Here is a 144,179-nt window from a genome sequence, read left to right as displayed (position 1 = left end):
AAACACTGAGCACATTAAGGGGAACTGCCCCACAGGTATTCTGGTCACGTCACGTGACGTCACGTGTAGCCACGCCCCCACAACAAGCGAAATCAAAAATTTGCACAAAATGGACATGTGACATATCAAAACACTCAGCACAATGAGGGGAACTGCCCCACGGGTATTCTGGTCATGTCACGTGACGTCACGTGTAGCCCCGCCCGGAAAACAAGCGAAATCAAAAATTTGCACAACATGGACATGTGACATATCAAAACACTCAGCACATTGAGGGGAACTGCCCCATGGGTATTATGGTCACGTCACGTGACGTAACGTGATGTCACATGTAGCCATGCCCCCTAAACAAGCAAATTTAAAAATTTGCACAACATGGACATGTGACATATCAAAACAATCAGCACAATGAGGGGAACTGCCCCACGTGTATTCTGGTCACGTCACGTGAGGTCACGTGATGTCACGTGATGTCACATGTAGCCCCGCCCCCAAAACAAGGGGAACTGCCCCATGGGTATTCTGGTCACGTCACGTGAGGTCCCGTGAGGTCACGTGAAAATTAAAAATTTGCACAACATAGACATGTGACGTATCAAAACACTCAGCACAATGAGGGGAACTGCCCCACAGGTATTCTGGTCACGTCACGTGAGGTCCCGTGAGGTCACGTGAAAATTAAAAATTTGCACAACATGGACATGTGACATATCAAAACACTCAGCACAATGAGGGGAACTGCCCCACGGATATTATGGTGACGTCACGGACGTCACGTGTAGCCCCGCCCCCAAAACAAGCAAAATTAAAAAATTTGCACAACATGGACATGTGACATATCAAAACACTCAGCACAATGAGGGGAAATACCTCACAGGTATTCGGATCACGTCACATGCTCATGTCTGCTCACCTCCAAAAGTATTGGCACTCTAGCGGTCCAGTAGCTTTCACAATCCTTCTGTCCACTTGCCTCCAAAATGCACCGGCCTTTGCGAATTCTTGTACCGTCAAAGCCAACATCAAAGTTTGTCGCGACGAACTTTAAAAATCTAGTTATTATTATTATTATTATTATTATTATTATGTTGGCTTTGTAGAAGCCAACATTCTGATTTCCGTTATAAGCTTATTATTATTATTATTATTATTATTATTATTATAATTAGACAAAAATGTATTTAAAAAAATGCGGCCTAGGGCGTTCGAGCCACATGCACCAAATTCGGATATGTTGTAGACCCTGGCCTGTAGTTTGTTGCTTCTATTTTTCTAAGAGATCGGAATTCTGGCATTCCTGGTACGGAAGCTCAAAGTGGCCTTTTTTCCCATAGACTTACATTAAAAACTTTTGAGGTTTATAACTCGGCAAGTTTTCGAGCGATTTACACCGAACTCGGACAGGTTCTTTATTACCTTACTCCGGACAAAGTTTTTATTTCGGAGTTCCGACGGAATTTTCGGTTTTCCGGTAGTCGACGATCGAACATCCCATAGACTTGAATGGGGAATTCCGAAAATTCCTCTAAGCTCTCACACACACAGCGTGCGCAGAGCTCAGGCACAGCTTCTCTCTCTGTGATCCACGCAGTATAATAATAAGTAGAATCCAATAATGACTGCAGTATTGACATGAAATGTCCAAACCCTCAGTAGCCATTTTTTGCCAAAAGTATTGGCACCCCACCAGATATTCTGGTGACGTCACTCGACACCACGTGACGTCACGTGTAGCACCGCCCCCAAAACAAGCGAAATCAAAAATTTGCACAACATGAACATGTGACATCAAAACACTCAGCACAATAAGGGAAACTACCCCACGGGTATTCTGGTCATGTCACGTGATGTAACGTGACGTCACGTGTAGCCCCGCCCCCAAAACAAGCGAAATCAAAAATTTGCACAACATGGACATGTGACATATCAAAACGCTCAGCACAATGAGGGGAACTGCCCCAAGGGTATTATGGTCACGTCACGTGACGTCACGTGTAGCCCCGCCCGGAAAACAAGCGAAATCAAAAATTTGCACAACATGGACATGTGACATATCAAAACACTCAGCACAATGAGGGGAACTGCCCCACGGGTATTCTCGTCACGTCACGTGACGTCACGTGTAGCCCCGCCCCCAAAACAAGCGAAATCAAAAATTTGCACAACATGGACATGTGACATATCAAAACACTCAGCACATTGAGGGGAACTGCCCCACGGGTATTATGGTAACGTCACGTGACGTCACGTGTAGCCCCGCCCCTCAAAAAAGCGAAATCAAAAATTTGCACAAGATGGACATGTGACATATCAAAACACTCAGCACAATGAGTGGAACTGCCCCACGGGTATTCTCGTCACGTCACGTGACGTCACGAGTAGCCCCGCCCAAAAAACAAGCGAAATCAAAAATTTGCACAAAATGGACATGTGACATATCAAAACACTCAGCACAATGAGGGGAACTGCCCCACGGGTATGATGGTCACGTCACATGACGTCACGTGATGTCACGTGTAGCCCCACCCCAAAAACAAGCAAAATTAAAAATTTGCACAACATGGACATGTGACATATCAAAACACTCAGCACAATGAGGGGAACTGCCCCACGCGTATTCTGGTCACGTCACGTGACGTCATGTGATGTCACGTGCAGCCCCGCCCCAAAAACAAGCAAAATGAAAACTTTGCACAACATGAACATGCGACATATCAAAACACTCAGCACATTGAGGGGAACTGCCCCACAGGTATTCTGGTCACGTCACGTGACGTCACGTGAGGTCACGTGTAGCCACGCCCCCACAACAAGAGAAATAAAAAATTTGCACAACAAGGACATGTGACATATCAAAAAACTCAGCACAATGAGGGGAACTGCCCCACGGGTATTCTGGTCACGTCACGTGAGGTCACGTGTAGCCCCGCCCCCAAAACAAGCGAAATAAAAAATTTGCACAACATGGACATGTGAAACATCAAAACACTCAGCACATTGAGGGGAACTGCCCCACGGATATTCTGGTCACGTCACGTCACGTGAGGTCACGTGTAGCCCCGCCCCCAAAACAAGCGAAATCAAAAATTTGCACAACATGGACATGTGACATATCAAAACACTCAGCAAAATGAGGGGAACTGCCCCACGGGTATTATGGTCACGTCACGTGACGTCACGGGATGTCACGTGCAGCCCCGCCCCAAAAACAAGCAAATTTAAAAATTTGCACAACATGGACATGTGACATATCAAAACACTGAGCACATTAAGGGGAACTGCCCCACAGGTATTCTGGTCACGTCACGTGACGTCACGTGTAGCCACGCCCCCACAACAAGCGAAATCAAAAATTTGCACAAAATGGACATGTGACATATCAAAACACTCAGCACAATGAGGGGAACTGCCCCACGGGTATTCTGGTCATGTCACGTGACGTCACGTGAGGTCACGTGTAGCCACGCCCCCACAACAAGAGAAATAAAAAATTTGCACAACAAGGACATGTGACATATCAAAAAACTCAGCACAATGAGGGGAACTGCCCCTTGGGTATTCTGGTCACGTCACGTGAGGTCACGTGTAGCCCCGCCCCCAAAACAAGCGAAATAAAAAATTTGCACAACATGGACATGTGACACATCAAAACACTCAGCACATTGAGGGGAACTGCCCCACGGATATTCTGGTCACGTCACGTCACGTGAGGTCACGTGTAGCCCCGCCCCCAAAACAAGCGAAATCAAAAATTTGCACAACATGGACATGTGACATATCAAAACACTCAGCAAAATGAGGGGAACTGCCCCACGGGTATTATGGTCACGTCACGTGACGTCACGGGATGTCACGTGCAGCCCCGCCCCAAAAACAAGCAAATTTAAAAATTTGCACAACATGGACATGTGACATATCAAAACACTGAGCACATTAAGGGGAACTGCCCCACAGGTATTCTGGTCACGTCACGTGACGTCACGTGTAGCCACGCCCCCACAACAAGCGAAATCAAAAATTTGCACAAAATGGACATGTGACATATCAAAACACTCAGCACAATGAGGGGAACTGCCCCACGGGTATTCTGGTCATGTCACGTGACGTCACGTGTAGCCCCGCCCGGAAAACAAGCGAAATCAAAAATTTGCACAACATGGACATGTGACATATCAAAACACTCAGCACATTGAGGGGAACTGTCCCATGGGTATTATGGTCACGTCACGTGACGTAACGTGATGTCACATGTAGCCATGCCCCCTAAACAAGCAAATTTAAAAATTTGCACAACATGGACATGTGACATATCAAAACAATCAGCACAATGAGGGGAACTGCCCCACGGGTATTCTCGTCACGTCACGTGACGTCACGTGTAGCCCCGCCCCCAAAACAAGCGAAATCAAAAATTTGCACAACATGGACATGTGACATATCAAAACACTCAGCACAATGAGGGGAACTGCCCCACGTGTATTCTGGTCACGTCACGTGAGGTCACGTGATGTCACGTGATGTCACATGTAGCCCCGCCCCCAAAACAAGGGGAACTGCCCTATGGGTATTCTGGTCACGTCATGTGAGGTCCCGTGAGGTCACGTGAAAATTAAAAATTTGCACAACATAGACATGTGACGTATCAAAACACTCAGCACAATGAGGGGAACTGCCCCACAGGTATTCTGGTCACGTCACGTGAGGTCCCGTGAGGTCACGTGAAAATTAAAAATTTGCACAACATGGACATGTGACATATCAAAACACTCAGCACAATGAGGGGAACTGCCCCACGGATATTATGGTGACGTCACGGACGTCACGTGTAGCCCCGCCCCCAAAACAAGCAAAATTAAAAAATTTGCACAACATGGACATGTGACATATCAAAACACTCAGCACAATGAGGGGAAATACCTCACAGGTATTCGGATCACGTCACATGCTCATGTCTGCTCACCTCCAAAAGTATTGGCACTCTAGCGGTCCAGTAGCTTTCACAATCCTTCTGTCCACTTGCCTCCAAAATGCACCGGCCTTTGCGAATTCTTGTACCGTCAAAGCCAACATCAAAGTTTGTCGCGACGAACTTTAAAAATCTAGTTATTATTATTATTATTATTATTATTATTATGTTGGCTTTGTAGAAGCCAACATTCTGATTTCCGTTATAAGCTTATTATTATTATTATTATTATTATTATTATTATTATTATTATTATAATTAGACAAAAATGTATTTAAAAAAATGCGGCCTAGGGCGTTCGAGCCACATGCACCAAATTCGGATATGTTGTAGACCCTGGCCTGTAGTTTGTTGCTTCTATTTTTCTAAGAGATCGGAATTCTGGCATTCCTGGTACGGAAGCTCAAAGTGGCCTTTTTTCCCATAGACTTACATTAAAAACTTTTGAGGTTTATAACTCGGCAAGTTTTCGAGCGATTTACACCGAACTCGGACAGGTTCTTTATTACCTTACTCCGGACAAAGTTTTTATTTCGGAGTTCCGACGGAATTTTCGGTTTTCCGGTAGTTGACGATCGAACATCCCATAGACTTGAATGGGGAATTCCGAAAATTCCTCTAAGCTCTCACACACACAGCGTGCGCAGAGCTCAGGCACAGCTTCTCTCTCTGTGATCCACGCAGTATAATAATAAGTAGAATCCAATAATGACTGCAGTATTGACATGAAATGTCCAAACTCTCAGTAGCCATTTTTGGCCAAAAGTATTGGCACCCCACCAGATATTCTGGTGACGTCACTCGACACCACGTGACGTCACGTGTAGCACCGCCCCCAAAACAAGCGAAATCAAAAATTTGCACAACATGAACATGTGACATCAAAACACTCAGCACAATAAGGGAAACTACCCCACGGGTATTCTGGTCATGTCACGTGATGTAACGTGATGTCACGTGTAGCCCCGCCCCCAAAACAAGCGAAATCAAAAATTTGCACAACATGGACATGTGACATATCAAAACACTCAGCACAATGAGGGGAACTGCCCCAAGGGTATTATGGTCACGTCACGTGACGTCACGTGTAGCCCCGCCCGGAAAACAAGCGAAATCAAAAATTTGCACAACATGGACATGTGACATATCAAAACACTCAGCACAATGAGGGGAACTGCCCCACGGGTATTCTCGTCACGTCACGTGACGTCACGTGTAGCCCCGCCCCCAAAACAAGCGAAATCAAAAATTTGCACAACATGGACATGTGACATATCAAAACACTCAGCACATTGAGGGGAACTGCCCCACGGGTATTATGGTAACGTCACGTGACGTCACGTGTAGCCCCGCCCCTCAAAAAAGCGAAATCAAAAATTTGCACAAGATGGACATGTGACATATCAAAACACTCAGCACAATGAGTGGAACTGCCCCACGGGTATTCTCGTCACGTCACGTGACGTCACGAGTAGCCCCGCCCCAAAAACAAGCGAAATCAAAAATTTGCACAAAATGGACATGTGACATATCAAAACACTCAGCACAATGAGGGGAACTGCCCCACGGGTATGATGGTCACGTCACATGACGTCACGTGATGTCACGTGTAGCCCCACCCCAAAAACAAGCAAAATTAAAAATTTGCACAACATGGACATGTGACATATCAAAACACTCAGCACATTGAGGGGAACTGCCCCACGCGTATTCTGGTCACGTCACGTGACGTCACGTGAGGTCACGTGTAGCCCCGCCCCCAAAAACAAGCAAAATTAAAAATTTGCAAAACATGGACATGTGACATATCAAAACACTCAGCACAATGAGGGGAACTGCCCCACGGGTATTATGGTCACGTCACGTGACGTCATGTGATGTCACGTGCAGCCCCGCCCCAAAAACAAGCAAAATTAAAACTTTGCACAACATGAACATGCGACATATCAAAACACTCAGCACATTGAGGGGAACTGCCCCACAGGTATTCTGGTCACGTCACATGACGTCACGTGAGGTCACGTGTAGCCACGCCCCCACAACAAGAGAAATAAAACATTTGCACAACAAGGACATGTGACATATCAAAAAACTCAGCACAATGAGGGGAACTGCCCCACGGGTATTCTGGTCACGTCACGTGAGGTCACGTGTAGCCCCGCCCCCAAAACAAGTGAAATAAAAAATTTGCACAACATGGACATGTGAAACATCAAAACACTCAGCACATTGAGGGGAACTGCCCCACGGATATTCTGGTCACGTCACGTCACGTGAGGTCACGTGTAGCCCCGCCCCCAAAACAAGCAAATTTAAAAATTTGCACAACATGGACATGTGACATATCAAAACACTGAGCACATTAAGGGGAACTGCCCCACAGGTATTCTGGTCACGTCACGTGACGTCACGTGTAGCCACGCCCCCACAACAAGCGAAATCAAAAATTTGCACAAAATGGACATGTGACATATCAAAACACTCAGCACAATGAGGGGAACTGCCCCACGGGTATTCTGGTCATGTCACGTGACGTCACGTGAGGTCACGTGTAGCCACGCCCCCACAACAAGAGAAATAAAAAATTTGCACAACAAGGACATGTGACATATCAAAAAACTTAGCACAATGAGGGGAACTGCCCCACGGGTATTCTGGTCACGTCACGTGAGGTCACGTGTAGCCCCGCCCCCAAAACAAGCGAAATAAAAAATTTGCACAACATGGACATGTGACACATCAAAACACTCAGCACATTGAGGGGAACTGCCCCACGGATATTCTGGTCACGTCACGTCACGTGAGGTCACGTGTAGCCCCGCCCCCAAAACAAGCGAAATCAAAAATTTGCACAACATGGACATGTGACATATCAAAACACTCAGCAAAATGAGGGGAACTGCCCCACGGGTATTATGGTCACGTCACGTGACGTCACGGGATGTCACGTGCAGCCCCGCCCCAAAAACAAGCAAATTTAAAAATTTGCACAACATGGACATGTGACATATCAAAACACTGAGCACATTAAGGGGAACTGCCCCACAGGTATTCTGGTCACGTCACGTGACGTCACGTGTAGCCACGCCCCCACAACAAGCGAAATCAAAAATTTGCACAAAATGGACATGTGACATATAAAAACACTCAGCACAATGAGGGGAACTGCCCCACGGGTATTCTGGTCATGTCACGTGACGTCACGTGTAGCCCCGCCCGGAAAACAAGCGAAATCAAAAATTTGCACAACATGGACATGTGACATATCAAAACACTCAGCACAATGAGGGGAACTGCCCCACGGGTATTCTCGTCACGTCACGTGACGTCACGTGTAGCCCCGCCCCCAAAACAAGCGAAATCAAAAATTTGCACAACATGGACATGTGACATATCAAAACACTCAGCACATTGAGGGGAACTGCCCCACGGGTATTATGGTAACGTCACGTGACGTCACGTGTAGCCCCGCCCCTCAAAAAAGCGAAATCAAAAATTTGCACAAGATGGACATGTGACATATCAAAACACTGAGCACAATGAGTGGAACTGCCCCACGGGTATTCTCGTCACGTCACGTGACGTCACGAGTAGCCCCGCCCCAAAAACAAGCGAAATCAAAAATTTGCACAAAATGGACATGTGACATATCAAAACACTCAGCACAATGAGGGGAACTGCCCCACGGGTATGATGGTCACGTCACATGACGTCACGTGATGTCACGTGTAGCCCCACCCCAAAAACAAGCAAAATTAAAAATTTGCACAACATGGACATGTGACATATCAAAACACTCAGCACATTGAGGGGAACTGCCCCACGCGTATTCTGGTCACGTCACGTGACGTCACGTGAGGTCACGTGTAGCCCCGCCCCCAAAAACAAGCAAAATTAAAAATTTGCAAAACATGGACATGTGACATATCAAAACACTCAGCACAATGAGGGGAACTGCCCCACGGGTATTATGGTCACGTCACGTGACGTCACGTGATGTCACGTGCAGCCCCGCCCCAAAAACAAGCAAAATTAAAACTTTGCACAACATGAACATGCGACATATCAAAACACTCAGCACATTGAGGGGAACTGCCCCACAGGTATTCTGGTCACGTCACATGACGTCACGTGAGGTCACGTGTAGCCACGCCCCCACAACAAGAGAAATAAAAAATTTGCACAACAAGGACATGTGACATATCAAAAAACTCAGCACAATGAGGGGAACTGCCCCACGGGTATTCTGGTCACGTCACGTGAGGTCACGTGTAGCCCCGCCCCCAAAACAAGTGAAATAAAAAATTTGCACAACATGGACATGTGAAACATCAAAACACTCAGCACATTGAGGGGAACTGCCCCACGGATATTCTGGTCACGTCACGTCACGTGAGGTCACGTGTAGCCCCGCCCCCAAAACAAGCAAATTTAAAAATTTGCACAACATGGACATGTGACATATCAAAACACTGAGCACATTAAGGGGAACTGCCCCACAGGTATTCTGGTCACGTCACGTGACGTCACGTGTAGCCACGCCCCCACAACAAGCGAAATCAAAAATTTGCACAAAATGGACATGTGACATATCAAAACACTCAGCACAATGAGGGAAACTGCCCCACGGGTATTCTGGTCATGTCACGTGACGTCACGTGAGGTCACGTGTAGCCACGCCCCCACAACAAGAGAAATAAAAAATTTGCACAACAAGGACATGTGACATATCAAAAAACTCAGCACAATGAGGGGAACTGCCCCACGGGTATTCTGGTCACGTCACGTGAGGTCACGTGTAGCCCCGCCCCCAAAACAAGCGAAATAAAAAATTTGCACAACATGGACATGTGACACATCAAAACACTCAGCACATTGAGGGGAACTGCCCCACGGATATTCTGGTCACGTCACGTGAGGTCACGTGTAGCCCCGCCCCCAAAACAAGCGAAATCAAAAATTTGCACAACATGGACATGTGACATATCAAAACACTCAGCAAAATGAGGGGAACTGCCCCACGGGTATTATGGTCACGTCACGTGACGTCACGGGATGTCACGTGCAGCCCCGCCCCAAAAACAAGCAAATTTAAAAATTTGCACAACATGGACATGTGACATATCAAAACACTGAGCACATTAAGGGGAACTGCCCCACAGGTATTCTGGTCACGTCACGTGACGTCACGTGTAGCCACGCCCCCACAACAAGCGAAATCAAAAATTTGCACGAAATGGACATGTGACATATAAAAACACTCAGCAGAATGAGGGGAACTGCCCCACGGGTATTCTGGTCATGTCACGTGACGTCACGTGTAGCCCCGCCCGGAAAACAAGCGAAATCAAAAATTTGCACAACATGGACATGTGACATATCAAAACACTCAGCACATTGAGGGGAACTGCCCCATGGGTATTATGGTCACGTCACGTGACGTAACGTGATGTCACATGTAGCCATGCCCCCTAAACAAGCAAATTAAAAAATTTGCACAACATGGACATGTGACATATCAAAACAATCAGATCAATGAGGGGAACTGCCCCACGGGTATTCTCGTCACGTCACGTGACGTCACGTGTAGGCCCGCCCCCAAAACAAGCGAAATCAAAAATTTGCACAACATGGACATGTGACATATCAAAACACTCAGCACAATGAGGGGAACTGCCCCACGTGTATTCTGGTCACGTCACGTGAGGTCACGTGATGTCACGTGATGTCACGTGATGTCACATGTAGCCCCGCCCCCAAAACAAGGGGAACTGCCCCATGGGTATTCTGGTCACGTCACGTGAGGTCCCGTGAGGTCACGTGAAAATTAAAAATTTGCACAACATAGACATGTGGCGTATCAAAACACTCAGCACAATGAGGGGAACTGCCCCACAGGTATTCTGGTCACGTCACGTGAGGTCCCGTGAGGTCACGTGAAAATTAAAAATTTGCACAACATGGACATGTGACATATCAAAACAATCAGCACAATGAGGGGAACTGCCCCACGGGTATTATGGTGATGTCACGGACGTCACGTGTAGCCCCGCTTCCAAAACAAGCAAAATCAAAAATTTGCACAACATGGACATGTGACATATCAAAACACTCAGCACAATGAGGGGAAATACCTCACAGGTATTCGGATCACGTCACATGCTCATGTCTGCTCACCTCCAAAAGTATTGGCACTCTAGCGGTCCAGTAGCTTTCACAATCCTTCTGTCCACTTGCCTCCAAAATGCACCGGCCTTTGCGAATTCTTGTACCGTCAAAGCCAACATCAAAGTTTGTCGCGACGAACTTTAAAAATCTAGTTATTATTATTATTATTATTATTATTATTATTATTATTATGTTGGCTTTGTAGAAGCCAACATTCTGATTTCCGTTATAAGCTTTTTATTATTATTATTATTATTATTATAATTAGACAAAAATGTATTTAAAAAAATGCGGCCTAGGGCGTTCGAGCCACATGCACCAAATTCGGATATGTTGTAGACCCTGGCCTGTAGTTTGTTGCTTCTATTTTTCTAAGAGATCGGAATTCTGGCATTCCTGGTACGGAAGCTCAAAGTGGCCTTTTTTCCCATAGACTTACATTAAAAACTTTTGAGGTTTATAACTCGGCAAGTTTTCGAGCGATTTACACCGAACTCGGACAGGTTCTTTATTACCTTACTCCGGACAAAGTTTTTATTTCGGAGTTCCGACGGAATTTTCGGTTTTCCGGTAGTCGACGATCGAACATCCCATAGACTTGAATGGGGAATTCCGAAAATTCCTCTAAGCTCTCACACACACAGCGTGCGCAGAGCTCAGGCACAGCTTCTCTCTCTGTGATCCACGCAGTATAATAATAAGTAGAATCCAATAATGACTGCAGTATTGACATGAAATGTCCAAACCCTCAGTAGCCATTTTTTGCCAAAAGTATTGGCACCCCACCAGATATTCTGGTGACGTCACTCGACACCACGTGACGTCACGTGTAGCACCGCCCCCAAAACAAGCGAAATCAAAAATTTGCACAACATGAACATGTGACATCAAAACACTCAGCACAATAAGGGAAACTACCCCACGGGTATTCTGGTCATGTCACGTGATGTAACGTGACGTCACGTGTAGCCCCGCCCCCAAAACAAGCGAAATCAAAAATTTGCACAACATGGACATGTGACATATCAAAACACTCAGCACACTGAGGGGAACTGCCCCAAGGGTATTATGGTCACGTCACGTGACGTCACGTGTAGCCCCGCCCGGAAAACAAGCGAAATCAAAAATTTGCACAACATGGACATGTGACATATCAAAACACTCAGCACAATGAGGGGAACTGCCCCACGCGTATTCTCGTCACGTCACGTGACGTCACGTGTAGCCCCACCCCCAAAACAAGCGAAATCAAAAATTTGCACAACATGGACATGTGACATATCAAAACTCTCAGCACATTGAGGGGAACTGCCCCACGGGTATTATGGTAACGTCACGTGACGTCACGTGTAGCCCCGCCCCTCAAAAAAAGCAAAATCAAAAATTTGCACAAGATGGACATGTGACATATCAAAACACTCAGCACAATGAGTGGAACTGCCCCACGGATATTCTGGTCACGTCACGTGACGTCACGAGTAGCCCCGCCCCAAAAACAAGCGAAATCAAAAATTTGCACAAAATGGACATGTGACATATCAAAACACTCAGCACATTGAGGGGAACTGCCCCACGCGTATTCTGGTCACGTCACGTGACGTCACGTGAGGTCACGTGTAGCCCCGCCCCCAAAAACAAGCAAAATTAAAAATTTGCACAACATGGACATGTGACATATCAAAACACTCAGCACATTGAGGGGAACTGCCCCACGCGTATTCTGGTCACGTCACGTGACGTCACGTGAGGTCACGTGTAGCCCCGCCCCCAAAAACAAGCAAAATTAAAAATTTGCAAAACATGGACATGTGACATATCAAAACACTCAGCACAATGAGGGGAACTGCCCCACGGGTATTATGGTCACGTCACGTGACGTCACGTGATGTCACGTGCAGCCCCGCCCCAAAAACAAGCAAAATTAAAACTTTGCACAACATGAACATGCGACATATCAAAACACTCAGCACATTGAGGGGAACTGCCCCACAGGTATTCTGGTCACGTCACGTGACGTCACGTGAGGTCACGTGTAGCCACGCCCCCACAACAAGCGAAATCAAAAATTTGCACAAAATGGACATGTGACATATCAAAACACTCAGCACAATGAGGGGAACTGCCCCACGGGTATTCTGGTCACGTCACGTGAGGTCACGTGTAGCCCCGCCCCCAAAACAAGCGAAATCAAAAATTTGCACAACATGGACATGTGACATATCAAAACACTCAGCACATTGAGGGGAACTGCCCCATGGGTATTATGGTCACGTCACGTAACGTGATGTCACATGTAGCCATGCCCCCTAAACAAGCAAATTTAAAAATTTGCACAACATGGACATGTGACATATCAAAACAATCAGCACAATGAGGGGAACTGCCCCACGGGTATTCTCGTCACGTCACGTGACGTCACGTGTAGCCCCGCCCCCAAAACAAGCGAAATCAAAAATTTGCACAAAATGGACATGTGACATATCAAAACACTCAGCACAATGAGGGGAACTGCCCCACGGGTATTCTGGTCATGTCACGTGACGTCACGTGAGGTCACGTGTAGCCACGCCCCCACAACAAGAGAAATAAAAAATTTGCACAACAAGGACATGTGACATATCAAAAAACTCAGCACAATGAGGGGAACTGCCCCTTGGGTATTCTGGTCACGTCACGTGAGGTCACGTGTAGCCCCGCCCCCAAAACAAGCGAAATAAAAAATTTGCACAACATGGACATGTGACACATCAAAACACTCAGCACATTGAGGGGAACTGCCCCACGGATATTCTGGTCACGTCACGTCACGTGAGGTCACGTGTAGCCCCGCCCCCAAAACAAGCGAAATCAAAAATTTGCACAACATGGACATGTGACATATCAAAACACTCAGCAAAATGAGGGGAACTGCCCCACGGGTATTATGGTCACGTCACGTGACGTCACGGGATGTCACGTGCAGCCCCGCCCCAAAAACAAGCAAATTTAAAAATTTGCACAACATGGACATGTGACATATCAAAACACTGAGCACATTAAGGGGAACTGCCCCACAGGTATTCTGGTCACGTCACGTGACGTCACGTGTAGCCACGCCCCCACAACAAGCGAAATCAAAAATTTGCACAAAATGGACATGTGACATATCAAAACACTCAGCACAATGAGGGGAACTGCCCCACGGGTATTCTGGTCATGTCACGTGACGTCACGTGTAGCCCCGCCCGGAAAACAAGCGAAATCAAAAATTTGCACAACATGGACATGTGACATATCAAAACACTCAGCACATTGAGGGGAACTGCCCCATGGGTATTATGGTCACGTCACGTGACGTAACGTGATGTCACATGTAGCCATGCCCCCTAAACAAGCAAATTTAAAAATTTGCACAACATGGACATGTGACATATCAAAACAATCAGCACAATGAGGGGAACTGCCCCACGTGTATTCTGGTCACGTCACGTGAGGTCACGTGATGTCACGTGATGTCACATGTAGCCCCGCCCCCAAAACAAGGGGAACTGCCCCATGGGTATTCTGGTCACGTCACGTGAGGTCCCGTGAGGTCACGTGAAAATTAAAAATTTGCACAACATAGACATGTGACGTATCAAAACACTCAGCACAATGAGGGGAACTGCCCCACAGGTATTCTGGTCACGTCACGTGAGGTCCCGTGAGGTCACGTGAAAATTAAAAATTTGCACAACATGGACATGTGACATATCAAAACACTCAGCACAATGAGGGGAACTGCCCCACGGATATTATGGTGACGTCACGGACGTCACGTGTAGCCCCGCCCCCAAAACAAGCAAAATTAAAAAATTTGCACAACATGGACATGTGACATATCAAAACACTCAGCACAATGAGGGGAAATACCTCACAGGTATTCGGATCACGTCACATGCTCATGTCTGCTCACCTCCAAAAGTATTGGCACTCTAGCGGTCCAGTAGCTTTCACAATCCTTCTGTCCACTTGCCTCCAAAATGCACCGGCCTTTGCGAATTCTTGTACCGTCAAAGCCAACATCAAAGTTTGTCGCGACGAACTTTAGAAATCTAGTTATTATTATTATTATTATTATTATTATTATTATTATTATGTTGGCTTTGTAGAAGCCAACATTCTGATTTCCGTTATAAGCTTATTATTATTATTATTATTATTATTATTATTATTATTATAATTAGACAAAAATGTATTTAAAAAAATGCGGCCTAGGGCGTTCGAGCCACATGCACCAAATTCGGATATGTTGTAGACCCTGGCCTGTAGTTTGTTGCTTCTATTTTTCTAAGAGATCGGAATTCTGGCATTCCTGGTACGGAAGCTCAAAGTGGCCTTTTTTCCCATAGACTTACATTAAAAACTTTTGAGGTTTATAACTCGGCAAGTTTTCGAGCGATTTACACCGAACTCGGACAGGTTCTTTATTACCTTACTCCGGACAAAGTTTTTATTTCGGAGTTCCGACGGAATTTTCGGTTTTCCGGTAGTCGACGATCGAACATCCCATAGACTTGAATGGGGAATTCCGAAAATTCCTCTAAGCTCTCACACACACAGCGTGCGCAGAGCTCAGGCACAGCTTCTCTCTCTGTGATCCACGCAGTATAATAATAAGTAGAATCCAATAATGACTGCAGTATTGACATGAAATGTCCAAACCCTCAGTAGCCATTTTTTGCCAAAAGTATTGGCACCCCACCAGATATTCTGGTGACGTCACTCGACACCACGTGACGTCACGTGTAGCACCGCCCCCAAAACAAGCGAAATCAAAAATTTGCACAACATGAACATGTGACATCAAAACACTCAGCACAATGAGGGGAACTGCCCCACGGGTATTCTGGTCACGTCACGTGAGGTCACGTGTAGCCCCGCCCCCAAAACAAGCGAAATAAAAAATTTGCACAACATGGACAAGTGACATATCAAAACACTCAGCACATTGAGGGGAACTGCCCCACGGATATTCTGGTCACGTCACGTCACGTGAGGTCACGTGTAGCCCCGCCCCCAAAACAAGCGAAATAAAAAATTTGCACAACATGGACATGTGACACATCAAAACACTCAGCACATTGAGGGGAACTGCCCCACGGATATTCTGGTCACGTCACGTCACGTGAGGTCACGTGTAGCCCCGCCCCCAAAACAAGCGAAATCAAAAACTTTGCACAACATGGACATGTGACATATCAAAACACTCAGCAAAATGAGGGGAACTGCCCCACGGGTATTATGGTCACGTCACGTCACGGGATGTCACGTGCAGCCCCGCCCCAAAAACAAGCAAATTTAAAAATTTGCACAACATGGACATGTGACATATCAAAACACTGAGCACATTAAGGGGAACTGCCCCACGGGTATTCTGGTCACGTCACGTGACGTCAGGTGTAGCCACGCCCCCACAACAAGCGAAATCAAAAATTTGCACAACATGGACATGTGACATATCAAAACACTCAGCACATTGAGGGGAACTGCCCCACGGGTATTCTGGTTACGTCACGTGACGTCACATGAGGTCACGTGTAGCCACGCCCCCAAAACAAGTGAAATCAAAAATTTGCACAACATGGACATGTGACATCAAAACACTCAGCACAATGAGGGGAACTGCCCCACGTGTATTCTGGTCACGTCACGTGAGGTCACGTGTAGCCCCGCCCCCAAAACAAGCGAAATCAAAAATTTACACAACATGGACATGTGACATATCAAAACACTCAGCCCAATGAGGGAAACTGCCCCATGGGTATTCTGGTCACGTCACGTGAGGTCACGTGTAGCCCCGCCCCCAAAACAAGCGAAATCAAAAATTTCCACAACATGGACATGTGAGGTCCCGTGAGGTCACGTGAAAATTAAAAATTTGCACAACATAGACATGTGACGTATCAAAACACTCAGCACAATGAGGGGAACTGCCCCACAGGTATTCTGGTCACGTCACGTGAGGTCCCGTGAGGTCACGTGAAAATTAAAAATTTGCACAACATGGACATGTGACATATCAAAACACTCAGCACAATGAGGGGAACTGCCCCACGGGTATTCTGGTCACGTCACGTGAGGTCACGTGTAGCCCCGCCCCCAAAACAAGCGAAATCAAAAATTTGCACAACATGGACATGTGACATATCAAAACACTCAGCACATTGAGGGGTACTGCCCCACGGGTATTCTGGTCATGTCACATGCTTATGCCCGCTCACCTCCAAAAGTATTGGCACCCTAGTGGTCCAGCAGTTTCACAATATTTCTGTCCACTCGCCTCCAAAATGCACCGGCCTTTGCGAATACTTGCACCGTCAAAGCCAACAACAAAGTTTGTCGCGACGAACTTTACAAATCTAGTTATTATTATTATTCTTAGACAAAAATTTATTTAAAAAAATGCGGCCTAGGGCGTTCGAGCCACTTGCACCAAATTCGGATATGTCGTAGACCCTGGTCTGAAGTTTGTTGCTTCTATTTTTCTAAGCGATCGGAATTCCGGCATTCCCGGTTCGGAAGCTCAAAGTGGCCTTTTTTCCCATAGACTTCCATTATAAACTTCTGAGGTTTGTAATTCGGCAAGTTTTCGAGCGATTTACACCGAACTCGGACAGGATCTTTAGGACCTTACTTAGGACCTAATTTCGAAGTTCTGATGGAATTTTCGGTTTTCCTGTAATCGACGATCGAACATCCCATAGACTTGAATAGGGAATTCCGAGAAGTCCTCTAAGCTCTCACACATGCAATACATCCAACATTAAGAATTGCATGTACTGTTCTATGCAGTATAATAAATAGAATCCCATAATGACTGCAGTATTGACATGAAACGTCCAAACCCTCAGTAGCCACTTTTTGCCAAAAGTATTGGCATTCCACCGGGTATTCTGGTGACGTCACTCGACACCACGTGACGTCACGTGTAGCCCCGCCCCCAAAACAAGCGAAATCAAAAATTTGCACAACATGGACATGTGACATATCAAAACACTCAGCACAATGAGGGGAATTGCCCCACGGGTATTCTGGTCACTTCACATCACGTGAGGTCACGTGACATCACGTGAAAATTAAAAATTTGCACAATAGGGACATGTGACATATCAAAACACTCAGCACAATGAGGGGAACTGCCCCATGGGTATTCTGGTAACGTCACGTGATGTCACGTGTAGCCCCGCCCCCAAAACAAGTGAAATCAAATATTTGCACAAGATGGACATGTGACGTATCAAAACACTCAGCACATTGAGGGGAACTGCCCCACGGGTATTATGGTCACGTCAAGTGACGTCACGTGATGTCACACGTAGCCCCACCCCAAAAACAAGAAAAATTTGAAATTTGCACAAAATGGACATGAGACATATCAAAACATTCAGCACATTGAGGGGAACTGCCCCACGGGTATTATGGTCACCTCACGTGACGTCACGTGATGTCACATGTAGCCCTGCCCCAATAACAAGCAAAATAAAAAATTTGCACAAGATGGACATGTGACATATCAAAACACTCAGCACAATGAGGGGAACTGCCCCACGTGTATTCTGGTCACGTCACGTGAGGTCACGTGTAGCCCCGCCCCCAAAACAAGCGAAATCAAAAATTTACACAACATGGACATGTGACATATCAAAACACTCAGCCCAATGAGGGAAACTGCCCCATGGGTATTCTGGTCACGTCACGTGACGTCACGTGTAGCCCCGCCCCCAAAACAAGCGAAATCAAAAATTTGCACAACATGGACATGTGACATATCAAAACATTCAGCACAATGAGGGGAACTGCCCCACAGGTATTATAGTCACGTCACGTGAGGTCACGTGATGTCACGGGATGTCACATGTAGCCCCGCCCCCAAAACAAGGGGAACTGCCCCATGGGTATTCTGGTCACGTTACGTGAGGTCCTGTGAGGTCACGTGAAAATAAAAAATTTGCACAACATAGACATGTGACATATCAAAACACTCAGCACAATGAGGGGAACTGCCCCACAGGTATTCTGGTCACGTCACGTGAGGTCCCGTGAGGTCACGTGAAAATTAAAAATTTACACAACATGGACATGTGACATATCAAAACACTCAGCACAATGAGGGGAACTGCCCCATGGGTATTCTGGTAACGTCACGTGATGTCACGTGTAGCCCCGCCCCCAAAACAAGTGAAATCAAATATTTGCACAAGATGGACATGTGACGTATCAAAACACTCAGCACATTGAGGGGAACTGCCCCACGGGTATTATGGTCACGTCAAGTGACGTCACGTGATGTCACACGTAGCCCCACCCCAAAAACAAGAAAAATTTGAAATTTGCACAAAATGGACATGAGACATATCAAAACATTCAGCACATTGAGGGGAACTGCCCCACGGGTATTATGGTCACGTCACGTGACGTCACGTGATGTCACATGTAGCCCTGTCCCAATAACAAGCAAAATAAAAAATTTGCACAAGATGGACATGTGACATCAAAACACTCAGCACAATGAGGGGAACTGCCCCACGTGTATTCTGGTCACGTCACGTGAGGTCACGTGTAGCCCCGCCCCCAAAACAAGCGAAATCAAAAATTTGCACAACATGGACATGTGACATATCAAAACACTCAGCAAAATGAGGGGAACTGCCCCACGGGTATTATGGTCACGTCACGTGACGTCACGGGATGTCACGTGCAGCCCCGCCCCAAAAACAAGCAAATTTAAAAATTTGCACAACATGGACATGTGACACATCAAAACACTGAGCACATTAAGGGGAACTGCCCCACAGGTATTCTGGTCACGTCACGTGACGTCACGTGTAGCCACGCCCCCACAACAAGCGAAATCAAAAATTTGCACAAAATGGACATGTGACATATCAAAACACTCAGCACAATGAGGGGAACTGCCCCACGGGTATTCTGGTCATGTCACGTGACGTCACGTGTAGCCCCGCCCGGAAAACAAGCGAAATCAAAAATTTGCACAACATGGACATGTGACATATCAAAACACTCAGCACATTGAGGGGAACTGCCCCACGGGTATTATGGTCACGTGACGTAACGTGATGTCACATGTAGCCACGCCCCCTAAACAAGCAAATTTAAAAATTTGCACAACATGGACATGTGACATATCAAAACAATCAGCATAATGAGGGGAACTGCCCCACGGGTATTCTCGTCACGTCACGTGACGTCACGTGTAGCCCCGCCCCCAAAACAAGTGAAATCAAAAATTTGCACAACATGGACATGTGACATCAAAACACTCAGCACAATGAGGGGAACTGCCCCACGGATATTCTGGTCACGTCACGTGACGTCACGTGTAGCCCCGCCCCCAAAACAAGCAAAATCAAAAATTTGCACAACATGGATATGTGACATATCAAAACACTCAGCACATTGAGGGGAACTGCCCCACGGGTATTCTGGTCATGTCACGTGTCGTCACGTGACGTCACGTGAGGTCACGTGAAAATTTAAAACTTTGCACAACATGAACATGCGACATATTAAAAAACTCAGCACAATGAGGGGAACTGCCCCACGGGTATTATGGTCACGTCACGTGACGTCACGTGTAGCCCCGCCCCCAAAACAAGCGAAATCAAAAATTTGCACAAAATGGACATGTGACATATCAAAACACTCAGCACAATGAGGGGAACTGCCCCACGGGTATGATGGTCACGTCACATGACGTCACGTGATGTCACATGTAGCCCCACCCCAAAAACAAGCAAAATTAAAAATTTGCACAACATGGACATGTGACATATCAAAACACTCAGCACATTGAGGGGAACTGCCCCACGGGTATTCTGGTCACGTAACGTGACGTCACGTGAGGTCACGTGTAGCCCCGCCCGGAAAACAAGCGAAATCAAAAATTTGCACAACATGGACATGTGACATATCAAAACACTCAGCACAATGAGGGGAACTGCCCCACGGGTATTATGGTCACGTCACGTGACTTCACGTGATGTCACGTGCAGCCCCGCCCCCAAAACAAGCAAAATTAAAAATTTGCACAACATGAACATGCGACATATCAAAACACTCAGCACATTGAGGGGAACTGCCCCACAGATATTCTGGTCACGTCACGTCACGTGAGGTCACGTGTAGCCCCGCCCCCAAAACAAGCGAAATCAAAAATTTGCACAACATGGACATGTGACACATCAAAACACTCAGCACATTGATGGGAACTGCCCCACAGATATTCTGGTCACGTCACGTCACGTGAGGTCACGTGTAGCCCCGCCCCCAAAACAAGCGAAATCAAAAATTTGCACAACATGGACATGTGACATATAAAAACACTCAGCAAAATGAGGGGAACTGCCCCACAGGTATTATGGTCACGTCACGTGACGTCACGTGAAAATCAAAAATTTGCACAACATGGACATGTGACATATCAAAACACTCAGCACAATAAGGGGAACTGCCCCACGGGTATTATGGTCATGTCACGTGAGGTCACGTGATGTCACATGTAGCCCCGCCCCAAAAACAAGCAAAATTAAAAATTTGCACAACATGGACATGTGACATATCAAAACACTCAGCACAATGAGGGGAACTACCTCACGGGTATTCGGATCACGTCACATGCTCATGTCCGCTCACCTCCAATAGTATTCGCACTCTAGCTTTCCAGTACCTTTCACAATTTTTCTGTCCACTTGCCTCCAAAATGCACCGGCCTTTGCGAATACTTGCACCGTCAAAGCCAACATCAAAGCTTGTCGTGACGAACTTTACAAATCTAGTTATTATTATTATTATTATTATTATTATTATTATTATTATTCTTAGACAAAAATTTATTTAAAAAAATCCGGCCTAGGGCGTTCGAGCCACATGCACCAAATTCGGATATGTCGTAGACCCTGGTCTGAAGTTTGTTGCTTCTATTTTTCTAAGCGATCGGAATTCCGGCATTCCCGGTACGGAAGCTCAAAGTGGCCTTTTTTCCCCTAGACTTCCATTATAAACCTTTGAGGTTTATAACCCGTGTAAGTTTTCGAGCGATTTACACCGAACTCGGACAGGTGACGGAATTTTTGGTTTTCCCGTAGTCGACGGTCGAACATCCCATAGACTTGAATAGGGAATTCCGAAAAGTCCTCTAAGCTCTCACACACAGTACATCCAACATTAAGAATTGAATGTACTGTTCTATGCAGTACAATAAGTAGAATCCCATAATGACTGCAGTATTGACATGAAATGTCCAAACCCTCAGTAGCCACTTTTTGCCAAAAGTATTGGCACCCCACCGGGTATTCTGGTCATGTCACGTGATGTCACGAGACGTCTCGTGAGGTCACGTGAAAATTAAAAATTTGCACAACATGGACATGTGACATATCAAAACACTCAGCACAATGAGGGGAACTGCCCCATGGGTATTATGGTCACGTCACGTGACATCACGTGTAGCGCCCCCCCCCCCCCCCAAAACAAAGTAAAAAACCAACAAAGCAGAGGACATATCAGGCACGGAAGCAGTTCCTTTAACATTTACTAGGAACCACTGACCACTGATTAACCCCCCCCCCCAAACCAACGGAAGGCGCAGTGCCTGTATACTATTCAAGGCTGCAGAAGACTCCAGAACATCATGCCATCCCAATTTCCCAGGCAGCAACCAGAACCTTTAACGTTCCACTCCTGGTTCAGCTACCTTAGGGACAGCAGCAGAGGAGGAGATCTAGCAGCAGCAGAAGAGGAGAGCTACAGTTGCAGCAGCAGAGGTAGCTCAACCACAAACAGAACACGAGAACCAAGTGCCTCCTCCCTGAATATCCCCCGAGTAGCCATCCCTCTAGGACCCATCCAACAACCCGAGAAAGGAGACTTCCAAAAGACCCAACAAGAAATCCAGTCTTAACTTCCTTTTCCAACAAAGAATCGACAATTTCAGGTTCTTTAACAGCAGAAAGCAAAATATAGGCAAACTAATGAGTAGGCAACCTAAACACTCCTGTCAAAACCTAGGATATGTCCAGCTATGAAATAATATTGAAATAAATAAAAGCAGCGGTTTGGATGCTTTCCAGCTTTGGAACATTTATTTATTTGTTTGTTTGTTTTATTTATAATGTAACAAACAGAAACACAATACAAGCTGAGACAGTAGCCATTGATTATCAATCCAAAGGTCACTATCTTTCTTTCGCTGGACACTGCTACAGAGAGGAGAGAAATTTAATAAAGCTTTTCATTTTCATTGCTGGCTAGATTTTAACCATTGTGAAGTTAAGAAGCTAGACCATTTGCCAGTAAATATTTCCTGCATAACGTACCATAACAGCCTAGTGAGGCATGGCATAACGCATCATAACTGCATAGCGAGGTACAGCATAACGTAACATAATGCCTAGCAAGTCATGGCATAACGCATTACAACAGCCCAACATATCACAACAGCCCAGCAAGGCATAACCCAGTGTAATGCAACACCACACAGCCCAGCAAGGCATATCATAACCTAACGCAACACAGCCCAGCAAGGCATCGCATAACGTAATGCAAATCAGCCCAGCAGGGCACAGCACAATGCAAAATAACACCTAGCAAGGCACCGCATAACGTATCACTACAGCCCAGCGAGGCACAGCACAACGCATCACAACAGCACCACGAAACACAACATAGCCCAGCAAGGCACAGCACAACGTAACCCAACACAGCCCAGCGAGACACAGCACAACGCAATGCATCACAGCCCAGCAAGGCACGGCACAACATATAATAGCCCAGTGAAGCACAGCATAATGTAACAAAACGCCTAGCAAAGCATGGCCTAACGTATCACAACAGCCTAGAGAGGCACAGCACAATGTAGACGCCTAGCAGGCATGGCCTTACGCATCATAACAGCCTAGCAAAGCCTGTTTACAGTTTCAAATTACATGTTAGTGAAGACTTTAATTGCCTTTAAAGTGCCTGCCTAACACCAGGTTGCACAGATGCACTTTATGTGTCTAGGGAGTCCTTAGCTCTGTCTCTGATTTTTATCCAAAGCATGAACATCAACCTACATTAGTTTATGGCACATTTAAGTCTTTTGTTTAGGTATTAAACAGATACCAACCTAGAGTGTATAAATATACAAATAAAATTAATTTAATGCATTTTAGTTTTACTCACTGTAAGGAATTCTCATCTGTCGTCAGCGTAACCATTCTTCCATCTGCCGCCTGGGCAGGATAACCTAAAATACAGCCGCTTGGACCTCTGCTCGATTTCCGTTCTCCACAAGTTTATTGTGTCAAACATGAATATATAGAGGAAGGACATAATGTGTGTGTGTGGAGCTTAATGCTAGTATCAGCAGAAGATACCTCGACTGTTATCGTGAAGCAGGAAACCTCCCAGAGCAGTATCATGTTTTTCATAACTTCTTTCATACAAAGCGTATTGTAGCAGAGCAGAGAGGCTAGGGAGAGGAGGTTATGCTAAGGTCAAGGTATCTGTGTGTATGAGAGAGAGAGAGAGTATGTGTCTGTGATTGTGTGTAAGAAAAGAACATTGTGCTTTGTACAGAAAGTCTGCAACATTATCAGAAAAGATGAAGTATTTCATACAATTATTCTCACAATTCCCCTCTTTTATCCATGATAAACGTATAATGGATAAACAACTCATATATGATCATCTATCTTTCTCTGGAAGCCGGGCTAAATGAGTAATCACTATTAGTATGTTCCTGTCCTGGGCCAGACCCTCAGTCACTTCTCAGAATTCGTTGTCATGACGGGTAACCAAGGCAGATGATCAAGATGAGGAGGATGAAAAACCATACTGGTCACTGGTTGGGTGTCCTGTACTCAACTAGAGGTGGTCGTTCAGTTGTCTTCAGCCTTTCCCGTCACCTCCTGCAGCTTTAATGATGTCTGAAGAACTGGCACAGAAGGGTCCGTGGGGTCACTGCTGAGCATCATGGAGTGATGGTGGGAGAAGCCAGGAGATTGAAAGCACCTTCTAGAAAACTCATGGAAGGGTTAAAAGGCTGTATCTCTGTAACATAAAGTAAATGGTGTCACACAGAGTACACCTTTATACATTCACAGCGGAGTCGACCCCTGAAGGACATCTCTTCACCCTGGTAGCATGGATCCACTGTGGAAAAAGATCAGTTAGTACACCTTTGCGCATAATCGCGACTATTTCCACTGGCCCATCATATTTACTTTTGCCCAATGGTTTAGGTTTCAATTATTTAATTAGGACCATATCTCCCACTTGAAAGGGATGTGTCGGCACCTTGGAAATGACAGGTATAGTTGCTAGAACAGCTAATAAGTTGGGCTAGTGAAAAGCTCGCTTTAATCCCAGTTAAATGGGAGATTGTCCCCCCATGAAGCTGCTGCTGTTCCCTGACTAGCTTTCATGGAGCTCATGAAAAGGATGGGGAATTCAGAACAGAGCCATACCGGTAAATTTGTAAGCTTGCAAATAAAAAAATTTAAATATGTCAAAGAATTGTCTTTATTTTGACTCAAGTGGTCCTGACTGAAATAGGTTGAAATAAGGTTTAAATACAAAGAACAGGAACAAAGACGAAAACTACAAAAGACAAGTAAGAACAACATACACTGACGATGATTCTGTTAAATAGACATGACGATGAACACATAGTGAACGACGAGGAGGAGTAAACAAAGGCGGGGCAGACACATGACACGGAAAATAAACAGAAGCACAATGCCAAAAGTCCGGGCTGAACCGTAACAGTAACCCCCCTCAAGGCGTGGCTCCCAAAGCGCCAATCCTGTATTAATGACCATATCCAAGGGGACCATGATCCCGACGAGATCCAGGTAGGGGGGTGGGGCGAGGTAGATGGGAGGGAGGCACATGGTGAGGCAGATGGGGGGAGCAAGGCACACAGTGAGATAGATCGGGGGAGCAAGGTACACAGCGAGGCAGATGGGGGAGCAAGGCACACGGCAGCGCCGCCAGAGAGGGCCAAGCGACATCCATAGCCCAGTAGAAGTGCCGAGCAACATCCACAGCTGAGCAGAAAGGCCGAGCGACGTCCACAGCCGAGCAGAAGGGCAGAGCGGCGTCCACCTCCGAGCAGAACAGCCCAGCCACGTCCACCGCCGAGCAGAAGGGCCGAGCAAGACCCCCGAAAAACATCACGGCCAGACCATGTCTCGAAGACCAGAATGGGAGGGATGGAGGGCGGAAAAGATCCTCTGCCATGGGCCTGCAACACCCCCTGCAGAAGGACGAGGTAGAACAACATACAGTACACTGACGATGATTCCGCGCTGCCATCGGCAACGTGAAACGGTTAAATGCACATTGTGCAGAAACGGGGGGGGGGAGACATAAACAGAAGCACATGGCCAATAGTCCAGGCTGAACCGTAACAGTAGAGAGAAAGTGATTAAATACTGTGGTAACAAGGATTAAAGACTAATAAAGTGAACCAAGAGCCTACTCTACTTGTGGGTTTCTCTGTATTTTCCCAGACTAAAGGTAACTAATAAAACTAAATGAGTAAAGATAGTAATTAAAAGTACCCCAAAAATGCAACCAATTTAATATAACAAATATAATTTTTATTGACATTTTATATCCTAAATATGTTTTTCTTTTACCATATTTCTGTTCTCACTGATTTATAGTGCTATCGGGTAAATAAAAATAATTACAATTGTAATAACACTTCCAGTAACTGTTATAAATCTAATTTAATATGACAATTGGTGGTGTTGTGTTCCTAAAGATGAGTGTTCTGTTTTGAGACAAGAAGATTATCCCTGAAATCAGATCTGTATCAACACCATGGGCTAATACTTTAGTGCATGCCTTCATGGCTTCAAGCTTGGATGATGATCAGCACAGGTGTTTGTGAGTTTGATTTTATCTTGGTTTTAGCCTTCCACTAGTCCTCCGATTTTCTGGCTCTAAGACTGGATATCCACACAGAACGCTGCTACACAGGCTGCTCAGGATATGATTTTACAAAGAAAACAAATAGGAAGGAGCTAAACAAGGTAAAATTATTATTTATTTTTCTTAAAGCGGATTTTGTAAAATTGACTGTGGGATTCGGTTTACTTTCATCTGCCTGTGTATCTGTGAAGTAATTAACTTCTAACATATGTCTTATCACTATTTTATCTCTTGAGAGTATGAGTGTGTCTTATAGCGGGGGACTTTCCTTTTGGCCTTTTCCCCTCACAAAATCACTTTTTCATCTAAAATTGGATTTTGCAAAATTGGTATCTTTTTATTGAGTGATTTAATAAAAGAAACATACATAATCTTTATACATAATGTTTCTTGATAAAAAGATTATACTGTGCAGTCACAAGTTCCACAACACGCTTACTTTGTTCAGATAACTGGGTCAAATGCTAAAGTCACACCGTCAGAGAATTTATCTCTCTTCCGTTTATCTGAACTACTATAGTGCATGAACAGGAAATGGCTTCATATCTCAAGAAAGCATAAATAAAAAGGCTTTTTTTTTTTAAATGCTTTCAAATATGCTTGAACCTCAAACACATTCCTTCATCCTTACATTTGTTTTTGTTGTTGGTAAGTGATTCTCATCTTCTTATTCTTTGTCTGTTTAGTGTAGTATGCAATTAAACAATAACGCCTCTGTTTTTTGTATAATGTATTGTATAAAGTGATGACATATTTAATAAGTACATCATACAATGCAAATGATTCATTGGAACTTGATTCAAGTGTTCAAATTCAGTGATTCCATCTGAGTTGCATCTGGCTTTGCACCTGAAGAGACACAGAATTTGCATTTCTGTATTAACAGAAATATATTTATAAATATATTTGAAACTTCAGCTCTAAAGGTGATGTGGAATTTGTATATATGTATTGCTGTAATATGAAAACCCAAAGAAGTGTATTTGTGTATTCAGTAATATGATAATGTTTTTGTTAGTTACCAGCTCAATCAAATGACCATTTGAACACAAAGCCAAAACATTGTACAGCATCTCAGAATTAACCAGTTATATTTTTTTAATTTATTTGATGGATCTAAGTTGGATAAGCAGATTTTTAACATATGTATACCTTTTAATCTGAATTCTTTTTTCATACATCTGTACACAATCCATACTTAAAAATTGTTATTTGGCATAACAATACAGCATGAACATAATGGCACAAGGCACATTGTTATGAGCCTTAATATCCAATTATAAAAACAGTTTAAATATTAGTCAAACATCACTGCATATAAACAGTAAATGAACAATCTAAAAACTCAACACTTTACAAGGTCTCAAACTTACACAACTTTCATAACGTGCTAATAACTTTCATAACATGCTATAAGGACTGAATAATAAAGCCAGATGTTATACAATTAACAGTCCCATAATAGGCAAAAAATGTTTAATGACTCAAAAATAAGCTGGAAATTAAAAAATTAGCTACACAATAGCATTGGTGGCAAATCATAGGCTTGATAGTCATGACATTCAGATAACCACTGTAAAGAAAACGTGCATGAAACATTACACCTGTATTGTTCAGGGCAATGGTGGTTTAGTTCTTAAGATTTGTCAGGTGTCTTTGTGCATTTCAGGTAGGTTCTCATGATTACCAAACGCTTCTCAAAAAAAGGTGGATTGGCTACAAATTGCCACTAGGTGTGAATGACTGTGTGTATGTATGGATCCCTGCAATAGACTATCTTCCCTAAGCCTCCCAACCCACCCTGGCCAGGATAAAGTGCTTACTTAATTAAATTGATTAATGAAAGTCATCATTAATAATGTTTATAGAAAACAAATGTTAACCAGGTGTCAATGGGTTGAATAAAGCAAACAGAACATGCAATATGATAAATACTAAAATGAAAGTGTGTCAAGTAGTAGAACATCTTAGCAAAATTAGTGATCTTATCTCAGTTCTCTGTTCCACTTTACATAACATAAAGCTTCCTGTTTTTGTCAGTCACACACACACACTTTTTAACTTGAGCATGACATTCACAAATAAAAACGTTGAGAGAGTAATGTAATGTAACTATGAGAATATCTGTCTTTTAGACATACTCTTCATGCACGTTAGAGGAGATGACCCATCCCCTGTACAGGAAACAGGTGTGAAACAACTTCAGAACTCTAATGTTTATTCCACTGCTATACTACATGCATTTCTGATGCTACAACACATTCAATTATGTCCTTATGTTTAAAAAAGTAACTTATCTCTCTTAATTTTCCACCGAGCCTTAGAAATGAAATATGCAGGAATAGGAATAGGTGTTGGTATATTTCTATCAGTCTGCTTCATCGCAGTAAAGGTGTACATGATCAAAAGACACTTGCTGGACAATGAACAGTCAGGTAAGTTTATTACTCACAATCAAGTGCATATTTTCCCTCCAACATACTACTAATTCTCCAAACTAATATTAAAATTCCTTGTTTTTAGAGGATTCAATGAGAGCATGTATGCGGTAAAGAGTTCTTCACTTATTCTATTGTTTCATTGCTTCTATTTACATTTAGCCTATATATACATATAATATATATTTCTTTTTAGAAGTGTTGAGGTTGAAAGCAGAACCTGACCAATGAAGCAAAACCTGTTCACAGAAGGGAATGCCCTGGCTTCAGAAACAAAATTTTATGCTACTATGTAATGTTTGTAATGTACGCAATGCTATTCAATGTCTTATTCATTAAACCTGTAGAACATTTATTAGTATATGTTATTTGGTGCAAACTATTCAATATGAGATCTCCTAAATGTCATTGTGATTTTTTGATTTTATTATTCTTTTTTTGTGCTCATTTACATCACCTAGAGATTAAGCTTAAAAAAATAGATTCAGTTAAGAATTAACAAACACAAACACACTGCATTCAACTTTAATGAAACTTTAAGCACACATTTCAATCTTTTATTTTTGAATACATGAATCATCTCCATACAGTTTATATCATATAGGATGTCAAAACCATTGGAATAATGTGAAAGAAAATTCAGTCACATCATTAATCACATCTCATTAAAAAAAAAAAAAGATAGTGTTTGTTTTACCATTTAATGTTTCGGAAGCTGACAACAGGACATTTCCAAAAAGACAGTTCTCAATATTAAGCATTTACTGTTATATCATACATTATCCAGAAGAAGTCAATATACACTCTAAAATGCAGATCCTAGGCAAATCAGTTTATAAACATTGCCTCCATTTTGGAATTGCAAAGTATTTAAGATTGATTCAATTTAATCATTAAGTTGTTTTGGCAGTTAGTTTTGGATCATTTGATGTATTTGCAATGTGTTGTGGTTCATTGTCTTGCTGCATGATGAAATTCCTCCCAATTAGATTGGATACATTTTCTCTGTAAATTCAAATTTGCAGACAGAATGTTTCTTAGACTTCTTAATTCATTTTGCTGCTACCATCATTAGTAACAGATCTAACATCCATCATCTGAATTTCCTGAACAAGATGTGAGATGTGAAAAGTGAAAAAATGTTGTGATATTGACTGATAATGCCACTTTCATAACACCCATGTTAAAGAAATTACAAACTATAGGTACTGTAATTTCGGACTATTGAGTGCACCTGAATATAAGCCTCACCCACTGAATTTTAAAAAAATTATTATTTTGAACATAAATAAGCCGCACATGTCTATAAGCCGCAGGTGCCTACAGGTACATTGAAACAAATTAACTTTACACAGGCTTTAACGAAACATGGCTTGTAACAAAAAATAAAAAATAGCAGTCACTATCTTCCTGCTATAAGGCAAGAAGTAGGACGTGTTAATATAGGATCAACTTTCCAGCACTGGAGAGAACTGAAGGAGCGGGAAGTTGGCCACATATTCACAGATTGGAGTTTCCCCAAGTCAATAACTCCTGAGCTAAACGCTGTTACTACACAAATAACACCTCTTTTCTATCGTAGTAATGTAGAGAGGCAGCTACAACCGTGTTCTACTTGCCTTATCGTAAGCCTTTCTTCGCTTTCTTTCTTTGTTTTTATCCTCTATGTCAGGGGTCGGCAACCCGCGGCTCCGGAGCCAGCAAGTGGCTCTTTCATCCCTCTGCTGCGGCTCCCTGTAGATTTGGAAAATAAATATTTAATTTAAATTTTTTATTTTTGTTAGTTAGTTTTTAAAAAATGTAATTCTAAATTCTAAGATCATGATGCTCTTGTAACATTAAAATAAACTGTGTTCAAAACTTGAGAGCCCTGGTCATGAATACGAAGGACTCAATTATACATTAAACATTTTATATGAAAGTAACCTTCAACCCAGCGTCTTTTTTCTTAAGGTTAGTTCAAACTGTTCAAAATATTTTTGTTTGCTTGCAGGAAAATATAATTGCATTTACTCGGTAGCAGTTAATTGATTTCATAAATGCAACACACTACAGTTTTTTCTATACCGACTCAGTTTTCTGAAGCATTTCTCAAACATCGGAGACCCTACCTTTAACCCGTTCAGCAATTTCATTGGTCTAATGAAAGCTTCATGCCAATAAAAAACTGAACACGTCACAAAATGTGTTTTTTTTTTTTTTTGAAGAAAAAAAAAAGTGAAAAATCCATATATTGGCCGTTGGTCATTGTTTAAGCCGCAAGGTTCAATGCGTGGGAAAAAAAGTTGCGGCTTATAGTCTGGAAAATATGGTAAATTAATAAGAATCTTTTTAGCAAAAAAGCGAACTTAAACCTTATATAAACAAATTGTTTCAACACAATTTAAAAACTTTAAAACCAATGAATATAATATAAAGAAAAGAAAGTAAAGAAAACTCGGTTTACAAACTTTATGCCCGATTCACAAACAATATCAACCCTCCTCATCATCTTACATTATAAAATACACAAATTATACAGAGAATAAGAATGAATGCCTCTTACCTAATGCAATGAAATAGTTCAGACATGTATTTAAGACAGAGATTCACGAGGATGGGGAAAAAAATTGAGCAGCCGCCAAAAACATGCAGCACGCATCTTTCACCACTGCTGGCGCACAAGTGACGTCAGCAACACTCGACTCAACTTCTCTAATACATTCCACACCCCCCAAAAAATATACATTCACATATATAGATGATATACATGTATTTTACATGACTAAACATGTTATGCATTAGATAGAAAGAGGAGGAAGAAAAAAAATAAACAACAACAACAAAAAACATATGTATATAAGTGCAAATAAGAAACATTTATTCTAAGTATGATAGTGACAGATTTATTGGATCTATCAATTCAATTATCTGAGTGGGTTACAGCTGCAAAGCTGAACCGAGTTTCAACCCTGTTTCTGTACAAGTCTCCAAAACTAAAAATACGGTAGTCTTTAACTAAAATCCAGTGCCAGTTTAAGAAATTAAGGGCTACTGAAGGCATTCTCTCTCTCTCTCTCTCTCTCTCTCTCTCTCTCTCTCTCTCTCTCTCTCTCTCTCTCTCTCTCTCTCTCTCTGTGTGTGTGTGTCTGAGAGAGAGAGAGAGAGAGAGAGAGAGAGCGAGACAGAGACAGAGAGAGAGAGAGATACTGTATGTGCCTGCATTTGAGTAATAGGAGGAGGAGTGAGGGAGTACACTAAGAAACAGAACATGCCCTGACTCATGTTTCACAGTAGAAAAGAGGAGAAACAAAAAGAGACTGGATGAGCGCCCTTCTGTGGCGACACCAAATCTTTTTTATGGAGCCAGTCAGACTGGAGAATGAAGATCTCTGCAGGGTTAACAGTTTTCCTGACTAGTGTTTTCTTCATAGGTAAGCAAATTCTATATGATGTGCTAGAGTATCATTAAACCAGCATGTGAGACTTTATTGAATTAACCAAACCTTATGAGCTAGTTTTGTTGTATGGTTCTGCTAGAAAGTATCAAAATAAAGAAACTTAAATTTAACTGAAATTCATGTTAAAACAGTTAAAAATTTTAAATGCAAAACATACTCACATTAAAACCCTCCAAAAATGCAAGCAGTAGCACAGAAAGATAGACAGAGCAGTTGCTATTGACTTTGTTGTGGTTTGTGACTCCTCCCTAACCAGAATACTGTATTTACCACAATGTAACTCTCATGCTTCGGCAAAAGTCTTGTATGTAAGAAGTAAGTAAGTAAGTAAGTAAGTAAGTAGGCAGGCAAATTACGTATTAAGTAAGTAACCATAATAAATTATACTATATATAACATTAGGTCCTCTTTAAGCCTTCTGTGTTTGTTTTTGAATGTGCTTCTAAAAAATGTGCTTACTGTCTGTGGAATATTTCCCTCATGAAATAGCAAAGCCAGATGTCTGAGCTGATTCACAATACATAACGCTACACTGAAAACGTTGCTATTTAATTACAAGGATTATATGTGTCTGAGGTCCAAAAAACTTTCCATATGGTCTATAATTTGTGTTCACTAAGTAGAAATATTTCTGCAATGGTGGATTTCAAAGAAAAAGCAGGCAAGAGCCCTATTCATTAATTATGGTTATTAAGGTTTTACTTATGGTTTATTATTCATTACTTAGTGGAGAAAAAATAATTTTAATATCCAACAGCTTTGAAACACCTTTTCCTTAACTAAGCTATTACCTAACCTACTGTAACTAAACTTTTCTGTATATTTAGATGATTGCACAGCCATTAATGCCACGGTCACACCGTCTCCATTCTGGGTGGCAGTTGAAGGTGAGAACGTCACACTGTCATGTAAAGTGAACCAGTGGCACAAATCAGACACTGCTCTTGTGCTACGCTGGATTTTCCATCCCCTGTCTGGAGGAGACGAGCAGCTCCTTGCCAAAGTCAATATGAGAAGGGCAAAATTCTATGGAAACTACACCAAGAGCTTCCCCAAACCCAAGATTAAGTTAATAGTTGTGAAGCAGGGCAAGATCTACAACCTCTTGATCATCAACATTACCAGAGATGACATAGGCTTGTACAGCTGCAGGGTGCAGGAGTTTAAGAAGCATAGGGAGAGATGGAAATCGTCTGCCAACTCCACAGCAGCTACAGAACTTAAAGGTGAGACCATGAAGACAAATAATTTTTGCATTATTTACGCATATACTGTAGCTGAGCTCAGGGCCTTGCTCAGGAATGTTCAAGCTTTGAGCCACTAGCACAGAAACTTATGGCGTATATTCCATATACATTGTTTTGTCTATTTGAAATGAACCTTTGTGTGTGTTTCCCCCTTGGTGTGGTTCAACATAACTTGCCAGAAAGCATGTAAACAAGGGCATCTCGATCCACTTCCAAGAAAACTATAACTTAACGTGAGAAATAGACATTTACCGCTAAATTCTGACAGCCAGATAGATAGACTTGTTTTTTTTTTTTTTACAAGCTGGAATATCACCCTACAGTATTATCCTAAGTTAAACTAAAATGCATTTTCTCAATATACAGTGGTGTGATAAAGTGTTGGCCCCTTCACGAGTTTTGTTTGTCACACTTTAATGTTTCATATCATCAAACAAAATTAAATATTAGTCAAATATAACACTAGTAAACACAACATGCAGTTTTTAAATGAAGTTTTTTATTATTAAGGGAAAACAAAATCCAAACCCGCATGACCCCGTATGTATGAGTGCTTTAAGGTTATAAAGCTATTTCTAAGGACTATTTTCTTAGGACTCCAGTGTACCACAGTGAGATCCATTATCCACAAATGGCTAGAACATGGAACAGTGGTGAACCTTCCCAGGAGTGGCCGGCCGAACAAAATTACCCCAAGAGCACAGCAAAGACTCATCCAAGAGGTCACAAAAGACAAACAACATCCAAAGAACTGCAGGCGTCACTTGCCTCACTTAAGGTCAGTGTTCATGACTCCACCATAAGAAAGAGACTGGGCAAAAATGGCCTGCAGAGTTCCAAGATGAAAACTGCTGCTGAGCAAAAAGAACAGAAAAGGCTCGTCTCAGATTTGCCAGAAAACATCTTGATGATCCCCAATACTTTTAGGAAAATTCTCTGTGGACTGACGAGACAAAAATGTAACTTTTTGGAGGGTGTGTGACCCATTACATCTGGTGTAAAAGTAACACTGCATTTCAGAACATCAAAGAACTGCTTCAGGACCTGGAAGACTTGCTGTGATAAATGGAACCAAGAATTCTGCTGTCTACTAATCCTGAAGGCCATCTGTTCGTGACCTCAAGCCGAAGCGAACTTGGGTTCTGCAGCAAAACAATGATCCAACACACCAACAAGTCCACCTCTGAATGGCTGGAAAAAAATTGAAGACTTTGGAGTGGCCTAGTCAAAGTCCTGACCTGAATCCAAGAGAGATGCTGTGGCATGACCTTAAAAAGGCAGTTCATGCTCGAAAGCCGCTGTAGCGCTGTAACAGACACATTGCAAGTTATCGCAAACGCTTAATTGCAGTTCTTGCTGCTAAGGGTGGCCCAACCACTTATTAGGTTTAGGGGGCAAGCACTTTTTCACACAGGGCTGTGTAGGTTTGGATTTTGTTTTTCCTTAATATAAAAAACTTCACTTAAAAACTGCATGTTGTGTTTAATTGTGTTATCTTTGACTAATATTTTTTTTTTTTGATGATCTGAAACATTAAAGTGTGACAAACATGCAAACAAATAAAAAATCAGGAAGGGGGCCAACACTTTTTCACACCAATGTAGCTCATTATGTCTCATCAAAACAGCCATGACAATGAGCCATTATGCATTGGGTCCATCTATAGAAGTCATTTATCTGTGTTTAAGCTATCTGGTTAGGCTTAGGTTTCTGAGTTGAGTTACAGTTTTAATTACAAAACTTCAAGGAAAAACAACAGAGGAACAAGACAAAACTAGATTTGTAAAGTTCGTCGTGACAAACTTTGATGTTGACTTTGACAATGCAAGTATCCGCAATGGAAGGTGCTTTTTTGAGGCAAGTGGACATAAGGGTTAGTGTTGCTTTTGGAGACAAGAGTACAGAAAGCTAGGTTGCCAAAACATTTGGAGGTAAGCGGAGACAAGCATGTGACATCAACCAAATACTCCTGAGGGAGTTCCCCTCCTTGGGATGATTGTTTTGATATGTCACTTGTCCATGTTGGGCAATTTTTTGATTTTCACGTGACATCAAGTGACATCATCTGAATAACCGTGAGGAGGTTCCCCTCATTGTTCTGAGTGTTTTGATATGTCACATGTCAATGTTGTTTTTGATTTTGCATATTTTGCGGCGGGGCTGCGGGACAACCGAGAGGCCAGTTGGTACACCAATTTAAACTTTTGTTCAGAGTATCACCCTTAAGGAGCTGGCCGAGTTTGGTGTAGATAGTTCGAAAGCTTGCTGAGTTATAAAGCTCCAAAGTTTATAATGGGAGTCTATGGGAAAAAAGGCCAATTTGAGACCCGGTACCGGAGGTACCGGTACTCGGATCGCTTAAAAAGGTAATAGCAACAAACTTCAGAACGGGGTCTACAACATATCCAAATTTGTTGCATGTGGCACGAAAGCCCTAGGAAGAGTTACTCTTGATATATTTTTGTCTAAGCTTAAAAAGGAAAGCAGAATGTTGGCTTCTACAAAGCCAACATAATAAGCCTGATTGATGTAGGTGTGTATAAGAAAGAGAGCAAGAAAGGGGGAATGAATGTAACATATCAACCATCCAGCCAACTAACAGTAATCTTAAATGATTTATTCTGATTATTCAGAATAAATTCAAATCAGGCTGCATTACATCACATACAGCATAGTGTAGGTCACTAACAGGCGGACCGCGGTCCGGGTCCAGACGCAGAAGCTGTCCAATACGGACCCGGACGTAGAGCCAAAACAAAAGGTTATGATTTAAAACTTGACGGGGCGCTTCTATTTTAACCGGCGCAGCTTTTGCAATCTTTACAATAGTGGTACTGAAAACGCACAGACCAATTACATGCGAGTTAAGTCATCCCACGTGATAACACTTAGCCAATCAAATCTGGGCATTCCTGAAGTAAACACTGCGACTCAACAGTGCAAGACAGATGAGAGAGAATTAGAGTAAAGTTACACATGAAAGAAAGATAGCGATACATGTAGAAAACAAAGGGAGAGAAACAGACGAGTGAGACGGTGAAAGGGAGAGAAACAGACAAATGAGATGGAGAAAGGGAGAGAAACAGACGAGTGAGACGGAGAAAGGGAGAGAAACAGACGAGTGAGACGGAGAAAGAAAGAATAAAGAACAAATGACGCTCTCCAAAAAAAGAAGAGTGGACAAGAGCGAAAACATTTACTCCAGAATGGACAGACTCATTTCTCTTCAACAAACATATCCACTCAAATCTGAAGACAGAGTCCCTGAGACAGCTTTCCCAGGTCTGAGGAAAGCCCTATACATCCTGACCATGTTTGGCTCTACATACAACTGCAAGGCAACTTTCTCTACAGTACAATGAACATAATCAAATCTAAATATCGTTCCAGGCTCACTATGAGCACCTCCACATGTGTATGAGAACGGCCCTGACTCCATTCAAGCCCAATTTTAACCCTAACCCAAGCCAAGCTAGAGCTCAGTTCTCTCACTGAAATATAAAAGGGAAAGTTAAGCACTTTATTTAAACATACACAATTTTCACATTTTATTTGTTTTCTCTTATTTTGAAATGTAGCCCTACTTTTATTTATTTAACGAGAGAACGTTATACATATCTACAATCATACATATGTTCAGTTCTATGTTACGTGACAATAAATATTGTCAAAAGGTTTTTGAATTGTACTGAATTTATTTGATTTAACAGTCAGGTATTGATTGCTTGCAGATGTTGATACAACTACTAGGCTACTTAAATATATCACGCTAACTAGTTAGACATTATGATCTCCAAGAAATTTTCTCTTACTGGACCTCTTTAAATTTTAGTTGAATACCTCTGACATACAGGATAGTGAGCAACATGTGACAATTTGGAAAACTTATTTGTTTATGTAATTTAGCTGAAATTAAAAATCTTTAAGCATACTGAACCAACAGCAAATATGGTACATCACATGACCTTTCACTAAAGCCAGGTCAGTTATTTGTAAATAGACAGTCACATGAATATGATCTGACCCTGAAAGGATTGTCAGGAAACCACTAAGGTTTTGTAAGGAGCCTTTGTGTTTTTGTGTAGGAGAGTTTGCTGTGGTGTAGAGGATGTGGTCATGATTTAAATGCACAGTAGCAGAGAGAGTGGAGGAAAAACCCAACAACATTTGTGGGCAGGATAACAACATAAGGATGGCATTCTGTGAAAGACAAGAAGTCAGGAAGTTAACCTAGATCCATTGAAAGCTGAAAGATCTAAACAACGTCTATTTTTGAGATCTACATTTTTGGTTGTGCAAGCAAATACACGAAGAGCATTTGCGGGCCGGAAAGTGCAGAGATGGGGTTTGTGGAAGAATAGAACTAAATTTGATAGCTGCATTTTTGGTTAAAATTTAAAACTTGATGTGATAAAACAAAAATAATGAAACAGTCGGAATTTTGCTGGCTAAAATACACAACCGATTTAGTTTGTAGATAAATATTGAATACATCCACCAGCTAGACAAAGCACAGAAAACAACATTAGGGACAAAATACACTTTAGGATGACTAGAGTAATCTTTCGCACATATTAAAGTTGATTCAAGATTTTAAAAGTTCACATTCTGATGACAGTATTGGTGAACAATAAAAACATGTATATGCATTGTGTCATGGTACATTTACTGAGTATAAATACAGTATACTGTATACCTACAACTGCTTAGCTTTTCCAAAAAGCTTTTTTTAAATTAACTGCTTTTCATCATCAATTCAGCTCTGACTGTGACTGCATGATTGAGCAGCAGTGTCATTAGCAGGATAGCTAAAATATAAACTTTTGTTGATTGGCCATTTTTCTCCTTTGACAATGCATAAAATTCACTCAGAGCCACAAAAACCATTTCAAGATAGCATGGCATATAAAGTTTTAATGTATATCCAGTTATTCAGCTATTCTACCAAAAACGAAAATTGCACCAGCTTTGTATCTTTCAGCAAATGCTGTGTATGTTCTGGAAATATCTTTCTAGTTTTTGTTGTTTGCTCATTTCTTCATATATCAAGCATACAGGTAAACCAGCATTGTCAGCAGTGAAGGCAAATGAATATGCTCATGAAGCATTAAACCATTAAATGCGTCACATTATATTTGATGCATATTTGGGTCGACAAAATATGAAGACACTTTATTTTGTGTTTGTAAATGTAACAAGGTCACTTTGATCTGGAAAGTAAGAGGTATTCAATTGAAAAGAAAACAAAATAAAAAATAGGCTTTATTTAATCCCATAATGTTTTTCAAAGTTACAGGGATGGAAGAGCTGCATGAGGCTCAAGAGCTGTTCATTGCTGACCCCTGCTATAGGTTTTGGTTGAATAGTTCATACATTCTGAAATTATGACAGTCGTCGCTTAAAATATTTATGATTCAGATTTATGTTTCATTCAAATTACCTCAGTTGTGGTACCTCAGTTTTCATATAATTTTCACAATACTGTACATCATTCTGATGTCACAAAGTGGGCAAAAACATAAATGTTTCCTTATTTGTTTAACTGCGCTGAGCGATGTATATTGGTAATATGTCTCTATGTTGATAGGAATAATGAGTTTTTTCTTTGGCTTTTCCTAGTTGGAGGTCAGAAATTACAATTACATTACCTTCATTTGAATGCAACATGATTCCAAAATGTAAAAAAAAAAACCTGTTGCAGATGCATTACTGTATCTTACAGAGCGACTTCTGGCATCTTCTCATTTTTTCCCTAATCTTCATACCGAATGAATGCTGTGGTAAACCATTCTGTACTGTATCTGGGTTTTCTTGTCCAACTATGTGCTGTGTGACTGAAGAGAAAGAGTCTCTATTCATTTTCCAGTTCTGTCATGCATAAATTAGAGCCCAAAATAAGTGCATTATTAAGCAGGCCACAAATAGTGACATGTACTGTGTTTATTAAATCATTTTTAGAGACGATTAATTTCTTCTAAATAACTTTCTGAATTCATTAATACATTTTTTTGTGCATCTAAGTAAAACATATCACATGAAATATTTAGAGAGTTTAATATAAATGAATGTTTATGAAGAATGTTTGAATTTGAATTGTGTTGGATTTCATGAAAATATAACAAAACACTATAATTGATAGTCCAGCCCCATGTTTTTGAGTCCATGCTTGAAAATAAGCTTTAATATATTATGAGATACAGCAAGACTAATGACTAAACAGTGAACTAAATCTATAAAGCATTAATGTAAAATTGAAAGCAGTTATGATGTAGTAACAATAATATATAATTTAGTAACTCATTATTTTCTGTATTACCATGTTTTTTTAAGAATTAGTAAAGAAACATTTAAAACATTAAATGATACAAGCTTTATTATAGTTAAAATGATTAACTATACTAATAAGTACAATGATAACCAACATAATAGTTAATATATTAATTAAACAATTATTATGTGATTAAACACTACATAACAATGTATTGATTTACATAATACTTATTTAAAATTTGCATGTAAGAAAAAGTCTGTACAATGCCATCATGAACCTGACACATTATTATTATTATTATTATTATTATTATTATTATTAGTAGTAGTAGTAGTAGTAGTAGTAGTAGTAGTAGTAATAGTAGTAGTAGATTTCTACTATAGATTAGTAAATTGATTTCAAACCTTTTTTCTTTTTTTGAGCTGAAGTTATTGTTGATTTGGATATGTTATTGTCATGCTGAGAAGGTGAAAGTCCTCCTCTTCATATCCAGCTTTCTAGCAAATCTCATCTTATGTTAAGGCCTCATTAACCGTGCTATCAGCTACTCCTGTCACGGATCAGCCCGGACTTTTGGCCATGTGCTGTTATTGTTATTGTTGTTGTCACGTGTCTGCCCCGCCCTCGTCTGCTTCGTCTACACCTGATCCTAATTGTCTCATTGTCTTTCCTATAAAAGTGAGCCGCATTGCCAAAGGCAGCATGGAATCATTGGTTAGGTCTAGTCAAGGATAGGTCTCGTCATTTGTATTGTCTTAGTTCTCGTCTTTTACTGTCTTGTCTTTATTGTTTATTAAACCCCATTCATTTGGAGCTATCTTGCGTATGGGTCTGTCTCCTTCCTTCCCTGGTTGTGACAACTCCATGGTTTATGAGTATTTCAGAGGCTCCCAGCAGGTGTTGCTTAGCCAAGAATGAGTGCATCCATAGAATGGGATAGGCTTCATGCTGTCATCCCACACATGGCAGCCTCTAATTAACTTTATTTAACCCTGAGCACTGTGCAATTACCAGGCCTATAGAGCTGCAGTGATGATTGTACACTTCCCCCTGTTTTTTCTACAGTGTCCACCAATGCCAAGGGCGGGCTTTGGAGCCTGTTTGAAGGTAAGCCACAGATTTATTCTTACCCATTTAAACCTAGATAAAAATAAAACAGAGCTCTAAATAATGTATCATCCATGGAAGAAGAAGGAAAGGCTTCTCTTCTTTTGAAACCGGTGAAATTAAACTACACCCATTCTTTCCAGAGCTAATACTTTCGTTTAAATTATATGAGTTTGAGAAACTTGTGTGGTCATTTGATTGAATCTGGAGCCATGGATCATGTTCGAGTTCATGTTTTGTGTATGTTTCAGATGTGTATCTTTGTGCGGTGCTGATATGTTGTGTGGGGCTCTTGTGCATGTTTATGTTTACCATGGCTGTAGGCTGCCAGTATCTGCAAAAGAAGAGGCACTTAAAAGGTACAAGCTGTTTTTAACTTTACTTCAGAAGTCAGTGTGTTTGAATATGAGGTGAGATGATATGACAAGTTTTTTCTGCAGTGGGAAGTTTTAGGCTTTAGGGTAGTGCCTTTTCTAGCTTTATAATTAGAATATGACTTGAAAGAAACCATATAGAAACTGTACTTTTGCATTAACTTTAGCTAACGCTTGTCCTATACCTGCCTGAAAACCATTCCACAGTGGTCACAATTCTTTATTTAGTTCTTTACCTCTACAACATTGACTCTTCTCTTCTACTAATGCTACCACCACCACAACCACCACTACTACTACTAGTACTACTAATGCTACCACCACACCCACCACCACCACTACTACTACTAGTACTACTAATGCTTACACTACAACCACCATATTATTGAAGCACTTGTCTATCAAAACCACATCATATCACAGGCCACATCACATTCAATTAACATGAAAATGTGGTCTTTTTCAATACTATTGGGCATGAAACCTATTGTGTTTGTTATTGTCTGTATATGAAAGCAAGAAGATTTGGCCATGAAGTACACCACACTGTACTTGGGTTTTTGGTTTTTTTTTGTAATTAATATTATGGCATGAAGTTAATTTGTATATTTAACTGGTAAATTTTGGTATACAATTTATTAAGAAGCAAAAGTTTAGCAAAATTAGTTTTTTTCAGTAACATGAGCTACAGTGAAAACCAACTTCCTACTTATAGAAACCTTGTAAATCATCAGGCCTAATTTGTTGGCTAATGTTGCTTCACATATTCCAATCTATGTCACTATAAGAAGTTCACCATATGTTTCCCTGTTACTTTGTCAACACTATGATTAAACACTGTAATTATTAGATCCTTTAGATAACATATGTTCTATGCTACAGTAATTACCCCTGTACACTCTATGCTTTCAAACCAACGCTGATATTTTCTTAATGTTAACAGCTACACTATAATAATAAAACAGATAAAAGGTGCAATTAGGCAGCCAGACTTGTGGAATCAACAATATGTCATTTGTAAGATATACAGAACCTTACACATCTTAGCACTAAACTGAAGTAGTCTCTTTATATTATAGACAGAACTTTTTGTTATCTAGCAATTTATCCTACTGAATGTCATATATGTCCTAGATGAAATCTATAATTATTCTATTATTTTTCATATAGATGTTGTTGGAGGCGGTTTTTAAGCATGTTATTTTGTAGACCAGGCTTTATTGTGCACAATAAATGCAAATTCATTTGTGCAGTGGGCAAAAAACTGAACAGTGTGCATGTATATTGTATTTTGTTTTTACTGTAGAACCAGGATTGCTGATACATTTACTGCAAATAACTGTACTTTACTGTAAATACACGTTACAGTTGTCCACTTTTCCTGTAAAATACAGTAAAACAATTATCTGGAGAATGTAGCTCATAATAACCAGATCTAATTTTGTGGCAAAGTACAGTCTAGGTTTCAGATAAGATAGCATGTTTAAGAAAATAAATAATGTTTTTTATTCCTATCTAAACAGATAAGTTGGTAATTATTTATCAGTTTCTATTTCCATTTGTATTTAAATCATTGTTATATTCAAAAGGTGTGTGCCATACCAATTTCATGAATCTTGCAGGACAAGAAGTAAAGCCTTGTCAATGTTTTATTGGAAGCAGTGGAAACAAGTTTACAAGCTGGTCTTGTATTGATCCACAACATCAGAATGCAGATGTCAATATAGAGTAAAAATCAAAGACAAATTTTCATAATGTTTTATACACATACTGTACTGCTTCCATGCTGTTATTTTAACATCTGTAACTTTCAATGGATTTTTTGTTTGTTCAGAAAGTTACCATTTGGTGAAAAGTCCCCAAAACAGGTAAGTCTTTAATAGAAAATAAACTGTTAGAGGAAGATTGCAAGCCATAATCATAATATAAATCTTGTTTTTGCTCAGCTCTGGAGAAACAGTCACAAGTGTAGTTAGCCTCTCTCCGGCTCTTCCCAAGAAGCAAAAGAACTACAAGACGAAGAGAAAAGTACAACAGGTGGAGGATCCACCAGAAATCCCAGCTAAAGGTAAAAGTGACACCTCTCTCTCTTACCCCCTCTGTCTCTTTCTAAGTTTACTGCTCAAATGCTTAAATATATCTAATTTATAGTAGACTGCCTTACCCTTTTATCTCATAAAATCCCCATTATTTTATTTCCTAGCACCCATTGCTGACAGACTGAGAAAGCCAAAACTTTTAAAACCTCACACACGAAAGTTAATTCTGGTAAGTCATGTGAAGCTAAATCTGGCTAAACCTCATCTTCTTTTACTAGCAATGGATGGCCTTTATAAGAAATCTATTTTAAAGAACCAAATAAATCTTTAGCTTAATAATCAGTATATTAATCTAAAATCACTGCACTACTAAATTGTAACCAAAGCAATATAATAAGAAACAGGCTGAAGCAATGAAAACTTTAAGAAAATCTTATTATATCTAATATAAAATAACAATCAAGCTTTCTACATAGACAATTTTATGGAAGAGTCTCCATTGTTTGTTCTGCAAAACATTCATTAAACCACAGCACCATGGGTCTTCAGAAAGGAGCTTGTTCTAACTATAAATGCACATATTTAAAAGTATGATGTGAAATTTATTAAAATTAAAGCTGTAATTGTTGGTAAATCTAATATATGTGGAATAACAGACATCCAAATGTGCTGTTGGAAAATAAGCAACTTTGCAATGGTAATGCTTCATGTGGTGTTATTAAGTCATTGATTATTTTTGTAATAGTATTGACTTTATTATGTGTTGTTTCTCAGTTGCCATGACAACTAGCCACCATATTAACTACAAGTTATATATAACTGACCAAAACGCAGTTGTCATTTTTTTAAGTAATAAAATAATGCAATTGTTATAAAATAGTTCAGGTAGAAGAATAAAACACTGTTGTTATAGGTAAAGAATTCGATACAGAATGAATATGCATGGGTTATACTGCAGTTATTGGACTGTTGATTACATCACAATTTCTCTGACTTTACAGCCAAAGATTACAGAGGAGAGTTTAACTTATGCAGAACTTGAACTGGTTAAACCTCTTCCAGATGCTAAAACTTCCAAGACAGGAACTGTGTATGCCCAAATCCTTTTTGAAGACCAAATGGTGTAATGAAATCAGTTTACTTTTTTTATTGATTATTTATAATGCTCAATATTATTAACAATGTCTAGTAACATTTTGCTATATGTAAAATATATAACAACATTGACTTTATTTAATTATTTGTATGTATTTGTGTTTTATTGGAAAAACCCTGCATATAGACTGCCACACAAGACCCCGGACATACTGACACAGATAGTGCTTAAGAACATTCTGTGTTTTGTATGACACATCTCTCAGCTGTATAAACAGCCATTTTAACCATCGTCTCCCATGTAACTACTCCTGTTATCAGAGGATCCCCTTTCATCTGCCTGCCAAGTTTAAATTCCATGCACAAATTAGTGATCCATGGTAGACCTTGATTGTTAGTTGGAGCTGGAGAACCAGACATGAGCAAAATACTGAAAAATTAAGTGTGCTTTAATGACTGTATGCTACATTATGTATCTTTATCTCTTTAGTGCATGTTCAACTAATGATCAAAATACTGACTGAAATAATAATAATCAACAAAGCTGTAGACACGACCCCAGCACAATGGAAGGCTATTCTTTAATACCCTTCTTTTCTGAGCGTATAATAGTATTGTAATACAACTTGATGAGTGTGGTGAGTGTGAGTAGAAAAGATTTGGCCTATTGCACAGCATTATTTAAAAAACAATCACACAATAAAACAGAACATTAATAAATACCCTTGTCAAAAACTGTTAGTCTTTAAGATCTTATTTGATTTTAAGAATATAATTGGAACTATAACTGTATTTTATTGGGAATAATGTTGTTACATTAAATTACAGAGAATGCTTTGCAATTTTTTTTATCCTGAAATATTTTATTTTAAATAACAGTATTTTCTTCTATAAGTTAGAATATTCTATACTATTACTAATATATACCATTCTGTAAACATCTTAAATGTATTGTTCATTAATAGTTAATAATTCCTGCATAGAAGTAGATATCTACAGGGTTTAATGTCCTTGACCTAAAAGTTGTTTTCTCTAAATATGATATAAATTCAAATTAGGATCCTGACCTTCAAGGATCATTTCTTTTGCATACATGTCTGTTCATTGTAAAGAGTAAATTGGTAAATTGTATTGAAAACCATAAGAATTGACATAGGGAGTTGGACAAATTGCACTATTCCCAAGCAGCTTAACTGGAACTTGTCTGCATGTTTTTCTGTTTCATTTATTTATTTTTTAATTAAGTATATTTTATTACTGTTGGACTCTACTCTGGAAAATGCTTCACTTTCCAAACCAGCAGAAAGCAACATGAAATCCCTCATGTTGCACAGAATTATTGGATGCTCATGATTAACTCCTTCCGTACTTAGATTGTAAGAAATCCTTCTCTGGGAAAGTTTTTTAACTGTGAAAACTCGGACACTCCTCCAAACCACAGTGAGTGTAATAGGAGAGCACTGTGTGCACCACTAATAAGTTCCATCTGTGAATACAGCTCAACAAGGCCATCCTCAGCTCACACAAGCAGAACATCCATTTCTTCTTTTCCAGCCTTACACTTACATAATCATACTGCAAAAGCTTTATTAAAGAAGAAGAAATGTGCAATTTGTGTTTAGATGATTGTGTTATGTTAACCATGTTCACTTGATTATTGTATACCTTATATGTATTGTTTCTTATTTTTATTGTTTTTTCTTAAATAAAATATGAAAAATTTACAAATACAGCAAATGATATCAATATCTTGAATACAGTTATATTTATGTAGTCATGGGTGTAAATTTCATGTAACAGTAATAATAATAACAGACAATAAATATAAAATTTCTCATGAGCAATTTTTGAAGGGGGACACAAATAATACAGTCTAATTGTACTTAAAAAGATAAAGATATGTCCCCACAGTGAAAAACTTTGCTTTTATCATTATTATTATAGCATGGAGACTGTGTCATTATGGTTATTTTCAAAATATAAAGTTTTTTTCAGGTTCAATGACAAAGCAGATTTTTCTTCAAAACTATTTATTGCATTGTTTGTGTTGTTTACAGTTAAGCCATCAACATACAATAAAATATAAACATGACTGTTATTATGAAAAATATATATAACATAAGTAATGTTTTGTAACAAAATCAATTAATAAATAATCAATTTACAGTAACTGCTCTATGTATAAAAACAACATAACGGCTTTGGCCTGTTAGTTGCAGTGCACTATGCAACAAGCTATTGTAAACAAGATAATGTTAACCTGATAAGTAATATTTTCATCGCTATTATAGCAGATTCATGGAACATTACATCGGTAATCAGCATTTTTCCGCAACTAATTTATTAATGAATCTGCATCAACTACATTAAGAGAATCACTTTATTTGAAGTGAATAAAATCCCCTACTTAATGGACTTCAACATTGACTCCTGTGTGCAGAGTAGGTGAGATGAACTGGGAAAGCAGGCAGTGGGTCAAACCACTGTGAGGAAGTGGAGGGGGAACTGTTTCTAAATGCATTTTTTGAGTTTGTTTTTTTTTTTTTTACTTACACAATTGTTTAGGTATACATACATATATTTTTCACAATAGAGTGCGGTATTTCTGAAAATTTTTTTTGGGGGGACAATCCTCGAATGGGGGGACGACGACATGTCTCCTCAATCCCCCCCCCCCCAGCCGGATTTACGCCCATGTATGTAGTATTTCTATTTAAATAAAAAGAGAGATTTACTGATGTTCCACAGCATTAATTAAAACTATACCCTTAAACACAAACAATCTAGGTGAGATGACTGACAGCATAGGCACTATCTTCACTAGCACATTAAACACTGTTGCCCCCACCCAATTAAAGAAGGTTAAAGTCAAAACACCTGCACCTATGATAGGCATATCCACACCCTCAAGAGAGGCACCCGTAACCTCCAGCGAAAATGGAGAAAAACTAAATTAAAGGTTTGAGGAATAAGGACTGTTACGCTATAGACAGGCTCTAAAAGCTGCTAGGGCTGAGCACCTGAGCAAACTCATAGAAAATAACCAAAACAATCACAAGTTTTTATTTAGCACAGTGGCTAGATTAACAAAAATCCAGATATGTGAAAACACTATTCCATCACAGTTCAGTAGTGAGGATTTTATGAGATTCTTCACAGATAAAATTGAAAGCATCAGAAACAAAATAGTTGATGTTCAATCCCTGACAGCATCTCTTGATCCAGTCTCACCTAAAGCTCTCCCCTCACAACTACAGTGCTTTACAAGTATGGGACAGGTAGAGCTAGATAAACCTACAGTTTAAATCAACAACTTGTATATTATATATATATTATTAACTCCTCTTTATCTTTAGGTCACATCCCTAAATCCTTCAATTTGGCAGTTATTTGGCCCCACAATAAGAAACCTAATTTAGATTGTAATGAACTGTCAAATTATAGACCTATTTCAAGCCTTTCGTTTATGTCTAAAATATCAGAAAAGGTTGTGTCTGTTCAACTGTGCTCCTTATTACAGGAGAACAATATCTTTGAAGAGTTTCAATCAGGTTTCAGGCCCCATCATAGCACAGAAACTGCACTTGTTAAAGTTACAAATTAATTGTTCTAAGCTTTGGACCAAGACTGCATGTCACTATTAGTTCTACTTGACCTTAGTGCTGCATTTGACACTATAGATTACAACATTTTCCTAGATCGCTTACAAAATTACACATATTCAGAGAGAGGCTTTAAGTTGGTTTAGATCCTACCTGTCTGATCGATTCCAATTTGTAGAATTAAATGGTGAATTTTCACAGTTTATTGCCAGTAAATTATGGGGTCAGTTCTAGGACCTCTGCTTTTCTCGATACACATGCTTCCCTTAGGGAACATCATTATAAGGAATGAGATTAGTTTCCATTGTTATTCTGGGAAGTGTTGACAGATGGGAAGTGCTGACAGATACACAGTTATACTTCTCATCAAAATTGTCTAAATTAAACGATTGAATGACCAGTAATTTTCTGTTGTTAAACTCTGATAAGACAGAAATACTACTTATCGATCAAAAAAAGTACACAGAAGCTTGCACACTTCAACCTTTATTTAGAGGGATGTACTGTAACTACTAGCTCAACAGTGAAAGACCTGGGTGTTCTATTAGACAGCAACTTCTCTTTTAAAATACACCTTAGAAATATTGCCAAGCTAAAAAACATCCTATCTTTATCTGATGCCGAGAAGCTAGCTGAGAAGCTAGTTTCCTCTCAAGTTTTCTTCCTTTGCCATCCTTGCCACAGTCTCCTAATTCACCTCAGACTTGCTCATTGGGGATAAATACAAATACATATATCTATTATTAGTCTTGAATTTTTGTATTATATGAATCTTTATATTAATTTTTATATTAACCTTTTGCTTTATGTTTATGTTCTGTTAATTAAAAGAGTTATACAAATAAATTTGAATTTATTGAACTAGAAATGGTTAAAAAGGTATGATGTGTAATTTAAATAATTCAATAAATAAATAAATACATAAACAAACAAACAAATAAATAAAATTAATAAAGAAAAATAAAAAAACTCTAAGACATGTTGTATGGATAATTCTCTTCATGCTCATTTTTCCTCAGATCTCTCAGTTATGGATTGTTTCCCTATAACAGCACATCCTGTTGTGCTTTATTCCTTGCATAATAAATGGTACATTCTGTGACAATCACTTCCACTATGTTGACATCAGTGTATGAGAGACAGAATTACATCTTTGTCTCTGTGATATTTACGGAAATGGAGTAAGACGGTCGTAATTTAACCAAATGAATGTTCAAGTAACAAGTCAAGAAACAGATCCCCTTCTAGAATAAGTGAACATCAAACACAGATGAATTGATTCAGTTGATTTAAACATTTGAAAAATAAATTCTTTCAATTTAAGCTAACATGCTGTAGTTGCTGATTTAAGCTAATATACTGCATGTAGAGGACGCCAGACTCTGTCTTGTGCATTACTTAATGCGAGGTTATTACAAAGACAAAGCATGCTGCATCCACATTCTCCTGCTGACTAAATAAACTGAGCTTTCCAGAGCTGTCTCAAAGACAAGTTTAGTCTTTAGCTACACACTTTTGTTTTGTGACAGGAGCACTAAATTATGAATGATCATCATTATAACACACATGCTTTATACAGTGACTTGATTACAAATGATCGTACAACAAAGGCCATAACTTTAAAACCACTGACAGGTGAAGTGAATAACACTGGACATATTAGACAGCAAGTGAACAACGAGTTCTTGAAGTTAATGTGTTGGAAGCAGGCAAAATACGGTCAAAAATGTCACCAAATTGTGACCCTTAGTTATGTGGAAGAAATTATAGAATAATGAGCCATGCTGAGGTGCAGGTTCCATCTTCACATTTTTCATCTTAGTTGCTTTGACCAGAGGAAATGAGAGATGGAACAAACAAAGAAAAATGTTGTAATGGATTCCTCAGTGGCTGAAAGAAGAAACCAGATTGTCTAAATTCAGTGACAAACAAACTTGAGAACAGTACTGAGACTGAAATGGACTCCCGTGACTTTCAGATTACCTTTCAAATACAAGCAACTACAGTACAACAAACACAAACGTCATTGTTTATTGAAAAAAATGCCTTAGGCCACACCTAAGTCACCTGTTACCAAGACATCTGTTATGACCATGAGTAAATGAGCATTTACTAATGTATTGGGTGTATCAATATTGGTGACTGTCAGTTTCTTTTACTGGACTTGACTCAGTTGTTAATTGTCCATAATTTTGGTCTTCTAATATAATGTACAAATAAATACTACTACTACTACTACTACTACTACTACTACTACTAATAATAATAATAATAATAATATGAAGATGAAAATGAAGATGAAGAGAACGAAGCTGACTGGCATCATTGACTAAATTGTTCATAATGTGTGAACATGCCCTTAAATGGGTTGACACCCCATCCAGGGTAGCACCTTCTTTGTACCCCAAGTATCTTGGGACCTACTCTAGGTTCCCCGCAACCCTGTGTAGGATAAGCAATACAGAAAATGGATGGGTGGATCCGATAACCATAATGATAATAATAAATGCTTTCTCCAAATATTCAGTCTGTTATTTCTATTCAAGTTTTCAATTGATAAAGTATTTTTGAAACAATTCATTAATTGATAGTACATTAACCCCTTTACAAATTTCCAAAGTATGAGAAACCCAATGATGTTTCCTATAGGTCATTATTACTAGAGCTATATTACTAGTACTACAATCCAGAATAGTTTCAGGCCCTTAAAATCTTCTCCAACACGCCTGAGAACAATAAAACCAGGTTCTTTCAGTTGCCTGGTTACTAAAGCAAACACAGCTAGCTTAAGTAATGCCATAGCACTGTTTCAAATGTCTTGGGAAAGGGAGAAGCAAGCAAAACAGTTTTATTTACAAGCTAGTGAGACAGGATTGTGAATAATTCATATGGAAGATCTGTCAAGAGTAGAGGAAGAGCTTTAAAGTGCACATTCTCTGAGCTAGAGACGTGAAGCTATCTGGATAAATTCTGGAACAGTAAGTAAGAATTCTGAATTTAAATGAGCATACATGTTTATTTTGTTTGGGATGTTTTTTATTTTTCTTATGTTAAAACTTGAAATTTAAATGCTTTAAGGTGTTGGTCTGGTGGTTTAACAATAAGAAATAAACTCACTGTGGTCTGTTTCAGGATTACTCTATCCCTGTAAACAGTACAAGGGGGCTCACCTGATGGTTTTAAAAAGGTGGCAAGTAATAAATCATTGAGCATTTTAATCATAAGAGATCAAATTAAATTGTTCTTTCTGCCATTATCATAACAGTGGAAGAATAGTGGAAGGAACATTTGGAAGAATAGTGTTCATCTCTTTAGTTCAGTCCAAGAGTACTATCTGTGCCAAAAAGCATTGAGGCTGCTCTGGCAGTTTGTGGTGCCCAAATACCCCACACTTTATGCTTACTTTATGAAATTTCCTTTAATTTGTCACATGCCTACATATAAGAATTGAGACAATTTGAAGATTCATCTTGTGCAGCTAATTACCTAGATCTTGTACAACACTAGCAAAGTGATTTCTAAGGTGACAACAATTATCTAAATGTCCAAAAGGAAATGATAGAAAAATAATGTATTTAAAAATATGTTGCATTATAGCATGTGCACTTAGTAACAGACAATAAACTATGTAAGCTGTAGTTAATGTTTAGAAAATTAACATATATAAATACATTGTTCTGCTAAGACGTAATCGGATAAATAGATAAATGCTTGAATGTGCAAGTGTAAAGAAGTTCCTAATAAAGTATATGGTTACTGTATATAAAATATACAACATAACCATTCACTTGATTGTCTATTTCTGTTTCCTAGTAAAATGGCAAAGGGGAAAAGAAAATCAAATGAGCCCAAAGGTCGAAAAATCACACTTAAGATGGCCAAGAATGCAGTAAAGCTGACGATGGATGGCAAGCGCCGTTTAGACCTGAGCAACATGGAGATCACCACATTCCCTAAGTGCATTCTCAAACTGTGTGATGTGGATGAACTGGACCTCAGCCGCAACATGCTGAAGAAGATTCCCAACTCAATCAATAAGTTTGTCAACGTTCGATTGCTTGACTTGCATAGCAACCAATTGGAGCAGCTTCCAGAGGCTATCGGTCACCTGCAGAAACTACAGAATCTTAATATATGCAACAATATGCTAACCACCTACGGTATCCCACATACACTTGGACTTCTTAGGAACCTGAAGAAACTTAACCTGGGTATGAATCGAATTGAGACGGTTCCATCTTTCATTGCAGGACTGAAGGAGCTATGCGAGCTCAGGCTCTTCAACAACCTTTTGACTCAAATTCCTCTGTGGCTCCAGAATTTGCCCAACCTTCACAGGCTCAACATAAAGTGCAACCCACTACCTTCAGGAAATCCACCAAAACTGGACCCTATTCAAAGGGTAGAGAGCCTCTACTTGGTTAGGAAAGATTGCTTTTGTAGTGAATGTCTTAAGAAGTGTAAAGAAGAGAGAGACAGGTTGGACAGAAGGCTTACTGGACAGACTGTACAGAGAAAAACCATAATTGCTGGCTTAATTTTGACTAATTACAAAGAGCAGGGTGTTGAAGCAACATGCAGATAAAGGTAATGAGTGAAAAAAAGCTGTGCTCTGATTTATTTAAATAATAAAAATATATACTGAATATATTTATAAAATCATAATGAAATCATTATTATAGAAGAGCACTGATTGGTCAGAAAGTAAAATATTGATAAAAAAAAGCTGCAAGAAGAATATCCATATTCAAGAATATCCATTTTTCTTGAAAGAAGAAACCAGATTGTCTAAATTCAGTGACACACAAACCTGAGAGTGGGACTAAGGCTGAAACGGATACCAATGACATTCAGATCACCTTTTATATAAAAGACACTACATAAATCAAGATTAAAAGTGAATTGAATTAAAAAGTTATTTTAACATCATTGATAAGTTGATCGAGTTCAGGAAAACATCGCTTATCACAGAACTTAAAACCTTCTGTAAAGAGATTTTATATTTCTGGGTGGAATTCACTGTCTCTCTGATGTTTAACACTCTAAGGGAACTAACTTGGGAATCAATATAACTAGAGGATAGTCTTGATGAGAAGGGATGTTTTCTGTGGTGTGCTGAAATATCATTTTCTTAATATTAGAAGAAACAGGCTGTATTTTAACGATTGTTTAACTGTTTAATATTACAACAGGAACTAAGCTGTTTTATCAATGTTCCATAGTTCCGTGTAACTAATAAAAGCCTCAAAAAAGGGTGTTTTTTAATACATGATAGTAATTATATTATATTATAATATATATAATTATAAGTCTATGGGTTAACTGGGCAGCTATGTGCTGGTCAGAAATATGGCAGACCCACATACTGTATGAGGTTTAATTAAGGAAGAAAGAAATTAATGCAAATCTCTCACACAAATTTTCAGCTTTCAAATTTTCTTTCAATTTTTCACAACCATATACACACATGCTCAGCAGTGATCCCATTATTATATGGTGTTGCATGTACCTAGTCCCCATCTGCTACACTAAGAACACTACAGAATGTGCTGTTAAAGGAAAGTTATCAACTCTGTGAAAGAACATTTAACTGCCTATTGTTATTGTGTTTTTTATTTCTATTTCATACCTATTGATTTATTCCACATAATCTGAATTTGATGAATTGCTATAATTATTTGACCCACATAAAAACTGTATCGTGTAAGTGTGTGTGTGTTTGTGTTTGTGTGTGTGTGTGTGTGTGTGTGTGTGTGTGTGTGTAAACTGGGGCTTTCTCTCCTCTCTTGCTTTACAAACAGCAAGCTCAAAGGCTCTAGCATAACCATAAACCATAATCAGTTACTGTATACTTCCTGTCACCTCAACCAGTCTGAACATCCTCCATAAACATTTTCATTAACAAATACATTTCTGGATGTTTTTAAACTCAAATGACTCTAAAAACTCCAAAATTTTCAAGTGAGTCTGTCTGGCACCAAAAACCATGGTATAACTAGAGCTGGGTGATATGTCAAATAAATTGAATCCCCAATTTTTTGATAAAATTTTATAAAAAATATATTAATAATATTTGTGGGAAAATTTTCGTTTTACAACATCGACATAAACCACAAATTCGAATGAATTTATAATGATTAGGTACAACCATAAGATACAGCAAAGGAAACACATGATTTTCAAATAGCCAAAATGCAGCAATGAGGAGGTGAGTAAACTCCATTCCATGTTAACATGCAATGTAAATGATTCCTGAACATTCCTGATCTTAACACCATCATCAGGTGGATTGAAGCATTCACCACAACAGGGTCTGTGATGAAGAGGAACCCACCTGGCTTTCCAGTCTCTGTGCGAGAGCTATTCTGAAAGCTATTCTATTCTATGTCCAACCACTCCACTGTCAGCAAACCTGAGCATCTTGCGAGGGTGGCAAGGCAACAGTATACAAACATCACCATAAACTTTATGCACATGAACCCTCCAGATCTGCTACTCTGCCTAAAAAAATATCTATTCATAAAAAAGCTAGACTAAACAAATGTGTTTTCAGCCAGGAATTAAACACTGAAACACTGGAAGGCTGTTCCAGAACTGTGGGGCTTTGTAAGAAAAAGCTCTGCCCCCTGCTGCAGCCTTTACTACTTGAGGTACTACCAAATAGGCTGCATCTTTTGATTGAAGAATAAAAAATCAAAAAAACAAAAGATCACTTAGGTACTGTGGCACAAGACTATTCAGTGCTTTATAGATCAGTAGTATTTTTTGTTAGTATAAGATAAGAGTTCATATCTTCTGGTTCTAGTTAGCTGCTGGAGTCTAGACTAACTGGAGCTTGTTTATGATCTTTCAAGAGCATCCAGACAGTAAAGCATTACAATAATACAACCGAGAGGTAACACAATCATGAACTAGTGTTTCTGCATCATGTTATGACATCATATTTCTAATATTAGCTATATTTCTGAGATGAAAGAAGGCTACCCTAATTATATTATCTGTTAGCTTCAAATGAGACTGGAATCAATAATCACACCAAGGTATTTTACTGCTGCACATGATGAAACAGAAATACCATCAAAAGTTACTCTGTAATCAGTAAGCTAACTTCTGATTGCATGTGGTCATAGTAAAAGCACTTCTGTCTTGTCAGAGTTAAACAGTAGGAAGTTAGTAAGCATCCACTGTCTAATGTCCTTCAGACTTTAATTTTTATAAGCTGGTGTGCCTCATCTGACTTAGCTGAAACATATGCCCGCATGTCATCAGCATAATAGTGGAAGCTAATACCATATTTACAAATAATTGCAAGGGGTATTATATATAAGGAGAAAAGTACTGGTCCAAAAACAGAACCTTGTGGAATACCGAACATAACCTTAGTATGTTTTGAGTAGTCACCATTTTGATCCATGAACTGATAGCGCTCAGTCAAATAAGAATTGAGCCAGGAGAGGGCTGTCACTTTAACACCAACAACATGTTCTAGCCTGTCAAGTAAAATGGCATGGTCTATGGTATAAAAAGCTGCTTATCAAGTAATACCAGCAAGGAGACACAACCCTGATCAGAGGTCAGTAACAGGTAATTTACCACTTTAACCAGTTTTATCTCTGTGCTATGATAAACCCGGACTGATATATTTCATGAACGTTATACCTATGCAGGTATGATTATAAAGGAGAGGCTTGATATTGACCTATAGTTGGACAGCTGACAGGGATCAAGGTCAGGTTTTTTAATCAGCGGTTTTGGTAACTGCTAGTTTAAAAGATTTAGGCACAATCGAGTGCTAAGAGAAGAATATATTATTTTTAGAAGAGGGTTGGTAGCCACTGATAATATCTGTTTAAAGAAATATGTACAGGAGGTAAGTGATCCAGTATTTAGGTTGATAATTTTGAGGATAAATGAATTTAATCAGTCTCTGGATTAAATGTTATTTATGTTATGTTATTTACAGCACTATCTATCAAATTTCTCAGTTTTAAATTAATAATCTGAATTTTCCACCTGATGTTCATAATTTTTCCATTGATATAACTAAGGAAGTCATTGCTTCTCCATATTGATGATTTCTACAGTGGTTTTACTCCTAGTTAATTTTGCGGCAGTATTAAGTAGAAAATTTTGATTGTCTTTGTTATCTTCAGTTAGGGTTGAGAGATACACTGATCTAGCAGCACTACAATATTTTATGTAACTCAGAAGGCTTTCCTTCCAAGCTAAATGAAATATGCTGTATTGGACTAGAACAATAGGTGGTGTAAGAACTGGTTTGTTGTACACATGGGCTACACAGCTTTAATAGTGTGATGTTGGCATTCAGTAGCCACATCCAATCTTTCTAGGTTACCATGGTAACTAGTTACTACCTGTGGCTATGTCCAGAACTGTAATGTATCATAATAAATAAATAATACAGCATTGTGGTATGACATCTTTTCTTACCTCAAAGTGGTTTGACATAATATAGTAAATATAAATTATTACATGATTGTTGCTGCAAATTATTCATGATAGTGTTTGGTATAATTAGAATTTTACTCTAAAATTGTGGATTATTATATGGAGGAAAACATGGTAGCTGACAAGATTGGGAGTGCTGAAGGAACCATGATTGCTCTCTCATTTCAATGCCTCCTTCCCCCATGCGGCCTATAAGAGGAGCAGCTGTTCTCCATAAGGTTGATTCATTTGCACCAGCAGAGCAAGGGCTATTATGCTACCACCCTAGAGGTGGTCGTCTGATGTGTTTAGGAATTATATATTTTAAAAAAAGAAGCTGTAGAAGGTGACAGTTGTTTCTAGCAGTCTTAACCTCTGTGATGTAAACTAGCAGATTTATTGAGGGAGAAAAAAAAATAAAGGTGAAAGAATACGTGGAGATTTGATAAGAAAAGGAGACAAGAGATTAATAAATAAGAGAAAAAAGGGAGGAACAAGAGGAGATCCCTAGAGAGCAAAGCAAACCAAGCTAAGCTCACATGCCTGTGGCCAATTAAACGTCAAGCCTATTGTCATAATACCATGCACACACGCACACACACACACACACACACACAGAGAATGGTCAGTGAGAGAAGCTGGATGGATAATACACAGAAGGGTGGGTGTAGAGTACTTATGAGGGTGTGTGTAAGCGTGCGTGTAAGCGTGTGTGAGGGATCCCTCCCCCGACTTACTATGAGGTCAGCAGGAAAACGACAGTGTTGCGAGAGAAGACGGAAAACCGGTTGAAAGAGAAGAGGGAGCTGCGCAGAGCAGGAAGAGGAGGAGAGGAGGAAAGAGAGTGATAGAGAGAGAGAGAGAGAGAGAGGGTGAGGGAGAGAGAGGGAGAGAGAACTGGAGTAATAATATGCTGAGCAGGGATTGAGGACTGCAGTGATGACGACTATGCTCAGTCCTAAAATCAAGCAAACCAGGAGAGGTATGCTTCCTTTTCTCATTCATTACACACACACACACACACACACACACACACAATTCACTCTCATCTCTCTGCATCTCTAGTCCAGCCTTCATCACTGAATCTCTCTGAGCTGGACAGCTTTTGAAAAAAATCCTGCTCTCTTCTGCTCAGATCATGTTGCTTTGATGAATCTGTACTGATGTGATTGTTATTTGACACTGGATTAATGTTGTGATGACATTATATTCATGCTCTCATGCATGCATGTTCTCATTTCAGAATACTGCTTATTTAATGCTGATTAATATGCGCTCTGTGTCATGAAATGATATGGAAAGGTCAAATCTGTACTTCAGTACTTCAGACTGATATGAGATGTAATATGTTACACAATGGTATAGCAATAACCTATGATGATTAAATGCAAGCTTAATATCTATACACACACACTTAAACAACACTGCTAGAAATGATCAACACTCGCATTGTTAAAGTTGAAATAATAATATAATAATGTCCAAAGAATCTAAGAAGAATCTAAGGAACCATGAAGAATCTGCTCACCTCATTTGTTTCATTGTGTGGAGGCTGACCATTAATACATAGTAACATCGGTAACACGGTAACATCTCTCAGCACCTGGGCAAATCCCTCCTTTTTACACACACATACACACACACACACGTCTATGTTCATTAACAATCAGCAACACAATTTCTGCTAAATGTACCAGAAGAACATGCAACGGAATTGATCAGTATATGAAATTTATATAGAGGCTAAAACAAAAGTACAAAACCCATATTTGCAACGATATACAGTAGTGTAATTTATCACCAGAAATTATTCTAAATATAAAATGTTCTGTACAAATACTGTTGTTTAAATGGAGGAATAGTTATAATATTTAAATATTTGACTCCAGATAGAATCAGACATAATGATTAATATTAAAGCGCTAAAATTTTCCAGAAGAAAGCATGTCAACCTTCCATACCAGAGTAAATCCACAGCAACAGTATTGTTGATGATTTCTTAGATCTGCTACAAAAATGACAAAAAAAGACAAAAATACTAAGATAAGGTTAAAGATAATGCTCTAATTAATATTAACTAAAGAGGAGTATTTGTGAGAGGATTTTAATTCTGAATGTGCTGCTGCATGCTAAATGGGATTTACAAACCACATCCTAGAAACACCCATGACAGACTGGGAAGGAATGAATCATCACACCAAGAAGTCTCCAAAGCGAAAATACTACTCCATAGTGAAAATAGTAGCTTTACATGAAAAGGGCTACATTTACCTTTACCACAGTGCAAACAGCCCTGCTACATATTTACAGCCAAGACAGAACAAGAGAAACATATTACCTAAAAATACAGAGCAATCTGCCGATCTGTATTGTCAGTAATGGTACAAGACATATCTCTCTCTCTGTATATATACACACAGCAGGCCACAGGCTCGATTTATATATATATATAAAATTTAACCCAACTGATATGCAAGCCAAACTGTTTAAAGAGCACTAAGCACATTCACTAAGTGAAGAGAAGAGCAGGCCACACTACAGTACTTTTTATGACAACAAACAATCAAATTATGGCTAGCAACGCATCTGCTTTATTTTTTATTTTCCCAGATGAGACTATTGTAATTGTCTGTTTTCTTCAAACTGTGCACAAAACAGTAGAAACATGACATAGAAATATCAACACATAATATGTTAACAAGTCTTTATTTCCCCAGACAGTTTCTTTTTAAATGCTCTCAATACATGCTGAAGTGCAATCCTGGTGCAATATCCAGGTCTCTATTAAAGATAGGTTCCCGATTCACATGAAGTAACTGGTCAAATAAAAGGGAGGGGAAAAAAAAAAGATTTTCTTTTAGAAAGCAGCACATGCATTGATCGAGTGTCTAAAGCCCGGAGGCAACAGGCACAATGTGTGCAGGATTGATTTTCATAAATTATACATGATGAGTCTGTCCTCAGAGCCCCTGGAGTTCAGGCAAGTGCAGACTTTCAATGTTCATAACTGCAACAATTCAGTTCTCATTTTCTCCATGAACTCCATCATATCTAAATATGTCTCATTTAATGACTTATTCTGTGGTGAGTTCTTATAACAAATAGAGTGGTGATGATATACCTTATCAGCCTGACAGTATATCATACATATAATCTGAAATTGTTTTAACCTTACCATTATTTTATACTGATATTGACAGCCGTACAACAGTTTCTTAGTCTTAGATCTACTTCATTTCAAAATATTCCAACAGATTTATAACCAACAATAATGGACTCTTTTGTTGAGCATTTTGCTGACTTGTATTTTTACTGGACATTTATCAAACCTTTTAGACCACTGACATTAAAAAAAGAAACCTATTTGTGTTGGAATTAAATGAAGGCAGCAGGTATGCAGAGACAGTACATGGAAATCTAATCTCGTCCAACATAAGTGGACCATATACAGCACCATTAGACCTGCTCTACAGTTTTAGTGACACCCTTGAGGCATCATTAGGGTTGAAAGGCATCAAACACAGTAAATACACAGACATTTTGGACAGACACTATAAAACACTTAAGGACTAATAGACACAGACAACACAGTTTGGTCTCAAAATTGTTACCTGTGAGAGATAATGAATTTATAGGATGTATTGGTTTAAGATCAGATTGCTAGCCATTGTAGCCTTTCCTTATGATCCCATTCATAAGAAATCTAACCAAGCCATCCTTTCTTTCCTTCAAATTTATATAAACTGTCAAGAGTGGGGTCGGGTTGTTGTGTCATAGCTAAAGAAATCTGCCTGTAATCTAAAACCAGCAAGGTATTAGATATGAATATATATTCTACACTTATATCTCAAAAATATCTTGTTTATTTGCCAAAGTAGATTCAAAAGATGATGCAATTAACCTTCAAGTTCGGTTTATAATTTATCAGCAGTTATACCGGTCCCATCTGTTAGGATTTTAAAGCATTATTTATACCCAGCATATGCTATTATTTATATTCATTTTTTATACACAGCATATGCTATTCTACAGCAGAAGAAATTACTGTAACATTAAAACCACTGACTACACTATCTTATTACAGAGGCACACGTCAAAGAGTGAGATATACTAGACAGCAAGTGAACAGTCACTTCTCAATGTTGAGTTGGAAGCAAGAAAAATGGGTAATTGTAAGGATCTGAATTGACCTGACCAGGGCCAAATTGTGACCTCTAGACAACTGGGTCAGAGCATATCCACAACAGCAGGTCGTTTGTTGTGTCCTATGCTGTGGTTGGCACCTATGCAGGGAAGGACACACTGTGAGTGGTACGTGACAGGGTCATTAGTACCGGAGGTTCATTGATGTACGTTGAAAGTTATGGCTAGCCCATCTGGTCCGATCCTACAGAACAACTACTGTAACACAAACTGCTGAAAAATTCAATGCTGTCTATGATAGAAATGTGTCTACATCTGTCAGTGGTTTTGATGTTATGACTGACCCGTGTATATTAAGGCAAATAAGGAAAAGAAACTCCCTTTATATCCCAAGGACATGTATGCAGATGGGAGAATAAATAAATAAAACATTGACATTTAAAAATGACCTATAATGCTTATTTGTGATTGGATGTCTGCTGTATTTTCATACAGCCAGATCAAAAAGCATGGTGATGGGTGAGGTGAGCCATGGCTCGGCAGGTTCTCCAGGCCTCCATGAGGGAGTGCTGAAGGCAGGCTGGCTCAAGAAGCAGAGAAGCATCATGAAGAACTGGCAGCTGAGATGGTTCGTTCTGCGCTCTGATTATCTCTATTTCTACAAGGATGAAGAGGAAACAAAGCCTCAGGTAAAAAACTAATAAAAACATTTATGATTTACAGCTGGTTGCTGAATTGCATGACTTTAGTCCAGGATGTTTGATAGTTCAATAGAAAATTTATTATTCAATAATGTTCTGTTTATCAACTTGAATTTTAATATGGTGCATGTTCCTTTGTTGCCCCAAAAAACCTGCAGGCATTTTTCACTGTGATTTACACGTAGAACAGCGAAAATCTGACCTGCATGATGTGAGCAGAAAAAGCCAAAGAAAAAATGTAAAATTTTGATGCTAAAATTATAACTTGGTGGGAAAAAAATGAAAATATTATCTCAAACCTTGACCCCTACCCAAAGATTCTGTAGGCCTATTGAAGAGTTTGAACATTTTATTATGTCAGTAACATATGTGTAAGGCAAGTGGCTCAAGATCTAAGAAATGTTCCTTTCATTATTTAGCATTCTAGTAGCAAGTGTTGTGGTGGCATGATTTGGCCTGCCAAAAAGAAGTTAAGCCTGGTTTGAACTTGATGCCTTACTTTGTATGTGCATGCAGCAACAACATTTGTGTGTTTGTTCTCTCTGTGTATCTTATTAACAACTGGAAGATATCTGACATTCACTAGATCTAAAACATTCTGCAAGTCAAACTTTAATATGTGTAGCATTACTAAACAGTATATCTGGAGTTTAGTTTTAGGTGTGGTCCATGATTATATTTTCCACAAGACATGCTGAGAAATTTAATGTCTAGCCAATGAAATATTAGCTAGCTAATCAACAGTATATCGATTGGAGTTATAGATTCTATGCAGCAGGTCTTTCTGGCTTTATGGCAGATGAAAATATCCATGTTCTTTACTTTGTACCTGCATTAAATTTTACAAAGAAGAATATTCATTTTAAATGGAATCTTAGCCACAAAATGGATACAGATCTCCTTGTTGATTAGTGGGACCTGCTGCACTAGTGTGGACAAATTTCCTGTACAGCCTTGCCACATGTTGTGTGTCCCATGTCCATATTCCCAGGCAATTCTTAAACAGCAGATAGGAATTGATACAGAATTTGGTATGTATAACATGCCCACAGTGGCCAACAGAGCTATAGGTGAGGTCATGATGAGCTCTGCCATCTCAGTTTCATCTCAGTTGTAATAAGCAGATGGATGAGATAATGACCAGGGGGCTTTAGTGGTTAGCGTGTTTGCCCTGCACCTCCAGTGGTTGGGGTTTTGATTCCTGCCTTTGCCCATTGTGCAGTTTTTTTGTTCTCCCCATGCTATGGGGGTTTCCTCTAGGTACTCTGGTTTTCCCCAGTCCAAATGGATCCAGATGGATGGATAAATTGGGCTGTGTTATTCAGACCTGCCAACCTTGGAAAAATATTTTGAGTAGCAACTTACTGCAGCGACGCGGCTTGAGGTCAGGCACATTTTGCTGGTCAGTGTTGATTAAGTTCACAGGCTCACTCATCACAACTTTTTACTATATTTTTCCTATATAAATACTGGCAAATAAAGTAAAACTTGATCTGTGCCTAAAACTTAAACTTGAGGCACAACACCGGTCAAGAACTTCTGAGAGGCATATACTCGCTTCTTTTTAGATTTGCTTCCCTCTCCCTCACTGTCAGTATCCTCATCTGACATCATGTGTATTACTAACTGCAAGGCACACACAAAACACACACATCATCATTCTCATGTTTTTCATAATAAGTTTCCACGCGCATTTGTGTGAAAACACTTTGTACATTATTAATATGTTTTAAGGCACAAATGGCATGTAAGAAGATTTGCATTTTACAGTACTGATGTACAAAATGTACAATAACAATACTTTAGAAAAAAATTTAGCTGCTACTAAAATAAAGAGTGTAACGTTATGTGCATGATCGTTTGTGTATAATATCTGCATACTATTTTAACAACTCTTTATGTATTGCCATAAATTAGAACTAATGAACTAAACAGTAACTTCATATCTGACAACACATACATGTGTTAATTTCTCAGCAATAATGCAAGTCTCACTTAAGTAAAGTTGGCCTCATATTCACAGATTCGATTTTCCCGAGTCAATAGCTCCTCATTTATATCTTAGTAATGTAGAGAGGCAGCTACAATGCAGCTACAACCTAATTTTCCTCAATATCAGCTTTCCTCCACGTTGGAAAAAATACATAATTCTCTATGTGCGAATACCGAAGAGACAGATTCCAAGGGACCGTCTGCAAAGTGCAAACCCTGAAAAGCGAATACAAAAAACAGTCAATAACTTTACTGTACTACACTGTACTGTCACCAAATTCAGATCACACATCACTGATGTCCTAATTGATATACAAAAACACTTATTTTGGGGAAATGTCTTAATGTTGATTCTTTTATGATTTTTCATCATTTTAAAAAATCAATAGCTTTACTGTAATATACTACTGTACTGTCATCAAACTCAGATCACACATCACTGATGTCCTAATACATATACTAAAACACTTATTTGTGTTAATAAGTGTTTTAGTATATGTATTAGGACATCAGTGATGTGTGATCTGAGTTTGGTCACAGTACACTGTAGTACAGTAAAGCTATTGATTTTTTAAAATTATGAAAAATCATAAAAAAATCAACAAAAAGACATTTCCCCAAAATAAGTGTTGTAGTATAACTATCAGGACATAAGTGTTGTGTGTTATAAGTTTGGTGACCTTACAGTGTAGTACAGTAAAGTTATTGACTGTTTTTATAGTATTCGCTTTTCGGGTTTTGCACTTTGCAGACGGTCTTTGCAGACTTGTGTATTTTGTCCACCGCAGAGGAAAGCCGATTTTGAGAAAAATTTGGTTGTAGCTGCCTCTCTATATTACTACGATAAAAATGAGGTGTTATTTGTGTAGTAACACCCTTTAGTTCAGGAGCTATTGACTCGGGAAACTTGAATCTGTGAATATGAGGCCAACTTTACTTAAGTGCAAGACTCTAGACTTCACTATGGTTTTGATTGGCTGATCATATAATAATACCTCCCTCATCATTTCTACTTTCTGCTTCTATTTCCCCGCTTTTCACAAAAAAATCTGACGTCCATCAGATGTGATCTACAGGAGCCAGTAACAATCCAGTCAGAATACGATTGATATTTAAAAAATTACATTACTTTCGTCATGTTATAGCATGACTGCGTGCTATAAAAGGGATACACGGACGCTCGCGGATATTGATTTCTGCGTGCTCGCGCCAGTTTGTCTTTTCCGTTAAAGTACGACGGCAATGCGTTTACAGGCATGACTTTCCTATATAAATACTGGCAAATAAAGTAAAACTTGATCTGTGCGTAAAACTTAAACTTGAGTCACAACACCGGACACTTGGCACATGCCCCAGTAAAGGAGTCTATAACGACGCTTGTGGTTCGGCAGGCTTATTAAAATGGATGAAATTCACAATTCTGGCCATTTACCTTTGAAACATTAAGTCCTAACTTGTAAAAAACAGTCACTGTAAGAAGAATTGAAGACGGACAGAGACAGATGAAAACCACATTTGTTTTTGACTGCTCTCCGCTTGTAGCGTTGAAGAGTTTTAAACTGGCGCTATGATTGGTCGAATTATTATTTCCCCAGGTTGCTGCCCAATGCGGTTACACCCATAGGCGCATTGCCTGGTGCGCAAATGCACAGACAGTTGTACTCAAAGGCATCAACGGTTTTTTACAATGCGTATTTTGAACTCTAATGTCTAAATGCGTATCTGCTACACAAAATGCGTAAAGGTTGGCAGGTCTGGTTATTATACCCAACCAGTGTATACACTTGTGACTCAAGTTTCTTAGAATATGTGGCACAGAAAATGAATGGATGCATGAGATGATGGATGGATGGATAGATGGAAAAATGGATAGATGGGGCTGAGAGGCATACAAATGACTGAGTAAAACATGTGACTCATCTACTGTAGTGCTAGACTGACAAAGCCCAACCTTCTAAGTTTACTGGATTTATTTAATGGTAAACATTATCAAGTGGCTTCTTGAAAACAATGCTGTGGCTGTGTGACCGGTCTTGACCTTGTGTGTGACCGGTCTTGACCTTCCCTCTGCGGTGTGTTGCCAAATGAAAGAGACCGGACAACAAAGATTCCTCAGGCCACTTTAAAATGAAAAATATAAACACTCTAACAAAACTTACTTTTTAATATACAATCTGTATTCATGTTTCAAACTGCATTTTTAACACAAAAATACATGTTAATCACAAGAAACAAACTCATATTAAACCTTTTAGCGAGAGCGGGAGCTGAACTCACCTCTCCTCCGCTGCACTTACCGGGAACTGAAGGAGAGCAACATTGTTCTAAAAGGGGCCACGTACCATATTTAATAATTACAACACCCAATAAATAAAAAGAACATTAACTACAGAAACATAACATCTCTGAAGAAATGAATGTTAAAAGAATAATTTCCAGAGTATAAAATTATTAATAACAAAGGGAGAGATTTTGAGTGATACTAATATATTTATAACACCTGTTACATCTCGACTGACTTTGAATTTGGGGATAAGTAGATCAGCCTGCTGGAGCACCTTTATAAGGAGAAAATTAACTGGAATTAGCTGGACCTGAATCTTTTTAATGGTAGTATCCAGTAGCTCTAGTCACATACAGGATCATGCTTTTTGGAATCTAGGCTGTAATCTATGTTGAAAGGAGGTATGATAGCACCATAGAATGTTTAGTTGAAGAGCTCTGTTGTGTCATAAGATGGTTCCCAGAAGAAATGCTTTGGAGAATGTTCTTGTGTACTATCTAAACAAAAGCTATCAGCATTTTGCCTCAGGTAGCAAGTTTGACTGAACTTAATTCAATTCAATTTAATTCAATTCAAATATATTTGTATAAAGCTTTAAACAAAGGGCATTGTCTCAAAGCAGCTTTACAGAACATAAGAAACACAGAACAAGAAATGTAATACTAGAACGGTCCATTTCCTAAAGAAAATGTGAATGTGCTTGCACGTGGCAAGTTCCCCTCATCGTGCTGAGTGTTTTGATATGTCACATGTCCATGTTGTGCTAAATTTTTGATTTCGCTTATTTTGGGGGCGGGGCTACACGTGACGTCAGTTCCCCTCATCGTGCTGAGTGTTTTATGTTGTGTAACTGAGATATGGCTTCTTTATATTGCAATATGGTTCGTAAGATGCACTACATGGTTGCTAGGGTATGGCTGCACAGTTACTATGGTTATATTTGCAGACTAGTTTCTCACCTGCAACAAAAGAGCACACCTGAAAATCCATTTATCTTTTCCTGAAACAAGCGCCATGAAGATCTTGAACTAAAGCATCAATCAGTGATTTTACTGGGAAAAAATGTAATCACATTACAATAAGGATCATTAGTTCAAATCTAATGTATTAACTAACATTTACTAACCATGAGCAATAAATTATTGTATGTAGTAATCTTTGTTAAAATAAAGTTTATTCTTTGTTCATGTTATTTCACAGTATATTAACTAATGTTAACACGGTGTTAATAATGTATTAGTAAATGTTGAAATTAACATGAACACAATGAATAAATGCTGTAGAAGTGCAGTTCATCATTAGTTCATGTTAAGTAATGTGGTAACTAATGTCAACTAATGAACCTTTATTATAAAGTTTTAGAAAAAATAAAAACTGTCCAAGGGTGGATTCGAACCCAGAATCTCTGCATGATAAACAGATTCGCTATCCACTAGGCCATCCAGGAACACGAGAAAGCCTTTGCGGTTTTAATGTATTAATTCACTAATGTGATATACGTGTCATATCATGTCAAAAAATAATTATGTAATGTGAGGAGACAAAGAAAAAATACGCTTAATTTTAATTAATGGGTGGCTCTTAAAAGAGCCGTTGCTGTTCTTAAAAGGACATTAGTTTAACTCGCCGTAAAGTGGCCACTAGGGGATGACCCAGAAACAAGCTTCAATTCAACTTTAAAGCATCAAATCCTCCAAAAACACAAAAAAACCTATTTACCTAGTAAAGTTTATACTCTCAATATTTTTTAAGCCCACACACAAAGCACAATATGATTCACAGCCTTCATACAATTAGAAAAAAATTTGACAAAACTGACCTAGGTGGCGCTAGACCGGTTTTTCCCTTACCTTTAGACGCGTCTCTTTCCTCACTGGGGTAATATATTCCAACACAAATAATCCACAAAAATCCACACAGGTCGAAGGAATTGAAATCTGTAAGCCTTTTAATCCAAAACGCTCTGGTCGTGCCGCAAATATTCCGTTAGTGTTCTGAAAACTGGAAACAGAAGTGCGCCATCATCTCGTTTTGCCGCTCTAACTCCTAATTGGGATATTCAAAAATTCAAAGTCTACGTCATATTTATAGCCCAGGTCCTAACGAATCAAATAAGCCCCATTTGAGCCAATCGGTGCTTGTATGGCAGAGATAGACGGCTGAGAAGCCAATGGTGGCATGACCTAATTTTTGGGAACCCGCCTTTGACTGACAATTACTCCTTCCAATAGCAATGAAATGGGCTGGGACCTATACAGCTGTTTAGCCAATAAGCAGACGATTCCAACGGTATATGACATGCCTTATCTTCTTTGACTGTGTCTGCGTGAACTGGATGCGCAGAAGAATTCTTGCGTAATCCCTGACCTTTTGTCCCTCTCACAGCTCAGGGTGTCAAGTTACAGGCTTTTTTTCATACCAGAGTGATAGAGAAATAGTCTAGGCTTGTTTATGGCTTGTCAGACTGAGCCTGCAGCCTTTTATTTCAAAGTTATATAGTAAACAAGTACACAAAAACGCTGCACCAGACGACCATGGCCGTAGAAAAATATTTTTATTGAAGCCATTTTTGGGTCTTTTGACTTGAATTTTTTTCTGGTGAAAGCCAAGACATGTGGCTATGACTCTCAGTTGTTATTTGGTCCCTAACATGTTCCAGAAAAATAAGATTAATCAGTTTATCAGGTAAACAACCCAGGCGGAAATGAAAACCTGCATTCAAACCCCTGTAACTTTGTGCCAGGAAGGCCTAGGATCAATCTGAAACCGGTTTCTGAAACGAGAGAATCTCTTCTTTCAAATGAGACAGGCTCTCCCCTGTGTGTCAAAGTATGTGGGAGCTGTACCACTTTTTGTTGGGTAGGTCATGTAGGCGAAAAAGCTGCAAAAGGGGGGCAATGCTTAAAGGGGTTAATCCAAAATGCGTTTCTGACCGAAACACACAACAGTTCACTTCCGTCCTTTGTTTTCGGCTCTTACTTGTCCTAGGAGGCCTAAAAAACTACACTGAGCCATCAGATTTGTAGTCCAGGGCCTAACGAATCAAACGAAAATCATGAAAATTGGGGGCGATCCCACGATATATATATATATATATATATATATATATATATATATATATATATATATATATATATATATATATATATGAAATGAAACTGAAGCTCACTGTGAAATATAGCAACAAGCTTTAAAGACCTTTACACAGATTCACTGCCCTCTTTTGGATGTTAGCACATCTACAGATATATTCCCCATTCAAGTCTATGGGGAAAAAACACCCCTTTGAGCTTCCATACTGGGAATTCTGGAATTCTGATCACTTATAAAATCCATAGCACACCTCTCCTCAATGAGCCGGTCGATTTGACACCTCATTTATGGGTCTAGGACAAAAGCTGCGGGACAAGTTACGGGCCGAAAAAGTGTCCGGAAGAAGAAGAAGCAGAATAATAATAATAAGTATGCAAGAGAATAAGAATGTGCTTTGCAAGCACATTAATAATAATAAGTATGCAAGAGAATAAGAATGTGCTTTGCAAGCACATTAATAATAATAATAATAATAATAATAATAATAATAATAATAATAATAATAATAATAATAATAAGTATGCAAGAGAATAAGAATGTGCTTTGCAAGCACATTAATAATAATCAATCAATCAATCAATCAATTTGTCTCCTGCGATGGGTAGGGGGGTGTCCCATCCCTGTGCGTTGAGCCGACCAGATGAACTAGTTGTTTCCAGCACTGACGGTCTTGTGCCAGCTGCTCTGCATCCTCTATAGCAACTCCTTGTTGTTGAAGGTCGCCCGCAAGAACGTCAAGCCATCGGGTGCGGGGTTTACCTCGTGGTCATCTCCAGCCTGCAGCCCTCGGATCAAACTGGAGAATAGCTCTCGTCGGATTGTCAGAAGGGAGACGGAGGACATGGCCAAGCCAGCGGGTGCGACGTTGTGCGGCCAGGGAGGATGCTCTGGGCTGCCACGTGCGGGCTCTAAGCATTTGATTGGAAACCCGCTGGGGCCACCTGATGTTCTCAATGGTTCTGAGAGCCCTGCTATCAAAGCCATCTAATCTTGCAGCCAGTGTCTTGTTTAAGGGCCAAGTCTCCGAGCCATATAGCAGGATGGAGAGTACTGCCGAGTTGTAAATCCGGAGCTTCGTCTTGCGTGAAATATTCTGGTGCCACCAGAGTGGTTTCCAGAGAGACTGCAGAGCTGACGCAGCCAGGGCTCTTCTGCGGGTAATCTCTGGTTTTATGTCCCCATTGTCTGTCACTATGGATCCCAGATACACAAAATTCTTGACAAGTTCCACAAAGTCATTGCCAAGCCACAGGGAAGGTGGATGTGGTCTGTCACCGACATACATAAACTTCTCCGCCTCTTCACTGTATATGGCCAGAGCATCTCTCAGCTGGCTGTAGGACGTGCTGAGCAGGATGGTGTCATCAGCATACTCCAGGTCAGTCAGGTGGTAGCTGCCGAAGGACACACCAGGGACCCGCTCACAAACCCTGGACATCAGATGGTCAATGATGCAATTGAAGAGGTCAGGTGCAGCCACGCAGCCCTGGCGAACGCCACTGGAGATGGGAAACCAGTCTGAGTCTCTGCCGTTGATGCGGACACAGCTCTGAGCGTTGCTATAAAGCAGCTTGAACAGGGCAACGATCTTGGGTGGTACTCCAAGGGTGTGTAGGATACTCCACAGTGAGGTGTAGCAGACGGTATCGAAGGCAGACTTCAGATCTATGAATCCGATGTAAAGATGACGATCTTTACGGAATTCATAGGTTTTCTCTATCAGCAAGCGAACGGTGGAGATTTGGTCTATTGTAGAGCGATTAGGCATGAAGCCGGCCTGCTGGGGACGGCGGCTGCTTCTAATGGCTGGGAGAGCACGAGTAAGCAAGATCCTGGTAAAGAGCTTGCCGGGGATGGAGAGAAGGTTAATGCCTCTGTGGTTGCCGCAGACTAGCCTGTCGCCCTTACGTTTCCAGAAGGGCAAGATGACTCCTCTGGTCCAGTCGCTGGGGAACCTCTCTGTCTCCCACATCTCATTGAATATGCGAGTAAGCCACTCGACAATGCTTTCACCACCTGACTTTAGCATCTCTGCGGTAATTGCACATATGCCAGGGGCTTTCCTGTTGTTAAGTTTCCCCAGGGCAGCTCGCACTTCCTCAGGTGTGACAGGGCTTGTACTGCAGGCAACAATAGGGGCTGCAGTATTAGCGGCCAATGAGATGGTGGGATCGGCCGGGGAGGTGCCATGCTGCAGAAGGAGGCTGAAGTGCTCTTTCCAGCGTTCGAGGCAGTTTGCTTCAGTTGCTATAAGATTGCCATCAGAATCTTTCACCAGGGCTGTCTTAATGCGGGGGCCATTACGGGCTTGGCGCAGCAGACTGAAAACATGGCTCATGTTGTTATTATTGGCCGCGGACTCTAGGTGTTTAGCTTCTGCTTGCCAGAACTTCTCTCTATCCTCGGCTATAGCCACATTGCGTTGGCGGTTCAGTCGCCGATACTCTGTCAGGTCACCTCGGAGACGGGCCTCACGTCGCCAGTCGATGATGTTAAGTGTCCTCTCCAATATCCAGGGCTTTTTCGGGGGAGGTCGAAAGTGTCCGAAGAAATTGTGAGCTGACTGGATGATACTTTCCTTGAAGGTCTGCTAGTCGTTCACCTTGTCTTTAGCCAGGTTATAAAAGGTGCGGTGGATGGCGCAACTGAAGTCTGTGGCAATGTTTGGATCACTGAGTAGGGAGGAGTCCAGGCGAGGCAGAGTCTTGGTGTGCTGGTTGGCTCGCAGCTTTAACTTGAGATGGGCCACCAGCAGGCGATGGTCTGTGTTGCCAAGCTCTGCTCCTCGGTACACACGGCAGTTGGTGACAATCGACTTCCAGCGTCGAGAGATGAGGATATGGTCCAGTGCTTTCCTGGTTCTGCCATCTGGGCTGTACCATGTCCAGTAACGGATAAACTTCCTGGGGAACCAGGTATCAGCAACACAGAGGTTATTATGGTGGCAGAGAAGAAGAAGGCGGTGAAGAAGTGCCGACAGGTTTGCCTGTGGACCAATCACTGATGGACAAAGTGGCGTTGGTATCGGTTAGGATGATGGTGATGTCATGTGGTGAGGCTAGGCCAACAGCCTGGTGGAGTTGGTCAAAGAAAGCATCCTTTGCATCCTCATAAGCAACATCGGTGGGAGCATAAGCGACGATTACTGTCATCTTGCCATGTTGGTGGAGAAAGCGGGCCGACAGTAATCTGTCGCTCAGGGGTGTCCAGCTGATTAAGGACTTGCGGAGGTCCTTTGAGATGGCAAGGGCCACACCATAAAGGCCTGTTTGTCTCTCGGGGCCACTCCAGAAGTAGCAATGGTCGCCTGCTGTTATTTCGCCATTGCCATGCCATCGAACTTCACAGAGCCTGGCCAAGGAGATGTTATAGCGGCAGAGCTCTCGGAACAGCAGGGTGGCAGCTCCAGGGCGAAGGAGTGTCTGGACATTCCATGTGGCGATTCGGGTTTTATGACGAAGTTTGATCCGTACTCGTTGGTCGGGGGCAGGCTCAGGTCCGTTACCATGTTGGGCAGTCCAGTTTCTTTCTCTGATCGGTTTCGTAACAAAAGAGGTTTCTCCTGGGTGGGTTGTTAGCCCTCCGCAGAATGGTCGGTTGGTGGGACTGCCACCTCACAGCGCACCGACATGCTGGGGTCTTATTATTATTATTATTATTATTATTATTATTATTATTATTATTATTATTATTATTATTATTATTATTATTATTATTATTATTGTTATTATTATTATTAATAATAACAATAATAATAATAATAATAATAATAATAATAATAAGTATGCAAGAGAATAAGAATGTGCTTTGCAAGCACATTAATAATAATAATAATAATAACAATAATAATAATAATAATAATAAGTATGCAAGAGTATAAGAATGTGCTTTGCAAGCACAATAATAATAATAATAATAATAATAATAATAATAATAATAATAATGCAAGAGAATAAGAATGTGCTTTGCAAGCACATTAATAAGTATGCAAGAGAATAAGAATGTGCTTTGCAAGCACATTAATTATACAAAGATTAATATAATCCAAAAATGAATATTAGACTTATATTTAAACATTTGTATGTATCCCAAATGAACAAGTCTGAGGTGACAGAGGCCGCTGTGGCAAAAAAAACTCCCTTAGATGGAAGAAAAAGAAACCTTGAGAGGAACCAGACTCAAAAGGAACCCCATTCTCATTTGGGTGACAGTAGAAGGTGTGATTATAAATATACAGTTCATCAATTGTGTATTGATTGGGGTTGTTTCCTCAAAGACCACATCTCCTCTTAGAGTTGGCATCTCCACTTAAACTTAGTCTCTTTGACAGCAATACTCAGTGATAAGAAAAGGACAGGGGTGAAGCCTGTTTCCAGTACACCACTCTCTGTTTCTAAGGTCTCTTTTCAAAATCCCACAGTTACTATCATGGTTGGTTTGGTGTAAGCATATATTCAAATAATGCTTAGCTTTTGTGTTACCAGTGTGATGAGTTGATGAGTTCCTATCCAAGTCCAAATTCCTTGAATTATAGCCAAAAAATATTCTCTGTAATGTACAAGTACAGCAATGACTTTTGGCATAATCTACTTATTATCCACTTTGTGGCTATTCACAATTTACACTACATACTGCCTGTAATCACTGGGATACATCCACCACACATTTAAATTGTGTGATTCTTCTCCCGACAGTGAATTGAACATGCTCATCAACATTTCCAGATGATTGACATTTTCATCAGAATACAAATACAGACATTAACAACTGTCAGGGTTCTTCATCTTAATCAATAACATTCTGTTTTCATTCTGCTTACTTGAAGTGTATGATAGACAGGTCTTTTCACCTGAGTCTATCAATAATCAACCAGCCACAAATGCTTCACTCACCAGGGTGTGTGCAAATGTCAAGCCAGGCTGCTTTCCTGTCTTTAATCAATAGAAAACCAAGTGGTTAGCTGAGCAGGCAAATTACATCCTGGGATAAAAGGATACATAAAATAAGCCATCTGGAAGGATATATTTTTTTATTTTCTCATAGTTGTAGCTTGGCTCTACTGTTAACTGCAAGGTAAGTTAGAATAACCACAGAGTAGCACGATCCTTTACCTTTAATACAACCGGCCATGCTTTAGAGAAATGTTACTTTTAAATGAGTGAATGTAAATGATCACAGAAAATAAATCAAATGTTTCCATTTAAAAGTCTAGAGGCAGCATGGTGCCATGACAGGTAGCACTACAACATTGAAGTTCCAGGGTCTCCAAAGATTTCTCATGATCTGTGGAGTTTCTCATGGTCTAACATTCTTAGTATTAATGTCTTGTACTGAGATTTTATCTGATGTTTATAGGAATGGATTTAGCAATTATTCTTTTCAGAAAGTAAATGCGTGGTGAGGTGCTGGTGCTAATTTTTCAATAAATCATAGTGAATAGATTAGACAATTGTTTAACCTGATCACTCAGACCATTAGCCTAGTCAAATTACATGAGATTGACATCATCAATAATGCTAATTTTGTGTGAAGGTAACATGTTAAATTTAAAACATCATTATTTTTTTAAACATATTTTTTTTTTCAGGGTTGCATCTCACTCAAAGGAAGCCAAGTGAATGAGCTTACACCTAATCCAGAGGAAGCAGGCCGATATCTGTTTGAGATTGTCCCAGGTAGGAAAATGAAATTACCTGTGTAATAAAAAAATCAATGGTCTGATACAATATCCAAAGTGACTTACAATGACTTGCTACTTTGCTAAGTAAAGTACTTGGTGAAAAGGTAGGTCTTTAGTCTTCATTTAAAGCTGTTGAATCTAGGAGAAGCTCGTCCAACCAGGGGACGTTTGTCCAGCCAATGGAAGCTTGTCCATCCACCTAGGTCCCAGGACAGAGAAGAGCCTTGATGCATGCCACCCCTGTACCCTGAGAGATTATGTGTCCAACTGAGTAGTACTACACATTTTAATGATGACTTTTTAATGGCTATTATGGATTAACAGATTTACTGCTTATCCCATGTACTGTAGTCATGTGGCACAGCCTGACATCCATCTGTTCTGAGATTTTGAGCAAGACAAACACATTGCCAGGTCCTTAGATTGACTCATATTACGAATTGTATATTACAAATATGTATGCTGTTAATACACACCTTGTAAACAACTTTTTTAATATATTTGTTGCATATTGATTAATTTCCTCTTTTGAATTAAAATTAAAAATGTTTGTGAAGGACCTTGGCCAGATGTGGTTGATTATTTAGAGGGAAAAAGATAATAATAGGAGTTAAACAGGGGGTGCTGGGCTCTTGAGATTACAAACACAATGAGTATTACAATCTATGTTTACAACATCTAAGAAAATGTTGTACCTTGTGTTTTTGTAGTGTGAAATGATATGCTATTAAATTTCAGTAATCTGAATGGAATACACCATGTAAGCCTCGAGGAATGATTAGTGTATTTTCATTCTCACGTCTAAGGAACAATGTCATTTGAAACTTAAGCACAGATGTTGCTAACAGTGCTAACCAACATGTCTTGACACTACTGGTTCTGCATCAAGTTTCTTTCTCTTCAATATACACATACAGTTGTGCTCAAAAGTTTGCATACCTTGGGAGAATTTGCAAGATGTGTACCATGTTTTAAAGAAAACAAAAGTGAGAAGGCAAAACAAATTAATTTGATTTCCAATAGGACTCAAGATAATATGAAAGACATAACAGAATGGCAAAATCATCAAACAAAACAAAACAAAAAAGAAAACAAGGAAATAATCTCTGTTTAGACGTTTGCATACCTTTAGTTCTTAAAATGTTCTTATAATTCAATATGTAAATGTTTTATATAGGTTGTTTAGGTGATTTCAGTTATCATTAGGTTTTAAAAGGAGTAAAAAAACTATAATTAATGACTTCATGTGATGACTATCCTTGAATAAGAAAAAAATATTTTCCATTATCAGTCATATTTTCCAAATAAATGACAATGTTTAGCAAGTTCTTACAGGTTTGTTTAACTTCTGCCAAAAAAAAAACCCAGCACAAGCTATTAATGTTAAGATATTTACAGATTGGTCAAAGTGATCAGTTTTTTTCCTAATGACTGGCACATTTCACACTCTTACAATCCCCACTCTATCTATATGATTATGCAGTTCAGGTGGATTCCATACACTGTAATAGTAGAAACATTAAATGGTAATTACATTAGACTTGCACCACCAGGTTTGGGGTTCAATTCCCATCGCTGCCCTGTGTACCCTGAGTTCCCACATCCTCTGTGTGCTTTGGGGTGTCTACTGGGTACTCCCTTATCCTCCACCAGTCCAACCAGTCCTCCACATGTACAATAGGCTAATTGGCATCTCTAAATTGTCCATAGTATGTGAACTATGAGTATGTGTGTGAATTTGCTCTGTGATAGGTTGGCACTTTCACAGAGCACAGGGTGCCCCTGAGACCAGGCTCCAGATCAACTGCAACTCTGTGTAGGAAGCAGTAAATAATATGCATAGATGGATTTAGACAAAAACAAGGAGTTAGAAGTATTTAAACATCTCTAACTATAAATACAATAGGTACATAGCATTGGGAAATTACATGAAACCAATTGTAGCTGGCTACACAACTATACCAGTTTTCTCTATTACAAAAAAATGACCTATTAAATGTGACTTCTAAAAAAACCTGCATACTACCACTGTCTATGGCAGTACACTAATTAAACATGCCCCAATGGAGAAAAGGGGCTGGCCGCGGACTGTTTCATTGGTATGCATAGAATATAAGCAACAATGGCACTGCTCGTGCTAGTGCCTAGAGGGTAGTGAAACAAGTGGGAAAAGCCTGTAGGCTGATGGGAAATTCCCTCAAAATGCAGGCTTTAGAACTTACTGGGTATAACAGTGACACGGTAGCATCTGCTTAACCAATTCAATACTCACACATGAACGAAGCAGACCAAGACAGGCATTGAGCTAATGGGTTTTTGAAAAGGATTAACAGAGTGGATTTCATCAGCATACATTGAGAATAGTATACAGAAAATGAAGCTAAAAAGAGTTTTTGAACGTTTTGGAGAAATGTAAACAGCCTTTGATTTATAAGTACTAGCTAGTCCATTGAAGTGAATAATGGATTGCGAATGAAGGCTTGTTTTTCAACTTTTGAATGACTGATTTGGTGCAAACAGCTCCAAATGATTTTTACTGAGCCAGGTTGACTTATAGCCATTCTGAGTTGGGCTACTAGGGACTCAAGCTCAGGTTATGAGTGGCATGGTCCTGATGTAGCATGGGGCAAAACTGCTGCAAGCCAAGAAGGAACAAACCACTACAAGGTACAGTTATTATATATATATATATATATATATATATATATATATATATATATATATATATATATATATATATATATATATATATGATTAGATATTTCTCATTCTATTTGCAAACAATACTACACTGGACTGTAAGTTTTAAATTTAATGAAAATTAATTAATAGATAGATATTTTATTAATTATAAAGTTTTAAAATAGAGTTTTTAAAATTAATGAATAGATATCATTTTAGATTTTCAAATTGCAAATAAGCATTCTTTTCAGAAAGATTATTTTTGATATGTGGTATGTTTTTGTGTATGTTTATACACTTTTGATGTTGTCTACTTTAGTATGTTACAAGAAAAGCCACATAAAAAATATCCAAATAAAGTAATAAAGTAATAAATTAATAAATTAACAACAACAACAACAACAATAATAATAATAATAACAATAGTAATAATATAAAAATATATGCATGTACACAGGTATGTAGAATTTTATCTGGTTTTAAATTTATCTGATAAAAAAAAATTACGGAAGGTAAATTGGTGGCTCTAAATGACACCTAGTGTGCCTATGCATGTTGCCTGCAATAAACTTTCATTCCATTCAGGGCTTGCTCCCACTTCATATCAAATATATTCTGGATTTTGTATAAATTTTTATATACATTTGAAACATTTTCATGAAATTCAATTTAAAGCAAATTCATCTTTGCTTTCAGATTTTCTTTTCTTTCTTTGCATGTACCTAAGAGTTTGTGTGTGAGGTCAGTAGGAGCAATTACAATCCAGTCAAATTGCAAATTTCTTAACATGCCAGGCACATTCTGAATATTCCGCTTACAGAGGACAGATGGTATCCGAATAGCACCAGAACAGTGGCGTACATTGTGCTACATCACAGTTTAAAACAGCTAGAAATCTCTGATTAAATGTGCAGAAAAGGCAGTCTTATACTTGGTAATTTGTAGACAGACAGACAGACAGACAGACAGACAGGCAGTCAGACAGACAAATTAACAGATAGATAGATAGATAGATAGACAGACAGACAGACAGACAGACAGACAGACAAATTAATAGATAGATAGATAGACGGACGGACGGACAGACAGACAGATATATCGATAGATAGATTAGTCTTTTATTTGTCAGTATGGTGCTACAACCCTGTTCTGGTGAAGAGAGCCATCTGCTGGCGATATAGCAACGTTCTATTTCTAAACGTATACAGAGTTAGTGCCACCACAGGCTATTATCTATAATTGTTTACATCAGTGTGATTATCAGAAAGTGTGGATGTTAGGTTAAAATGTAAGTACATTAGAAACAGTAAATAAGTTAAAACATTAAAACTAGTCTAAATGAAAAACAAACATATGAATAAGTTCTGCCATTCATATAAATATATTCTGTTAAATTTAATCTGATTCCCAGGTGCAGCAGGTGAAAAAGACAAGACTCCGGTAAGTCATGAGACCTTTTTGCTCATGGCCAACTCCCAGAATGACATGGACGATTGGGTGAAGGCGATCAGACGAGTCATATGGGCTCCATTAGGAGGAGGTAAATACCTGGAGACAGAGTAGCCAGGATAACATGTTGACCTGTTCACAATAATCCTGCCTTATTAACTGCACCATAAGGTTCAGCTAAATAAAAATTTTAAAAATCCTTTTTAAAAAAGCTACTCAAATATTTTTTACAATAATCTCTCTCACAGTGTCAGACAAAAAAAGGTTTTTTATTTGGCAAAAAAGAAAACAGAGGTGGTATGAAAACTTCTGCCTGTCATGTTCCACAAACCATTCCTGATATTTTTTGCAGTGTAGCATTATCCTGCTGAAAGAGGAAACTGTCATTAGGGAATACCATTATCATGAAGTGTTATATTTGGTCTACAGCAATCTTTAGGTAGGCGAAGTCTCAAAGTTACCAAAGGTTTCCCAGCAGAGCATTGCCAAATCATCACACTTCATGAAAACATCAAACCTGTGGTTCTTGCATTTACATTTGCCCTGTCGAAAGTTCACAGGTTGTCAATTATTTGACTGTTTTTGGTAGGTATTAACTATTGCATACTAGAAACACAACACAAGACCTGCTGGTTTGAAAATGCTGTCACGATTTGTCCCTTCTCAGTGTTGCTCACATTCTTATGTGAGCATTTTTCCTGCTTCCATCACATCAACTTTGAGAACTAACTGTTCAGTTGATGCCTAATATTTTGCACCCCTCTACATTTACCTTGGCAATGAGATAATCAGTGTTGTTCCTTCCCCCTTCCAATGGATTTGATAATATGGTTGAACAGTATATACCTTATAATGCTTAAAAACTAAGGAGGGAAACAAATAACTTAATTGGGGTAACTAATTAGGGTGTGGGGCTGACAAAAAAAGGAAGAAAGAAATTCCAAAAAAATATGAGTGACGGTGGTCATGAAACTGCCTGACGTTTTTGAAAACTTCATGTGTTTAAATTGTGCTTAACAATTAGAACATGATTAAATTAAATTGTAAATTTGGCAGGAAATACACACTATTGTCTTCTTTGGAAGGAAGCAGGGATGTTACCAATTTGTAAATAGATTCAAATACCAATATACGAATAGGAGGTATGCTCTTAATCTTTTAATACATTTGAAATAAAAATTTTACAAATACATTTGTTTGTAAATGTCACAAGCAGGTAAATATAACCAAACAAAAACTTCCAATTTGAGCCATGCCCATTAATGGTTTAAGCCAGATTACAAATACAAATACATGAAGCCCAAACAGATATACATCAATATGAAGACAAAATGTTGTATATACAATACAGTCATTGATACAATCATTGCTTTACAACTGTTGTGTTCATATCACAATTCAAGCTGCTTGCAGTTAAAACATAAAAGAAGCCTATGCCTGGGCAATTGCTTCCATTATAACGATGCTCATAACTTCAGTGGCCCTGGACTGGTAGACCCTCTACAACAATAATAATAAATGAAAATGTAGATTTTTTTTGTAGACTAAATATAGCATTCATGCCAAGTAGGACTAGAGAGATATTCTCTTACCATCAAGTGGCAGAAATGTTTCTGACTTCCCCACTTACAGAAATAGCACTGACACCATGGTGTTTGTTAGCCAGTCACCGGTATACCTCAAAGAAATAAACTAAGGACAATAAGGACTAAAGGACAATAAGGACTAAATCTCTAATCCATTTTTGGTTATTTATCATTTTAAATCTTTCCATCTGCTATTGAGCTTTGATAGAGCAGACATCAACGTGCCAGTGTTACGGACGTCAACGAACTATTTCTGTCTCACTCTGTGATATAAGACGAGCAGCATGCGACACACAGGAATTGGACACCAATGAGCAGATGTTCAAGAAAATCAAAAATATGCCATTTTTTGTCACTGAAAAACAGGTGTTCTTATGTAGTTCATGTTCCTCTGGGAATTACTATGACTTTTGCCCAGTATATGACAACTGTGATTGTGCTGCACACCAGCTGTATCACAAGAAGTGTGGTCTGGACTTCAGATGGAGAAGATCAGGTTCTTGGCAGGATATTTAAAATGTTATTTAGACAAGGCCTTATATTATAGTTGTGTTAAAGAAACATAATATATTTACACAAGATCTTACGTTCATGTATTAGGCAAATATTACATTTGTGTATAAATATTGAAGTGGCTGTTATTTTTTGCAGGGATTTTTGGACAGGGCTTGGAAGACACAGTTCAGTACGAAAAGAAATTTGGAATACGACTTGTCCCACTTTTAGTCGAGCAGTGTGTGAATTTCATTAGGGAGCGAGGACTTGATGAGGAAGGTCTCTTCAGGATGCCAGGCCAGGCCAACCTGGTTAAAGAGCTTCAGGATGCTTTTGACTGTGGAGAGAAACCTCAGTTTGACAGGTACAGCATTTTTGGATCAATATCTTTACATATTGTTTATTGCTATCAACAGTAAATGACATGAAGATGACGTTGGATATATTGAAGTCAATTTTACTTAATTTTCCATTTTATATTTTCTTAAAATGAAAGGTATATGGCTGGTGTTATCTTCAGAGATTAAAAACAAAATAACAGCCATTCTTACATTCGTGATAATAACTATGTGATAGTAATAGTGATAGTGACCCTGTCTAGGATAAACGATTGGATGGCTAAATTTTAGAATTTAGAATTTGCCCATAGGTATATGATTTAGGGTGTTTTCATAGAGTCCTTCAAAGGAATCCTGGCCTAGGTTTCCTCTTCATACTCAAAATGTTACACAGATCATGCTAACATGGATGAATAATTGAACTATGGTGACTAATGTTCCTAAACTATCATAGGTAACAATTTAACAATTTGTAGTAACACAGACATCCACACTGTGGCTTCCCTGCTGAAGCTCTACCTCAGAGAGCTACCTGAGCCAGTCATCCCCTTCTGCAAGTATGATGATTTTCTTACTTGTGCTCAGCTTCTGGCCAAAGATGAAGAGGAGGCAAGTAATTATCAGTACTGATGTGCTAGCACACTGTTGCATAACAAATAGCTGAACAGCACTGGACATTTGTTGTATTATTTTTACACTGTTATCCTATGGAGGAATTACTCTTTGTGTCATCTATATTGACAGGGACTACAAGAATTAGAGCAACAAGTGAAGACTCTTCCCTCTGCTAACTACAATCTCCTAAAATATATTTGCAAGTATGGCCATAATACAAGCCTTAGGGCCCTTCTTAAATACTGAACTAATTTACCCCCAGGCTAGTAAAATATTTCTTGTGTTTGAACATTTAGTTTCCTTGATGAAGTACAGTCACACTCTGGTGAAAACAAAATGAGTGTACAGAACTTAGCCACTGTGTTTGGACCAAACATTCTTCGTCCTAAAATGGAGGACCCAGTGGCTATCATGGAAGGTATGGATCGGTCATCAAATAAGTAAATTAAGAAAATTAAGTCTTTTAAGTAAATAAAATGTAAATAAATCAAATAAATCTCTAATTGTGTGCCAGGATTCAATTTGGCATTGCACTAAAGTCTTTGTTATATTTCAGACCACAGTTGTAGTGTGGAATTAAATCCATTTAGTTATTATCTCATTACATTTGGCAGGAACCTCCCTGGTCCAGCATCTCATGACTGTCCTCATCAGCAAGAATGATCAGCTATATGCTGATCAGGAGTTTGAAGCTCCTGAAGTCTCCATGGAGGTGACCTCTCAGTGCCAGCAACACCAGCAGTCCAACCTTGTTGACTGGATCTCTGAGGAAGATCTTCAAAACCTGACACCTCCTGGGAAGAACCCCAACACCAGTGACAACCCTAGTAGCAGCAGTACCTCTTCCCTGGATGGTATCCCCACAGGCCCATCTCCTAAATCAGCCCCCCTAGGAAAAGCTGAGACAGCCATCAGTCCAAGCAAGCAATCCAAAACTTTACCTTCTTGGAAATATACATTCAAAGGTTCCTCACCACGACCACAACCTGCCAAAACCACTAGCCAATCATCAGATGTGACCAGCATCTCCAGTGGAAACTGGCTCATGAATGGACTCTCGTCACTGAGAGGGCACCGTCGTACTTCTACAGGTGAACGTGCAAAGGATTCTGGGTCGTCTCAAAGACTGTCAACCTATGATAATGTCACATATTCTTCAAGCACTGGGAGTGTTCCCAATGTAGAGAGCACTCAGTGGTCCAACTTACCTTGTGAGATCTTAGTGTCAGGGAGGGACACCGTGGAGGCAGACACCAGGACAGTGTCAGATGAAAATTCTGTAGATCCAGAAATGACTGTGGATGAAGTAAACTACACAGAACAAGCTAGTGCTGATATGGTGTCAACTTGCAGCAGTGATGCCAATATACACAATATAGTGCCGGTCATCACTGTCATGGCCGAGGACACTGATGAAAGCGCCACGTCACTGGTCAGTGTGGTAACAGCACTGAAAGAGGAATTAAATAGTCAAAAGCTGGTTTACGAAACCAGAATCAACAAGTAAGTCAAAACCTTTCAAAGCTTCATCCATAACTTAATCACTATTTAAGAGTTAAAAAAAATATTTTTATTGTATCTTAAAGGGACCGATTGTGTCAAAGATTCCTTGATGTTTTTTCTCCATTTACAGGCTGGAAGAGTCAAGTGCAATGCTCCGTTCCCAGATGGAAAGAATAGAGCATGACATGGAACAGGAAAGAAAGAAACAAAGAATGCTAGAAATAAAACTGAGGAACTCTGAACGTGCTCGGGAGGATGCTGAAAACCGCAATCGGCTCCTGGAAAAAGAAATGGAGGACTTCTTTTCTACACTTGGGGAACTGGCTCTTGGAACTAGAACAAGTGACATTTAAGTTTGTCTGTTTAGGACATGACAGAAAACATCCACAAGAACAGACTGTGGTAACTGCGGGCAGTACTGTCTTAGGATTTCCTCAGGTCTCTCTAGAAGTCTGTGGGCTAAAATTCCATGTTAATTCCAGGACTATTTCTCTAACCTCATGTCACTTGATTGTCTTGACAAGGACCTAAAGGATAACAGAATATGTAAGGATGAATACAAGGCCTTACTCACCAATGTCTACAACATATCACTGTGGATGTTAGGGTAGCAAGTTCCTACCAGTAATGTCAAGCAATTTAGCCAGTTGTTTACACTTACAAATGTTTTACCTGGGTCTTAGTCCAGGTAAAGAGACAGTTTGTCAACTAATGCTACAATTATATACCATTCACAACCAAAGCCTATATAAATTGCTGGTATTATTTGGTTTGGAACATAATGTGTGACGTCTGCCCTGAAAAAAAAAGTAAGAATCATAATGACAGTGCCTTTGTGAAGGTTTTGTGTGGAAATCATCTGGCTTGCTTGACTAGAGTAGTTTGGTGTTTTGGAATGGATATGGGAAACATTTCGTGGTGTATTTAAATGAAATGACTTGTGAGATTCTGAAACATGATGAAAAGATGCATTACCAAACACATCATTAATGGTTCATCTCTGATTTTATGAGATATTTATGAAAGTGATTATAGGTTAATATAATGTTATAAGAATGTGTGTCGATTGGTTAAATTTGAATTTAATTTATAGTGTGCAAAAATAGTGCTTTACAAGGATGTGCTGTGTATATATCATGTTGGATGTGTTAAAATCAGGCATTATAATAGTAACACTTCAAAACATTTTCTTATACTTGATAACAGAGCAGTCGATGTTTATAAATCTGTATTATAACCAGAACTGATGAATGACATGGCCATATTTACAAGGGGTGTTTTGTTGATTTACAACCAGTACTTTGAATACTTCTATCATCTGTTGGTTTAATTGACCAAAACATTGAATGTCCTGCTGGCTTCAGTAAGTTAGATTTCTGGACATAACTCAAGTTTTTAAGCACAGTCGAGCATATAGGGTGTCATCCATAATCCATCTCAATGTATTTAAGTGTTGTTCTTATTTTTTAATCACTGACCAGTTAATGTGGTGCTATGTATCTGTAAACAAATATGTGCAATTAAATGGAAAACAGGAAGAGTATAATTAAGAGATGCGATTTTTGTTTTGTTTTTTGCAAGTAGATCTCACACACAATCCTATAGCCTGTACAGAAGAAATTTAAGGGGATACAAACTTACAATTCTCTTGGTTTCAGTGGCTCCAGAATCAGACAAACAGAGGCATAATTCCAACAGAAGTATTTATTTGCAGTACATGTTTTAACATTGGCTTGGTGAGATCCCAGTGCATTTATTCTAGTAGTGCACTTCTGATAGTCTGTATGCAGGAAGGTGCACACAGTAAGGATTTTGCATTGCCAGTATTGCTAGCAAAGATTACAGACTAGCTTACATGGGTAGACAAGAAGGCATATACTTTTTTGTCTTTTCACTTTACTAAAATGATCCATGAGCCATGTAAATCGTACGTACACCTTCATCTAGTTTCAGATCGCCAGTGATTGTGACACAAATTAAGTTGAGTCACAGGAAACATAATTAAAAATGAATTTCATTTCAGCTGAAACTGAATTGACGGTACCTAACATTTCTCTACCTTTGGGAACGTACAGCTAACATATTGTAGCTACATACAATTACAAGTTAAGCACATGAAGCAGAGGGTATTGCACATGAACTGTTAAAAAAAAAAAAAAGAAAAAAAAAAGAAAAAGAAAAAAAAATTACATTACAGTCCTTTTACTTCTACGTGAAATATACATACTGTACAAAACTAGATGTTTTCTACTATCGACAAACTTTCAAAATAAATAAATAATGGAATTTGTATTAACACATCCTGGACACCTCATGGGAAGCTAAATATCCAAGAAGTTGTAAATTTGGAGTGAGGTAGTTGATCAATGTGTACTTTAATTAGAATTCTAATATCAATGAAATGTGATAGAATTGTATTTGCGCTATCACATTCGAAGAAGTAAAAGAAAAGCAAGTTCATCAAAAGACAAGAATTTCATCTGAGAAAAAAAACAACAACATTTCTTTATATGCAGCCTTTGGAAAGAAAGGCCAAAGAAATATAAGAGCACTTTGAACAAAAGTACAACAAAAAAGAACAAAAAAGCTAATTGCAGACACGTAGAAACCTGTGCTGTAACTTGATTAAAGAGTTGTCGAATTTGTCTGCATGATCTCCTTGATCTCCTGTTCAGCTTCCTGCCAGTCATCAACATACAGAAAGCCCTCAATAACGTGACGTTTTACGTTCTAGAACACCGCATCAAGGACCACCACCACTACCACCACCATTACATCAACATTAGCTTCTTCTCCAACTTTGAACTTCCATTCACAAATTTATACAGCTTAATTTCTTTTAATAAAAACAAAAAAACTATCCTACCCAACTCCACGTCTGTTCCATTAATCATGGTGCACCCGACACACTATTACTCCAACAATTTATCAGAAGTTAAAAAAAAAATAAAAAAAATAAAGACTCTGTATATCATACCATCTGTGATTTGCACTTTCCAAAACACATGAATCTATACGATTTTTTTCACAGGCACTTTCACATTAACAGAACTGGAAAAGAAAAGCACTATCACGTACAGGTTTACATCATTTTAGCGTCGACTTGCTTTGTTTGGTTGCTTCGCATCAACAGGAAGGCTAGCGAAAACTAAAAACTGCTAGTCAAGGTTACCTAGATGTGCTGAAAATGTATGAAAACATAAAAACTTTTACAAAAATAAAACAAAATAAATAATAAATGATCACCTTTCATTAAGGTTCTCTTAACCAGTGGCTCCAGGATTTCCAAGTTTTTTTTGTGATTGTTGCTGCTTGATTTTACTATGGCTTTATTATTCAAAAGATTTTTGTGCCTTTTTTTAAATGTTTTTTTTTTTTTTACAAAAATTACTTGAATTGTCACTTTTGAATTAGAACTTCTTTTAAACTAAAATCAGTGTGTCTTGCACCAAATCTGCAAACATTCTGCAGTAATTTTGAAAAATTCCTAGCTCTTCTGAATATTGCGTTCATTTCTGTGAAATTTTTCATTTCAAAATCCTGGAGAGACTGTGTAACTAAAATTTAGAGCTTTATTCAACATTAACAAACCATAAATATCAGCATGTTAACTAATCCATTATTAAATGTTTAGAACATTCTAAACATTTTAGTTTAGCTAGCTCCACCAAGGCGGTGTTCATGTTGCCCACATTACTATATGCATAAATTTACTCCGTGGTGTTTTATATTGCATTCATTAAAAAAAAAAAAAAAAATCAATTAAACACAAGTGTCATTACTTTGCTTGATAATATAATAAGAATTATTTACGGATCATTAATGCAGAAGTTTACAATTTGTTCATAGTAATGTATTGAATAATGTCATGTTATGGATGCCTAATGCTGAGCGAAAGCGCTTTTTAATCCAGTCTTACAGAACATGCCGCTATATTCTTAAATCATTTCAAAATCATACCTTTTTATGCATACTGCTATTCATAGAACACATTCCACAAATCATGTCCCAAAAGACAGTGTCCAAATGACACGGAATACCCAAAATGCATTGGGTCACTAAGAGACATTTTAAATAGGGTCTCACAAATTTGTGTCAAATGCAGACGATTAAACCTTAAGTTTGCCTTACAAGAGCCTTGAAACATTCCACCACCGAGCTGTACAAAGCACTAAAGACCAATAATAATAATAATAATAATAATAATAATAATAATAATAATCTTTAATTTACTTTCTTTATGGTTTTAACGTCAAAAACCTGTACAGTATGGATCACATACAGAGACATATGTGAAATAAAATGGTAGCAAAGTCTGGTAGCAAAATCACAAAAGGAGAGCATGAGAGAGCGTGAGAGAGAGCATAAGAGAGAGCGAGAGAGAGAAAGAGAGAGAGAGAGGGCAAAATAAGTACACTAAAATGCCAATTATAAATATTTTTTGTAAAATGGTGAAATAACTGACTAAATGCTTTTTATGACCCAAACAGCATTGTCATATGAGAAAGCATCTAAAGTTATACCTGCTTGTCAAACGATTATTTTGGAAATTCATTCAAGACAGTATTTAACTGTAAAACAAGAGCAGAACGGAAGAGCTGAGTCATTAACAAATCTGCTTAACTTCCAGAACCTTGGCTCACAGCAATCTTGAAAGTCAAAGCATCTTCAATTCTAAATTTACAACCATTACAGATGACCACCACGGCATTGAGGAGATGCAGCGCTATCTTCAGTCTGACACTAAATCGAGTCGTGTCCCCCCCCCCCCTCCAAAAAAAAAACAAAAAAAAAAACAAACAAACACACACACAAAAGCAACCAAAGTAATGCTGGTTTGGTGTCAAAGCTTCTTAAGGTGCCTTTTAAAAACTCCCACCTTTACTCAGACTTTTACCCCGCCCGAAAAGAAACTAGTCAGTCTGAAAAAACGGATGGATAAACGTCACAGAGACGAGAAAGATGGGGGGATGGTCAACTGCAGCAGCCGACTGGCCTGGTATAGTAAGAGGAGAACACAGTCTCCAAGCTGCTTTCTGATTCAGATGACAGTGCGAGGACGGTTGACACGGAGGATGAGGAGGATGTGGAGTTGCGCTGGGAGCTGCTGGTCACTGCTGCACCTGTGCTGTGAAGGACAAAAAAAACAGCAGACCCTCAGAGTGTTTTGTATCATGTGTGGCATGTGTTGTTTAGTCACATTAGCTTTCTATGAATTCATAAAGAGGTTCAATTTTAGCAACCATAGGTTCTTTCATTTAACATTAACTACTGAGGACAAGCTGACACTTTGGAGTTTCAAAATTAAAAGTATCTAGCCTGGCCTGATTACTACTTAAGAGAGAAAGTACAGGGGATAAGCTGGACCAGATCCTAGAAGCCTAACCCCAACCAACAAGATGATCGGTTAATTGGAACAAACCCAGCCTTTGTTTTTTCAGCCTTTCAGCTTTTCCCGTTAGGGGTCCCCACAGCAAATCATCTGTTTCCACCTAACTCTATCCTCTACTCACGCACTACCTTTACAGTATGTGCCATTTATCACATCCATATATCTGGACCTGAACTCTTACTGACCTCTTACCTGGCAGCTCTGTCTCCAATATAACCATCTTCCTCCTCTGGACATGTCTAAACCATCTCAATCTAGCCTCTCTGTCCTTGTCCTCCAAAACAGCCAACCTGAGCTGTCCCTCTGATGTGCTCGTTCCAAATCCTGTCCATGCTCATCACTCCCAAAGAGAACCTCAATATCTTCATCTCTGCTACCTCCATCTGTGCCTCATGTCTTTTCCTCACTGCTACGGTCTCCCATACAGCAGAGCTGCTCTCACTACTGTCTTGTACACCTTTCCTTTGATTCTTCCTAACTCACACAACACTCCTGACACTTTTCTCCACCCACTCCAACCACTGGATGGTTGACCCCAAATACTAAACTCCTGCACATTCTTGACCTCAGCCCCCTGTAACCTCACTGTTCTACTTCCCTACCTCTCGTTCAAACACATCTATTCTGCCTTACTACATCTGACTTTCATTCCTCTTCTTTCTAGAGCAGACCTCCACCTTTCCAGATGTTCCTCTACCTGCTCCCTACTCTCACTACAGATCACTTGCATGTCATCTGCAACCATCATTGTCCATGGTGATTGCTGAAATTTGTACAGTACAGACCAAAAGTTTGGACACTTTCCACACCTTCCAAACGTTTGGACACACCACCTTTTCAACAGGACAATGACCCCAAACACAACTCCAGGCTGTGTAAGGGCTATTTGACCATGAAGGAGAGTGATGGGGTGCTGCGCCAGATGACCTGGTCTCCACAGTCACCGGACCTGAACACAATCGAGATGGTTTGGGGTGAGCTGGACCGCAGAGTGAAGGTAAAAGGGCCAACAAGTGCTAAGCATCTCTGGGAACTCCTTCAAGACTGTTGGAAGACCATTTCAGGTGACGACCTCTTGAAGCTCATCAAGAGAATGCCAAGAGTGTGCAAAGCAGTAATCAAAGCAAAAGGTGGCTACTTTGAAGAACCTAGAATGACATTTTCAGTTGTTTCACACTTTTTTGTTATGTACGTATATAATTCCACATGTGTTAATTCATTGTTTTGATGCCTTCAGTGTGAATCTACTATTTTCATAGTCATGAAAATAAAGAATACTCTTTGAATGAGAAGGTGTGTCCAAACCTTGCGTCTGTACTGTATATATACATAAGAAGAGTGAGGAGGTCTTGGTTTCATATTTACAAAGACTAGTTATAACTAGTCAAAACGTATGTCACTCAGGATCTAAACACACTCTAAGATATGAACAATTAGGAATAAGCATTAGAGCTGAGCCCTTTGCTACATTATATTATACATGAAAACAAAGGGCTCATTTTGACACAAACAGAATATAAGGGGTTAAACTAACCCACTGAAGCCGGTTGTCCACGGATTACACCGTTTTTCGAGCGCTCCTCCCAGTCCAGCACCTCTTTATATATCAGCTCTGATAAAGAAACAGACTGTTTCAGGACAACAAGCACTTACTCAAACATTATCATCATCATCATAGTTTACAAAATAAATAAATAAATAAATTATTACTTGACAGAAAAGTGTGAGTTAAATTTCGTTTTAGACAAGGAACGCATGCACCATTTCTCATTAACACTAAAGCTGCTAATAAGAATCAACACCTTTCCACTCCTCCACAGTGTGTTCCCTCTCATCCAGCTGCTTGTCTGTGATCAACGGTGGAGGCTGGACAAAGAAAAAACAATTTAATCATTAAAAAAAATGATTAGAACTGTTGCATTATTGCATAAGACTCTGATGCATGTGATGTTAATCAGCCAACATGTCAAAAACTAATATTAAAGGTAAACATTACTGCTGCTGCATTACAGCTCCAGGGTCAGTGATTAAATGTGGGTTTGGCTTCACCGATTACAGGTCCAATTAGGATAACATTCAACAAATATGATTTCACCCTGTCTTTGCATGTTGCATCTCAATCCGGTTGGAGGCAGTTTGTGTTGTAGATTAGCCACTTTCTCTTCACACGTTGCTATGAGTTTTCATGTTCAATAAAACTGTTATCTGTTTGTGTGCACGGTTGTGTACTTCTGCACAGTCATTGGCAGAATTATCTCAAAAAACCTTTCCTCTGGTGTAGTTATCACTGGCCAAAATGTTTATGAAAATACCAGAATTAATGTAATACAATGTTTTGCCTTAGGAACTGATGAATGAGAATATGCAATCAGACAAAGGCACTAAAGCAAGACTGGCTTTGCCTGGGTACTAGCGTTGTTCTAAGATGCATAAATACTGTATGAATACAGAATGTCCCTGGTATTGCTCAGTGCTTGCAAACTAAGCATTGCATGATTGAAATTAGGTTAGCTATACTCTACACACGTGTATTTAATCAATGTGAGTGAAAATGCCTCTTCCAGGCCTAAAAGACGATAACCAGAATAAAAAACATAAATGCCTACCGCTTCAACTTCACTCGGGTCATACCACACGTTGATGTAGGGATGCTGTAGCGCTTCGTCCACAGAGATCCGTTTGGATGCGTCTATAACCAGCATTTTGGACAGAAGGTCTCGAGCCTGGCTCGCTGCAGGTAGAAAAAAAAAATGTTCTGTGGACACTGTCTACAAATTAGTTCCTTCGCTTGAGCTGCATAAACCAAGAGGTTGGTTATGCAACACATCAAGAAAGAAAAAACAACAGAAAGGAACGGTAGCAAATACCATCCCACTGAGTTTACACCACTGAGATGGAATAAGACAGGTCTTAATCCAGATCATGTGAAAAGATGTATGCTGGGAGTGGTTATGTAAACTCTCACCTTTGAGCTTGTTGTGATCGGAGTCAGCAGGGAACAGAACATCAGGGAAAAGCTTCTCAAAACTGTACCCTGCATATCGGGGCCTGTTCTCCACATAGGTCCTAACAGACTGGTTCAGCTTCATCATGAACTCCTGAGACGGTGTGCCCAGCTGCTCGATCACCTTATTCCACTGGTCAATATCTGGAATTCACTTAGTTAAGGAGGAATGGTGGACACAAAATCTCTGTTTGGTTGGGATTAGACCTGGAATGGGAAATTGGCAGGCTTTATGGCTATTAATCTATGCTTGAAGTGTTTCTAGCCCAAACTATCTACTGTTTTTAACTACCTCAAGGTCGTTGATCTTTTCAGTCCAGCACTGTTGTCTATTGCCCCTTTTCCACCGAAGCAGTTTGAGTGCTGGTTCGGAGCCAGAGCCTAATTCAGAACCGGTTCTTTCTTTTTCGACAGCCAAAGCACCCACTCTGAACCAGGAAAAGTGGTTCTTAAGTAGCACCAAAATGTTGCTGGTCTAGACTTAAGAACCGCTTGTGTCAGGGGCTGTGGGCGGGGGCGCGTTTGATAAGTACTGTATACCTTAAGTATACTAATGTTTAATACACTTTTACTTTACCACAATATGATCAATTATCAGCACACATGATAGTAGGTAGCTACATGCTAAGGCAAACTTTTTTCTGTGTTAATGATAAAATAATGTTATGTACTTTCTCGATTACAACCTCTGTTTATACAGATTACACGGAGCCGCACGTACACGTTGGATTTGCCGCGTTTGGATGCCAATGTTGGTTCACAAAGCCATGAGCATTAACAGTAAAGCAACATCCGGCATTGTTGTTGTGTTTGCCGCTGCTGCACTAAAGTTGCTGGGAAACGTGACACGTTTACAATGACGTCAGACTCGACTCTGTGATGGCTCTCTAACCGATGGAAAAGCAAACCGGTTCTTATAAGGTTCGCCAGTGCAACAGCACTAGCTCTGAACCAGCAACCGGTTCTTTTTGGTGGAAAAGAGACTTATGTGAGCCTGTCTAGTGGAAAGAGCAGCACACAAGGCGATATCCTCTTCCTGAAGAGGGTGCCTGGCTTCTCTGAAAGGTTCTTCCCTAAGTTTTCGCCTTGACTCTTGTGCCTCGGGCTGTTCATTAGGATTTATTGCGCATCTGGAGTTCTGTCAAGCCACTCTGTGAGAATGTCAACTGTTAACAGCTATATTTGAATAAAACCGAAACCTATTTGAATATTTATAAAGGAATGGAATGAATTAGGCTACATCCAAATCTGCATAGGCTCATACACTAGATTAAAATTTCCATCATTCATTTCAATTTGTACAAGTAACAGAAGAACATAGACTGGGACTAAACCAAAAAGACACAAAATACCAACACACAAATGGTACAACAATGACTTTCAGGTAAGGATACGATCAGTGCCTGGAAATAGCACACTGCCTCTGACCATTTCGGCCATGATGCAGCCAACAGACCAGACATCAACTGAAAAAATGAAATGACAACCAAATTAAGAACAAACACACACAAAAAAATGCACACAGGAAATAAAATGCCACACATAATGCAAACAAAAACAGGGTGCAGACAAAGTGATGTTGACATGATGTAAGAAAGAAATAAAGACAAGACACCATGCAAATGTCATAATCAAATCACCCAAGTCACCCAAATAAACATCCAAGTGAGAGCTCCAGAACAGAGTAAGGCCTGTCGAAACTGGAGTACGCTGTTACTGCAGATGTGATAGCGGATTAGTGTTGCGACGTTCTAACAAAGTAACCGATAGCAATCAGAAACTGGTATTCAATAAACTTGTGTTATAACAAAATTTATCAACTCAGTGAATGAGCTTTTCTTTAATAGTGAAGTTGTGATTATAAGATGATCAAAATCATCAAGTACAAAAGAACTGCACTGGATGACAAGAAAACAAAACCCAGTGCTTGAGCCATCTCAAGGATACAATCCCTCCCTGGGAAAAGGATTTTGTGGCGAACCATTTCTGCCATTATGCAGCCCACAGCCCATATATCCACTTAAACATATGTAGCATAGGAGGAAGAACAGAACATATTGTATAAGCAATAGCATTCATGTTGTTTAAGTATATTTTGCATAGTCCATATTTTGTAAGACTGCGATGTCAAATGTTGCGGTGCCAAATCAGACTCTCCTATATCCAATTTCCGATATTTTTTGGTTTGGGTGATTAAAAAAACATAGCAGACGTATCAAATCCCACTGCATTATTACGTACCCCACTTGAAAGCTATTTATAAATGGAAAATGTTACATTCCTGAGGCAGGCGGATCTAATAAGCATTAGACATTCAAAGAAGATTCTACTGACTCTGTAACTCACTGAGCTTAAACCGTGGAAACTGTTGACTTAAAATTTCATAACTCAACAGCAGCTTATGCTTGAATGTTGCTGGCTGTCAGAACAAACAAGGATTTTTTCTTATTAAAAAGTAAAGCCTGATTATTACATCCTTCTTCATTAGCAAAAGCCTTTTTGCGTACACAGTTTTAGCGACAGGCAAAGTGTTAGAGACAGTCGAATCCAATCAGCAGAGGGCATGCATAAATGATGTGACTGTATCTGCCACACACACTAGGGGTGCCACTTTCCCATAATGCATTATCTACCCTTTCAGTAAATTCATAGGTTAGTGCACATGGTGCTCGTGGTGGTGGAGAGGAATTTGACTAGACATGCTGTGAGGCTTGACTGAGCCACTGAAGGTGGCACTCACCATTGGCCTGGTAGCCCATGCCTAGTATGACCTCTGGTGCACGGTAATAACGTGTCACCACGTAGGGGGTCATAAGGAGCCCAGTTGCAGCTGTGCGAGCCAAGCCAAAATCCAGGATCTTCAACGTGCAGTCTGACTTCACCACAATGTTGCTTGGCTTCAGGTCCTACAGGAAGACATGGGGAACATAAACAAATCATGTGAAATGTAGAATAATTAAGTGTTTTAGTTACACTGGATACTTTAAATGTCTAAAGAGGACTCGACTTGGTCCAATACCAATCACATAGGCTCACTACCAGGACTGTAGTGTACTGGTATTGTTTTCAGTACAATATAAAAGAAAATTGTTGGAAAGATTTCATTCCACTTTCACTGAAAGACACAAGACACTTTTCTACAAAACCAAACCCTATGCATGGGTCCTTTAAAAGAATTATTAAACGTTTACAGTAGGAAATGAGATCTCTCCTTACTAGCAGTCTCTGTCTCTACACCTGTATTAAAAGTCCCCCATTTTCATCCACAAATCTCTGTTCATGTGAACATCAGTGGTGAAAAAAAACCTTGATTTCATTCAGTCAGTCAGTCCTGCTGGCTAAATTTCACATTATCATAGAGTCATTTTAAAAGTAATTATAGTAAAAAAAATAAAAAACTTAAAAAACAATAAACTTGTAAAGATACTTTCTTTACTTCTTCTACTAAAGGTGGTAGAGCGTTTTCCTATTTAGCTCCCAAACTTTGGAATAGTCTTCCTGATAGTGTTCGGGGCTCAGACACACTTTCCCAGTTCAAAAGCAGATTAAAAACTCATCTCTTTAGTCAGGCATACACACACACACACACGCACACACACACACTACATCCCACAAAATTATGCACCATTACATTAAATTTGCACATTTTTATGAACAGCCGATATGTTAATCCCTCTACACTGCTTTTCTCTTTCTACCCATCCCGAGGCATCCAGACATTGTACCAGCTCCGATCGTCTTCCGCGTGATGAAGATTTTGGACCTCCACTGATATGAGGCTGAATCTATGAGAATCCTGAGACATCTACAGATCTCCCAGCTCCAGTTGGACTCTATGACACCAAGAGGAGATCTGAACTCCATGTAATCTTTACACCAATTCAACATTAGTTTGACTGTACAGTTGTAATCACACAAGCTAATGTCACCCATATGAGGATGAGGTTCCCCTTTGAGTCTGGTTCCTCTCAAGGTTTTTTCCTTACCAATTTAAGGGAGTTTTTCCTTGCCACTGTTGCCTGAGTCACCTCAGACTTGCTCACTGGGGATAAATACGTATACATACATACATACATACATACATACATACATACACACATACATGCATGCATACATACATACACACTGTGAACTAAATATATCTTGAATTTTTTACTATATTAATTCTCTATATTTCTCCTTATGTTTACCTTCTGTTCTATGTTTCTGTTTTGTAAAGCTGCTTTGAGACAAAGCCCATTGGAAAAAGCGCTATACAAATAAACCTGAATTGAATTGAATTAAAGATACTCGAATAATCTTAAAAAATGTATATAGTTTTTTAAGCTGTAGTTTAATCAGGTCTAAGTAGTTGACTCAAGCTTTTGAATCCCTACTGAAGGTAACTACATTGAAATACTCATGAGAACTCACCCTGTGTATAATGCCAGCTGCATGTAGATGTTTGATGCCACAGAGCATCTGGTAAAGCAGATAGGAGAGTCGCTCATGGTCCAGCTCCATCTGAATCACCTGGCACAGGTTAGCATCCATCAGCTCCATGACCAGGTAACTGCAGATGCAGACACATGCACACACACCTACCGTTTACATACTGTTGTTTATACAAATGTGTGCTTTACATGGGAAATATTACAAACAGCTTAGTGTTCGTTCCAGAATTACAGTATTTTCCGCAACATAAGGCGCACTGGATTATAAGGCGCAGTCTCAATTACGGGGTCTATTTCTGTACTTAACCCATACATAAGGCGCACTGTATTATAAGGGGCATGCTAAATCTTACGGTCTACAAAAAAGGTAACAGATCAAAACAGTGAGTTTAGTTGAACTGTATTCTGTATTTCACAGCTGCTCTATTCCCATTTACAACCGTGTAACTGATAGCCTGTAGTCTGAACTGTCTCTTCACTAGTGCAATTTTCAGGGGTCCTTAGACAAACAAATGTCTTCTTCTTCTGATTTTTATTGGCGGATGGCAAACCAACTTAAGGTGCATTTACCGCCACCTACAGGACTGGAGTGTGTAGTGCATAATGGTTAGGAAGAAACAAATGTTGTTTTGCAACATACCGGTAGTATACCCACCGTAGGCGTGGCGAAGTTAAGCGTATGTACTGTATGTATTACGTAATGTTCTCTGATTGGTTTATCGCTGCCAGCATACGTAGTGTATGTATCAGCGTAGTGTATGACCCCTGTGTCAGCGGGAAATGGTCCGACAGTCAATCAAGCAGAGCGCTTACCAAAGTCACACAACATTTTTACAGATTTTTGGAACTCGGTGCACACATAAGGCGCACCGGATTATTAGGCGCACGGCAGAGTTTTGAGAAAATTTCAGGCTCTTAGGTGTGCCTTATAGTGCAGAAAATACTGTACTGGAATCAATCAAGGCTATGGGTTAAAAAAAATGCAAGTGCAAAATAAAAAATTCTAAACAATTCAAAGCATGGTCAGAGAAGACCAATGGGGTTTGAAAATGTAACAAGTGCAAATATCCCAATCAGATGACATATTGCTTTGGGGCTGTTTTGATCAAGACTTGGCAGGAGATTAGATCGAGATAATGACTCCAAACCTATATTCAAGTAAACAGAGAAATAGTGTTGGGAACACAAAAACAGTGTTGTAAGCAGTATCTAAGACTCGGGATAAGGAACCTACTGAGCAAATCTAAGGAGAGCTAGAAGTAATCCAGGATTCTGAACAAACATGTCCTACCTTGACAAACACTACAGAAGGTCTTCAGAATTTTTTTTTTTTTAAATACACCACAGTATAGTAATCAATAATCACCTCGTATGATTTAGCTTGAAATATTACATGTTATATTGTGAACATATGCACTTTTGTAGTATGTAGAGCACTAGAGTGCACCCTTATGAACAAAACAAATAATATTAATATATAATAATATCTGCCAAATAAGAGGTATAGTAATAATAATATAGTAGAGTATAGTAATAATTACTATACTCTACTATATTATTATTACTATACCTATTACATATCTCTTATGGCTTATATAGAAACACAAATGGCATCAGGTTGTAAGTTCAAAACCTACTGCACTTTAATATTAAAATAGGCTGAATTATTCCCCCAACATATAGCAGCATCAAAATGTATGAATGCGCCAATTATCTCGCTCACTTCAAGTTCCTGCGGTGACAAATGCGTGAATGCAAACTCTATATGTAGGCGTGTTCCTTTGTGAAAACAGGAACAAACTGGTTCACGATACAAACTTTCCCAAAGTCAGAAATAACACAAAACTCACACGTCTTGAAACTCTTCGAGTGTTTTCTGCGGTGTGAAAACATTTAGGAGGCCAATTATCTGCAAAGCACAAGCAGATTAAAGGTTAAAGAAAGTGTGATGTTATCAAAAATGCAGCCTTCTTCAAGAAGACATTAAACATTCCAAGCCTTAATCCCTAATGGATCACTGTCTCATTTAATCCACCAGCAATAACAAATCAAAGAAGAGCACATAGATATTTCTGCCTCAAGCATACAGAATTAACAAGGTATAACAAATTAATAATTCAGCTATGGATCTGTAAGCATCTGTATACTGTCTCCATGTTACGCACACATGCATGTTAACACACAAACACAGAAGGCTAAAAAGGCAGGTCTTACATTCTTGTGGTTGACGCACTTCATGAGCACCAGCTCTCTGTAAGCCCGTTTGGCGTGGGTCTGGTTCTGAAATGGTCGACTGAGCTTCTTAATAGCGACATTTCTCTCCAAGATGTGGTCATATGCTGAGCTATCACAAATAAGTAAATAAATAAAAAAATAAAAAAATAAAGCAGCAGTGTGATTCTGGCATCTGCTCTCAACAGAAGTTTAATTTTTTTTCCCCCTCCTTTGTACTGATTGTGTACATGGAATTGGCTTACCACACGATGCCTTGTGCTCCAGAGCCGATGGGTCTTAAATTCTGGTAGCGCTTCAGGACTGTGAAGGTGGAATCTCCGACATCTATACTGTAATACTCTTTCTCACGCTTGTTTCTGTTCATGGTGATACCCTCACGGTGTTAACTGTGTGCTGTGCATTCAAATAGTTCCCACGACTCCAGACCTGGAAAAGAAAAAAAATGCAGTGTCTTGGAAAAAGGGATCAATGCACTACGGAAAAGCAGAATAAAAAAAATGTAAACATTCAATACACTTAATAAAAATAATTTTAAAAAAATCATGCATACTTTGAATGGTTTTACATTTATAATTTTCTAAACAGGGATTTACTTGGAGCCCATGATGAATGACTAATCCCTCTGGCTTCAATATTAAACCTTCAATTGAATTAAAGTGAATTCCCACGGTTACATGAATCTCAGTGTAAGAGTCTCAGACTGGTTGACCCTTGATTCTAATCGCCTGTGATCAGTTCTCTGGAGGATATAAGGGTGTGCACACACACACTACACATTCATTCATACAGCACAATGTTTAATAAACAGGAAGGAAATACTGATTGTGATTATGTGGACTGTGAGGATTTTCTGTTCTGAAAAGAGAGATACCGTATAGCACATTTTTAAAAATGTGTGAAACCGAAACACATGGCACCCCGATCAACCAGAGCTTACTCTGTTTATTAGTCCAGCCTGCGTTCTCTCCGGCAGAAAGCCACGCTAACCAACAGTCAAGACTAGAAAGCTTCTTCACTTATTGTGTGGTTTAACAGGCACTAACCATTGGTGGAATTTTTTTTTTTACCATTTGTTCATACATACGTTCATACGCTCACTTCACATTCATATGCTTACCTCACAGGAAGCCACACCCCCTTGATCTCATATAAAAGTATAACAAAAATATATAAGATTATAGCATATAAACAAAGTATATATGCTTGGGTACCATAATTAAGCTTAAACTTACATAATTACGCATTATGTCGAAACAGAATCTATCAAAACCTCGACTGTAATGATTTCGATTTTCATCAATGAAAAAATAGGTTCATCTTTGGTGAATCTGAGCTTTACTTCCCAAGACCCCTAAAGTGTATGTGATGCCCATTACAAAGAACAAAAAAAAATGATAAATTTAGCAAAAACAGGTATGTATAGAGAAATTTAGGTTGTGAGTTAAAATAGCTATTTCATGCTAGTGCTAACTGAATTCATTCGTTTACTTTGTTTTCTACAAAGATGACATGTCGTGTCACCAAGTACTAAAATATGGACCATAACACAACAACTGAGAGTTCTGGAGGTTTTGTTCTAATACTAGTACATATTTGTGTGTGTGTGTGTGTGTGTGTGTGTTTGCAGGGGGGTGGGGGAGGGAACATCTCACCTGTGAGATCTTTCAGCCAGTCCAGTGTGCGTTAGAATCCCCCATCCCCAAAATAAAATAATATAGAATTGAATTCAATGGTGACCACACAATAGTAGATCTTGATTTGCCAGTAATTTAATGTCTTATTTATCTCTCTAAATAACCGCATCCTTTCTCTTCACAAAACATAAGCAAGTAATATAAGTGTAATTACTGTTGTAATTTAATTGTTAATGCCATGTTGTCCTACCTGCAAACTGTGTAACAATGTAACATCAAACAATACACTGGCCTATATATGCCCTAAACACACACACACACACACACACACACACACACACACACACACACACACACACACACACACACACACACACACACTTACTTTTATTCTCCCCTCAACTTTACTTTGTGAAATCATAGATATCGTTCATCAGCCCTTCAGGATCATGCAGTTTCTCTTCAAAGTGGTGAAATTGCAAGCACAGGATTCTTGTTATAAACTTCTAAAAATGAAGACACATATGTAAATATGTTCTATGATAACAGTACTCATGTGTGCAAAGGACTGAAGGTGCGTAGATATGTGATGATATCACACAACGCATCTTAGCCAAAGCTCACAAAATGGTGAAATCCTGGAGGGACTGATTTGTAATCGAAAGCATGGAGTTCTTTGCCAAAAAAAAAAAAAAAAGAAGGTTTCATTATAGAAACCATAAAGATGTTTCATACGGTCGAGGGAGGTCGAAGATGGTACATGAGCATGTCTGGCACTAAGGAAGTTTCAGAATTTGTCACAGCAATACCAGAAGACTAAACTGTTTAAGAACACTAAATCATGTGAAGACACACTCTTAGCAGTCTTCTTCTGAATGCAAGCATTAGTGTGTGTGTGTGTGTGTGTGTACTTCCTATTCTGTTACCTTTTAAGGTAAATCAGAGTTACTAACAGTTACAACCTATTGTTGACTTTATTGTGGTTAGTAGTTGCACTCCACTCTTTCGCTCTCTCTTTCACTCTCTTTTCACTTGGCCATCATGCAAAACTTTCCTCTAACAGGGATTGGATTCAACCTTATCTTTAAGTCACTTTACTCTTAATTAGAGTAAATGTCAGAGACAAACAATAAGTCCATGAAAACTCCACTCTACTGACAGCAGGCCAACTTTAACAATGAAATGAACTCAATGAGCAGCTACACATCACATGACTATCAGGGAGAGAACTGTACTGAAAATATACTGCACGGCGATACTCGTGCATTACAGTCACACACTGAGGTTCAACAGGGCATTTCAAAAACGAAAAAGACTTTAACCTGGTTTGAAAAATTCCCATCTACATTGATGTGATATAATCTATTAAGACAGTTGAGACTGTGATAGGCAACACTGCTGTCTCACAGGATCAAATAATCTGGTTTTTTTTTTGGTCTCTGGTTTTTTAAGGATCTTTGGTTTTCTCCCAGAAACATGCTCTACCCTCAGCTGTGAGAGTAATGAGGTTCTTTTGCACTGTCAATTTGGTCAAAAACAGAGCATGAAATATCCGATTCAAGTGCACAGAGGTACTGAACCCGAGGAGGTGGTGTAAGCTCTGTTGCACTGGAACTATGCCACGATTCCTGCGAATGTGAACGTACTCAGACCCACACTTCTGCAGGAAGTAAAGTAACCTGCGCATGTGTTTCAGCAGATGATGGTGTCACAACACATGTGTAAAAAGAGTAGGAGGGGAATGTTTTGGGACACAGAAGAGTAATGAATTATTGTGCAACACTCAAATAATCGTTTGAAATTTGAAGTTGTTCATGTTTGTAATGATGTAAGATGAATGCAAAATGTATTGGGGTTTGACAGATCGATGCTGAAAAAAGGGGGTATGGAAACAATCGCACTTGGATTCGGACCACAACAAAACATGACCAGTGTAAAATCTCCCTAAGTGACAGCTTGGTTCCTATTTGTTATGCTGCATCCCTGCATTGATAAACACATGTATTTTTTCTGACATTCTACATAGCTGACACTCTTGTGCCACTGAATGGGAAATCAAGCAGTCCATCTTTAGTAATATCTGATCTATGATGTCAAATTTCTCAATGCTGTGAGACAAATAAAGTAAGCAAAGCTGAACATTTCCAGGTTGTGTTGTGTGTTACAGCATTTGACATCTCCAGCTGGCCAGAGATCTCTCGTGTGACCTGTTTTTTGCTCTTGTTTTTTTTCTATTCTTCCTACATTAGCATTCGAGCTCATTTTTGTTTTTCGACTCAAACTGTAACACAAAACGTAACGTTAGTAAATACCTTAACATTTAGCTGATGAGTAGCCATGTTGGGGATAAACTCTGGGTTATGTCTCGCACGAGAAACACAATAATAAAGAAAATACAGGATATGTGCGTGTAACCTTCCTCATTTTGTGTTACTTTACTTCACACACAGCAGCTGTACGACACATTTTGACACTTGTTTTGGCTATAAAACCGCCAGGTTACAATGTTTTACTGTGGCCGAATTCCAAATAGCGTCCTTTAGGACTTACAGCTAGTGGACTGTGAGTGTACGAGCAATATTATGTGAACCCTGGAATAGTGCACTTATGTAGGAAAAAAGGAGCCGTTTGGGATTGAACCTGAGTCTATAGTGCAACAACGGAGCCTTAAGAGCCTTGACCAAAACAAAGTCCTAAAAAACATACCATGCCTACTTACACTCTCAAAGGTATTCAAGAAGGTCGGCGTTCACACAAATACGCTCTATTCTTTCTCTGTATAGACACAAGATGCAATAATAACGTAATATTCCAGCTATTTTCCGCTTTGAGCCGCAAACCCTGGAGCCCGCTTGCGTTTCCTTCCTTCCTTCCCCAGGCCAGGATATGAGACTTGAGTAATACGTCATGCAATCGTGCGTGTTGGTGACGTAGGCAGTTTCTGTGCTTTTTGAGCCCATGGCTGCCATTATTGTAATGTAAATACATGTGAATGTAACAGGTGGGTTCATTTTTAGAAAACAATAGATTGAAGACTGGATTAACTGGATTTAAAAATGTTAATTTGTTTATGCAAATGTGTTTGATTATGCATACAAAAAAAATGATGCTTGAATTTCATTTTCAAGACACTTTTATGAATATTATATATTTTTGGAGTCTACATGACTTTATTGTTATTATCTTGTTTTTATGCCATTTTAACTATACATTCGAATGTAAATTCAGCAGTAATAAACATTTTGCCAAATTCCTTTGTATTATCCTTCACTTTAAAATAAGAGCTACTGTGTACAATGTACAGAACCTACAGTAGTTGGTGGTTTAATGATATACCCTAATGTATAAAACATAAAAAATAAAACTCAAAATAATACAAAATAATTAAAAAAAAATGATAATTTAAAAATCATCAATTGAGGGGGAGCACGGTGGCATAGTGGTTAGCATGTTTGCCTCATACCACCAGGGTTGGGGGTTCGATTCCTGCCTCCGCCTTGTGTGTGTGGAGTTTGCATGTTCTCCCCGTGCCTATGGGGTTTCCTCCTGGTACTCCGGTTTCCTCCCCCGGTCCAAAGACATGCATGTTAGGTTGATTGGCATCTCTGGAAAATTGTCCGTAGTGTGTGATTGCATGAGTGAATGAGAGTGTGTGCCCTGCGATGAGTTGGCACTCCGTCCAGGGTGTATCCTGCCTTTATGCCTGATGACGCCTGATAGGCACAGGCTCCCTGTTATACGAGGTGGTTCGGATAAGCGGTAGAAAATGAGTGAGTAATCAATTGAGGATTAACAGCTTTGCTTTGGGGACCCAACAGTGGCCAAGGGATTTGAACTCACAACCTTCCAATTAGTAGTCTAACACCTTGGCCACTAAGCTATCACATTCCATTTACTGCATTTAGCAGACACTCTTATCCAGAGTGACTTACTTTTTTTATTTCAGTTTATACACCTGAGCAATTGAGGTTTGAGGGCCTTGCTCAGGGCCCCTTCAGTGGCAATTTGGTGGACCTGGGATTCAAACCAATGACCTTCTGATCAGTAGACAATCTCCTTAACCACTGAGCTACCACATCCCTCTGTTAATGCAAATTGTTGCATAAGCCCTGTTCACGTATGTACTTTTTAATTTAACCCTAATGAGCAAGCCTCCTTGAAATGATACGAGGAAGAAATCTTGAGAGGAAAAACACTCAAACATATAAGTCCTTAGCTCTGTCTTTGTTTTATGTAGCATCATGGTCCTGGAGAAACGTCTCATTTCACTGTGTACTGCAACAGCTATAAATAGTTGAAATGACAATAAAAGCTTTTTGAATTGACTTGACTCAAAAGAAAACCTATTGTCATCTAGGTGACACCAGAAATTATTTAAAATAAATTTCTTGTTAGATGTTGGAGATTTCAATGAAAAACTGTTCATATCATTTGCAGTCCATTCTAATTCTAATAGAAAAAATGTATTTTATAAAGGAATGGTCATATTCATCCAGCTTCTGAGGAGTGCAGATCATTTTTATACACTGCAATGAAGTGTCCAGGAGTTGGTTACTGAGACTTAAATGCTACGATACACAGATACTAGGCAAAGATTTGTAGCATTGGCAACTGCCCAGATTTGGGTCTTGTCCACCCAATCAAAGTTTGAAGGGGATTAAGGCATGAATCCAGCTACAATCATGTGTAGATGCAACAGGGAAAAGCATCAACAGAGTTGTAGATCGTCTTTTGTTATTATCCAGCCTCTTCATTCCTTGTCAAAACTGATAGATACATTTTATCAACTAGTGTGTAGTTTTCTTTAAATTACAGTATAAATGGCTTCTCACTTATCCTCCGGTTATCATCCCATAAAAGCATGGGTATGTACTGTGTAAAACACAAGATTATACAGTAAACACTAAATGTTTATTGTTCACCCTGGGTAGTGTGAAACCTGAAACATGATTACATAAACTAGATGCACTATTTCAGAAAAGTTCCAAAGTCTCATTTCTACCAGGACTTACCAATTGTTTTGGCTGGTATATGGTCAGACCAGTTTGGATATTCCAGCTGGGAACTGCAAATTGCTTGCTATACTGTAATAGATTTGTTTCTCCCATTCCTTGACCTCCTCTTTTTCCTAACTGCAAATTCAAATTAAATTCAAACTAAATTCCTTTTTTAAAGATTGCGTTCAGCAGGTTATTAGGAACGCCTATCTAATTGCTTATCCTCACTGGTAATGCAATTAAGTTCTTACGTCTGTGTATCTAAGAACAGCACGAACAAATGGACTGTCCAGCATTTTGATAAGAAACAGGCAATGAATAAACTATATGCACCCATACATGCTTTAAGTTTAAAGCATGATTTATTCATAAGAAGAGAATCCTGGTGAAATCTTTATAAGCAGTTCATTCCCAGCAAGCATGTGAGACTTACCACATAACATGCTTGAGAGGATTACTCCAGAGAGAACCTAAAGGACCTACAATGAAAACATCATTTGTGAGTATTAACAGAGCGTAAACAAATTTTATATATAAGGAATTGCTTCTTTTAGCAATTTGATTCATTTTAATAAATAGATCTTACTTAAACAGCCTTGCTGTGAAAGCAGTAGTCAAGAATGACTCTTAAAAATTAATAATAAATTATTATTATAATAATATATTAATTATAATAATAAATTAATAATTAGACAATCATTTCCAGACACCATATTATACATATATGTGGTTTTTCATTTGTAGGGTGGCATCTTAAAATGAAATTACACTTTATATTATATTATATTTAATTTATTTCAAAACTTCTCCTGGAAGATCTAAACATCTAGGAGATTTATTTTAGGGTATTTAGTTTTTTTCTCACCAGAGCTAAGACTTAAGTATTAAGATCTTTATTCAGTTTTCTAGTCTACCGCTAGGCATTAGTATTCATTTCATTTTAATTGACCTATTTCTATTTTATTTATAAAGCACATTTAACTATAGACATTGTCACAACTTTGCTTTACAGAAAAAAAACATAGTTAAGGCCATCCTTAAAAATATTTTGGTTTGCAGTAACAGTAAAAAAAAAAAAAAAAAAAAAGGGTCGGTAGGTAGGTCTATTTTTCTTTTCAAGTTTCAATGTATAAAAAATTTGGTGATGGTGATTACGTAGGTATGACTTTATTAAAATTAGCATATCGTGACGTCACTGACTGGGTCTTCAACCATCATTGAAAACCTTATCCAGAACTTCGTGCCAACTTAAATCGGTGTCGGTTATTGAAAATTTTTTAGATATATTTGAAGAGTAAAAAAAGGTCGGTCTTAACGCTAATTTACAACCGGCAAGTCGGTCGGACTTAAAGCAAAAATAAATAAATAAATTGAGTCGGTCCTAAATTGACAGGGTCGGTCGGGTTACGGCAAACAAGAATATTTTTAAGGATGGCCTAAGTGGATAATAAATAAGACATAAATAAGCAACAGCTTTGTTTATGTTTAATGTTTTATTCTAAGTCATGACTGATGTGTATGTTAGGTTTATTAAATCCTTCTTTACACACATTTTCATTACATCTGGCAATATCAATAATTATAAGAATACTATATACAGTAGCAGTAAGTCTATTACTACTTAGAACTATATCCATAGAGAAAAGAAAAAGGTTTTCTTAAGTTTTCTAGAATGTCTTGACTAAGGAAAGTTTCTATCTCAGACTAAACAAGTTTTGTGATTTTTAGTCTAGGTAAATCTGTTCCAGCAATCCATCCACTTTTGCAGAAAGCATGAGTACTTTTGTGAGCCTCTTAGAGGTGCTGGAGGTCCGAGGGTCTGCTCTGGATGAGGATGAGGTGTGGGCAATCCTCATCATTGCAGCAGAAACTTTAACAAGCATCTCAAATAAAGGTACAGAGATGCACATGAGGATTTAAAGATTTAAATGCATATTTATCTACATAGCAACTTGCATACAATAACTAAACTGTACATACAGTATAATGGGATAAAAAATTACTTTCCTTTGATTAAACCCAATAGATAACACAATTATCATTTTACCAAAGCATTGTTGAAACTTTCTGTTTTTCTTTCACTTAAACTTATAAACCCATTGGGTTAACGGCACTTAGCAACGCTAAATTAGGCTTTATCATTAGATCTCAATACATGAAAACAATTCCATCATCAATATACTGATACCTGATTTTTAATCATACAAATATTAGCCACCAACTATTCCCCTGCTGTTGTTTACTGTCTCTCCAGGTCCTGGTAATCTGTGCAGTATTATTACCCCAGGCTCCATTTTGATCTCACCTAGTGGCAGCGTTGCCTTCAAAACCTGCAGCCGCACCGACAACGTGGCCTCTTTCACCTCTCCTGAGATGGCAGTGGCTCAGTCTTCTTCCAGCAAAGAGGCTGTGGAGAGGGTGAGCTTTACAGGGTGTGACTGTCTTAGAGGAGATAATCCAAAGTTCCATGCTGGGAAACCTTGTTAGGAAATTCAGATCTAAAAGATAGGATTGAGATTTTATAACCTATCTAGGTATAACAAGACAGACTTGGCAGAGTTGCGGATCTACAGTAGGTGCAGTGACTAGTCATGATATTAGACAGCATAATAAGAATATTGGGAAATGTGACCTGTTTGCTCAAACCAAAACATACTAAACTTAAAGGTTTGCTATTCATTGTTTTTTGTTGTTTGTAGTTTGATTGGATGTTGCATGGTGCATATCCATTATTTCTTAACTCCAGGGTTAGAGATTTGATTCCTGCTTTAATTGTGCTCTACCCTGTTTTGGCACCCCATCTACTCTGTCCTCCACCTTGTGTCCCGAGTGTCCTGGAATAGGCCCCAGGTTCCCCAGCACCATACAATTGTTTGGAGCAAATAATTTGATGTAGACACCTTATATTATGATCCCCTAGCATGTAGAGAAAACCAACATCGGGGTAATCGAAGACCGTAATAAATTTATCCACTGCTAGTAATGTTTACATACACAGAAAGTTATTTTGAGGTGTAAGTGGCCACTAATCTTGGAATGAACTTAGGGGACCTCTAGTGTAGAGGGGTGTATTAATGTGCATTGGTTGCAGTGACTTGATCTCTCTTATTGTGCCATTAGAGGGGATAATGGTATTGCACATTAGCAACTGTTGCAATTGCAATCCAAATATATTGCTTTTTTGTTTCTAGATGCTAATTTACTCTCTGGGAATGACACTGTACTGGGCTGTAGATTATCACATTCCTCCAGATCAGGTGAGCTTCCAATATTTCATCAATATTTGTTGTGTAGCTTTAGCCATTATTTCGGGTAAAAAAAAAAAAAAAGCTATACATGGTTTACAATTCTGATCCCAATTGAATAACACATTATATTTTCTAACAATGCACATTTGTCCTATAGCCTATCCAGCTTACTGACCACTTGAACAGCCTTCTACTGAGTATGTGTGAGGAAGAGTTTCATCGACGGCTAAACCTGCAGGCGGTGCTGCAGCAATGTGAAAAGCACCAAAAGAATGCTCTGCTTCTTCCTCCAGAGAGAACCATCAAACAGCTGGTCCAGGATGTCTTACAGCATCCAGTAAGTCTGCTTTCATTATATTAGATTAGATTAGATTAGATTCAACTTTATTGTCATTACACATGTACAAGTGCAAGGCAACGAAATGCAGTAACAAGGCAACGAAATGCAGTAAAAGCAAAAGCTTGATTTTGTTTGTCTGGTATCATCTGCTCTTCTGTCTGGATCAGTTTATTGTGTGTGTGTGTGTGTGTGTGTGTGTGTGTGTGTGTGTGTGTGTGTGTGTGTGTGTGTGTGTGTGTGTGTGTCTGCTGATACTGGAGGCAAGGATGTGGACCTGGAGGATCCCACTCTCTCACAGCCTGAGTTTGATTAACCGAGCAGGGGAATAGTTGGTGGGGAATAGTTGGTGGCTAATATTTGTATGATTAAAAATCAGGTATCAGTATATTGATGATGGAATTGTTTTCATGTATTGAGATCTAATGATAAAGCCTAATTTAGCGTTGCTAAGTGCCGTTAACCCAATGGGCCACTCTGGGGTCAACTGTCAGTGCTGGTACCAAGCCCAAATAAAATAGGATAGTTGTGTTAAAAAAGGCATTTGGCATCCTTCATGTACCCTGAGATAAAAAAAAAGAGTATCTAAGAGTATCTAAGTCTACTAAAGGCGGTAGAACTTTTTCGTATTTAGCTCCCAAACTTTGGAATAGTCTTCCTGATAGTGTTCGGGGCTCAGACACACTTTCCCAGTTTAAATCATCTCTTTAGTCAGGCATACACATAATACTTCCCATAATATTGTGCACTATTACATCAGACTTGCAAATATTATGAACAGCAGCTACATTAATTCCTCTCCCAAGGCATCCAGAAATTGTACCAGCTTCGATCGTCTTCCAAGCGATGAAGATGTGAACTCCATGAGGTCTTTTACATCAATACAACATTTGTCAGACTGTATATTTATAATCTCACCCTCCACTGTCACCCATATGATGATGAGGTTCCCCTTTGAGTTTCCCCTCTCAAGATTTCTACCTTCCATTCTAGGGAGTTTTTCCTTGCCACTGCTGACTGAGTCACCTCAGACATTTATCCACCTCAGGATAAATACAAACACATTTAAATCTATCCACACTCTCTATAAAATGTAATAAAATGTGTGGACCCAGCAATCTGCTGTGGTGACCCTGATTATTGAACAGCCAGAAGAACAACATCAATATTGTGATGTAGATACTTTCATATTGGAAATTTACAAATTATTGAGTAATGAAGTGAGACACATGTATAATAATATAATAGTAAAAATAGAAAATATTTTTGTGTTTTCCAGGCAGAGAATGTGTTGACTAACAGATCAATAACAGATCAGAGTCAGTTGATTAGACACAGGCTTCGAGGTAGGAATTTATTTTAATAGCCACCTGATAGTTTGGCTTGTCTTAAATCAATACTGATACAGTATGTAATAAGATCTATTTTGTATTAGGAGGCTACACTGAGAATTCTGCTTGCATCCCAAAAGCAGTCAGCTCACCATCCCACATTGTCCAGGCTAAAAATAACAGGTAAACAGTCTACTATATATAGTATCATATACTTCACGAGATTTGTCTTGATGGAATTTACTGTACCTGACTAATAGCTCTCTCAAGAACCATTGCATTATTTGATCTGTATTGACTACCTGAGGCGAATAAATGTGGACTTGGATATTACACTGGGCGGTTATGTAACTGTAAGTCTGTTTATGTTCTAGAAGCTCCTATTTCTCCCATCACAGAGGAAGCACCAGCAGTGCATACCTTGACACCCAAAGGCAGCATAATGACAGATCTAACCAGTCATTTGACTCTTCACTCAGCCTAAGTGAGAGGAAGCTAAAGGTGAACTGCTTTCCAGATGTATCTGTTGCCTGATTTGTTTTTACCTGTTTTCCTCCTGTTATATCATCTCAGTATTTCTAATTGTGATTCTGATTGTAAATATTATTACTATTAGATTTTGATTGAAAACTTGCTGTTTCCCAGCCATGATTATTGGAATCATTGGCATCACTGGAATTCTGATGCATTTAATCCTTTTTCACTGTATCCTATTTATTGTTTTTCACTGTATCCTGTTTATCAAGATCCCCCAACATACCCTTACACAGAAAAGAATAGTTTCCTTTTTGAGTCTGGTTTCTTTCAAGCATCTTGATGATCTGAAAAAGACTTGCATACAGATTGTTCTAGTCCATATAAATAATTAATGAACATTTTTAGCATTTACCCATTTTAACCTTTTCTTGTTTAGTAAGCATAAATATATTTTAAATATTTTGAATATGAAAACCACAGATAATTATACAAAGGTGTTATCAAATGTGTCTCTTTTATAGAACTTGGGACCAGAGTTTGTTCGCATTTTGGATGAGCCATTTATTACTTTGGAGCTGCCAAGTTCCATTGTGGTGAGCATGATTCTCATAAAGGTCCACTTACAATAATACTCTGTTGATTCAAAATGACTCAATATTAGGTTGTTTGGTACAGTACTGTCTATTATGTAAGTTATCCATTTCCTTTATTGTTCCTTTTCTTGTATGCTGTCTTTTCTTTCTGTAGTCAAAGAAATGGAAATCTTGTTCAACACAAAGGGACGTGAGAGTGATTATGCCAAATGGACAGACCATCGTAGTAAAGTGTGATGTCAAGACTAGAGGAGGAGATGTGTTTGATATGATTATTGCCCATTCAAAAATGGTGGAGCACTTCTACTTTGGCCTTGCTTACACTGACAATAGTGTGTGATAAATGTCATTTCTATAGTATTAGTTATATATACACTAATTTTCACCCAAAGCGTCACTGTGGTCCTGGTTATAGTATTAACATCAAATTACAGTTATTTACTAATTTTTGGTTCTTATTTCTACAGCCAATGAATTCTTCTTTCTGGATAACAATACCAAAATTTCTAAAATTGCCCCAGAGAGCTGGAAAAAAGTACCCACATCCACGTTTGTCCTTCATGTCCGAATCAAATTTTTTATCACTGATGTCAGTCTACTTTTGTAAGTTTCCTTTGTCACTTAAAGTTGTAGTTTGTAGTGTCCATATAGAAATATACAGTCATGTGAAAAAATTAGGACACCCTATTACATTTTTTATTATGATTTTTATTAAGAAATGTCAACATGTCAATTTCTGACCTTGTTTTAATTTGTACCTGTAATTGTTTGTAAACAACAAAAACTAATTTTCACTTTTCACTTAATAAACGATAAACGATTACAGTAAGTGATAATTAAAGTTGTGCAGTCTCTTTCTGATTGTAGATTCATGTTCTTTTACATCAACTGTAGAAAAAACTTGCTCTAACTTCCTTGATGATAGTATGGGTCTTTGGAGACTTCTTTAAGCATCTCGCAGTCTGCTCTTGCAGTTGTTCTCCACTTCTAAATAATTTTTTGGATAGTGGAAGGGCTGATTGCAAATTCTGATACGATACACCTGTAGGCAATTTTGTCCATTTTAAGTACAAATAATTGTGGGGGCCTTACTTTTTCCTCACAAGAAATTAGATTTTTTAAATAACATTTTACACATGATTTAAAAAAAGACCTTTGGTTTTATTTGTTTAGTTATTTTACTTGAATCTTCCAATGTTGTTAAAATAAAGATTAAATGCCCATATGTTTAACTATTAAAAAATACACAGGCTTTCATAGGGTGTCCTAATTGTTTACATGAATGTATATCCCATGAGCTAGTAGGACTTAATATTCTAAATGTTGCTCTATAATGAATCTGTGTTTTCCCACTAAAACGCAACTCACATGGTATGTGTAATTTGAACATATTTACTTTTGAAGGGTGGAGTGGTTTAGGGGCAAGAGAAAGACTGGCTGTATTTTCCCCTCAGCTGTTATTTGCCTTACAGTCACTGTGTATACTTATTCCTTGTTTTCAGTCTCAAAAAATTCTATCACATTGTAATTGTATTCTTATTTATTATTTTGGCAGACATAAACTGACACAACACCAGTACTACATGCAGCTCAGAAGGGATATTCTTGAAGACAGATTGCCCTATACTGAAGAGACTGGCTTGTTTCTCAGTGCATTGGCTTTGCAAGCTGAATTTGGTGACATTTTGCCTGAGGTAATGCCAAATGACTGTAAATTAATGATGATATAGCTTTTAAATAGCATTTTACATTCTTATCTGCATACCTGCAATATAAAAAAACTGTTACAGCCACAACAGAGGCAACAAAATTATCCAGGTGGCATTGAATAAAGAGTGCAAATGCTGCTGTGATACAAGCTGGGGTCCCAGATAGGATACCTGAGAAGAGTATGTAGAAAAACATCAAACAACTAATGACTTCAGATGACATAACTGATGATATGTCCCATTACAGTATAGAAAGTGCTTGAGAGTGGAAGCAATAGGGTTTTTATGGCTTAGTGGTTGACACAGTTGCCTCGTACCTCCAGGGTTTGGGGTTCAATTCCAATCTTTGATCTAGGTTCATGAAGCCCCATGCTTCAGGGGTTTCCTCTGAGCACTCTGGATTTATTCCCCAGTCCAATGACATGCTTGGTAGGCTTAATTTGTCCTGTATGATTGTGTGTAATTGTTTCCTGTGAAGGTTTGGAAACCCATTCTGGGTTTCCCCTTGCCTTGTGCCCCAAGTCCCCTGTTATAGTCCCCCTATCCATCGAGATGGATGGATAAAACAGTTTGATATACTGTATGTCACATTTAAATGGAAATCAATGTGGGGGTAGTCAAAGTGTTAGAACTTCCAATATTATACAAATATCCAAAAATATTTGTCTAACTGTTTTTAGATGTATGGGAGGGAGTACTATCAGCCTGAGCACTATATCCCCAAGAGCTTGATGGAGAAAATGTCACTGCCTTTCCTGAAACAAGAGTTACAGCAATTACATGCTAATAATGCGAATATGACTGCTGAGGAGTCTGAGCTTGAATTCCTCAAGGTGAATGATGCTTTTCTTCAATTATTCTATAATCTCTATAATTACAGATTTTATGTTGTGTTTTCTGCATGGAATTCTAGTGTAATCAGTGCATATTTCTGTTTGTTGTGCTTAAATAAACAGTGAACGAAATCCCTGAACCGTGATTTCAATGTTATTTACTATACAGTATAACTTTTGATCTCCACAATTAAATCATCTACTATTTTTTCCATTATATTGGACACTGTTTTGTTGTTATTGGTTTTTTGTAAAGTTTAAATTTATGAAGGGAAATATTTACCTTTGCATATCGAATTTAAGTAAAAAGTCTGTGAAATTAGTTTGCTCATGTTAAAATTTACTTCTTATTACAAAGGAAAGTTTCCACCGTTGCCTTATGTGTACATGTCCTCACCTGTGCTTCAGTGGATTTCTCAGTGTACTCCAGTTTCCCTCCCAGTCCAAAGACATGTGCTGTAGGCTGACTGGCATTTCTAAATTGCAGAGTTTGTGAATGGGTGTGTGATTGTGTGTGCAATTGTGACCTGTGATGGGTTGACACCCTGTCTAGGGTGTTTCTTGATTTGTGCCCTGAATTTACTGGGTCCAGGTTCCCTGTGACCTTGTGTATGATAGGAGATATGGATGGATGAATGAATGGATGGATGGATGGATGGATGGACAGTCCCAGATTTGTATATTTAAAGATATTGTTATAGACAATGTTTTTGTTCTTGTTTTTGACCCCACCAAGGCCATCCAGCAGCTTCCACAGTACGGGATGCTTTTTCATCATGTGGTCCAAGAAAAGATGTTTAGCACAGGAGAGCTGCTCTTGGGGGTGTGTACCACAGGCATCGCTGTGTATGAAGTAAAAAGCAACATCCACACCATGAGGTTTAAATTCCACTGGAGAGAAACCATCAATATATTTGCAGTTGTAAGTCCATGTCCACCCTATCAGAAACCTTTTGGAAACATGATTTCTAAAATGAAAATTTAATACAATAACCTTTGAGGTCGTAGCCCATCACTTTCAGTTATAAACAATGTTTGGTTCTTTTCCCATGACAGAAACGTAAATTCATAATTGTGAGCGGCATCAGTAAGAAGAAACACACGTTTCTTATGGAGAAATCCAGAATTGCAAGTTACCTCTGCAGCCTGTGCACAGCACAGCACAAGTTTCACAAGGAGATGAGCTCTCGCCAATTGAGCCACAGTCTTGTCTCAGGTGAGTCCTTTACTGTAATACAGGCTCTGTAATATTTAACAGATAACAGTGATAGAGGTATCTGAGCTAAAGCTAGTTACTTACAAGCCAAAATAATATCACATAAATCCAAACCAGTTTAGCTGTTTGGTATACCCTTTATATATTTTCTGTTTCTTCAGAGGATACTTTACACTGTGAAATATCCAGTGCCCAGAATGACACAAGCAGGAGGATTTCCTTGTTTGAGCGGAACTCTAATGATGGCAGACCTGATGTAGCTTGCCATGACTCCATGAGCAAGCTGTGTGATGACATTGCCAATCGTATTGAAACTAAAATCAAACAGCAGCGCTACAAGTTAGAGCATTAAATTCTGTAGATCTTGTCTTACATGCTATATACTACAGTGAATATAAAGTTGATATACAACATATATCAACTTTATATATATATATATATATATATATATATATATATATATATATATATATATATATATATATATATGTAATGAACAGAAAACAATGAACGAACTGAAGGAAGTGTCGTAAGAACCTGGCGTATCCGTGACAATATATATATATATATATGTGTGTGTGTGTGTGTGTGTGTGTGTGTGTGTGTGTGTGTGTGTGTGTGTGTGTGTGTGTGTGTGTCAAACCATACATAGTCAGTAACAATTAAATCATAATAAAATAATTATGCCAAAAATTGTTACATTACACTTGTCATAAGATATTGATGATAATGATGTGTAATTGATATTATGACCTTATAGTTCTTCAAGTCAAGATCTTCAGAAATTCAATTTATCTTCAAAGCGAAGCTTTGGGGTTTCATCCATCCCTTCTTTTTTAAGAGGTATGGTATAAATATTCACCTTCACTGAACTTTTTCCAGTCACTTTTTCGTTCATGTTCAAGTTCTATCAAATTTTTGTAGCTAATCAGGTGTAGATGAAACAAAAAATTGTGAGATTTTCTTTTTGGAACTTATTATTTACCACCACAAAAAATATCTTTAATGCTTTTTCTGTCCTACCAACTTGCAGAGACTCCAACAAGCCACCGAGCTCCTGCAAGAGAAATTCTCTGTGTAACTTTAACAAAAGATGTGAAATTAGGCCTTGGTAAGGTTGCCAAATCTTACTTTTATTATTTTAGTTGTGCTTAACCTTATAAAATTTAAAAGAAACAATGTTTTTCTTGTCCTAATTGTAATTTATCTTTATTTGTTCTTAATACAAGGTATTATAATTGTTGGAGAAGACAGTGCTAGTGGTCTGGATCTAGGTATATTTATTGCATCTGTTGTGCCAGGAGGACCAGCTAATAGAGATGGACGAATCAGACCAGGTCTTTGTACAAGCATGTTATCTTTATGAAATATTTTGCAACAGGATCCAGGGTCATATTATAATGTGCATATTAATGTAGAAAAAGAGACAGTAGAAATAGCTACCACAGGTTGTCCTTTCTTCTCTCAGGTAGCCGGTTAATCTCACTAAATCAGATTAGTCTGGAGGGAGTCCCCTTTAACGAAGCAGCAGAAATCATACAAAGTAGCCCCAACCAGGTGGAGCTCATCATCTCCCAGTCGAAAGGTAAAAATGAGTATGGTAGAAATCAGTAGTGGTCATTTGCCATTATATTCAAGCAAATACCTTTAAGAAGTATAAATCATTTCTGCCAATATTCTTAACTGGAACAGAAACTGCATTGCTGAAAGATACTATGAGCTACCAATCAGCATGTTGTATTTGCGTATCTCTGTAGACAGTCCAGTAGGAGATGGTCTTGATGAGTTGGTGACGGTGATGATGACGCCAAAAACTGGCCGTAGTCTGCATGGGCCTAAAGTTCATGTCCTCAGTGTACAGGTATGTCACAAACAACAGCAAGCAAATTCAAGGCCAGAGGCATTTAAAGTGCAGCTAAAAAATAGTCTCTGACAATGAAGTAAACCATCATATCTTTTACAGGCTGATCTGATTCAGAGAGATAATCTGGCCACTGTATGAGAATCTCAGCCCAGTCATCTCTATCACCAGCCACAGATACCAGCTCCTCCCAGGCATTTCCAAGTCAACTGTAAGAAATTGTCTCTCCAGTGAATTCTGGGGCAGACCCAGAGTCTTCATTCATTAGAACATTCCTGATACACATGTACCAAAAAACAGGCCACTGGACATTTTTCTAACATCAACTGGCTCCTCTCTAGTTTGAGAAGCGTTGGTTCTACCCCAGGGCTCTCCCAGATTGCCAAGCTTCTCACCCAATTACAGAGAGTAAGTCCAAGATGAGTCTAAGTCTGCCTGAAACTTCAAGTCCACCTTTCCCCTACAAAGAGTACAGAATTGTACTTTGACAATGCTAAAAATCTTAGAAACCTCTTAGTCATCAACAAATGGCAAGGTCCATCAATATCATCTTTACCTAAAAGGAGCATCCCACTCTTTCCCAGGACCCCAGAATGGTGGATTCTGCTTTTTATCACAGTAAGTTTTCATCATGCTCAGTAATATAAGAGATCCATTTCTTTCAACCTTCATGCTGTTTAAATATCAGAGTAGTATATTATAAATTTGATTGCATGGAAGAACAGAGCTGGAAAAATAATGGTTCTATTTGCAGAATTCCATTGCTATGACTTGAATTAAGTTATCTATGAAATCTTGAGAATACTGTAGGGTTGTGCAGAGGACTTGCAAAGGTTGTAATTAGCCAATTATCTAGATCATGTAATTAGCAAGAATAGCAGAGAGAGCATGGTAGTTTGTTTAAATGTTGGTACACAGTAGTGCTAATCAGAAAGCAGCTTCATACCACAAATATATCACAAATAACATCAGGATGTGAAATAATGGACACGACTTTTCACCATGTTTGGAATTATTCATAATCTTTATATTACAATGTTTCAATAATCAATAGAAAAGCTTTTCTTCTTAATGATGGCCTGCAAATGTTTCTTGTAGGTCTCTACAAGATTTCTACAGATCTGCTGTGGAATGTTTCCCCACTCTTCTTTCCCAAAAGCCTCCAGTTGTTAGCCCTGACCTGGATCTTCAACTCTCTTCACAAATTCTCAATTGGGTTCGGGTCAGGGCTCTGACTTGGCCAACTTAGAACATTTATGTTGTTGTTCCTGAACATTTATGTTGTTGTTCCTGATTCTTTAATGTTGTTCCTGATTCTTTAATGGAGAATCACGTAAGGGGTTGCCATATCAGGTAATATGGAGGTTGTAGTTGTACAGCTTAAATTTTATGAAAGCAATTAAAATTACAAGTAAAATGAAAGTGTTGTAAATATATCTTATATTATAAATAGACTGTCCATGGGTAAAAGAAAGATAACACATTATACCTGAAAATATACCATAAACTGCAATATTCAGGTCTAAATATTAAATGTTGATGAAATTACAGAAAAGAATATATTTGATTTTTGATACCGTTTACAATTTTTTAATACAGAATGTTTTTGCTAGATTTTTTTTGTAGTTTGATATGTAATATAAATCACTCTAATATAGTTCTGATAAAAATAATAAAAAATAGTCCTGTTAAATGTTAAAAGGTAAAGTAAGAGAGCGCAAGAGAGTGTCTCCCACTGCACTTTGTGGAAAGTCTCTCATCATAAATGACCACTCTGCAGTGAGTTGTGGCCCACTTTGATAAAATTATGTCTTTTAAAATGTAATGTATCCGTAATGTAGAATGCATTATTGTATAAATAGCACCATAATTACTGTGAAAATTATTTTTCTTTTTTATTTTGTTTCATTATTTCCCTTTTTTATGGAATATTCCCTGTAGTTATCAAAAAATAATTAACGCCTCAATGTTTGTCATATTATTTTTATTATTGATTTTTAATAAGAATTCAAATGCTGGAAAGCAATTTGAATGTAGGAAAATAGCAGGAGAATTGTACACAAAATAAATTCAATAACAAATCTGCCAGTTTATATATGCCAATGTTACCAGCAGGAGTCAGTGTGATTGTTGGTTTGGGTAAAAAAGTTCCTCCTGTTTATTTATTTTCTTTTAATAGTTGTTTATCGGGTGAGTTAAGAGTTTATAATTATGTTGTGAACGTGAGTGAGAAAATGGCGGACGTTATTAAGGAAGTAGTGTTTGGTTGTTAGCCTTCTGTACGTCATTTCCTGTAGTGATTTGGTCCCACCACAAATAATAAAGCATCCTGAACTGATGAAAATTTACTCCATTAATAGAAAAGTTGTAAATTGGATGAAATGTGAATGTTCTTGTTCATATAGACCAGTAGGTGGCGCAAAAGCGTAAGACTATTAATATCAAACTAATAACGATATAAACAGGAACTTATATTTGTTACCTAGAGGACATTTCTCCTGAGGAAGAAAAAAAACTGTAAATGTAATTACAATAAAGTTTGTGTGTGTGTGTGTGTGTGTGTGTGTGTGTGTTTTTGTTTTTTTTTTTTTGTTTTTTTTAGTTGTGCAAATATTTATAACAATATTTCTCCAAATGTTGCTTTTACTCTACATTGTAATATACTTATGATTTGGTATTAATAAAAGATTCATAGTGTCATTTCTCACATCTTCTTTACCATTTAACAGTTTCACAGTGATTAATTATTACAGGAAACCCTGACTGGTGAGTGAGAAAAGTTCTTTATTCCAAGCTTTTCTGCTGTGTGAAAAATGATGAAACAAATTTCCACCATAGTGTGACGTTTGTATGGGGGAGATGTGTATGTAATCTGCTATTACAAAATGTACATTTGTTATGAATCAGTTATTAGTTTGTTATTAGTATAGTTATTACCCCCATTGAATTAAATAGGTTAAACCAAACCTTAGTAACTGAAAATGCCCTGTAAGTTATATAAATAATGTTTATTCAGACCTGCTTCTGTCTAGGAAACTTAATTAAAAAAACAACAACAAAAAAAAAACTTTTGGAATTAAAAACCTCCAATGCATAGTTTGAATACTGTGCTCCAATATTTACTGATACCTTTACCTGATATTTATTGCATATATTAGTTTATAAAATAAATCTGTCCTGATTTTTTTAACAAAACAAAACAATAATGAGCAGGTAACCTGTCAATAACAACACTTACCATGTATAAATTTCCAACATACTGTCAATAGACTTTCCCAAGTCCTCACTTGACAATAATCCTGTGACTACAGGGTTCATGCTATACACGTTTATTTCCTGATTCAGATAATGTGCAGTGATTTTGTGTTCATTTCTTCTATCACAAAATCATGAGACCTGACTGACTACTGCTCTTGTCACAACTTGAACTGCACCATGTTTCCTCTGGTCTACTAGCACTGCTTGACTGGTCCCACCATCTCTTCTGGCACTGAGGTGGTGGACTGAACTTCTTCTAGATGTCTGAACAGCTGAGATAATGGCTTCATCTTCAAACGATGGGTGAACACCTACCTCTTTCTGAAACAATTAACTAGCGCTTATTTTCCCTGTTTGTTTTATGTGTATATTTAAAAAGATTTTTTTTAGGTTGATTGTATCCATAACCTAGTGAACCAGTGTTAATGTATTCATTGATGGAGATTTCACAGCACTTTTGTACATCGCTCTGGATAAGGGTGTCTGCCAAATGGCGTAAATGTAAATATGTCCATAGTGAGCTGGTATCCTGTCACTAACAGATCCTGTTTTTCTATCTATGTGTCAATTTTCCAACACATGGTCAAGAGACTTATCTGATACCTCACTTAACACTGACCACAGTGTTCATAACACTGTAACACAGTTATAACCATTTCAGTTAATGTTTAGATATTCTTCAATACATCTTTACATTCCAGACCATCAGAGCAGTTTACTTGTGAACAAGTGGAGATTTCCTGGGGTTTTTCCCTTCCTAACCATATACCAATGTCAAAGTTGTTACCTTACGGCTGAGTCCACAGGTTTAACTAACTTGAATTGGAAAAACTTGAATTGACGTCACAGTCTGTGGAAAATCTGCCATAGACTTTAATCACTAATTAATGGAATTAATGGAATCACAAAAGGGACTGCATAGTAGCAACTCAAAATAATAATGCTTTATTTATTTATTTATTTATTTATTTATTTATTTATTTATTTATTTATTTATTTATTTATTTATTTTCAATTTTTATACTTTTGAATAGAGTTATGTGGGCTACAACTGACTACATGCAAACTAGCTGCACCATGTACTTCTTTTGTAACTTGTGGGTGATTAGCATTCATCAACAGAAAATGAGGCCCATTGTTTTCATCCGTTGTTAACGGGCCCTCAGTGTGCTACCTGTCAGACCAGACCTTTCCAATATAAATGGGTCACTGACTATGGCACAGCAGTCCACACACTGTGAACTTAAGGTCTGGATCTTTGCAGTGACCCCAGTATACAGGCATGTTCACAAGGGGTAAGGCATGCATTTAAGAGTGTGTGCTTTAAGTATGCAAGCAAGTTGGCTAGAAGCGTTTCTTTCTGGGTCTTCTCCAAAGGTTTCATTGTCTGAACAGTTGACAGTTTGTGGCTAGGGCCACATACATTTTCTTAAACTCCAAACTCAATGCAATTCCTCGGACCAGGGCTTGTTGATAAGCAGTGCTAACCATTTAAAGAGGATATAAAGTCACTTTCTTTTAAGACACAGTCCACGAAAAGCATGTGTTATTGGTTAGCACACAATCAGCATGTCCGCTTTTGTAGATGAGCAATCCCCAGGCCAGCCGTGTGTCCTGTGAGGGCTCTCAACCTTCATGTGGAAGTGACCTCCAACTGACAGGCCCCAGAACTTGGTGTCCACAAAATGTTGTTAAACGGTCCCAACCTGGCAACTCTGCCATTATCTCTGTTATCTCGTCCCCTGAGCATTGGGTAATTGGGGTCACTTGCTTTGTGGAACTCTGTACATACCATGGATGGATGGATGGATGGATGGATGGATGGATGGATGGATGGATGGATGTACATACCAAAAGCTGCCAATTTGACCACTTGATGCAATAATAAGTTTATTGAGCTCAATGCCATGCCTCACAATGTTACAACATTTAACAGCATTTGTTAAAAAGCAACATTTTTGTTTGTCACACAAAGGAGGCGATTACTATTTCAACATAGCATGCACTGCATTCTGAAAGAGGACTTTATAAAGATTAAAGCCACTATTTTACAGTTGCATTCATAGCCTATTCTTAATAATGCATCAGTTTTTGCACCTTAAAGACTACCTTCTGCATTATTTGTGTTGTAATGCAGTGGTTATTCCTGACATGCCTTCAAGAAAAAAATGATCATTGAACAATGATCAATGTTCATTGTAATTAGCAAGAAATTTATGTTTTATATTTATAACTGGGTAAATAAATCTAGCTTGCCAGAACTAAAGAAACAATATGCAGTACAATAAGCATTACCGCATTACAGAAAATAACCCAAACATGTTAGCTGTATATATTCTATAAATAACACACCAAGGTGATTCTGAGAAGTTCAAATTACCCAGAAACGGGATTTGACCCCATAAAAAAAGGCAGTAGTGTTCCCCAGTGTCACAGTGCACAAGCGTTGTCTTTTGGGGTTCTGCAAAGAGATGACTGCTTCACTGGTGTGCAAATAACCCCTCACCTCCACTCATAAATAAAAGGTTTCTCTGTGTTGTTGAGACCTCGTGTGTGCATCTGGATCCCATTTGTGAGCATGTTGCCTTGTAAATGCTGTAAATGATCCTGGATGGTTTTAGTTAAGCAAGCCCAATAGTAGCATGATTGCCTACTTTTGGCAGTAAACAGTCTAGATCTGGAACTATATGGTATTTTTAAGAACTGGGGGTCATGTGAGCAATTCACATAATGAATGCCCGTTTGCCTCCGAGTTATGGTTAGATATTCTGGCTTTGAAAGCAAAGGTAATAGTTTAGTAATGATACATGTAATGATTGTACCAATTAAAACTGAGATATTTTATTTCTTTCTGTACTTGTAGCTGCTTCCTCTGGAATTTAATACATGTGATCAATGCAGAGTTAGGCTAGAAAAAATTCAATGAGAAATTAATTGTATACAGGCAAACTTGTGACAAAGAAAAAACTTTGGGGTCTTTTTGCTGCCATGATTTAGGTCCTCAAGCAAGAATGATCAATTAAAGGTAACCTTTGGGCCAAATTCACACCACCATTTCACTCCACCCCAAATCTTTTTGCATATTTACTTTTATAAATTATGCCCCCCGTGGAATATCTCTGATAGGTTAGGGAGCAATGTGTTAGAGCTCACTACCTTCATAATCATGAAGATTGAACTTCCAGCCACAACTGAACTTCCAGCCCATCTTTTTTTGGAATGGTGTATTGCTCCAGTACAGTTACAGAGACTGTGATCCGGTGGCTTGTGGTGGCCCCATACCTTTTTTTCCCTTTTGTCATCTGTGTTTACATAAACATTCCCTCCATAAGTATTATAATATTAAGCCAGATTATTTTCTTTTTCACTATACACTGAAGACATTCATTCATTCATTCATTCATTCATTCATTCATTCATTCATTTTCTACCGCTTATCCGAACTTCTCGGGTCACGGGGAACCTGTGCATATCTCAGACGTCATCGGGCATCAAGGCAGGATACACCCTGGACGAAGTACACTGAAGACAACAGATCATAATTTCTTCTCACATCTCCTGATATTTACCTGTAGATGTGTTTGCAGCAGATTACCTTTACATCCCACAGATGCTTGATTGGATTGAAATCTCTGGAATTTGGAAGTCAGCTCCTTAATGTTCCCCAGCTTTATCCTACTGAAAAAGACCACTACCATTAGGGAATACTTTTTCGCATGAAGGAGTGTGCTTGGTCTGCAACAATGTTTCAGTAGGTGCTATCCACATGAATACCCGGACCAAGAGCATCACACTGCCTCGCTCGGCTTGCCTTCTTCTCATAGTGCATCCTTTTTTCTCCAGTCAAGAAAGACACTCACCCCCATCTGCCACACAATGTAAAAGAAACAGGATTCATCATGTCAGACCTTCTTCCATTGCTCTGTGGTCCAGTTCTGATGCTCATATATCTATTATAGGAACTTTCAGTGGTGTACAAGGGTCAGCATGGACACTCTGACCAGTCTGCAGCTGTCTGTACACAATTACACTGTTTCATACACAACAGACACCATTCTATCATAGCCAGCATTAACCGTTTGTAATACAGTAACTCTTCACCAGTTCTTATTTCCTTGGAGCACTTTTGCTAGGTACTAATCACTGAATACTAGCAACACACCACAAGATCAACTGTTTTGGAAATGCCATCTAACCATCACAATATGGCCCTTGTCAATGTCACTCAGATCCTTACAATTGCCCATTTTTCCTGCTTCCCACCCCATGTTATTCTCTTCACCTGTCAGAGGATGTTATGTCTGACTGCTGTGTATAATTTTTTCCCCTGCATATATTAACACATTATAAGAGTGTTGGATTGAGGGAAGCGGGCTGTCAGTCATCTACAAATATTTGAAGTTATAATGCTTGGAGAACAAGTTTTCACTTTTTCCACTGCTATACTGTGCCATCCAGACAGATTTGTATGCTTTGATGGGCATTCAGCCATATCCTTTCAGTACAGCAAACAGTCTATTAGAGTAGTTTTGTTAGTGGTTTAATTGGTCTGCCATGATTAAAAGTAGGTATTGGCGGTATTTCTCTAAAGTCTTCAAAGACTTATATCCCTCAAATCACCTCCTTTGAGCACATGAGCAGGGAGCTGGAAGAAAGTTTGGGGAAGAGTGCAATATGAATTAAAAAAGAAAAAGAGAGAGAGATCTAGAGGGGGGGATGTATTCATAGCAGGTTTCTTTTAAATGCGTGTATGCAGAACACAATCTGTATGTGTGTGTTTGTGTTTATGTTTCAATAGAGTATTTTATATGTATGTACTGTGTGAGTGTGTACACAGCTGGCATCAGAACCAAGTGTGTTGACATTATTGTGTGAGGTCCTGTCGAGCGTCATGGCTTTGGCACACCAGAGGCTGATTTGAGTGGAAATCTATATCATTAAGAAAAGAGCATTCTTTAAAGAGAGAGACCTTTAAACCATTGAGTGAAAGTGTAACTTTTGCACCTCTATGAAGAAAATGAAAAAAATAGTATTTGATTTGCATTGTCGGATAAAGCGGTAGAAAATGAGTGAGTGAGATGAGTGATTTGCATCGCATGGGGTTATTATTATTATTATTATTATTATTATTATTATTATTATTATTATTATTATTATTATTATTATTATTTTAGTAGTCATTATATCTTAACATGATACTTTCTTCTCTCAAAGCTCCCAAGACTAAGAATAAATATGCAGATAAATGCAGATAAAAGCCACTCATCTCCAGTAGTAATATAAAATTCTTAATATGATAATGTTGATGATACAAACATTTTTGTGTTTTAAAATAAAAATCTTTGTGTCACAAATGACATGCGTTCAGACTGAATGGCTACAGGAAATGGTGCACCGAGCTGTAGGGACCTTAAAATACCGCTTTTAATGAAGCAACCCCAGCAGTTATACAAAGCACAGTCCATTGCTTCCATATGGTGCGAGACTCTCGCACAATCTTTCCGATTACAACATAAAAATGTGTGCTCTTTTGTGTGCTGCAGAATTGATTGAGACACCACAACAGACACTTTTATAACATAGGCATATTGTGCATGGTTTTTGTTACAGTACCATATCAGTTAACAATTATCAAGGGTATCCCATACCCTCACTTTACTGATCCCAAGTAGCTAAATAGTTGACTGAAACCATCTCTGACATAGGTGCATGTCTATATTACTGTTCACACTTTGGTACCATGCTCTTATTTTCAGTGTTTATTTTCAGTAAAACATTTTTAATGTTAATCTTTTTGTACAACATGACCAATAATACAGATTTAATATACGGTAAGCTTTGAGACACATTTTTCTGTTTACTTTCTTAAATACTGTGGTTAGTAATTCACTATCAGTGTAACTAGAAATCTTAAAACCCATTATCTGAGCAGTTATGGGTAGGTGATGCAATGGATGGGTTTTTTAGATTCAGAACAGATCTGGATTTCCTAATGTGACAGAAAGTCACGTCTGCAAAAAAGAAAAGCAGTAATCACTGTTCGCATGTCTCTAGAGCTGGTTTTTAAGGATCTTGTATTAGTGATGGTTATTTTATTGCACAAGAGTTGTATTGTACAACGTCTCCTTGGCCAACAAAAGCCTCTTTTTATGGAATGGTTCAGGGAAATAAAGTCAATTAAACTGAGCATAAACCAGAGTCTTGACCTTATCATGTGTGAGACTATGCAAATCTGTCAACAGTCACACTATTTGATTTAATTATACTTGTACAGGGCTGTTAGCAATAGACTTTCACAAAGCGGCTTTACAGAAACTTGGATCTAGATTTTAAACATGAGAGAGAGGAGCCATAGCGTTAAACAGCGTATTTTTTCTGATTGTACAACTTTTGGATTTTTTTGGTAAAAACTACTTGAATTGGCAAAATTGCAATCACGGAATTCTTCTTTTAAACCCCTACCAGTAAAAACAGACATATAATTACATTCTATGATAGCAGTACTCAAAGTCATCCCATGTGAACTGAACAGGGTTTTTGCTGAATGCTGTCTTCTCTTAAATTTGCAGTCATTTGGAATATCACAAAGATTGGTTTATTTTGTATTCATTTCAGTGATAGTGTCATCTTGAAGGGACTGATTAGGATCAGGCAGAAGGTGTAATCATACAACATAAAAGCAAAAAGACAGAGATTGTTTTCCAAAGGGTAAAGTATGAGTTCATTTATTTGAAATGGAAAATCCCTAAAGCATGCACACTGGTGAAGCATTCCAAATCAAACTAAATCAAGAATATAAACAACACTCAACAGTGAATACCTGAGCTCTGAATTGTTTTTGTCTAACATTTCAAGAAAAGTAATTGTTTAACTTACCTCCGTGTTATCCGTATTATCAGAACTCATTGTATGGTGCTTTATTGCAGATCTTAGTGTTTATTGGTTCTGTATCAATACCGCAGCAAGAATTGCACGTCTATGTCACATCCAGTCAATGACATACCAGTGCTGTGTTAGCACTTCACCACAAGGATGTTATTGTGAGAGAGCATTTCCGTCTGGTTAATTCTGAGGAGAAACTTGAGATTCCTCTGTGATCTGGCTTCACATACAGTAAGTGCCACGTCTTCATCCTAAGCATTGCACCTATAAAGAGCCAACTCAAAGTGCATACATTTAAACGTTTTTGTGAAGGGCTTAATGATTTCAATATTTGTGTGGTCCTGGAAAGCCACAAAAATGTCATTTACCAAGGCAGCCATAGCGAGTAGCACTAAAGTCTCTCACATCTGTTAAAAAAGTGAAGTACTTCCACTTCTCAGCTACCACAACAGGATATGTTTATCACAGAAGTCAAACACCAGCAGATGGTGCAAATTAGCCAGAATGTTGTTCCAGAAGCAGTGGCTGGAGCGTAGATTGCAAGTGGATGTTTTGGCTTCCAGCTAAGTCACAAAGTCATCATCATCTTGAACTGTGAACCACAATGGCATTTCTGAGTTTTTCCACACGAGCTTAAGAGGAGACTAGATAGAAATAGTTGCAAGTTATTTGGCAATGTAGGTTATGTTCAACCATGAGGGCTTTTCAGTTCCATTTTAAACATCAAAGCGATTACACATTTCAGTTCATGTTTTGATTTGATGTCAAGTAAACTGGTTCTCTGGACTTATAATTAAGCATTTAGGAGATTTTTTTTCTGTTATGTCAGCTTTAACAAATTAGACGAATGAATATTTTATGCCTTTCTGACTGCAAATTGCCTCATTCTCTGTCCAGAACAGTCATTTTTCTTAAGCCTTTCTCAGAATCCTCATCTCCTCTATCCAAAACCCAAATAAAAACCGAAAAGGATTAAAACTGTTGAGAGAGAGATCTTCAAAAGGTGTCCATTAAATGTATGCAGGCTTTGACATGTCCAGGAAGGAGAAGAAAAAAGCAATACATTTGCCTTAACCGTTGTTTTAGTTATCCTCTACTTCACTCTTCATAAAGCCTCAGGTATAATTCCATCATTACATCACTGAAATAACATCCACCGTCTTTTGCACTGCTACGCTGATCTCCATCGCTGATTGTTCGAGCTCTGCTTGAGCCGAGTATGGCCAGACAAAGAAAAACAAGCTCTAAACTGAATGCTTGAATGATTTTGTACCTTCTACAGGTCATTTATAAAGGATGTATTAACCCTATCATAGAGAAATTTATGTGGATTTCTGATTTTTAAAAGTAAACACAAGACAGTAAAATAATTAATCTGCATTTGTTCACATTTATTTAACCATCTAGAGCAGATTTAGTAGATTACATAGTATTTGCCAAAATACACAATATGAAGTATTATTCCACAAAATCAAGGATTTGTTTTTGTATTATAGGGCCATATTCAGAGTCTGTGGCAGTTCAAAAGATAAGTCAATATTTATTCAGAAAAAGTTCTCTGGGTTTAGAGTGATTTTCTAAGATGCCCATTCCAATTATGAAAATGACCTGTGGGTACAGTAGTTCACACCTCTGAGATAGATTTTCCTTAAATAAAAGTGCTTTCAGTGGCATACAGATCACCACCTTTAAACACAAAGACTTTCCTTTAAGTGAAAAACTTGCCTTTTAGCACAAATCAACTGTAGTATGATATTTCCATAAAGGAAAGAGAAAATAAAAGAAAGAAATAACAATACAGTGATATATAACTGAAGATAGCAAACAAATTTGCAAATTTGTTTGAACAACATTGCTTTTGGGGGCCACAGTGGCTTAGTTGTTTGCATGTCTGTATTGCCTTCTTGAGGGTGGGGTTTTGAGACCCACTTCCTCTCTCTGGGTGCTCTGGTTTCCTCCCCTAGTCCATTGACCTCCTGAAATTGTCTGCAGTTCAAGGAACCTATACAGAACACATATGAATGGAATATGATTTTCACTCTTATTATCAAGCTGCTTATAAAATAGCACTTGATCCAGCTCCTCGTATTATTTTGCATAATAAATTACGTACAGAGACAGCAAGTATGAAGCTCAATCAGGGGTTAAAAACATATCTAATTTTGAGATTTGCACCGTGACTATCCAACCATGATAAATAATTATTTAGTTTTCCCTACATGTTGTGATGTCAGTTAATTGTCCTTAAAATAGTTAAATCATGAATTCCTGGGGGACATACTGTCACTGAAAAAAGTTACTTCAAATGTTTACTTTAAAGGCGTACATAAATGTATAAAAATGCACTGTTTGGAGAAGATATACAGATGCCATATACAATAAGATGCAAATCTCTCAGATAGTTAGATAGATGGATGGATGGATGGATGGATGGATGGATAGATAGATAGATAGATAGATAGATAGATAGATAGATAGATAGATAGATAGATAGATAGATAGATAGATAGATAGATGGATGGATGGATGGATGGATGGATGGATGGATGGATGGATGGATAGATAGATAGATAGATAGATAGATAGATAGATAGATAGATAGATAGATAGATAGATAGATAGATAGCAATGAAATTCCATTTAACATCCACTAGAAGTGCTAAGATTAGAAAAAATGTAAAGGTACAAGTGCAGATAAATAAAAAAATATATAATATGTATATACAAATAAATAAAGCTATGGAAGTTAGTATGTGCATAGCAGTATATGCTAGTTATATAAACAGTACAATGTGTCTAAACAAATAGGAATTATATATGATATGCAAATGTGTGCTTTATGTACAATGTATGTACAACAGTAACAAAAAAAATATACTGCATATATTGTACAGATAATATACATAAGAAGACCAGACTGAACAAACAAATATCTAGATCCAGGATGAACCTCTAGCAAATTGATGGAAAGAATGAACCTTTAGCAAAGTGATGGATCTGCTCATGATGCAAAACATACAAGCTCATCAGTCAAGCATGGTGGTGGTTGTGTCTTGTGTTGGGCATGCATGACTAATACTCAAATGGACTCACTGAAGTCAGTGGGTCTCTGATTGATGCAGTTATTGCAAGAAAGAGATATTAAGTTCTATTTATGTTTAAGACTATCATATACAACAACACTTTTTCTCACCAAAAATTGGGTTGGTCTGCCACTAAAGTTGCTTAACATGTCATCATGTAAATATCAGAACATTACATGTGATGTATAATTTCATATTTGTCTCATATTTATCAAACCCAAATGTCTAACCCTAACCCTAGTACTTTCAGAGGGTAATGTATGTAAAAACCTTATCTCAGAATGCTTAAAATTGTAAAAATTTTAATACTCTTTAGTGACACAACAGTTATATTAAACAGTTTTAAATAGTTATTTTGATAACTTTGTGAATAAATGTTTGTCCAGTATCTTTATAATGTGTAACATAGCTGTCATTTGGCTCCTATAGGCCAGAAAGTGTGGGGAGGCTCTGTGGTGGGTCTGGGTTATCGGGGAACAGTGTTGAAAAGTAAAGCTTTCCAGCATGGGTGGATAACTGCAGGCCTCCACGCTGGCAAACCTCCCAACCCACACACACACACACACACACACACACACACACACACACACACACACACACACACACACACACACACACACACACACTGCTGTTTCCCCAAAAACAAACTCCCCCAAGATGCACTTTGTTTTCTCAATTACACGCTTCCCCCATTCTGGAAAGCTCAGCATTGGTGGCTTGGTAACAAAAATATGGATTCTGACAACAGTGAGACATGCTGTGTGATTTTTGTTAATTTTTGTTATATAGCTTGCTTAGATGTGTGACACAAATATCAGTTTTGCCACTTGTTTGACATTCAGATATCAGGTTATTGGTGGCTAATGTAAAAAATAAATAAAGCACTTGTGCATTTATGGAAATAAAAAATGTTACTTCTTAAAGCCAGTACTTTGATATCAACAAGGTTCATTTTAATCTTTTGCCTTCTATTGAGTCAAAAGTAAGGCATTCATATGTATGATAAAATTTAAGTAACTTAAAGAAGAATGTACATGCTTCGATTGGACAATTGTAGATACTCTCAGTTTATGAACTATATTTTCACTTCGTTTTTTCACACTCAAATTAATTGTAATATATGATCTCTAATTATTGACACAAAATGACATCATATTAAGGCATACAAGCAAAATGTCTCCATTAGCTCACCCTCTGTTTCTTCTGAATCTATTGGCTACATGCGTATAACTACATATCATTCTCAGAAACTCATGATACAGTAGATCCTTCAGAAACCTCTGGGAGAACCACAGTCATAACCAAACACTGCACAATGTCTCTGTAAAAAAAACAAAAAAACAAGCAGAGCAACTTTGCTTTGCTAATTTATTCTCATCAGCATCACAGCACTTGTAGTCTGTATTCTTGATACATCGTCCAATCATCTCCAACATTCAGTGGCTGAAAATGTATGGGAGACATTACGACATGGGGTGTTGCAGAGGTCATGCAAAACATCTGAGAACATTCACAATGAGGTTTAATAGGCAAATCAACTTGAAGCAGTGGCTGAAGCTTTCTTTATTCACTATCTAGGATGTTGAGTGAAACAATGCAAAACAAAAGCGTGTACAATGCCCTATATTAAAAGGACTATAGGTTGCTGCTTTTGTCTGATTATCTGCTGTTTATTTTCTTCTTGTATCCAGAGTACTGCCTGGCATCCATCCAAATCTTTTTGGCCTGTACAAGTCAGATGATTGCCATTAATCAGCATGCTAGAAGGTCATCTAGATGTTGTGGTTTTGTGGCAATTTCATTAAGTGCAGTTACCATGTTGCTTTCTTTCTAATAACAGGATAAAAAACTGACAGCATGACATAGTGATTGGTGACAAATTCCTGCTCTTGCCAAGACAACTTCTCAGCAGGCAAACACTGGCTTTGTCTAGGCAACAGAGATCTTACTGTCCTAGTAGTCTTGCTCTCTAAACAAACTGGAGAAACATCCCAGAAGTGTACACAGAGACGAGTTCAGGAACCTCAAGTTATATGTTTTATGTAATGGACAACTAAATCAATAATTCATATATAAAAGTCACGTCACCATTTAATCATTGCTATGGGGCAACAAAATGGTTTCTAAAAACTCTTGGCTTTGAGAATTTTGACTGATGTAGTCATAGTAGATCAGAAGGGTTTTTGTCATTCAACAGTTAGTTACTGCTTTCAAAGACTACTTAAACAATCCTCTGCATGATCCTTAACAGTGAGGCCATAGTCTGAAGGCCTCATCTGTCACAAATACTATTTATCATGCTATGATTTAATCTATTAAAATGAAAAGAAATCTCATAGCATGGATAAAATGATAGACAACTCACAGAGCAGAACACCACTGATGTTTTGTGAATACAGGAAAGAAAAGAACATTAAAGGTGAAGAGGTTGCAAATAGCATTCTACTTTGCAACCAGAATGGACAAAAAGCAACCACAAAGATAAAAAAAAAACATGGACAAAAAGACAAAACTGTAGAAAATGGGTTTGGATTTGGTGTAAAAGTCAAGGCAGTGAGCTGAACCGCGGCCAGAGCTTACTGGAAGGCATCCTCACAAACATCTCACAGTTGGCTCCGACTACTGCTTCTCAACCTGGTGGTCTTAGCTACGGAAGCACTAGCTCAAAAGGATAGACGAAGGAATATAAGTGAATTTCCATCAAGAGATTCCAGTACAGTCTAGATTTTCACTGTTATTTTATCAACACATCACTTTTATATGTAAATTTATATGTATATCTGTAAATATTATAAACATGCATTATCATTACAAAGGCTCCCATGAAGCATTTGTTAATCTAGTGAGGTTTTCATGTCTTAGCTCAGTTTGACTTTGGATTTTAACCCAGTGTACAATGCTGATATAGGCTACAGACTGAAATGGCACCCATGTGCTGCTTAGATTAAATAACATAAATATTGTAGTTTTTCAAGGTAAAGAAATAAAAGTCACAAAAATATGCATATTTATATTTTAAATTGCCTCTCTGCTCACTGCCAGTGTCTGGTGTAAAAGCCGCTTTCAATAACGTGACAGCACGTTGAATGAGGCACCACTGCGGTCTGGTGTAACCTGAGCTTAAGAGGGGCTCCAAACAGGGCCATAGAAGAGGGCCAGACCTTATACAATGTTGTGGACTTTGTGTGTGTTGTGGATATTCATCAGACTTAAAATGCACATACCTAAAAAGCTATGAATTTTAATCATAGCTAAGATAACATTAAGTTACATTTTATAATGTACATTAGCAGTAAATATTATTTAGCAGTAAATATCATTTAGGCCTATCATTTTGTCAGTGCTAGTTAAAGTGATAAATGACCTACTACTGGCCTTTGATCAGGGTTGTCTTCTTGCTGGTGTTGCTTGACCTCAGCTTTTGACACAATTGCTCATATTGTTCTTAAATAATCTAGAAAATATTGGTGTTAAGGAAACATTCCTGTGCTGTTTCAGGTTTTCTTTAACTAATCATTATCTGTGTACTGGTATTCTTGTGGTCAGCAGGGCCAAGGAACATTTAGAGTCTATGTTAGCTAGATCTTGTTCTTCTGCAAGTCATTATGCCTTTTGACAATGCTGGCTGCAGGGCACCCAGAGCACATGATTAACTATTTTCCATAGCATACAAACCCCATGTCTCATCTACCGTGTCTTCAGAAAATACACATCATGATTATTTATATTCCTTTTTCTTGTACCGCAATATCAAAAATTGCACTTACTGTCCACTTAGGAACTCATGTACACCTGCCCGTTTATGCAGTTATTCAATCAGTCACTCACGTGGTGGAAGCAGCACAATGCATAAAAATATACAGATACACGACAAGTGCATCAGTTACTCTTCACATCAAACATCAGAATGGAGAAAAGTGTGATGTCTGTGCCTTTAACTATGGCATGGTTGTGGATTTTCACTTACACTCTGAAGATTACACAGAATGGTGAGAATCTGAGGCTATCTGAGGGCATCTTTTCTCCATAATATTTAACTATTTAATTCACATAATTATTCTGTGCATAACACATTCTTTCTGATTCTTGCCTTCTACTGTTGTAAATCATCCACTTCAAGGTTCACTTTTTTCATGCAATTTCCCTTTGACCTCTCTTACCAACAAGGCATTTCCACCCATAGAACAGATTCTTTTCTACAGAAAGCAGTTTATAAAATATGAAACCAACAAACATGTAACAGTTAAAGTCAGGGAAATCACACATTTTCTCATTCCTGATTCTTCCACTACCAAGATCAGGCCAGACTGAGTGCTCAGGCAAGCAAGGCAACTGTCTGTCCAGCTATAAGTAAACAGGAGAACCTGTGCAGATATGATCAATACCATCAACAATACCTTCAGCTCTTCACAGAGCCAGCCGTCACAGAGTGCCCTGTAGGAACACAACTCTGAAAAAGGTAAGAAAATAGATGTTGTGGTCTGATGGGAGTCATCTGGCCTAAAGGTAAAGCATAATGTTTTGCACACACCAAATACCATGCAGTTCAAGTTTGTTGCTTTCACAGGCAAAATGGATTAATCTAAATATATGGAAATTGTTAAGGAGAACATGTTCCAGTCAGCCAGACATCTGCAATTAGGCTGCAAATATATGTTCCAGCAGGAAAAAGAGCCAAATAACAGGGCAGAAGTTACAAAGAAAAAATTATAGAAAAGAAAAATTTTGTATTAAAAAAAAATTATTATTATTTTGGAGTCAAAGCCCAGATTTAAATCCAACTGAAAATCTCCACAATGACTCCACAATGCTATGTACTAACATTCTCAGTGTAATTTGACAGATTTGAATGGAAGAAAAATAACAAAATCACCAGAGACACATTCTAATCTGTTGTCAGCTCTTCGAATGTTACAAGCGTCATGAGAAATTCATTTTTACAGTCACTAAATTATGGTAAGCATCTGTAACTACAAGCATATTTCAAGTCATCCTTCACAGATACAGTACATACATAGCCTATCATGTTATTCAATATTTCTGCGGATTTCAAGACATTTTCTGCAAAGTCAGATGCTTGTTAGACACATTTACTGTATACTAGCTTGTAATATTGTGTGTGTAGTTATGTGCCTCATGGCAGGGTAGGTTGTTGTTCTGACCCTACAAACCTATTTGCCGGGCTAATAAAATATTCATAGGAGAAAAGGAATGCCACTTTACAGCTTCCCTTCTGTCTGTGGTTAGCTTCCTGTGGAGACCCCATACAGCGCTCTATTCTCAAAGCAAACAAAAGACCCACTGTTGAAATCTGTGTTTGACAAACAGAAGGGTATGTTGGCCAAAAGTTAATCAGCCCCATTTAGATAGAGTTTGTTGATCTGATGACTGAAAGTATTGTAACAGTCATATTATCAGTATTGATATTGAGTATTGCAGGAGTTGGTCTGAAAAATAAATTGTATAACACAATGTATAATAAAATATCTTTCTCTCTATATTAGTGTCTTTTTGGGTCCTGATTTCTTACGGACTATATTTCTTTTGGAGGCACTGCATCGGAGGAATAACACAAAGAACACTGGACATAGTCTAAAAACAATATTTCTGTATTTCAATTTCTGTATACAATTTATTGTATAGTGCCTATAACAATTCACATTGTCTCAAAGCAGCTTTACTGACATATTTAAACAGAATAAATATTTTAAAGTTTAAAATTAAGTTACTATTTATCGCTAACATCTCTCCCTATTGAGCAAGCCTGAGGAGAAGATAAAAAACTCCCTGAGATGATATGAGGAACCTTTAGAGGAACCAGGCTCAGAAGGGCACCCATCCTCATTTAGGTGACATTGGAGAGTAAAGAATATTAATGTAAATAATGTACTTTTTACAACAGTTTGTAAAGTGGAACTGTGCAACCAAGAACTCACGAGGAACTAATAGTCAGCATCATTTGTGAGATCATTATAGACTTAACACTAATTTGGTTCTGCCTAAGTCATTGAATGTTAATTAATTAAGACCCGAGCACAAAGCAAAAGCAAATGTAGAGGCAAAGGCAGATCATAGTCTTCAGTGGTTCTTCCCACAGCAATCGCATGCAAAATAGGTTGTCCATGCAGATCTACAGTATCTCAGCAGAGTGCACCATCAAGTGACGAGACTTCAACCAGCGGTAGGGTGTCAGGATGAAACGTCTGAAACGTCTAGACAGTAAAGCATTACAATAATCCAACCTAGAGGAAACAAATGCATGAACTAGTGTTTCTTAATCATGTAGTGACATCTACATGCAGTTTAGCAATATTTCTGAAATGAAAGAAGGCTACCCTTTTGATATTAGATGTGATCTTCAAATGAGGGATTAGAATCAATAATTGTACTGCTGCACATTTTTGTCACCTATTTGCAATCTTCTTCTACTTTTGGCTTTTCCTGTTAGGGGTCACCAGGGCAAATCATCTGTTTCCTCCTCTATCCTTGGTATCCTCTAATCTAACACTAATTAACTTCATGTCCTCTTTGAACAAATCCATATATCTCATCTTTGGCCTTCCTTTTGACCTCTTACCTGGCAGCTCCATCTCGAACGTCCTTCTACCAATATAATCATCTCCCTTTTCTGCACATGTCCAAACCATCTCAATCTAGCCTCTCTGACCTTGTCCCTAAAACAGCCAACCGGAGCTGTCCCTCTGATGTGCTCGTTCCTAATCCTGCCCATCCTCGTCACTCCTAAAGAGAACCTCAACATCCTCATCTCTGCTACCTCCATCTCTGCCTCATGTCTTTTCCTCACTGCTACAGTCTATATCCCATACAGCAGAGCTGCTCTCACTACTGTCTTGTACACCTTTCCTTTGATTCTTGCTGTTACTCTTTTGTTACACAACACTCTTGATACTTTTCTCCACCCACTCCAACCTGCTTGCACTTGCCTCTTCACCTCTTTTTAAATAGTATTTGCAATAAACTCTGCAAAAAACGAAGGGTTTCATTTGACATACTTGTATATGTTATGTATTCATTTTTGGGGAGCACGGTGGCACTTAGCCCTTTACCTCCAGGGCTGGGGGTTTGATTCCCACCACTCTGCCATGTGTCTGTGGATCTTGCATGTTCTCTGTCATGATGAGACACAGGCTAGTGAGGATCCAAATGCAGTTCCACTTTTATTGATCCAAGACAAGAGACCGGCACACAGATAAGCAGGCAAAACAGGGCAGAACACTGAGCAAAGCAGGGACCAGGAACAGAGACATTAACACACAACATACCAACAACGACTAACCCCAGGGAAGTGAACAAACAGAGTAGATATAGTGAACAAGAAGCAATCACAAGGCGGAGACAATCAAAGACTAAGACAAAACACCTGGGGAAGAGATTGAGTGCAATTAATGTCCATGGTAACAAATGAGTGGGCGGGGCCAACAATTAACAGCAGGGAATGACAGCAGACAGAAACAAAGCAAAACACAGACAGACTCATTACATTCGCTTTAGAGGTTTCTTCTAGATTCTTCCTCAGTCTAAAGACATGCTGGAGGCTGATGGGCATCTCTAAATTGCCCTGAGGTGTTCCACATTTTTGTGCCTCAAGTCCTCTGGCATAGGTTCCACATTGCCTGCAACCCCATTCAGGATTATTTTGCCACTTTTTTGTCTATATGTTTATTGTTATATATATATATATATATATATATATATATATATATATATATATATATATATATATATATATATATATATATTTTACAGTGGTTATCAAACTCAACATACTGTAAATTCACTCAGTGACCCAAAAACAACTGCAAACTTGATGTACATTTTATTATTCATGCTTAATTCCCTCCTGCATTTTGTTACTGTAACTGCTGAACTAACACAAGGAGCCCTTCAACATCTGGACAGCTGATTTCAGTGTCTATTTATTATCACTACGATCAATACTGTACAACTTGATTTCTGGTCACAATTTTTATAGTTTTAGGTTTAATGCAACATTTAAAATTTAAACCAGATAGTAGCTTTGGTGAGGTATTAAATACAATGTCATCAAAAAAATCATCTTCAAAGTGCCACAGTACATTTGATTTTAGCCAAAACAAAAAAGGACTCCTTGTTCTTTGTCTATAGGTAATGAGATAATTACTGAGTAAGCAGGGTCCATTAGTAATAAAACCACAGCGGGGAGACGTTTTAAGATGGAAAGTTGAAGTAGAATTAAGATGCCTCCATGAGACCACAGTGTGTTTACTCTGTTTACCTAATGAAGGTGTCAGGATTTATGTGATGGTAGATTATTTATTAAAATATATTAAATATGATTACATAATATACTAATATTTATTATGCTGATAAAACTAAAAGCTGTATGTTCTCCCTGTGTTTCTTTTAGGGACACAAACGCACATGCAAATCTGTATATATATTCTTCCTAATTACTGCAGAACATCATCATTCGTATTGATAATGTGTTATAGTGCAGTCACAGCATGTCCAGTATGTTAACAATGTATCTGTTTATATAATGCCATATGTCTTGTACTTCCACCAGATGGAGCAAATCATAAAGCAGAGGAAACATGTCTAGGATCCATTTTATGCTGCAGGATGTTGTGAACCTAACACAGGTAAAAGCTTCCACATTTTCCTCACTTAAATTGTCACCCATGTATTAAGGTTCATTCATTCATTCATTCCTTTTCTACCGCTTATCCGAACTTCTCGGGTCACAGGGAGCCTGAGCCTATCTCAGGCGTCATCGGGCTGTATTAAGGTTTTGTTTTGATTTTTATGGCACCAGTGAAAGGAAAGTGTTGGAAGTGTGGGGCATATTTCAGTATTAAATCATGCACATTTCTTTAAAAATGGGCTATACTGTACTGCACAGTTAATGAAAATTTTATAAATATTACATTTATTTCTGTAAAGCTGTAACAAGAGCTATGCAAATAACAGTGAATTAATTTGAATTTAATTGTAATAAAGGAAAGCTGCTCACACAAAATAGCACTTGGTTCAGATCAAGCTTGAGTCTGGAAATTCATTATAATTCTTCAAAATCATTATCAGCTGATACTCAGAGCTGGGATTTGTGTGTCCCATCATCTGACCTGCATCTCCTCATGGATGTGAGGCATTAATCCTTCACCATAGAATTAATAATAAAAAAAAGTTTTTATGAAATTTCCCCCACTGTTATTTGCATACTGAGTCTAGTTCTGTATTATTCAATTTAATTTAATTGATTGTTATAGCACTTTAACAATTGATATTGTCACAAAGAAGATTTATAGAAATACTAAGACATACTTTAACAGTCATAAGAAATAACTCCCTTAGACGATATGAGGGGAACCCATCCTCATCTGGCTGACACTATGTGAGATTATTAATCATTTGCTTTATCATATTTTAGGCAATCTTGCACACACAGAATGTTTACAATCTTTTCAAATACATTTTTTATTGATGTTAAAGTCAATGGAGTGTAAGGGCCACTCCAAAATCTTCAGTTTGCATTTATTGAAGTTTGAGATATGATTTGGATTAATACCCTCTTGTACAAGCCATTTTCTTTTCATCTTCAATGTCTTGACTGATTGTGTCACATTTGCTTCCAGAATCTGCTGTTATTTACAAAATCCATTCTTCCACCTACCTGTGCAGTGTTTCCTGTGTCACACAATTTCAGGCAGAATTTCACTTCAGCCCACTAATTTATTCTTATGTAACTTCAATTCAATTGAATTAAATTTATTTAGCATTATTTATATAGCACTTTTAACAATTTACATTGTCTCAAAGCAGCTTTGAAGATATAGTTTCTCTTCAGAAACTGAAGAGAAAATAAATAAATTAAATAATAATAATAATAATAATAATAATAATCAATCAAACAAACAAACAAACAAACAAACAAACAAATAAATAAATAGATAGATACCTACATTTAAAGTTTAAAATTAATTGTTAATTAATTAATAATATTAATTTTAAATTTTAAATTCTATATATCTCTCCCTAATGAGCACGAACCAGGCTCGGAAAGGGACCCATCCTCATTTGGGTGACACTGGACAATAAATAATATAAATGTAAATAATGTCATGTCTACAGCAGATGTCCACATATATTTAATATAATTAATAACACAAGGATGCAAGAAAAAGACAAGACTCTGTGTTATTTGTTGACTATCCTACTTTCACTCAGTAAGAACATGCAGGTCTTTTAAGACTAATCTTTTAAGACTTTTGAACTTTAGGACTAAAAAATTCTAAGGCATAACACATTAGAATGAGTTCATTAATATAAAACTGTGATTTGCCCTGCAGCTAAGCTGCCGTCAAAGTTTTACTGTTATTTAAGGAATAACCCATGACTGTTTTAGGGAAACAATCCATGGCGAGGTAGTGTGATTGCTGATTATTCCAACGTAGTTGGATGTTGATTACTTTTGCATAACAGCAGCATAGATCCTCCACAAAACATTCAATATTCAATCTTCATTCTGGCATATTCTGGAAGCCAGAAAGCCCAGAGGAAACCCAGGCAGAAGAAATCCAGGTAGAATAATCCCAAATCAGATGGAACTAGGGGACCCCTGGATTTGTGAGGCAACAACACTAACCTCTCCACAATGTCATCATACAGTAAGATCTTGCTTTCTTTATTGCTATGCAATTTCCTGTAGCCGTTAATTGTTAATTGGAAAGTGAAAAGTACAAATTTTGTATTAAAATTATAATTAATGGAAGGGAACCAGAAAGAAATCCCAAACACCTGGAAGGTTCACAGTCTAATAAACAGGCTGAAGATTTGGTAATCAAAAACCAAAACAGTGAAATATAAACTACTGAGTGCTACTTCACAATGTGTTTGTTAGTGAGAAACCTTTTTATAGTGTATGTATGTGATTGGGAGCAGGGGAATGTAATCAGAAGTCCATGGACTGAGAACAGATAGAATTTGGGAAGTGTAATACGGGCAACCATGTCTGTAGGCCGTGGTGTACTCTAGAAAACTGAGTCCATGGACAGAGTTGACCTGACAAAGTGTTTGTACCAAAAGTCTTTTTTTAATCCTTGGGGATTGAAAGGTTTAATGCTAATCCATAAGATGTATATCATACTAAAAAAAGTTTTTATTATTTTCCTTTGGATACAATGACCCCCATTGTTTAATATGTTTCATCTTAGTCAGGATAGTGAAGTAAATTATATTCTGGACTGGCAAAATTCTTTGCCTAAAACACATCAGAAATCCAGATGTTTTGTGCGAATTGATTTAGTTTCAGTTACAGTCGTTTGTATTAAATTAAGCCAGATATTATAACTATAAAATTCTAAATATTATGTTCTGTATAACACATTTGCCTTAATTTATCAAGATCTTAAAATTGTAGTTAACCTCAATACAATTTTCTATCTAAATTTACTTGTAATAGATCAATGACGGGCCTTAATTTAAAGCATGCATAACACATAAAACAGACAGACACTACTGAAACTGTTATTATAGGTATTTGAAGGTCCAAGAGGGAGTTTCTATTAGTAAAAACTGAATTGAATCAATGCTCCCTAAGTAAATTAATGAAATTACATGTACAGAGTATGACAGCCTGTCTACATTTTATGACCACATGCTGCCATATGCTTCTCCATAGCTGGGTGTTTCTGTTATTATTATTATTATTATTATTATTATTATTATTATTATTATTATTATTATTATTATTATTATTATTATTATTTACTCATGATGCATTGCATTCATGTTGCATTTCTATTGCCATGATGTAATTATGTATGTTAAAATAAGACTTTTTATTCCCACATCCTAAAGCCATTGGCAAAATAGTTTCCCAATACACCTGAGTACTAAAGTCACAATACTGAATATTGGTGCTGTATATTAATTCAAACTTCAACTTAATTAATCTTAAATATATTTACAATTTAAAAGTGTCTCAGAACAGAACATTTGTATTTTACATCACTCTTCGTGTTCTTGTGTCTGTCCTACACCAGCACAAACCTTGCCTGTGTGGTGTAGTGTAAGTGTTACAATAATATTGTCTTTCCAACTGCTGGTAGTCAGCATTTCGGTTCATTTTTCTCCTGCTGCTCTAGCCACAATATAAACGTGTCATTCGTCACATGTCTCAGGAATGCTCTGAACAATCCATCAGGACACAGGGCTCTGAGGGACCTACTGGATCAGAAATGAGTGATCTACAGTAACACAGGGACCAGAAAAAAGATCTGCATGCTATTCATATCTATGTAGAAATACATCCTCAGCCACAAGCTTCCTCAATCACAAACTGGTTGAACAAAACCCTTAAAATATTATTTTATTATCTGACCCCATTTTACCAGACCAGGCTCCAGTTGTGAATCTTAAATGAATGCGCAGGCAATAATATCTTCTCTAGATATAAAAACACTCATCAAATGAAACATATTTAAAAAGAGAAGGAGAACAAAAAAAATATTTACATGGAAATTAATCCTAGGAAAAAATCCTCAGACAATTGAATTACTGAATCTGACTTTGGGAATCAGACACCAATTTCTGGGAAATCCTGAGATCCCAATAATTACATACAGTATATGCACCGCAGCAAGCTGGTCAACCTACAGCAGATCAGATGTTTTTATACCAGGAAGCTGGAGCACAGCTGGAAAATTGTTTTACCAGGCTTTGGATTCAAAAGTGCTTTCCTGCTTATATGTGTGTGTGTGTGTGTGTGTGTGTGTGTGTGTGTGTGTGTGTGTGTGTGTGTGTGTGTGTGTGTGTGTGTGTGTGTGTGTGTGTGATTATTCAAAAATTCTATTAATAGAAATTTGATTGTAATATTAAATTTTCTGTATGAATATTATAGGAAGCTGTACTTGCCCTATTCTTCATCAGGAAACTATAAATTGTTTTGATTTATTTAGTAAAGACATTTATAAATTAATTATAAATTAACATTCCATAATTTATTAATTCATTTATTAGTTACTATATTTTTTATTAGTGCAATAAACAGCAATGAACATAAGAGAATATTAACCACTATAAGTTTGACAAGACAACACATTTTTTATGTTTTACTGTCCATTTTTGTGTTAATGTAATTGCTCTGTGCCACTTAATTCCAAATTGTTGCTCTATACTGTTTTCCAGCTCTTCATGGCATCAGGCCTTCCACAGTAAGTGTAAAGCATCATCATGCTTCATTGAATCATATTTCACTTCCCTGATAAATACTCCAGGATTGATCTTTGTGGGTCTTATGAGAGATGCAGTTAAAAACGAAAAATAGTCTTGGCTTGAGTGCAGATGCTCAGTTGAGGCCTCCTGGCTTCAACAACTGGGTAATGAAATGACTAGAAATACAAGTCTTGAAAATCCATCCTCCAACTTGCTCAATTTATTTTTTTAATAAGTTTTGTGGTCTGTGTAAAAGATTCAAGAGTCTGAGATGAAAGATTCTAAATGATTAAAGTATGTCAGGTAGATATCTCAGTCTAATGACAAGCACTGAAGAATATAACATATGTGCTTATACTTTCTGCAGAAAGTAATTCCATTTTATTTAAACAGTTTATTTGCATTTTTCTGCTGACTGATAGATTGTTCAGTAATTAAAGGGCCGCGTGAGTTTTATATATGTATAAATATCCTAAGTATGATTTATATATCTAATACTTTTTTGTTTAATTGTTAAGTGTACATATTGTGTTTGATATGTTTAGTTTGATGCTTTTCATATTTGCAGCAATAACTTGAGCTGTATAATCTAAGGCTAATTATAATCAGATGTTTTCCGAATGGAAAGTTAACAGTTTATGGAAGGAGTCTCCAGTGTCAACTTTTGGAAGCAGCACAGCTTTTTCAGCCTTTATGCTTCCTGATTTCTCTGTAATATGATT

The 144,179-nt window shown here is 38.3% G+C and overlaps 6 protein-coding genes across 17 annotated transcripts; 5 read left to right on the top strand and 1 right to left on the bottom strand.

The window, feature by feature from the left end:
* Positions 1–27,371: 27,371 nt before the first annotated feature.
* On the top strand, positions 27,372–29,956 carry LOC113650675 (transmembrane protein 273). Of its 2 annotated transcripts, none has more exons than XM_027159127.2 (5): positions 27,372–27,745; positions 29,233–29,286; positions 29,416–29,532; positions 29,621–29,645; positions 29,732–29,956. In XM_027159127.2, the coding sequence occupies exons 1-5, from the start codon at positions 27,682–27,684 to the stop codon at positions 29,757–29,759; spliced, it is 288 nt and encodes a 95-aa protein (XP_027014928.1). In that variant the 5' UTR covers positions 27,372–27,681; the 3' UTR covers positions 29,760–29,956. The 2 variants fall into 2 exon arrangements, with proteins under 2 accessions (XP_027014928.1, XP_027014929.1); XM_027159128.2 differs by having other exon boundaries at positions 27,384–27,745; positions 29,422–29,532.
* A 2,767-nt stretch (positions 29,957–32,723) lies between these two features.
* vstm4b (V-set and transmembrane domain containing 4b) lies at positions 32,724–46,838 on the top strand. 5 transcript variants are annotated; one of them, XM_027159125.2, is made up of 9 exons: positions 32,724–32,948; positions 33,803–34,201; positions 41,559–41,600; positions 41,924–41,959; positions 43,809–43,842; positions 43,921–44,042; positions 44,178–44,242; positions 45,015–45,136; positions 45,296–46,838. In XM_027159125.2, the coding sequence occupies exons 1-9, from the start codon at positions 32,897–32,899 to the stop codon at positions 45,360–45,362; spliced, it is 939 nt and encodes a 312-aa protein (XP_027014926.1). In that variant the 5' UTR covers positions 32,724–32,896; the 3' UTR covers positions 45,363–46,838. The 5 variants fall into 5 exon arrangements, with proteins under 5 accessions (XP_027014926.1, XP_047673802.1, XP_027014927.1 ...); XM_027159123.2 differs by having other exon boundaries at positions 32,728–32,948; positions 41,852–41,959; positions 45,015–45,134; XM_047817846.1 differs by lacking the exon at positions 41,924–41,959.
* Positions 46,839–50,308: 3,470 nt separating this feature from the next.
* Positions 50,309–55,103, top strand: lrrc18b (leucine rich repeat containing 18b). The gene is made up of 2 exons (XM_047817034.1): positions 50,309–51,688; positions 52,524–55,103. The coding sequence occupies exon 2, from the start codon at positions 52,528–52,530 to the stop codon at positions 53,293–53,295; it is 768 nt and encodes a 255-aa protein (XP_047672990.1). The 5' UTR covers positions 50,309–51,688; positions 52,524–52,527; the 3' UTR covers positions 53,296–55,103.
* A 2,562-nt stretch (positions 55,104–57,665) lies between these two features.
* Positions 57,666–85,426, top strand: si:dkey-191m6.4 (rho GTPase-activating protein 22). 2 transcript variants are annotated; one of them, XM_027159026.2, is made up of 10 exons: positions 57,666–58,140; positions 61,797–61,990; positions 74,959–75,046; positions 79,145–79,273; positions 81,420–81,627; positions 82,078–82,210; positions 82,346–82,419; positions 82,513–82,634; positions 82,831–83,719; positions 83,850–85,426. In XM_027159026.2, the coding sequence occupies exons 1-10, from the start codon at positions 58,098–58,100 to the stop codon at positions 84,070–84,072; spliced, it is 2,103 nt and encodes a 700-aa protein (XP_027014827.1). In that variant the 5' UTR covers positions 57,666–58,097; the 3' UTR covers positions 84,073–85,426. The 2 variants fall into 2 exon arrangements, with proteins under 2 accessions (XP_027014827.1, XP_047673337.1); XM_047817381.1 differs by lacking the exons at positions 57,666–58,140; positions 61,797–61,990; positions 74,959–75,046; positions 79,145–79,273 and adding an exon at positions 80,836–81,264.
* On the bottom strand, positions 85,409–103,319 carry mapk8b (mitogen-activated protein kinase 8b). Of its 6 annotated transcripts, none has more exons than XM_047817382.1 (12): positions 103,124–103,319; positions 99,026–99,209; positions 98,763–98,892; positions 98,399–98,457; positions 96,529–96,667; positions 94,856–95,021; positions 93,510–93,581; positions 92,077–92,259; positions 91,718–91,842; positions 90,914–90,977; positions 90,646–90,723; positions 85,409–88,847 (listed from the first exon to the last, which is right to left on the bottom strand). In XM_047817382.1, exons 2-12 carry the CDS (start codon positions 99,145–99,147, stop codon positions 88,831–88,833), a joined length of 1,155 nt encoding a protein of 384 aa, XP_047673338.1. In that variant the 5' UTR covers positions 99,148–99,209; positions 103,124–103,319; the 3' UTR covers positions 85,409–88,830. The 6 variants fall into 6 exon arrangements, with proteins under 6 accessions (XP_047673338.1, XP_027014870.1, XP_027014872.1 ...); XM_027159069.2 differs by lacking the exon at positions 93,510–93,581 and adding an exon at positions 94,063–94,134 and having other exon boundaries at positions 103,137–103,319; XM_027159071.2 differs by lacking the exon at positions 93,510–93,581 and adding an exon at positions 94,063–94,134 and having other exon boundaries at positions 85,409–88,842; positions 103,137–103,319.
* Positions 103,320–107,187: 3,868 nt separating this feature from the next.
* On the top strand, positions 107,188–118,219 carry frmpd2 (FERM and PDZ domain containing 2). Its single transcript, XM_047817842.1, has 22 exons — positions 107,188–107,308; positions 107,669–107,832; positions 108,606–108,671; positions 108,820–108,999; positions 110,279–110,345; positions 110,435–110,513; positions 110,705–110,831; positions 111,329–111,400; positions 111,555–111,732; positions 111,868–112,003; positions 112,956–113,094; positions 113,790–113,942; positions 114,679–114,864; positions 114,999–115,158; positions 115,320–115,497; positions 115,919–116,001; positions 116,192–116,269; positions 116,388–116,495; positions 116,627–116,753; positions 116,851–117,019; positions 117,122–117,637; positions 118,118–118,219. The coding sequence occupies exons 1-21, from the start codon at positions 107,188–107,190 to the stop codon at positions 117,158–117,160; spliced, it is 2,610 nt and encodes an 869-aa protein (XP_047673798.1). The 3' UTR covers positions 117,161–117,637; positions 118,118–118,219.
* The last annotated feature ends 25,960 nt before the right edge of the window (positions 118,220–144,179 follow it).

This window comes from Tachysurus fulvidraco, chromosome 8 (genome assembly GCF_022655615.1).
Source record: "Tachysurus fulvidraco isolate hzauxx_2018 chromosome 8, HZAU_PFXX_2.0, whole genome shotgun sequence".
NCBI classification, from domain to species: domain Eukaryota; kingdom Metazoa; phylum Chordata; class Actinopteri; order Siluriformes; family Bagridae; genus Tachysurus; species Tachysurus fulvidraco.
The sequence above is the reverse complement of the archived record's forward strand: the minus strand, read 5'-3'. Positions and strand labels throughout refer to the sequence as shown.

Coding starts and splice junctions, on each gene's coding strand:
- LOC113650675 (XM_027159127.2), top strand. CDS start 27,682: ATGCTTTCAAATATGCTTGAACCTCAAACACATTCCTTCATCCTTACA. Junction 27,746..29,232: donor TACATTTGTTTTTGTTGTTG/GTAAGTGATTCT, acceptor TCTGTCTTTTAG/ACATACTCTTCATGCACGTT. Junction 29,533..29,620: donor GCTGGACAATGAACAGTCAG/GTAAGTTTATTA, acceptor CCTTGTTTTTAG/AGGATTCAATGAGAGCATGT.
- lrrc18b (XM_047817034.1), top strand. CDS start 52,528: ATGGCAAAGGGGAAAAGAAAATCAAATGAGCCCAAAGGTCGAAAAATC.
- si:dkey-191m6.4 (XM_027159026.2), top strand. CDS start 58,098: ATGACGACTATGCTCAGTCCTAAAATCAAGCAAACCAGGAGAG. Junction 81,628..82,077: donor GAGAAACCTCAGTTTGACAG/GTACAGCATTTT, acceptor AACAATTTGTAG/TAACACAGACATCCACACTG. Junction 83,720..83,849: donor TACGAAACCAGAATCAACAA/GTAAGTCAAAAC, acceptor CTCCATTTACAG/GCTGGAAGAGTCAAGTGCAA.
- vstm4b (XM_027159123.2), top strand. CDS start 32,897: ATGAAGATCTCTGCAGGGTTAACAGTTTTCCTGACTAGTGTTTTCTTC. Junction 32,949..33,802: donor GACTAGTGTTTTCTTCATAG/GTAAGCAAATTC, acceptor CTGTATATTTAG/ATGATTGCACAGCCATTAAT. Junction 45,135..45,295: donor TCCTTTTTGAAGACCAAATG/GTGTAATGAAAT, acceptor CCCTGCATATAG/ACTGCCACACAAGACCCCGG.
- mapk8b (XM_027159071.2), bottom strand. CDS start 99,147: ATGAACAGAAACAAGCGTGAGAAAGAGTATTACAGTATAGATGTCGGA. Junction 98,893..99,025: donor GGAGCACAAGGCATCGTGTG/GTAAGCCAATTC, acceptor TATTTGTGATAG/CTCAGCATATGACCACATCT. Junction 92,260..94,062: donor CCTTTTCCCAGGGAGGGATT/GTATCCTTGAGA, acceptor AGTGAATTCCAG/ATATTGACCAGTGGAATAAG.
- frmpd2 (XM_047817842.1), top strand. CDS start 107,188: ATGAGTACTTTTGTGAGCCTCTTAGAGGTGCTGGAGGTCCGAGGGTCT. Junction 107,309..107,668: donor AACAAGCATCTCAAATAAAG/GTACAGAGATGC, acceptor CTGTCTCTCCAG/GTCCTGGTAATCTGTGCAGT. Junction 113,943..114,678: donor CTGAGCTTGAATTCCTCAAG/GTGAATGATGCT, acceptor GACCCCACCAAG/GCCATCCAGCAGCTTCCACA.